At 42.6% G+C, this 143,544-nt stretch overlaps 3 protein-coding genes and 2 long non-coding RNA genes across 14 annotated transcripts; 3 read left to right on the plus strand and 2 right to left on the minus strand.

Moving 5' to 3' along the window:
- Positions 1 to 552: 552 nt before the first annotated feature.
- RALB (RAS like proto-oncogene B) lies at positions 553 to 53,193 on the plus strand. 2 transcript variants are annotated; one of them, XM_030018788.2, is made up of 5 exons: positions 553 to 669; positions 44,720 to 44,876; positions 45,941 to 46,149; positions 48,936 to 49,113; positions 51,264 to 53,193. In XM_030018788.2, the coding sequence occupies exons 2-5, from the start codon at positions 44,763 to 44,765 to the stop codon at positions 51,381 to 51,383; spliced, it is 621 nt and encodes a 206-aa protein (XP_029874648.1). In that variant the 5' UTR covers positions 553 to 669; positions 44,720 to 44,762; the 3' UTR covers positions 51,384 to 53,193. The 2 variants fall into 2 exon arrangements, with proteins under 2 accessions (XP_029874648.1, XP_029874646.1); XM_030018786.2 differs by lacking the exon at positions 553 to 669 and adding an exon at positions 25,994 to 26,136.
- On the minus strand, positions 13,042 to 25,807 carry LOC115343167. Of its 2 annotated transcripts, XR_003924015.2 has the most exons (4): positions 25,601 to 25,807; positions 24,493 to 24,650; positions 21,432 to 21,502; positions 13,042 to 15,803 (listed from the first exon to the last, which is right to left on the minus strand). It is a non-coding gene; the product is annotated as an uncharacterized LOC115343167 (long non-coding RNA). The 2 variants fall into 2 exon arrangements; XR_003924016.2 differs by lacking the exons at positions 13,042 to 15,803; positions 21,432 to 21,502 and adding an exon at positions 24,043 to 24,325.
- A 13,519-nt stretch (positions 53,194 to 66,712) lies between the features above and the next one.
- LOC115343178 lies at positions 66,713 to 71,903 on the plus strand. Its single transcript, XR_003924017.2, has 2 exons — positions 66,713 to 67,187; positions 71,765 to 71,903. It is a non-coding gene; the product is annotated as an uncharacterized LOC115343178 (long non-coding RNA).
- On the minus strand, positions 68,199 to 73,234 carry LOC115343177 (translation initiation factor IF-2-like). Of its 8 annotated transcripts, none has more exons than XM_030018804.1 (3): positions 72,915 to 73,234; positions 72,182 to 72,329; positions 68,199 to 70,293 (listed from the first exon to the last, which is right to left on the minus strand). In XM_030018804.1, exons 1-3 carry the CDS (start codon positions 73,230 to 73,232, stop codon positions 70,085 to 70,087), a joined length of 675 nt encoding a protein of 224 aa, XP_029874664.1. In that variant the 5' UTR covers positions 73,233 to 73,234; the 3' UTR covers positions 68,199 to 70,084. The 8 variants fall into 8 exon arrangements, with proteins under 8 accessions (XP_029874664.1, XP_029874667.1, XP_029874663.1 ...); XM_030018807.1 differs by having other exon boundaries at positions 72,182 to 72,333; XM_030018805.1 differs by lacking the exon at positions 68,199 to 70,293 and adding an exon at positions 71,590 to 71,716.
- INHBB (inhibin subunit beta B) lies at positions 73,231 to 79,053 on the plus strand. The gene is made up of 2 exons (XM_030018801.2): positions 73,231 to 73,633; positions 76,296 to 79,053. The coding sequence occupies exons 1-2, from the start codon at positions 73,231 to 73,233 to the stop codon at positions 77,069 to 77,071; spliced, it is 1,179 nt and encodes a 392-aa protein (XP_029874661.1). The 3' UTR covers positions 77,072 to 79,053.
- Positions 79,054 to 143,544: the final 64,491 nt, after the last annotated feature.

Genomic DNA, 143,544 nt, shown 5'->3' on the forward strand with positions numbered 1-143,544 from the left:
AAATATTAATTGGATTCCTAAGTCACTTAGATGCTTTAGAAGATTTTACTTTCACTGAAAAAGGCAATAAACAAGTCAGGGTACTGCCAAGGAGTGGATACACCTGGGTCCTTTTTGCTTACGCAAACCCAACTGTGGCTGCAGAGCCAGCTATGCTGGGGACTGGTGTATTTGCCTGTACAGACCTGGTAACAAGCTCAAAGCTTAAGACCTGACATAAGCACAGACAACAGACAACACCAGGCAACACTCAGCAATGCTCTGAGGTGGCTCGGCTGTAATACAGCTCTTAAGCTAGTTGTAGCAATGATGTAAATATTGTTTTCTAAGTTTGTCACTGGTATTATTGAAACTTTTCATGGGAGAGGATTGGAAAGGTAAAGCAGAAAAATAATTTTCTGTTATTGGCCATTCAGGAGTTTTTAAGCTGTTACTTTTTCAATCATCTACAACAGTTTCCTTGTTTTTAGAATGAGCGCATGATATCATATCCTGAGCCCTTCCCTTTTCTTTCAGCTTTCTGAGGCACTAGGAGGAGTCCAGCTAGAGTCATCATGTGAATTGGTCTGTAATACTGTAGTGGAGCTGCTTCTGCCATCGTCCGCCTGCCTGCCTTATTCATACTCCTTAAGAAATTGCTGCTCTAGGACGGACGACCCTTTAAGCACAGTGAGTATCAGCTAAGAAAGCAAACAATCTATCTAGCTTGTAAAGTTGCATCGGAGACAGATCACTTCTCTATCTGTTTACATGTATGTGCAGTTAGGGACAAAAATACAAGTGAAAGGAGAACTCGCTGTCATTATCCACCACTAAAGTGAGAAGAGAAAGGAGATTCCTGGCCCAGCTGGGGTGAGAAAATGGATAGCAGCAACGTGGGAGGCTCTCGGGGTGCACAGACTGGATTAAAGGTGTGGGCTAGGTGTAGGAAAGGGCCAAGGTACAGGTACTGTGTGAGGCAATGTACCCATTCGCTGTGGACAAACAGGTAGAAACAGCTGCTAAAATGTATACACAAGCAGCTCTGTGTGAGCATGTAGCATTGTATTAATGCTGGATGACAAGCACCTCTTGTTTATTCTTAAACTTGCTTGACTTAATGAATGCAGTAGTACTACCTAGTAATAAGCAAAATAAAAGGAGAATAAAAGAACTAGTTTCTGCACTAATCTCCACTCATCCCTAAAGCATACAGGCCAAGTAAACATTAACAGTGAGTCATTGATTCTTTTTAGTATAACTACATAACCCATGGTGGTGTTACTTCTGCACTTCTCCATCTTGGTCTTTAGCTCTGAAACGCAGAGCTAAAGGCTCTGCCATTCTTGGTGGAGGGCATAAGGTTTTACCTAGATGCCTCTGCAATGCTAATTTAGTAGAAACTTGTTATATATATCAATAACATATTTATAGTTATATTTATAGCGTATGAATAACGTCGTATGGGCCAGAATTCTCAGTGTAAAAAATGTCACAATGAAAGTGAATAATCGGCTTGCATTTTTATCTACCAAATGATATTGTAGAAGTTATTTATTAACCTAGAAAGTTGCTTTTAAAAGGATAGAACATCTAAATTTTCCTCTGTGTGTTGCCCCAGTAGAGTACCAAACACCAAGTTCATTCCAAAGCATTATGACCATGCTTTACATAAAGGCCTCACTCTGTTTTGAATGGAACCAACAGAAAGCAGTAGTGGTATTTCTGTGAATGTTTAAGATAACAATAACTGGCTTCAGAAACGTGCAAATAAGTTGTGTCCTTTCCCCAAACCTTCTTTGGCAAGGCAAGCCACTGTACGGGAAACACATAACCTTTGAATATATGTCATTGATCACCCCACTTTATCCATTTTTTCTTTGCTTACTGTGGTTTCGATCAGCTCATTCACAGGCTCACAGCACAATGTTAGTAAAAATCACTGCTTTTGTTATCTGCTCAACTGCACTGTGAGGTAAAAACTTCACTTAAAAGTTGCTGGACCCTCTTCTGTTGCTGATGTAGTTAATTTTATGACAGAACAAACCTGCCATTTTCTACAACATAATTATGATAAGAGTAGAAGGATGCTAAAGATGTGCTCGGGTGCTGCTCAGCCTAGCCTCAGTAGCATCGAGATTGCTGTACTAGAGGTGACCATTAGTCCACCTGCTCCAGAGTTCTGCCTCCGACAGCGACCTATACTAGGTGCTTCTGATACAGTTGCAAGTAAGTCCAGAGTGATCAGCTGTCAAACAGGCTTCACAGGAGATTTTTTTAGATGCCTATCAGCTATTAGTTGACTTGTACTGTGCAACATGAGGGGTTTTTAATTGTTTCATTTCATAGAATATCACAGTGGATATTCACATTTCCATGTAAATATTTGTTTCTTGAATTCACTGAGATCTTGGTTCCAACAATGTCGTGTACCAATGACTTCAGTAAAAGCTGTGGGTTTTTAAAGAAACATTATTGTTTCCTTTCTCCAGATTTAAATCTGCCACCTTTCACTTCCCTTAGATGTAAATTTGCTTATACATCATAGGGGAGAAAAACTCACCCTAGTCTTTTAATTGTGTGCTCTGCTGAAGAATGACAATATATTTTTATTTTAGTTATAGTTTGGTCTGTCTAGTTTGTGGCTACACTTTTTTTCAATTCATGAACTCATTTCAAGGGCTTCACCCACAGTTTTAGAATCAGAATAGTTTGGGTTGGAAGGGAGCTTTAAAGGTCATCTGGTTCAACCCCCCTGCAATGAGCAGGGACATCTTCATCTAGATCAGGTTGCTCAGAGCCCCATCCAACCTGACCTCGAGTGTTTCCAGGGATGGGGCATCTACCACCTCTCTGGACAACCTGTCCCAGTGTTTCACCACCCTCATTGTAAAAATTTTTTTCCTTATATCTAGTCTAAATCTACCCTTTTTTAGTGGAAAAACCATTGTCCCTTGTCCTATCTCAGAAGGCCCTGCTAAAAAGTTTGTCCCCATCTTTCTTTCAAAGCCCCCTTTGGGTACTGGAAACTGCTATAAGGTCACCCTGGAGCCTTCTCTTCTCCAGGCTGAATAACTCCAACTCTCTCAGTCTTTCTTCATAGGAGAGGTGTTCACAAGATTCACATGGGCCCACTTCTCAAGCTTGTCCCTGTCCCTCTGGATGGCATCCCATCCCTCAGGCATGTCAACCGCACCACTCGGTGTTGTCTGCAAACTTGCTGAGGGTGCATTTGATCCCACTGTCTATGTCGTTGGTGAAGATATTAAACAGTACTGGTCCCAATACAGGCCCCTGAGGGACACCATTTCTCACCAGTCTCTATCTGGACACTGAGCCATTGACCACTACCCTCTGGATGCAACCATCCAACCAATTCCTCATCCACCGAACAGTCCACCCATCAAATCCATGTCTCTCCAATTTAGAGAGAAGGATGTTGTGGGGGACCGTGTCAAAGGCCTTACAAAAGTCCAGATAGATGACATCCATAGCTCTTCCCTTGTCCACTGATGTAGTCCCTCCATCATAGAAGGCCACTAGGTTGGTCAGGTAGGACTTGCCCGTGGTGAAGCCATGCTGGCTGTGTGGAGTCCCCTCCCTGTCCTCCATGTGCCTTAGCATGGCTTCTAGGAGGATCTGTTCCGTGATCTTCCCAGGCAGGCGTGACGCTGACACGTCAGTAGTTTCCAGGGTCCTCTTTTCTACTCTTTTTAAAAATGGGTGCGATGTTTCCCTTTTTCCAGTCACTGGGGACCTCACCTGACTGCCATGACTCTTCAAATGTCATGCACAGTGGCTTGGCAACTACATCAGCCAATTCCCTCAGGACTCTGGGATGCATCTTGTCAGGTCCCATAGACTTATGCGTGTTCAGGTTCCTCAGGTGGTCATGAACCTGATCTTCTCTTACAGTGGGTGGAACTTTGCTCCTCCAGTCCCTGTCTTGCAGCCCATCCACTCAAGAGGTGTGGGAAGAGAGATTGCCAGTGAAGACTGAGACAAAAATGTTGTTGAGTACCTCAGCCTTCTCCTCCTCTGTTGTTACCAGTTTGCCAGTCTTGTTCATCGGGGCAGGGGGCGGGTATGCTTTCTTTGACCTTCCTTTTCTGGCTGACATACCTGTAGAAGCCCTTCTTATTATTCTTTGCATCCCTTGCCAAGTTCAGCTGCAGCTGCGCCTTGGCCTTCCTGACCACATCTCTACACAACCAGGCAGCACCCCTATACTCTTCCCAAGGATACCTATCCCTGCTTCCACTGCCTGTGCATTTCCTTCTTGCTGTTTAGTTTGACCAGCAGGTCTTGACTCATCCATGCTGGTCTCTTGCCTTCCTTTCCTGATTTCTTATACCTGGGGGTCAAGAGTTCTTGTGCTCTATGAAAAGCACCCTTAAAGATCTGCCAGCTCTGTTCTGCTCCCTTGTCCCTGAGGGCAGTTTCCCAGGGGGTCCTACTGACTAATTCCTTGGATTTTACTTTCCTAAAATTCAGGGTCCTGACTTTACTCCTTGCCTGACCCATATCCCTCAGGACTGCACACTACCCCAGTGATGGTCACTGCAGCCCAGGCTGCCCCCAATCTTGATGTCATGGATCAGCTCACTTGCATTGGTGACCAACAGGTCCTATAGTTAATTATTTTGTTGTCATGCTTAAAAAATTCAAAGGTGAAAGAGATGCAAGTTTCCTTTATAGAAACCACCCAGCTCTGCTCTTGTATCCTGTTTATATATGTGTTTAATAATACATTTTCCACCACCTTACATCCAAGAAACATTAGGTGTGCAGCAAATGTCCAATTAATTAATCTCACAAAGAACTTGTGAGGTAGGTTCCCTCATTTTATAGGTGAGGCAGAGAGTGAGACAGTTAAATTAAGTGACTTGCTTAATATCACACTGTGAGTCAGTGCTAATGCTGAAAATAGAGTTTATGTCTTCTGGTTCCTTCCCCTGTATTTTAATCATCAAACCAGACTTAACTCTAAAGTTGAATGAACTCCTTAAATGATTAAAATAATTGTTCTCAATTTCATGTTGGAGTATTATGTTTTAATCACCTAAGCAGCTGAAATACTTGCAAAAGTTTTCCTTGCTTAGGACTTTTTTAGTCTTTCTTGTTCAGATATTGCTTCAGGTATCAGCTGAATATGTCTTGTTTACAGTAATCCTGAACTTCAAAAACACACTCAAGCAGATCTCCCCCCCCAAAAATAAGGAATTCATTTCAAACTCACAGCAACATCTTTGCTGTCAATGTAGCAATGCTCTTTTTCATACTCTCAACAGCCATTCCACTTCATAATACCCACAGTTTTAATTAATGGAGCATAGTAAAGTTATTGCCCCACAGAAAGCAAAAGATAGACTGCTGGTTAGGCTGTTATGACTAAATGAAAATGTAGCCTGAAGCACAAAAGAGCAATTGCGTCTTAAAAAATACCTGCTTAGAAGTGCAGTTCTGAACTATATGCTGTGTCATCTCTGAATAAACTGGTACATAAAGAGGTGCAATCATTGCAAACATGTTGAAATGAATAGCACCTGTGTTCAGGCTAATTGTACGCTCCAGCAGCTTTATAGCTTTTCTGAGTATAGTCCACATATTTGTTTATACTGATAGGACACATACAAATTTCTCCAATCGTCACTATCTTACCTGTTCGATAGTGTTCTTCAGTATAGGAAAGAGTAAATGGCCCAGAGTAGGCATAAGACTGAAAGAGGCTCAGGAGAGGGAATGCAGAAATAATATTACCATGCCTTGCTCCCTATTAAACCTGGATATAGACACAGCTGTCTGTTACGCAGCCTTATACAATGCTTTATATCATATAGTATTTTTGGTGTGTGTGAGACAAGCAGCTGTGGTCAGCTCCAAGATTTTTATAAAGACTTTTGCCGTATGTAATTAGGGCATTGCTGTGCAAGCAGCCTTCCAACTTAATTGCCACATTAAGAGTCAGATCTTGCCTACCGAATTGGAGGCTAGACAGAAGGTTCCAGGTAACAAGCCAAGGAGAGATGTTCCAAGAAGGCCATTCAGTTTCCTCTCTGGGGTCAATAACTCTAGTTTACCATGTTGTTTTCCTTTTGGCTTTATCTTCTCCTTAAAATGTTAACTATGAGCATATTTTACACTTTGCCACTAGGGCTCTGTCATCAGTGATGAACTGTCCAATATCGGTCGGAGTACTTCTCCAACTTCCCTTCCAGTTTCTGTTAGAGAATAAGATGTTTTTCTCACAGACTTCAGAAAATGGTCTGATGCTGTGACGAGCAGTTTGCAAGACGGCACTGTGTCTGCGCCCATCTATCAGGGCTAGAGATGCTGCCTTTCAAGGGAGTTTTTTAAAACCAGGCAGGAGTTGTCCAGTACAAAGTGGACAAAGATGACACTTCTGTGACTTTCATAGACTTTGAAACCAAACCCAAGAAAGCAATGCAAATAATTGAAAATATTTCTGCTGCTCTTCACTTATGTGTACTTTTATCCATAGTTCCTATTATTAACCCATCAAATATAATGTTAATAATGTTTGAGAAGCTGAAAATTTTAATAAAACATTAGATGATATTTATGAAAAACAGGGTTTGAAATTATGATGTGCCTAGGTGTTCTCCTCCAGATTGGGAATAGAAAGAAGACTTTGTGGTCTGTGTGTCTGATCAAAACTAACCCAAACAGTAGAAATTAAATACATGCACATACAGTTCATGAGCAGAGAATCATTTTCAGCAACGATTTAGCTAATAGGTATGAAGAATGAGTCAGCCTGAGAAAATCAGAAATTGCTTGTGGATAATCTGAATGAGAATGGAGGATGCATAATACAGTATCACATTTGAGAAGAGCTCTGACAAAATACAGGCCTTGAATTTTGGATGTAGAGTTATACTTGCTTCATCTATTACTGAAGAGAATAGAAAACAAGCCAGCCTTTACGATTAAGTAGACATCATGCTATTTTACATAATTAACTTTATTTAAGATCCTACTTTCAGCAAAAACCTCAGTGTGTCCTGCCTACCTTAGTAATCGCATTACTAGTCACTGCTCTTTAATAGGTCTATTGTACCCTTGTTCTGTTGATTCAGCACAGAAAGAAAACATTTTAGGAATGTCAGTTCTTCAAGCAGTGGGGATTATAGGCATGGTAACAGTACATGTTTGTGAAAGGTATATGCTGTCTGCCTTCATTCCCCATATGACAGTGAGAGGGAAACAGAGGTACAGCCATAGTGCTACTCTGAAGAATTACTATAATTAATATATATTATTATGTAGATTTGATTCACAGAATTGAGAAAGCATTTGTGGTAACATGGTGCTTATACATTAGAGCCAGAAAATTAAACAGAAAAGAAAGTGAAAAGAAATGTATAAAGAGGGAGTTGGCCAGTTCAGTGTCATTATGCAAGCACAGTGAAAGGTACAATGCTAAGGAATGCCACAAGTAACAAAAAAACCCAGTATCAGTTACCTTAAATTACATTAATTATAAAAGGTGGAGTTAGCAATGCAGGCAAGGCACATTTTTTTCCAACATTCCTTATTATGTGTTAACCATGGCATTGCAAAGATCCAAGAATCTTGGACCATGCAACTTGCAAAATGCCACTAGAAAGTTTCTTGCTGGAACTAGGTACAGCAAGCCAAGTACAAGCTGAAACTGTAAATATGGGGAAGGGCTTCTCTGTTCAATAAAACAAGCAGTTTCTGCTGAAACTAGTTTTGCTTGAGCATTAATTCATGGTTCCAAGTGTCTTTCAGTGCTGACAGCTGAAGAAGGTAGCTCTGGGCCAGATTGTAATGTTCACTCCTTGCTCTAATGGGTGGATGTGTTTAATTAACCTTTGTTTCTGCAGAAGCAGACATTCTGGCAAGCTGTAGGAATGCTAAAGGAGGGAAATCTAAACAGCAGTGAACCTAGGCACATTCTATATATCGAGTACTAGGTGAAGAATGTTAATGTAGACAAATACTGTTTCCTAGGAGATAGGTTTGTATAAGCAACTTCTGTAAAAGAAATTTAACATGGTTCCTCCTGTAGGGCTCCCCCCCCATTAATTTCACAAGACCCAGCTATGGTCCCACACCCTTGGGACTCTTGTCTCTTGTGTCTGGTTAAAGACTGGGCACAGTTCTTCAACCGGGGGTCACAAAAGCATGTATTGAAGGTGGAAATATTCTGGTTAGTATCTCTTGGCTAGAGTTAGACCTGACAGCCTTGCTGCCTGTTTCATGTCCATCAGTGAGTTCTCCAGACACCATAGCTTGGACAGACCCTTCCCAGAGCTTCCTGTACAGTGCAGATCTTAAGGTTTATAGCTAATTCTTCAGAAAGCACATGGCAAGTCTAATGCAAAGCAGATATCCTTTGCATAAAGTTGCTGAAGGCACTGGTTTTCACTTGAAAAACTAAAGCACTGTAGATTACAATTTGTATAAATACAGCAAACTCCCTGGCCACAATGTCCCTTGGCCCTAATCTTTCACTAAAAAATCACCAACTTTGCATGAGTGTTTTGAAAGCATGCAAATTGGAGCTTATCTTCTCTGACATTCATCAGCTCCGCTGCCACAATAGCATCATTGTTTCCTATCTCCTCCCCTTAGTAAGCAGCACCCTCCATTCCTCTCACTTCCTTTCTGGCCCAAACCTTTTCCATCTGAGAGACTTTTGAAAGCTCTGCTTCGTCATCTAGTTTTGCTACTACTGTGATCTAAATGCCAACCTCCTTCAGTCCTGGTTGTCTCAGTCTCAGTCAGCCAAGACCCTGGTTTTACTCAAAAGGCACCTTTCAAACTTGAGTGATGGACATTCCTTCTACTCTTGTAGTCTTACAAACAAGGTGTATTCCCAACTGACAGAAACATTTAGGTTACACCGTTTTTCTTACTATAACTACACTGTAGCAACACAGTATCAGTCACAATCATAAACCCCGCTTTTCCCACCTCAGCACTGTGATGCAGAACTCCTCCCTTCATAATACTGTGCAACCATCTCCACGTTGCCCCTGTACATAGGAACTAGTGTTAAGGCTGCAGTTAAGTTACTAAATTCCTAATCACATGCTTTCTCCACTGAGTTTCTGTTCTGGAATGGAAAGTTGTGACAACAAATGAGGTAATCAAGGAAAAATAAAGCTGGCTACAGTTGTCAGGATTATGAGTTCAATACAATTCTTCAGCTTGTTCATACTGGTCTCTGTTTCTAGTAAGGGCTGATGACTCCAAAAGCCATGAGCTGTGTGTTAAGTTCTTGGGTGATGACAATTTCCTTTATAATGTTGCCCAGTGTCTGAAATTCTAGAGATAGGATTGTGTAGGCCTGCTATGAGCAGAGAGTGTCCTATTGCAAAGAGAAGGTTTGCACAAAGACTGAGGATAGAGTAAGAGCCTTTATGTCCAGATATAGACAGTGATTTCCAAAAGCTCTTAGCACTGGCCAAACTCACAGCACAGTCAGTGGATATAGTCAGGCTGACACAGATTACTTTGGCAAATTCTTCACCAGCGTGGTTCAACATGCAGCCCACTGGCCAAATCTGGCCTGTAGGATCTTCTGTCTGGCTTGAACCACCTTTACTATGGAAATTCCAAGGAGCAAGCTGCTGCCTCATCCCAAAGAGAAGGAAAGGAGGGAGGATGATTCTTGCCCATGCTTCTGAGAGGTGAGCAAGATCCTGATACAGATGAGTTGTTGCTGTGCTTCTGTCCGAATGAGTTTGTGAGTGCTTGGATGTGTGAAAGAAAACATTCCGACATAGCCTGCTGCCTTATCTCCTTGTTGGGCAGGTAAGAACAGCAGCACTCCTCCACCACTGCCACTCTCATTTGCTGCTTGTTTGGAGGGGCGAGGGGAGTAGTAGGGAGCAGGGGACAGGAGGATTCCCCTGCAGCCTATTGCTCCACTCAGCCTACCCCCTAAGCATGCTTCACTGTCCAAGTATGAATGTGGGAATGGCAGGAGGTATTAAAACACAGTCCTGAGCTGCTATTGATTGTCATCTCAATGGCCTGTCCTTAAATTGGGATCTGACTCATGCAGACTCTGGGGCTTGACTATCCTATTAAATATACTTAATGTTGCTGTAGGGTATCACTCACCAAGAAGGAATGTATGACAATACATTTCTTTGTATTTCTATTCTTTATATTGTATTTGTGTCTCTCTTTTCTTTGGCCATCTGCATATGATACATTACTCAATTTCCCCGCACAAGTGCAGGAATTATGAGTTTCTTGTAATTATGGAAATAATTTCACTAAGTGTGAATTCTATATGTGTACAAGGATACAGGACCTATGGGTTAATCTTGCAGGCTTTTTATTTAAGTGAGTACATTCAGCAGGTTCTGGGTCCTATCTTCCTTCAGTGCAGTAAGCATAGTGCTGATGGGGACTGAAAAGAAGTTGCTGTCCTTGGAGTCAATAGCAAAGATCTTTCGCTAGTGGGAACAGGCACCATTCTGAGCAAATAAGATTAAAAGCCAATGCAAAGAATTACAGTATCGTCTTAATTTTAACATAATCTAGGTATATATCTAAGTATAAGTTACCAAAACTGAGAGCTCTCACTTAAATACAAGTTGAAACAATTACTTTATCTTCAGGGAGACTCTAAGTAATTGAGATGGATGTAAATCTCAGCTGAAACTTCTGCTTGAAGAACAGTGCTACTGGATGTGTCCATGGTTTCAGCACATGCAGCCAGTTACAGTACAGAGCAAAGCTATGTTAACTTTCAGTCAAGCTAAAGGGGCACCTCTCCTGATTTTGATAGATGGCAGTTAATTACATTTTTCCTCTTTGGAAGAAGTATACATTTCTTTCTTTTGTTAGCATGTCTGATAATGGCAGGGGATTTTTCTGAGGGTAGTCTTGGAACAAAACTGCAGCTCCAGGCACTCTGTATGAAGCCAAATACAAGGGAAGGGTGGAGTGAAGTTGCTATTTGATAATAGGAATAGTCTACAAGAAAGTTTCCTTATCTCTTCAATATGTGTTTTTTCAGAAAGTAGCTGTGATGAAAAGGCAGGAGCTATTCTTCTCTGCTGTAAATTCTTTTCTGATAAGTCTTTTGGAAGAAATCACAATGCTATCTTCATTCAAATCCTTCCTAAGATGCATTTCTTCCATAAAGTGTTTCTATGCTAATCCACTAGGCGTTGCTATTTACATCTTAAAAAGAAACAGAGTACTTAACCTGGACTGATTGTAGATTAAGAATTACTAAGGGCATGCATGTCCCATAGAATAGCGTAGTCCATGGAAAAAATCTATTGCCTCCTGGCAGTAGTTCTTTATATTGTGTTTTTATTTCTTATTGTTGATTGTAATCTCTGCAGGGAAAGGGCGTTTGTTTTTATGCACCTTTAAGGCATCATACATGTCTGTAACTTTATGCAAATCAGTGAAGATCAAGAAGGAAACACGAAGTAATTTTACAATACAAATTAGCTTTGCCTGAATAGCAGTCAAATTCTACTCTATCATCCCACTGTAAATCCAGATTTGGTGCTGAAATCACTGGAACGGAATATGGTCATAGCTCTTGATACAAAGATTGAAGGGGAGAGGAGGCCAGTGATGCCTATGCAAACAGTAAATAACTCTAGTCGTCTCTTCAGGACATGCTGACTCTATGCTGCCTTGTGCTATAGGCTGCTAATATGACTCAGAAATGCATCTGCTATTTAACAGTGTAAAAAGCAGTGGTTCCTAAACCAGGCACAATTATAACTAGTGAGGTCACAACAGTTTCAAACAAGGCCACACGATATAGGAAATTCAATTTGATCATATATTTATGCTAGTATTTGGGTTGCATTAAATTCTTGCTCTACAATAGCAATTTCTTTCAGTGAAAAGTTTGGGGAACTACTGTGTTTTATTCTGTGAAAGACTGGGTGGAGAGACTATTTCCTCTGAGTCACCAGTGGGAAAAGTCCATTATTACAGGGGTGAAATATGTGAACATGACATCTAGAATTGAAAAAATCCCTACAACTGTGAACATATTCAAATCTGTTGATACAGCATATTTCAAGCCCAAAGGTGTCAACACCATTGCTTTCCAAAATTGTAATTAATCTATATGTCCAAAATATTATGCTGCTATAATAATTATCATAACAAAGTTAATTATAGATCAGTCCTTCACAACCAAAATACAGTCACCACTAGGTAAAACATGGCAGTTATTTATGTATGATATATAACAGCTGAGAAGAAAGAAATAAGATTATTACATCCATCATAAATGGCTGGACCCCCTGTTTTTTAGCTGTGTGTGCATATCTGTGCTGGAATCTGGCAAGGAAGCCCTGCCAATAAAGGCAGGGGAAGTTGTAGAGGCAGCAAGCTGGGAGACGGGAAGGAAGGCAATACTTCCTGATACTTATTAGCAAGCTCAGAGGAAGGAGAGCATCCGGTCTAGTCATGCTAAATCAGCTAGAGAGTCCCTGTTAACACAGAAAATCCCTTACCCATCCTTGTTTAAGAACAAGGATATTCAGATTTGGTTAGGAAAGAGAAGCCATGATTTTGTACATGAGTGTGCAAAGCGCCCGTTGAACTTCACTCTCCTATACTGTGACTTCCTAATTTGCTCAAGGGAGCTGTAAAATTAAGAACCTGAGGACTTAGCTGTTTTTGTTTTGTCTCCCTTTATCAAGCACACTTGGTCAGTTTTCACCTTTTTATGCTATGCCTCGACTTATATATTTGTGCCATGTCCCATTAAAATCCTCAGCTGAGAACTTTCATCCTTTCAGCTGCACAACTACTGCATACCCTTTGTTAATTTGTGAATTTCAAATATATTTAGTGTGACTAAATAGCAGAGTTTGAAAAACAATGGTCTGTCTGTGTACACAGAACTGCTATATCCCCTAAGCCAAGGCAATTCAATTCTGACCTGGAAAGGGATATCAGAGTTGAGTCTCTTGTGCCTTAGCAGTCCTTTGCTTCTTGTCTAGAAGTTGCCAGTTCCACAGGCAGTTTTTCTAATAATATTTTCAAGAACGAACCACTGTTAACTGCATAGTCTATTGTTTTAACTGTTTATTAGAGGATTTGGTTGTCTTACAGCATTTAGACAAATTGACACAAATGGCAGCTTAAATGACAGATTTAAAGCTGTCATCCTCATGGAGCGACTCCACACACAAGTTATTATAAGCAACATCAAATTGCAAAAACACTTGTAAAACCTTTGTTAAATAATATCAATTGAAATTGGTATATGCTCAAACCAATGTAAATAACAAGTCGTACAGACCAGAATACATTAAAAAAAACAACAAACAAACAAACAAACCCCCAAAACCTTAGAAAGGAAAAACATACAAAGAATGCTGATGTTAGGCTAAATTCTCAGGCTACGTTTCATTGCTATTACTGTTACCATTTATCAAGGACTTTCAAGCAAGTTCTGATATTTCTCCCCTTTGTGTTTATAACTGTGACTGTTACATTCTTAACTCTCCCGTTCTTAGCTAAACTTGCTCTCTTGAAACGTTCTTAGTCCACATTATTTCTGGTCAGATTTGAATCAGCAAAGCAGAACATTTCCTGTCCTTGGGGGGATGAATCTATACTGGATATTAGGAGCCTGTGTCAGCACTAACAGGATGCAGACCAGGAAGCTATGCATTTTTTTTAACAGGAACTAGAACAAGAGTGGCAAAGTTTTGGCAGAATTAGAATGACATGTTTGTACATGGAACAGAGTAAGAACTGGAACTAAAACACTTTTTATATAACTAAAATAAGGTTGCCAGCAAACTAGTTTGGTCAATTTGGAAATCATCAGGGGCTTATGAGAAAAAGCTTAAGCTCAAAAACTAGGATTTGACTGAAAGCTCTAGCTGCCTAACTAACTGGAGCCATGTCTCTGGCATGCTGAAAAAGGCTGCTTTGGTGAACTGAGAGTACAAATGAGTTATGCCTTGGAGCAACAAGCTATTGACAGTCTACTGACAAATGAATAATCTAAAGTTTGGAATCTAACAAAAATGGAGCTAGAATTAATATTGCTCAATAAGATTAAAAATTGACTCAAATTCTCATGCTGGAACACAAGGCATGCTTCTTGGGGAGCTAACAGTGCACATGAACCAAAATACAAATAGGAAGTAGCTCCGTGGTGTGGATCTAAAATAACACCTGGTGTAGCCACAAGTGTGGTGCCATCTAATGTATCATAGCTCTCTGAGCTGGTCAGCACTTCCTATCTGGCCTAGCATGTTTTCATACCTCTTCTAGCAGCCACTCAAGAGTCTCCCCACAATCCAAACCTGTGACACAGAAAGCTTGGTTGTTGGAAATTTGCTAGATGAAATAGGAAAGTGCGTCAAAAAAAAGCTGACAGACCTTTTATTGGTCAGCTTTACAAGCTGATCTTCCTGTTAATTATGGTTTTCTACTGAATGGAGTCTCTAACAGGGATAGAGGAGCATGGTACTCCATTACCTGGCCAGAAAAGTATAAAAAGCCTTATTTTTTCCACAGGCAAAAGGAACATATATTTAGCTTGAGGGATACGTAAACCATCTTTTTTAAGAAATAAATTCCACAGCCTTTGTCATTGCTGATTTGTGACCTTGAGATCTATAAAATCATGCAGTATCTTGCTTTACGACAGCTGCAGATATATTACAACTAACATGGTAAGGGGAGCAGCCCTCTTATTATAAGCTTTTAAAAGGGAGGAGATGAAAGTTGCTGGTGAAATTGATGCTGTAGGTGCAGCAACGAAGGACAAAGCATGGCAATCACACCTACTTTTTATACTTGTGGCTTTTAGGAACTGACAGGAAAGATTACTTTTGATTTATACCTATTTCTGAGACGCAAGACCTGATAATTATCAGGTAGTTCACCTGTGTCATGCAACACCTATGTCAAAAGCCAACAGTTAAACTACAAGGCAGAATGAACTTGTGTGTGGAGTCACCCCATGAGGACAGCTTTAAATCAGGCCGGAAAATTCTGGGGATGAGACAGTGTGTTTCCCACAGCTGTTGAATAGATCCCATTTTCTTTTAACTAGAATAAACTCATGTATCTGAGGTCTCTTAAGGCCCTCTGGAATCATATTACAATGACTCCTATGATTTAATGCAGATAATCAATTCTTCTAACACAGGTAAGAATCCTAGATGAACATTTTACTTCTATTTGCAAAATACTGCCCCATCAGAGGTTTTGAATTTCTTTCATGCTGTAGTCTTTCCCTGCTTCTACTTTTTAACTGCATGACAAGAACTAAGAAACGAAACTTCCATGAAGATACATAGAACCTTTATGACAGAAAAGCTAGCTAAGACATAGTGTACTGAAAATTTTTCTAACAATCACAGCTCTCTCTGGGCAACGAATTATAGAAAGAATTGTAAAGATGAGCTCATCATTAGCCTATTATTAACGACAAGCCCCAAAGTTTTAAGGAAATTTGAACTCTACAGGCAGAGTAGCACTGCAACTCTTTCTGCCGTGATTCAGACTGTATTTAGAAATAGCAGCTTAGACCTATCTCTGTTAGTATCATACAACAAAGTAAAAAAGAACAAATCAGCGAAGTGGAAAAGGAACTGAGTTTTACCATCTTTTGCTGAATTGAAAGGTTCCCAGATTATCCCCAGAAAACCCTTGGAGAGATTTGAGAAAAGCCACAAGGAAACTGTTACTGAGTCTTCAGTGCTGAGAAGTCAAAGAAGCCCAGCTGATCCAAACAAAGCATTCTTTACATGTTAACCAAAAGAGAGATTCAGCAGGTGGTCACATCGCTTAGGTTCTGTGAAAAGAAACTGAAAAGGCAGAACTACATGAAGCTGAATCTAGCATGGATGTGACACGACTATTGCATTTTGCATTTGACATAATGGATATCTTCAGCCACAATGGCCAAATCCATAGCATTTTTGCTTTCCAAAGGGCATGAAGCACTGCCCTTACTTTGAAGGAAGTGGCAACTGCCACAAGACTATAATAATATCTCAGCCTTGCTCGATATAAAGATCTTTTCTAAATTTACAAGGAAATAACTTGTTGGGTTAAAACATTTGTCAAGATAAATGGTTAAACATTTTGGATCTTCCATTTACTTTGCCCGTTCCCAGCTATATACCTGTCTCTTAGCTGTCCTAAGTGGCTTGCATCCTAAATTAATTATAACTGTTAAATGGAAGAGCTAAGATCACAAACATTATCATCTACCACTCTCTTAAGACCTTTGGCAAAAGGACTGGGCAGCCTTTGGGGAAAGCAGCATCTTAAGCTGTTACAGTAAGATTCAGTAACACTCTGATACTGTCTCTGAATGTAATCTATGCAAGCGAACAAGTTCAGTGGGAAGCTGATAAGAAATTACTTAGGAATAGGGTATCTTGTAAATCCTGCCCTTCTCCATAGTTTGAAAGAGGGAGGAAGGAGAGAGTAGCAGCTTTTTATTTGAAATCACAGGAAGAACATTCATCTTTTGTATGCAAGGTCTCAGGGGATACAGAATCTATCTAGCATGTAGCAAACCAGACATCAACTTCCTCCTCTTCTGAGGTGATTTGAGCCCATATCTAGTAGGAAAATGCCCCAAATAGCAAGCCAAAGGCTATCCTATGCTAGGCAAGGTGTGTATTTACTCCTTGTTGAAGCTGATCCATTTGGCATGGAATACTATTCTCTAAAACCAGAGACAGTACAAGCAAGAGTGATCTATCTTATCTAACAGTCACAGCACACACTGAACAGTCCCTGCTCTCATAAAGTTTTCACAATTTATATTGACTACACTGGTGGCATCTATGCCTTTACAGTTCTAGCTTCCATGGGCAGGCTTACATTATCTGCTTAGCATTGTCGATCTATTTCTATGAACCAGGCATGCTTATGGGACAGTATAAATGACCAATGCTAGTTTTTAATCTATCAATTAACTTACAGTGACCCATATATGAGTTTAAGCTTCAGGTTTGCAGACTGAAGTCTTCTATTGATCTGCAGAAGGGAAAACCATGATTTTTTCCCTTATGCTGTGTATATGCAGATACCACTCATTATCTGCACAAACCAGTTCTTGAAGAGAGTTTACTTCCCTTTTCTGTTCAACTGAAATAATAGTGATCACAATGTTTCAATATGAAGTTGATTTTTACACTATACAAACTGTCCTGAGACCAACAGTTAATTTGGCATGCGCCACCAAACAGCTCACTTATGGCAACTTATGGTTTCTCAACTGGCACTAAAAGTTTTCAGAATAGTCTCCCTAACTAATCAGTTTTCATCCCTTCTCTAATTCCAATAATGTAACTGTTACTGTCCAAAGCTAAAAGCAGAGACCAAATAATCAAGTGACACTGAAAGCAGCATGAAAAAAATTGCCATAAAATCCAGCGCTCAGAGACAGCAATGTCTCAGAGGGTGCTGCTTAGAATCAGATCACTAATTTCTGGGCTAATTCTACATTTTCTGTTTTGAAAGATTCCACATTAATTTTGATGCATTCTGCACTGCTTCCGGAGAATGGAAAGATAGTATTATGGGCCACCTTCTCCATTATGTGACCGTTTCTGTAGTGATTTAAATCTGTATCCATTGCCATTTAGCACTTTGCAGACGTTTTCACAGACAGGAATCAGTATGGAAGAAAAAAGGTAGGGGAAAAGCAGGCCTTGTATGTCTTATGACCTAGTTGTAATTCCATTTAAAATGTTAGATAACTATTGCATAGAAAAAGGAAAGCCTTAAAAAAGGACAAAGGTTATAAGGGGAATAAATATAGTTATGTGAGCCAGATCAAATCAATTCATTTTCTGCTACTGAAAGTCTGATCAGAAAACAATGAAGCTAAAGGTCTGTTATTGCCCTTCAAGAAATCCAGCTTGAGGATGAAATTCATGCCTGAATGCAGTGGAGCAATTCTGAAAAGTTGAAGTTTGATTTATTGTTCTCTGAAAGGCAGTGTAAAGCTTCTTACTAAAGATCTCAAAGTTACACAAAGGTGGTTTGTATGATTAAGGGCAATCATAGTTCCCAAGGACTCTTAGAAGATACAGACACAGCTTGGGCTTGTTTCTTACTTACTGTAAATTTTATTTTTTCATTCTGATTAGATGGAACTTCTTAAATTAATTTGTTCAGCATTTGCATTGCAAACAAACATGATCCAGCAGTAGTACAGGCACAGATTTGCAGTATATGATATACACAGATTCTGCTCTCATCTGTGATAATGTCAAATCAAGGAAACAAGACTGGAGAAAGCCAACATATAACACTGTTCAATAAGCTGTAGTTGATCAAAAAATGTCCACAAAAGCCATTCTTTGGCCAGTCTGCTCTAGGGCAGAAAATCTATAACACAGCTTGTAAGGTCTTAAAACATGCCCCTGAAATGAAAGGGGGAAGACAAGACCAAATTAAAGCAAATGTTCACTGCTTTTCAGCAAACAATCTCTTTTAGGCTGCAAATATCAGATGAATTTAGGATTTCAGTTATTTATTTTGAGAAGATTAGTTTAGGTAGAAGGGTGGGTGGATTTGCTTGTGAGTACATAATGCAGTTCCCTTGTGCTGTAAATCAGTGTAGCTCCAATGAAATTTGGGAAAAAGCAGCATTTCTGACCCTTCAACATTATTTTAGCTGTGCCTAATCACAATGGCTTCAATTTTTAGATTAAAAATATATATGTACACACATATATATGCATATATATCTATCTACTCAAAGGTTCTTTTCTCCTTATATTGCACCTTTGCTTGCTCACATTACCCACAGAATCAGAAGTCTCAACTCAGAACTTCCTGGGTCTTGGTAATTATTTCAATTTTTATTTTAATGTGGTGCTTCTGTTTTATTTTTATGGTTTTCCAGAAATAACTCTTAATGAAATAACAAAATTTGGGAATTGAGGAGAAGCTTGGGCTGTGGGCTTGCAGTGTCTGACAGAGTCCCAAACTTATACTTTGGCCAAGGTACATTACTTTTGCAGACTGAGGACCCACAAACCAGTACAGCTCCTCCCAAGCTTTTTCAAAGGAATAGGAGGCTTAATGTAAATTGCATCAGAAGATAAAAAGATATTTATTTTTGATTTACAATTTATTTATTGAGTTAACAGTTTGAATATTAATTAACCTATTAACATGTTGAACAGTAAATTGCTACTATTGACATAATTAGCTTCTAGCAAATAGTCTTTTCTAAAAAGTTAATCTCTGACTCTTTTGACAGATCCTAGAGTATGTGTTACTGTTCACTGAAAAGATAAAAGACAATACAGAAGCCAGAATGTTATGGGATACAATGCATGCTTATTTTGAAATTACTTTCCTTAATCCCCTAATGTAAAGCATATTGTACTCGTATTGATTTAACATGATAAAAAAAAGGAGAGGCTGTTTGTAGACTGTATTAGGTTATCAACCACAAGTAATATGTCTTTTCTAGAGAAGAATACTGTGTAAACTAACATGTGAACATTCAGCTCAATACTGAAAATTTTCTCAAATGCAGCAATATTATCACATGACTATTATATTCTTAACAAGCTCTATAATTGAGAATAAGGTAATGTCATAACAATATGATACTTACATTAGCATATGCATAGACACACAAACTTCCTCATAAACTTCATTGGTGGAACAAGTTCCTACAGGTTTCCTACAATACCCACTTTACCCACTTTTTTGAGGCTTTCACCTCTGGGTTGAAATACAGCAACTAATGAACAATGAAGCGTTACATTGTGTAAGTTTAGGGAGTAAAGAATCTGTAGCAAAGTGCAGCTGAAGAGGAATTTTGGTAGACAAAATTTGTAGCCATTTGTTTCACCATCCAAACCACTTCATATAGAACTTGGATTTCCAGAAGAGATTTTCCATTCAAGTTCACATTCAGACCTTCTTTAATTTGACATTTGCCAGCATGATAATGCAAAGTTATGTTGTAGGTGCAAGAAAAGTCTGATTTTTTTAGCCACTGAGTCATATCAGAGTTAATTCTAGAAGGTGTGCCATTGATGAATAGGTAAAATACTATCATAACAATAACTAACTTTATTACAAAATTCAGGTCCCAAGATCCCTCTTATGAATTGTGAGGTGCTTGAGAAAAAAAAAAAAAAAATTTCTATTGCCACTTAAACGGTAAAGGGGCATAAAAGCTCTCAAATGTTTGCAGTAGATGTTGTGATTAAACATGGAAAAGAGAAAACTGCATTAATAACAATGAAGATAGCAGACTAAATATGAAGGGCTTTTGTGGTGTAAGAATATGTTTGCATAAAAATTGCTCTGATTTAATTTGCAGCAGGACATTTTAACCTCGTTCTAAGTTACATCAACTTAATTAGAGATTGTAGACAGAAGTAGGTACTTAAAAATTATGTTATTTTAATTGACAGATCTTCTTCTTTCTGAAGTACTGCTCCCACACTGCCAGAATGCTGGTTGCTATCAAAGCCAGAAATTTTCATTATTAATTTAATATATTTGTCAATAATTGAATCTGGAAAATGTGGTTAAAAAATAAGGGACGCAAGATCTGTTAGCATGAATTTTTTTCAAGCATGCTCAAATCACTGTCCAACAGCAGCTATTCAACAAGGTAGCACTGTTAAACTCAGTGAGCTAAATTCTCAATAATGTTAGCTGCCTTATTATTCTGGAAAAATCCCCTGCCTTATTTATTTCTGGAATAATTCCAGTTTTTACACAACTGGCTTTGGTGTGATAATGACAATCACATTCAACTTTATCTGTAAGACCCTAAAGTACACCTTCTACCCTACCTATGGCTGGTAAAGCCTTAGTTAATGTATCTGTTTCAGCAGTGCACCTCAGGAACCGTGGGCCAGCTGAAGGGAGTCCAAAGAAGAAAAGGGACTGACTGGCAATTAGGAAACATGACCTGTAAAAAACAGCTGAAAAAACAGGTGTTATCTGAAGGAAGAAAAGAATTCTGAGGAGTGAAAAAATAATGATTTTTGAATATTTAGCAGATTGATGCAAAAAGGAAAAAAAAAAAATCTGATTGCTATGTCCAGTATGCAACTAATTAATATGCTTAAACTGCAGTAAGTGACATTTAAGGTAAATGTTGACGATTTTTTTCTTATGATAAAGTAATCCAATGTTTTAAATAAACTGTTATGATGATACCGCAATCTTAACTGCATTAAAAAAAAATTACATGCCAAAAATTATATATGTATAACTGATTTTGCCTTTGGGCCATGGAATAAGGCAACCTGACCTCTTATGACTCTCTGTAGATTTTTTATTTTCTTTTGATTCTTGGCTATCAAGACATTTACAATAAACTTAGCTCCTTCTGTAAAGGCTCCAAGATCAGGCCCTAAATCCGTCATGCTGTTGATAATCATGGTGATCAGAAGTGTAACACTTGTAAAACTGGAATGTGAAATCCTTACCTCACAAAATGTCAGTGAGAATCTCCTTAAAAATGACCTTGTGATATGATCCTGACAAATCCCAGCTGTACCTGAAATGGAAAAGTGATTTGATAGTGAACTTTATTTTAGGGTGGTGACTTCCTGCTGTTTGTAACAAAAACAAAGTGCATGATGTAGTCAAAATACCATGAAGTCCTACAAGGCCAAAACCACAGTCGTATTTAATTTACTATTGTTTGTTTCTGATATATTTTAGTTTTCTGCTTTGTGGTTTCTGAACGCTGAAATTCATAAATCATGGCAAGGTCAGCATCATTCTCTTAAGTATACAAATAATCTGTATAATGCAGTTCTTGTTAGACTATCCACACCCAAAGAGAAAATCATCTTTCACTAAATTATTTTTATTTTAGAACAAACTCCGTTTGAGTGCACACTGTGTACATGTACATCTTCTGATAAATGATCTGAGCCTATATTAACTCTGACAGCTGAGCTCTGCACATGCAAAAATATTGTATTTTGAGAACAAAAAGGACATCACAGCATTCTAGATAATCCAATAGTTTTTTTTCTCTTTTCCCCAACTAGCTTTCTTCTGTTCTCCCCAGTTTTACACTAGCATTCATTCTGATTGAAAAATGGTTTAAAAAGTAGGATAAAAAAATACAGTGGCTTTGGACTGAATAAATTAATAAAAATTTACAGGTCTGGTTACCTTCACTGAACCACTGCTGCACAGGTGCTACAAGGGACTGGCCATGTGTAACTTAAGAACTTCTTCAGAGAGGGACAAAACCTCCCTGCTGCTTTAACCTGTTCTTATGTTGTTGACTCAGCCTCAGTGCTGGAGATGTGGCAGGACCACTTCTTCCTCCACTGACCCCTGATTTCTTTGTAGTTATTACTGGCAACAGTTCCTGTCTCAGTCTCTTGGAAACTGAGGCTGGGGTAAAAGTTGTGAATCAGGTACCTGTCCTGCAGCTGTCCCTCATCAGCATTCAGGTATCAGTAGAGAAGAGAATCTGCCTCTTATTTCTGTTATTGCCAGAGATTGCAAATGACATCACTAAATCTGCAAAGACTGACTTCCTAGGTAGCACCAATTCCCTTGCAATTCAGGATCCTCCCTCTAAGTTTCTCATTGGTTTATATACCTTTCTTTTGACCCCTGAGAATACTATTACATGCTTCCTGCAGGAATAGGGAATTCCTTCTGTCCACCACTTGCAGCCCGCTAAACCTTATAGTTCCTCAAATAAATTTTTCCTGAACTGGCTCCTTACCTTGGACCTCCTGTAGTCACTTGTGTGAAAAAAAATAGGCCAGAGATGCTATAAAACACTGTCTAAAAGGAAACTGGCTACGCAGATGGTGGTTTTACACAAACACTGTATCGGCATAAGCAACAAACATGGAGGCCGAGGCAACTGCCAGTCCCATCTAGCATGAATTTATCAGAAAGAAGAGGGAGATAACAATGTTAGCCTCTCTCCCCTCAGCAGTGATAGATATGGTAATCCAAGGGATCAGATCAATAGATCCCACAAAGTTCACACAGCTCCCCTCTTCCCTGCAGCACTTGAGCTAGGTTTGATGATCTACTACCCGTCTTACTAGGGATGGGTCTACCACCATCTTTTCCATTTAATTCCTTATATACATCTCCTTGATTGTCAATTACTTCCACAGTAAATAAAAAAAAGGAAAAAAAATTAAAAATTGAATAGAGCTGTATATCTGGGTTTTACATCTTTCCCCTCAGTAGTTTCTAGAACTAATTTCAGCTAACTCTTGTTTCAGCTAACCATCTTTCTAGAATACATCTCTACTTACAAAATAGAACTGCTCAGAAGGCAAGTATGAGTCCTAATCTTTGCAAAGAAAAAAATATTTGCGGCTCAGTCATCCTACCACACTTACTGTTGTTCCTGACTCTGGCAGTGACACACAGTGCCCTGTTACACTCTTAGTGGGCTAGAAACTAAATGCATCAAAAATACTGCCCCTATCTCTAAGAATTTGCAGTTTAAAACATTATGGCATGATAAAGCAACAGCTGGAGATAATTTTTTCCATCTCTACTGAAATCTTACTTGTTTAGAAAGTGAATGTTTATTGTCTGCAAAGCACTTAGAATAAAATAAATGCAATATAAATGACAATGAAAAGGAATTTTCTCCCCTAAATTGTTCTATAGAATTTTTCTTCCTAAAGAACTGAAGTAAAAATATATCTGTAACCATGGAGATTATACCAGGCAACATGCATAATAATTCAAAATGCGGCATCAGACAAATGTTCTTTGTCATGACTGGATTACTAGAAAGAAGTCGGTTTCCCCTAAACAGTTTGCAGAAGCAGGATAGGTGTGGTTAATTTCTCAACCTTCTTTTTTGCAAGGGGGAAGGGGAATTGTCAGCACTGTGGTATGGGCAGCAGACTGATAATTGTGTTCTGTTTGAAAAGACCCAGCTTCCCAGGTTCTTAGTAGTTTCAACTCATAGATGTGATTTACTGAAAATACTTATCTTCTGTGAATAGTCACAGCAGAGCAACTGGTCCCACCACATTGCCAGCACAACATAAAAGATGGCCATGGAGACATGTAGTTACAGAATAAACAGGAAACAGTTCTAAATAAGGTTTACTTGTTTGGTTTTGCAGGTTTTTTTAGGACTATATACAAATGCACAAGATCTGTCTTAAAAACAATTCATGCACAGTCCTAGAAATACCAAGATTTGGGTGATTTGAGTGTTAGCTATAAAACAACATTCCTTCACATTTGGCAGTATTTCTTTCTCTGATTATTCCTTCTCTGCATGGATGGCATCAAACAGTAAATAGCTCTCAGTCTGCCAGGTTCTAATGCAGGATGAATATTGATGTGATTCTTGATCCGATACAATCTATAACACAGAGAGGAAGAATTACTGCAATCAGGACCTTTCATAATAAACAAATCCAAAAAGAGAAAGTCACTTTTCCACCTAAGGCATTAACTGTTTCGCAGTTGCTTGAGTTAGGAGGAGAAACTGATGATGAGGCAAGGATGATGTCAATCCTGTTTACTTACAATGTAGAAAACTTGGTTTCCTTCAAGACGTGAGAAATTCAGAAGATATTTCCTTTTTATGCTGTCCTGAAGTACTCAGCTGTTTCTCAGAGCTCCACACCTACTTTTTTCTGCCTCTGTAACTTCTTTTTTCCAATTCCTGGCATTTTTTGCCAACCCTGAAATTACAGATTATAGTAAATCTCTTTTGAAGTCCTCCTCCTCATTTTGTTTTGGCAATAGGCTATTGTTTCACCTGTCACTTTTATGAAGCTGGATTGCTTTTTTTTTTCTTTTTCCCATTTATTTTAAGTGACAGGTCTTTTTTATGCTCTCCCAACTTCAAAATACAATTTCACCCAGCCGTCAATGGATAGAGGTAGAAGGTAATTAATTCTTTCCCTTTCTCTTCTGTGAGAGGCTACAAAGAGGCCCAATGTGAAAGCAGGAGTTAACACAGCTACTTAACCTATTACTTCTGTCCCAGAGGGTCTGAACCTCCAGAGATCAGTGGTAATAATGACTTGTATGGTTTCCCAAAGTGGGTGTTATCATGCAAAGCACTGTTTTTCTAGAAGGAAGGATTTTACCCAACATATTCACTCTAACTTCAGTGTGTGTAATTTAAATAGGTCAACCTTTAAATCCAGAAAAATTAACCAAATTAAAGCAGAGAGAAAAGGTATGTTTTCTTTGGTAACTGGCAAGACATCTATGCCTGACTGTGCGATTAGTAACATTAGAATTGGCCAGAGAGAATTTGGATCTGGGGACTGATAAAGATTTGAGGAAAGAATTGCAGTAAATATAGCAATAGCCATTTTTTTTCCCTGAGCAGTTAAAACTGCTCAGTGCTGCACACACACGACAGCATTGCAGCACAATGATTTAATAAAATAAAACAGCACCCTCAACACTTAACGAGGAGAACCAGGGACAGTTCCATTCCTTTGCCTTCTGATCTCAGAACTACTGATTTCTGCATCCATCAGTAGAATTTGCACTAAAATATGTCATGTATTTAAGACGGAGCCCTTCCTGACTTTCTTTGGGTCAAAACAGAGCCTGTAGGGTTTATGGGCTCAGCCTCCCAGCGGGGCTCCCTACAGGACTCTGGGGGGGAACCAACCTTACAGCAGCTCCCCACAGGCCCCTTCCCCTCACACACAGAAGCAGCACTGGGGTGGGCAGCCCTTTCCCGCCGCTCTTTGGCTGCTCCCGTAGCACGACCGGATCCCTCTCAGCAGTCCGAAAACACCTCCACACGCTCCGCCGACAACCGCTGTGCCCGGGACGTGCCCCCACCGTGGGCCACAGCCCCCACGGATCCCCGCAGACCCCCGCTCCCTCTCGCCTCAGCGCCGGCCGCCGCCACCGCGGCCACCACCGCTCACGGCCCCACCCCCGCTCCCGCCTCCCAAGCCGATTGGCCCGAGAGCGCCACGTGACGGGCGGAGGAGGAGGCGGTGGCGGGGCGGGCGGGCGCGCGCTCGCGGGGAGCCGGGCCCGGCGGGAGCGGCGCCGACGAGGGCGGAAGTGCGCGGCGGGGGCGCGCGGGCGGCGGCACCCCAATGAGAGCGCGGGGGGCGGTGGCGGCGGCGGCGGTTAAAGGGGAGCCGGGCGCCGGGCTGGAGCCGCAGCGCGGAGCCGGGTCTTAGCCCCCAGGTGAGACGGACGGACGGACGGACGGACGGACGGACATGCCTCGGAGCCACCCTGGGTCCCCGAGTCGTCCCCCGCCCCGGGTTGTGGGGAACTCGGCTGTCCCGGCCCTGTTCCCTCCGTGAGGGTGAGGGGAGGCGGGAGCCGCCGGGTCGTGGCCGCGGCCTGAGCGGGCCTGGGCCCGCCGGCCGGAGGATGTGGCTGAGCCCCCTCCTTCCCGTTCCCCCTCGTCCTGTGGAGAGGGAGCGGAGGCGTCAGCCGGGGGAGCGGGGCAGCCTCCTTCCTCCCCGGTGCGTGGGGCGAGGAGAGCCCGGAGGCTTCCCCTGCCCCGGGACGCGGTTCCTCGGCCGCGGAGAAGCTTTGGGGGTGTGGGGGAAGCGGTGCCTCGCGTGTAGCCTGTGTCCCTCGGGCCTGCGTGGGAGCCGGAATGGGAGATGAGGCTCCGCTGCAGCCCCTCTCTCGTGGGTCTGGCTACTTCTGCTGCGTCCCGGTGGCGTTGGGGCTGAGGTGGAGTTAGCGGAGCTGGGTGGTTGCTGCGGCTTGTATCTACAAGTGGGGCTCGGGGGAGGGGAAGGGCGAGGAGAAGCTGGCCTTGAGTCTTAGTTTCTCTGGTGAATTCCTTCTGTGCAGGCTCCTCTGCCTTCCCGTGGCTGCCCTGGGATAAGTGATAACGTTTCATCTCTGCGAGCTAAACGGAGGGGTTGAGGTGCTATTGGTCTCAGCTGATCCAGGAGTTTCTGAGGGATCTTCTCTTATCTGGCTGGGCTCTGTATGTGCTGCTCTTTATTCTCCCTACAGCCTAACCGGTGTATATCTTGTAGGAGGAGAAGGGTGGTGCCCGAGTGTGACCTTACCTGGAGAAGGGCAGGGAGAGAGGTGGTGAGACAGAGCAGCCCAGTCATTCTTCCTGAACAGCCGCTGAAGGCCTAACTCAGTCTTTCTGCTGGAGTCCTGTTGAATCAATTCAGGTCCTAGAACAGGAGACTTAGTCTTGACTACTCTGGGTGTTCTTATGGGGGAAAGGGAGCAGGGAGACTGTACCTGCACTAGGACCAGCCTTACCTTTTTCAGAGCTTAAGTCTGCAGTTTGGGTAGCTTTTTGTTTGTTGAACTGTCCAAACATTACTTCTGTGGTTTCCGAGATCCTTGTTTCGCTTGTGAGGGGGAGCGAAGTGCCTGTCTGTTCAAGGGCATCTTCAGAGCCATGATTTTCAGGAAAAGCTGTTTGGTTTTTTTTTTAGATGCCTTAAACTGTCCCCACACCCCCCTGCCCCAAACTGAAGTTATCAAAGCTGAGAGAAGGAACTAACAACTGGGAACCAGTCTTGTGGTTCTTTCAAGTGATTTGCTTGAAGGCTGAAAATAACTTTATTGTAGAGAATTTAACAGCAACAGCTCTATCTTACTTGGTAATAGCATCTTTACAGCTTATTCGGTTATAGCAGACTTGTTAAAAGTTTTATCTACAGCTTTAATCACTTCTGGCCCCTGTATACTGAACTTAGATTTTTGCTTATGATCAGATGATACCAGTTTACCATGGTAAAAGCTTTTGCATTTACTTCCTGTATTAAATATTTTAAGAAATAGAGAAGCTTTCAGACTACTCCTGTAAATAAGTTTCCTATATTAGATTTTTAGTAGTAATTTGTTGTACACCTCTTTTGGAGTAGGCCAACTTGATTTTGTTTTGCATGCCTGGAGAAAAGTGAAGCTGACCTATTTTCACTGGGGTTATGTATATGCTGCAGAGGAATGTCTAGTTTAAAGATTTAGCTGGAATGCTTTACAAAAATTCTTAACTGAAAACTTAATTTGACCAGACAATACCTTTTCTAAGTCACCCTTTAAAACTCTCAAACTTGTCTCTAATTGTCAGTGCAGTGGTACTGGATATCTGGGTAGAAGAGCAGTTGAGACATTTTGATCAAATCTAGGCAGTAATGTTGGGACACTGCCTAGACAACTCGGATGTGTATGCTGAAATCCTGGGTGATATATAGGTCCTGTGGTCTAATGCTGCTTTCAGGCTTTAAGTTTTTTCAGCTGCAACTTAACTAACTACGCACCAAATGTTATTTGACCAAATGCTGGAGAAAATGGCTTGTTTCTCAGGGAAGTGTTGTGGTCCAGGCTTCACAAGCAACAGAAGTGTCCTGTGAACAGAGCAGAAGTGGCCAAGTGATGTAGCAGAACAAGCTGTAACATCATGATCTGGGACTCGGGTTCATAGTTTGTTCTTGTCCTGTTGCTTTGTAAACTCTGTTCACTTTCCATGCGGTGGATACTGGCACTTTAACTTGATAATATCTTATTAACTAGATTCAAACTCCATGTGACTAAGTGACTTGCTTTCTATTACACAATTAATTCATCTGAATTAGTGGCCTCTCAGCAGAGGTACTGAAGGAGCCTGTTTCTCATGACAGATGGGCAGTAAGCACTCATGGGAATGCAAGTGCATAGCAGTATTAAGCCGAACAAACAGTGCCTAAGGTCACTAGGTGTCTTGTGCCTGGAGCAAAAAACTCAGGATGGGAGTAGTGGTCTCTGGGGGTTTGAGTGAAAGGCAGTGGCTGGGAAGGCCACAGAAGTAGATAAATGTGGGTGCTTGCTGCTTTTCACACCCTGTGTGCCTGACTTCAAGTAACTTTTGCATGATTGACTTACAAAAGGTGCTGATCCTGATTATCAGCCAGGTTGGATAGCAACTATATTCTCAAACTCTTTTTCTGTCTTGACTTGGAAGTACTATCCTGCTGATAAAAAACTTTAGTTCTTTAGGTTTTCTTTCTTTATCCACCTTCTACCCCTATGTCTCTGGTAACTATTCTGCACCACCATTGAGCAGTGGTGATAAGGTTCCATTGCTTGTTACCTGCTACTGTGTGGAGTGGCAAGGTCAGAAACAGGCTTGGCTGTTTCACTCTCCTAGTGGTAATAATCAATTTTGTGGCTTTTGTTCTATGATACAGTTGATACCTGCCTCTTGATAAGAGGCTATGGAGCAGATATTTAAAAAGTACTTGTTAATAGCTGCCAAAGAGCAATCATTTTGTTGCTAGCTCCTTTTAGCCCATTAAATGGGACTAAGCAACTTTCATCCATGCCTGCCCCAGAAATATCAAGTTGTCTTGTCATTTAAGCAAGATAAGCCTATATAACTCATGCTTTGTCTCTTCGTGTTCTTCCAAATACTGCTTTAATAGTAATATTAGAGGATCTGTTTTGTCTCTTGTGCTTGAGATGTGCAAATGTGGTTTTCAAGACCTGTCAAAATGAGAGTCATGAAGTCATGTAATATGAGAATGTTATTTAGGCTACTGTGTAAGTAGCTAATTGAATCTTTATGGTGACAAAGTGCTTGCTTAGAACAGTCACTTTCAACTGTTTTATATGAGACCCTGAGCCCATAGCCTTCCTAATACTTGCCAAAGTGGCTGAGAAAGGAGCAAATAATGGTTGATTATGGGAATGAGACTTAATGGAAACGCAGTCCTGACTAGGAATCTTTGCAGGATCACAAGTCAAAGACCAAAAAATCAGTCCTGGATTATAAGCACTTGTTAAAGCCTTAATCCTGTCAACTGTTACTTTGTGAATTAGTGTTGCTGTCAGTTGATGTGATCAGCATGAAATATTTCAGGCCACTAGAAGTGTAACAAAACTGGAGTTTTTAATATGTTCTTAAATTTGGAATGTGGCAGAACTAACCTGAAGTCAAAGTGTAGAACTGGGAAGCTGAGAACATGTGGAGTTATCCAGGTGCTGTGATTTCTCTGGTTTCTAACTCTCTGTATGTGTCTTACCTATAGTGAAAAAGATCATTCTTCAGAAGAGTACTGGAGACCTAGACTTAGCCCCAGCTTTGGGCATGGTTTTGTTCATGTAGATGGACATGTTAAAGAATGTTTCTAATTTAGATTTAATATTGATAATGGGGTTTTTTTGCAAGCTAGTGGCTTAAATCCCAGGTTTAACAAAAAAAATCCTACCTTACAGATAAGACTATTATAGAGTACTGCATTACAGGATAATACTCAAAACACGGCAAAGGACTTTAAAAGTTTAATTGTAGGAGCTACCTGAACTCTGGACTCCATGTTGCAGAACACGAACTAAAGTGGCTTTTTTTAAAGGAGTTTGTTTGTAAGGTTAGTGCTACCCTGCTAAGCAGGGTACTGTCTTGGGCACCACTCTAAAGCAGACATTTAACAAGTGAAGTGTTTTTTAGATCAAGCTGCATGCCAGTTGCCTCAGCTTTCCAGAAAAGAGGTGGTTTTGCTAATTGGGGAAGCTGCTCCCTGGTTAGAATGAACTAATTCTCAAGTATGTAGTGATCTCTGATACAGCCTTTCTATTTAAACTGCTGCTGCAGTAAGAAACTCTTCCCCACGATGGTACTCTTCTGCTGCTTGGTGTTCTTGGTGTACTGTGAGATCCCATTTTGGGTAGGTAAGGAATTCTCATTAGTGTAGTCACCAAGAAGTCTCACTGACTGACTTTTATGGCAGCCTTCTGCTTTTATCTACCATATCATGAAATAGGCTAGCCAAGCAATTTAAGGAAATGGTCTTTCAAAAGGCAGAAATGTGTGCTTGTAACTGGTGCTATTTCTCATTCTACTTTCTCATTTTCAAAACATGTTTTAGGAAGCAATTTAATTTTTTAAACAATTCTGCAAGCTCACTGAGAATTTATGTTGAAGTTTTGCCTTATAAGGCAAACTAAAATCAAGGTAGGCTTTATGGGTTTAATCTGTTCTGAAGCTATAATGGAAAGAAACTAATTAAAAAATATTATTAGACATAAGTAGGCTGATCAGTGGTGATACTGTACATCTTTATCTTCATTTAGTTTGTAAAACCAGGATCAAGCAGTGATCTTGTCCAATGTCCCTCTCCTTAGGTATGTCCAATGTCCCTGTCTTCTAATAGTAGCTATGATCTGATGAGCACGCCTCCTATTATACTCTTGTAAATAAATATTAGTTAAGGTTTCTAATTAAGTGTTAGTCATGAAGGACTTGCTGTAAGTTTTTTAGGTCTGCTATCCTATTTGTGTAAGTTGTCAAATAGGCCTTTCACTTCCAAAGACTCCCCTGGCCAAATAAGATTTGTAGCAACTGTATTGCTGGGGCACACACTTGAGTCGTAGAGTTGCTGAGGCTGGAAGACAGTTCTGGAGACTGTCTAGTCGAGCCCTCTTGCTGACTGTGCTAATCCTGACCCATAAACTGGCTTGTCATCTGTCGCTAGGTAGAGGTTCATGCATACCTGCTTTTCTCATGGGAAGGGCAACTCTCCTGCTTTGCCTTCCTGGCCTGTCTGTCCTAAAGAGCCTGTAGCCATCTACTGCAGCACTTTTAACTGTGAGAGCTATCCTAGCTCATGTCTGTGATCCCAGTGAGGTTATGACCCCTGCAGCTATACACAGACCCCCAGCATCTCCTGTTTGTTCCCTGTGCTGCATGCATTACTGTACAGAAGCACCCTGTTGTGCTGATTTCCCAGGAAAGGCATGAGAGCTATGAGAAGCTGGCTGTGTATCAGAATATTAGTTTTTTTTATTCTGATAATGTGCTCTGTGGAGGGAGGAAATGTCTCAAAGAGCATACAAGGATAAAGGTATAGTTTATATTCTGCATTGGTTCTGTATTTTCATGTGACCTGTCACTTGCTAGGTCATAAAGGGAAGTGTTCTGAACTAAATGTGTCCTAATTTCTCTGTGTTGAAGTCAAGTGGTTCTGAGTTAACAGTCTGCCACCCAAAACCAGAGTTATCAATAAGTGCGTTATACTGTGCCACTCTTCCTTTTACAGCACTCTGGAGGCTCTGTGGTTGGAGAGCATGTGTTTGGCTGTAAATGCTTTTATAGTGGTAGGCAGAGCATTCTCTTAGAGGGAGACCAAGGATAACACTTCTCCCATAAGGGAAACTCTCCACAGCTTTTTAGTTTTATTGACTTTATACTTAAAGTAGGGATACTGAAATTGCATGTGACCCCTGTGCTGGTGTAATAATCCAGTTTTGATTTAAAACTAGAAATACTGCTTTTGGCTTTGATATAAAGTATATGAATACAGTAAACTAGAAAACTACATGCCTTTTTGTTATTGAAAACATCTGTTCTTAGTCCAATAGAAAGGTAGCTTCTTGTATGTGCGGAACACCTTGGTGTGGTATTCACTTTTCCTGATTAGGGAAACTGGAGTGAAGAAATCTGTTTAAAGGTGGCTTAATGCAGCAGCTGAATTATGGATAACTAGTAGTTATCTGAAGTACTAAATGTCACTATTGCTGCTTTGTGTGATGCAATGTGGCAGTACACCCCCCTCCACTGACAGGAAACAAAACTTCTCCAGGCAGGGAGGAAGGGGGGGGAAAAAAAAAAACCAACCAAATCCTGGAGGCCACAGGTTGAAAATTGAACTGACCAGTCGAGGTGTGCCAGGTACACCGAAGTGACCTTTTGGCCAATGGGGATTAAAATGACCACAGGTCAGGTTTGACAAGGGTGTAAACGGGGTCCTGCTGGAGGATGTTTTGGGAAAGTCAGTCCTCCTTGGAGCAGAGGGTCTGCAGCTGGGGACTCCCCCTTGGGTCGGGATGCTGCCCAAGGTAACTCCTGCAGGTTGAGAGCCCTCATCTTTTAGGTGAGCGATATGTGCATTTTGAGTCATCATTTTAAAACTTGAGAGTTCTTAAGTTGGCTGTGTAGTACTAATTCCCCTTACATCATTGAGCCTGTGGTTTATAAATGTTACTGGAGTTCTAACTAACTTTTTACTGAAGAATAGATCTGAGTTTTAACACCTGTTGGATTTGATTGTGTGTGTGCCTCTGTAACATGCAAATGCATTGATTGAAAGATGGGGAAAATGTTCAGTGCTTGGCACTTTTGTGGTGTGCCTGATTGAGGGAGCTTAGTGACTCATGGTATACATCTGTGAACCCTTCAGTTAAGTGCTTAAAATAGTGGAAGTACCTTCAGAGGGTACAGGGAGATGATTCCCCAGTGCCCCTGGGGAGGTGAGACTCCATGGTTAAGAGTAAATGCAGAGCAGGGGTTTATTACTTGCCTACCTCCATCAAACGCGAGCACAACAGGGGCTTACGTTTCCCCAAATGGAGATGTGAATATGAGATGTTAACTTCTGTTTAGGAGCAAGGAATATAATTGTATGGGCAGACATACAAGACAGTTGCTTCTGCTGGTAGTACCCAAGCCAAACCAAATAGTGTTTGGTCTTCTAATTTATTGCAGTTCACTGGGGAAACTGGAGATAGCATGATCTAGTGAGATCCATCTTCTGGGGGAGCAGTGGTAGCAGCTTGTGACCTGTCTGTCTGCAGGGTCTTGTGCCATATTTGCAAGACCAGCGGGCTAGCTCTTACAGCTCAGGCATTGGGGAAGGATGAGGGGAGGAGACTTGGCTGGGTAACATTTCGTGAGAGCTGAAGAATTAAATCCTGCAACTCTGTAGCATGCTTATGGCTGAATTGGTATTTGTTAAAATTTGCTAGATCAATGTTAGTGGCAACTTCTTTGTGGATTATACAGCTGCAGGTTATCCACTGAAGTAACTGAAACCACGTTGTAATCTTGTACTGCTGTAGGATTTGAATCTTGGGTTATTTTGAACTCGTGTGCCACTTAAGACTGCCTAAGCAGAGATACTTGACTTGTCTGTTGTATTTGTTATACTCCCAGAGATCAGATCAAAAATCAGTATTAGATTAACCATCTGAAGCATGTTCTTATCTCTTGGCAGTGGTTTGGTGGACTTGGTGTATGCTGTGTGTCACAGATGAGCATGCTTCTGCATGGATGAGCTTTCAAAGGAAGCATAGTTGAAATGTGCTTTGCAAGTCAATGGGAGTGAGGCTGTTGTACAACTCAGTTGCCCAAGTGTCATTTTTCTGGTATGAGCCTAATTGACTAGTGTGAGAAATGGTGTCATAATTCACCCTAAGTAATTAGGCAGCTAGACAGTTACACCATAGTGGCAAACTCTTAGCATAGTAATACTGATTAATGGTATTAACTCAGTCTTTGTGCTTGTAGAAGACTTCTGCTGGGTTTCCTAGCAAGTTCTTGCTAGGGTAGAGCAGTGTGGTAGATCCTTCTCTTCTGTAGTCTGTCTGCAATGTGTCTTCTGGGCATTAATACTAGACCTGGAGGCTTTCTGAAAATACTTGGAGAGGTCTGGCTAGGTATCTCCCTACAGAAGAAGTGTTTTTAGCTGTAATGGCACTAGTCTTATGACTGCCACTTCAGGTAACACTATCTTGTTGAAATAAGGAATATATTCTGCTTGGTGCTATGTACAATCTGCTAGTTGCTCTGCAGTGTATAATATGGAAAATGGCATGGTGGTTTCTTATTTTTTTTTCCCCATAAAACTATATAACTATGATGCTTCTGTGTGCTATCTGTGAAACAGTGAGGCAATTTTAATAACTGTATTGCATTGACCTGTAACTACCTCTAAATACTAAACCTTTTGTGCTAGAGTTTAGGAGGAATGTGATGGACTGGGACCTTCCCTGAGGTACCTCACCTCTCAGGAGAAACTTCACTTTAGGGTGGTGTTGCATGCCCCCATTGTGGGGGTGAGTAATGTTTGTGAGCCTGATGCACCTGCTGCCTCTTCTGGTGAAGAGAAGTGACCCTACTAGTTAGGGAAGGGGAGCAGCATGTTTTGTGCTTATCTAGTTCATCACTGTTGACATGGGGACAGATACCTGTGTGACAGGATGCTACAATAACATGGCAGAGCTGGTGGGTTGTACCCAATGAAGCAAGCAGTATGGAAGGCTACTATTAGAATCTAAAAGGACAGGTATAATATTAAAACTGCAGTTCTACCATACTGTTAATATCAGAGGTGCACACCAAAGGCTTCTGACATTGTTTTCTACAGTTGAAGACCAGAACAGGTAAGAAACATACTAAACATGGCCCCAGTTGCTGCACAGCTTCTGTGGACTTAAAAGGACACTTTCACTTTGATTAGTTCAGAGTGCAAAAGTGAATGGAGTAACCCAACTCTAAAAGGCAGAGTATTCTATAGACACTGCTTTAAGTTGTTTTCCAAAGGTTCTCAAGTGTGGTAGCCTCTTAATCCTCAAAGATGCCTGTTGTGCAAATTCCTTACTGTTCTCGCTGGCAGTGTTGTGGGGACCAAACTGCTCGGGTACTTATCAGGAGGGATAATTCTAGATCTCTCTGCCTTGTTGCTCTTGTCTCTTCGTTGTGTGTTCATCAGTGTCATTGGAGCTGATGCTGCATCCAAGACAAATTCAGGCTTCCAAATAGTGATGATCTCCTGAAGGCATGGAGGCACAGTACCATGTTAGGTCTCTCTGTGCCTTGGTAGAGTCATGAGTTGCACTTTCTGACACTGTAGCAGTGTGAATACGAACTGAGCAATGTTAGAGTTGACTTGTTAACACAGATTTTTATGGTACTCTCCCTAGAAAAGTTGATGCATGCTGGAGTACTGGCAGTTTTCCCACCATTATGTTGTCTCTGTTTCTTCTGATCACCATTTGGATCTATAAGGAATCCTGTAGGGGAAACTGCCAGTTCATTTCCTTCCTCCATGAGGAAGTCTGGGTAGAGATGACTTGCCTTGTGACTGTAGGGGTAGAGCACTCTGTAGACTGTTTTCATGCATCATATCCTAGAGAAGTTGACCTTGTGAATAGTATTGTTCAGTAGATAAAGTGGAACAGCAGTGGAGACCATTAGCTTCTGTTCTTGCAGGTGTTTGCAATGCTTTGTATGCATTCAGGAATTTAGTACAGACATACCTGGATTAGTGTCATTGACATTAGTTTCTAAGAACCACTTACATAGGTGACTAGCAGATTGCAGTTGTACAAATGCATTACTGCACAACCAGGCAGCTGCATTTCCACTTACTTGGCTCAATTTTCAGATAAGCTGTGTGTTTTCTTTAAGCAGGAATCAACTTGATATCACAGCATAGTCTTAGCTTGGTAGTAAATTGGAAAGGCTTTTGTGTAACTCTCTCCTCTTATTATAATAGTCTCTTTAATGCTGCCTTCCATGATTCCTCCCTCTGTTGTTGAATGGTCTTTGTATTCATAAAGACTAAGGGGAAGAAACAGGCACTGCTTTATTGGGCTGGGAAATGGAGATGCCTACCTAAACACTCTGTGCCTGTGACAAAAATAGAATAGTTGTAATGAAATGGGTATTTTTTACAGATCTGTGTAAAGATGCCCCAAGACCAAAATGAAGTACCAGAAATAAGGCTTTCGTTCTAGTGTCTATATTCAAGCTCTAATTAAGATGACTTGCAAGGCTTTATGGACCGTGTGTGGCTGCAGTATTGCAGAACAGTACTGTGTTGGGATGCCTACATGCAATGATAATCTCTTGATACAGTTGTTACCTGGCTGATAAGAGTATTAACTTTGTAATGACCTTTGCAACCTTATTTAGTCAAACATTGATATAAGTGATTTCTTTTTTTGGGTGCTGCAGTACCTTAAAAGTACTGTTTAAGGGCAGTTTTCTCATCTTTACTTAGCTACTGACCAGAAACAAGTTACTTGGTTATTTCCCTTCTACTCTAAGGGAATTGTAAAAAAAAAAAAAAAAAAAAAAATCCCAGATATTTAAGTGCCTTAGGAACAGGGATATGTATTTATTTGCCTGTATTTCAGTTCAGCATAAGACTTTAGTTTAAAGGGTTGCTTTAAACTGCTAATCTGCTGATGCTCAGACTGAGTCCTTACTGTGACTAAATCTTTCAAGGTTGCATTCAAGTACGCAGCCTTGCTGCAGACTTGGATAGGATTTAGTTCCAGTTTTCCTTGGCCATCAAACTTATTTTAAGCAAGGTGATTTATTACCTTGAAAATACTGCTAACATGTAAAATATTGTCTATTTGTAAAGAATAATCTAGAATGGTCCTGTACTGAATGATGTGAGAGGGCATGTATTAAAGAATTTTTTCTAGTAAGTAAATGCCTGATTTATGAGCTATAATGATGCATCTCTCTGAAAACTCATAAGCAAAGTTGGGCTCTGCTTGGCAAGGATGGTAGGGGGGGATGTGCTGAATATAAACAGGTATTTCATAGTTAAAATAGATCACTATTCTGGTGATCCAGATCTGAAGATAGCCTTAAAAGGTACAGTTGTCCAAGGCTAGCTATAACCTGTTGCTAAGAACAATGTGCTAGACTTTGTAGGTTGCTAGGGTAATGATCAGTTAAAGTAGCAAGGCATCTGGGAGTCCCCTGTTCTTCATGGTCTTAATCTACATAAGTGCATATGTCAGAAAAATACTGGAAATCTTTTTATAGTAAGTCCACTCTTCTACAGATCACTTGATCTTAGTAAAGAATTTTAATCGAAGTGGAGAGCTGAAGATGACTTTTCACTATTCCACACATTTGCATGCGAAGTAAGATATGGTATGAAGACTTAGGATCACTAGTAGGGATTCTTAATCTTAACTGGCTGGCATCCAGTGGCTAGATGTCTGATGCTATTGATAGTGTTAGAATATTTTAGTGTGATTTCTGGGTCCCCGTGTGGAATGCTTGCTTTGTCATGCATGCATGCAGGGAGGATTCCTGAACATAAGTACATTAAAAATACTGCTTTTATACTGCTTATGGTATGTTCCAGATAAGCAAGTCTTAGGGACTCTTCTGCAGTACAAGTTCATCATGCAGGCTGCAGTCTTTCTTCTAGAAGCTAACACTCCACTCAGATTAATTTGAAATACAATTCCTGAATTAAAACTGTTCCTCAACTTGTGCTCATCCTTTCCCCGGACTTGCAGGAGATGGGGAATAATCATGGTCTGGCTTTAGGTTCTGGTTTAACCTTAAACTGCTACAATGCTGTGAACTTGCTTGTCTTGGGCTTGCTTCTTGTGTCTGTTAACTATCAGTGTATGTACAGCTGCTGCTAGACAGTAGCTGTGACAGCCAGTGTCTTTAAATGTACGTACGATTCTGTTTTTTTGGGTGGGATTAGTAACTAATTCTAACTGATTGAAACTAGTGTAATGTAAGCTTGTAACTTTCAGTGTATCAAGTAAATAATGTATTAATTCTGCAGGTTTTCCTGTAATATTTAGGGGTATGGCTGCTGTCACTTCTTCTAACAAGGATCCAGCCTATAAAGAGTATGTCACGCATACAGAGTAAGGTAGTTCCTTGCCATAAATTCTTACTTTTCCTCCTGATGTTATAAAGTATTAAGTTTTCCAAATCCATTTCTAGTTTCCTGTTCAGCACCCTTATCTTTGCAACTGCAAGTCTACTAACAGATCTTGCACAGAGAGAAAATGCCTGATTACTAAAAGCAAATATCAGGCTTGGGTTTTACTCCAGTGCTCAGTGCAGACGCTGCAGCAGGGTGTTGGCTGCACTAGCACACTTGTCTAAGGAGCATAGTGTGAACAGGATCAGGGAACTTCCCAGTTTCTGCAGCAATATAGGTAACCTTTTGGCTGCTATAGTTCTACCTTCTTTGGCCGCAGTTGTACAAACTGTTTTACTTCCCTCACATCAGCACTGGCACTGAGGCATGTGGCATTACTGATGTGACTAGCAGACCCAGTCAGCCACACACACTGCACAGCTCTGCTACAGGAGAAGATGGGCTTGAACAGCCAGGGGCAAGGGAGAGGGGCCTGAGGGAGAGGATGATGATAGCAGCATTGGGCAGTATAAATGGGGGCTGTGAAACCGCTGCCCCAACCTGCTCTGCAAGACATCTTGAGCTGATGAATTCCTTGATCTGATTAAGCATGGCCCAGAAAAATCTATAACCACAGCTGAGAAGGTAGAAACACCCAGAAGTACATGGGAAAGGATACAAAGACATCCCAAGCAGGAATTTCTGCCAAACACATCATAATCTCTGTTTAGCTTGAAAACCGGTAACTGGAGTCATGCCAAGAGGTAAGATATTAGCACAGCAAAAGAAGATAGAGTAGCATTTTTATTTTTAGCCTGAATATCCTAAAATTTTCAGTAGCATTAAATATGCCACTTAATCTCAAATGAACTGGTTTTTTATAGTTGAATTACCAGTTGGAGCATTTACAGTCCATTGAAAGCTAATGGCATTTCAGTACTTAAATATTTTCTGGATAACCTCAGAACAGCTGAGGAGCTCTTACAGTTCATAGCTCAGTGAGATTGTTAGTTTTGTGATCCAGGGAATTTCTGTGACTGCATTCTTGTGGGCATATCACAGAACCAAACACCTCAAAGCCTCTAATTCATTTTCTGATAAATGAGGATCGCTAAAATACTGTTGCAAAACCTTGTCCTTTCGGTGCTTGTTTTTGATGACATCATATTTAAGTCTTTAATAGGTTGAATACCCAGATTTTCCTTTAAAAGTAGATATCTGAAGGGTTTAACAAAGCCCCTCTGTCAAGCTATTGGACTAAGGGTTTCTAGAATCCTGCTTTAAAATCCAAAGAATGGCTGCTTTCAGTGGCAGGATAGCAATGAAAAGAAATGTCCAAAGATATCAGCTGCACAGTGAAAAAACAAGGGCTGATCTCAGCAATTTTGAGCTTAGAGCTTTATTTCACTTTTATATCTCAAACTGAATTGGAAGAACTAGAAGCAATTCCAATTAAAGCCTTTGGAGGAGTCTAGAATTTTTTAATTATAGTAACAGAATATTTGTGGGAAAACAGGTAGACTTAGTGAAGTTTCTCATGTTTTTTTTTCTTCTATTTATCTGTGTGGGCTGTAGCAAAATGGGTTGCTTTCTTGTGAAATGACAAGTGCTTTTTCCTTTAAGTGACTGTACAACTGTGGAGTCTTAATGCAGGTGAAGTAAAAAGGGATGTAAAAGTGCAATCTGGTTTGAAATACATGTAGTTATTTGGTAATGGTCTCTGAATCTTGGCATTAGGTAGACCAGTCCTGTTTGTTAACAATATTCTGAACAGTTCAACTGTTTAGGCTGATGAGAGGGTGGAGAAATAGCAAACTGATGCTTAAATTTGGAGTTTATGAAGCTGTTTATAAACAAATGCCTTGAAGTGCTTAGTTTCAAGGGACCAGCCAAGAATGATGCAACATTGTGCAGGTTTCTTCTACAGCAGGAGGCCTTAGTTAACCTGGAGAAGTTATAATCTAAACAGGTAAAACAAGGGAAGGCTGAAATAGTTGGTGAGCTTAGGGTTAGATTTCTTATATTGAGGGTGGCATGGTTTCATTAGTCCTGTGGCCAAGTACAGATCTTCAGAAGTCTAAATCAAAACACCTCTTTAGTAACTACTATGGTGGTTTGATTTGTAGGTCTTGCTGTGCTTCATGTGGCCAGCCTGTCTGCTGGTGTAACCTTCATTTCTTGGTCTGAAGAGCATCTTTCACTAGCACCACAAAGCTCCTATTGTGCATATGGCTTTGTGTAACCTATTATAAAACAAATCCAGAGTTATCAAGTCAATGGCTTAATCTTATCTTTTAAAGCAGATGAAGCAAGTAATTACTTCTAATTTCTTAAAGATGAAAGACTGCCTGAAAAAGTTTATGCTCTGACCTGGGCTCTGCATATCACTTTATTGTGAAGCAGGATGAAACTTCTGTAACCAGAAGAACCCTCCCTAAAAAATCTTTCAGAAGTTTTCTTTTTTTTTTTTTTACGGCTTATGACACTTACCACATAAAGTTCAATGTGGTGTCATTAAACCTGAGGGTAAAATGACAGATTGAAATTAAACAGGTTGACTGACTGCCATGGGCTGGATTGCTTCTCTTCGTATCAGAGGAGGGTAACTATTGTCGTTTGGGTACAGTTTGCTTTCCAGCAAGTGAAGAGCAATATGGGAGAGGAGGGAATACTTATCACAGAATTAGGTGACTTGTCTGGACACTTATTCAGAGTGGGCTCTTCACAGATGTAGTAAGAGTCTTGGCCTTAAATTTACATTCCCTTAAACTGAAGGAAATTGAGTAATGTTTTAGAAGCAACTGCAGTCATCACAACTTCTTATAGACACTGCTGGTTTTTTGAGAGGTGCTTGGATTTCTCAAGACTTCCTTTTCTGTAAGGAACAGATGAGTTAATGTCTGTGTCTTGACTGCCTCAGGGATGCTTAATCACAGAATGGGATGAAAATTCATCCTTGCCTAGTCAGAGATGACTGAGGAGAGAGCTTCTACTTGTTAATTGATTTTTTTTTTTTTTTTAACCTCAAGGAACTGTTAGATGTGAGCTTTGAACCGTGGTGTGTAAACTGTTTCTTGGGCTGCAGAGGTAGAAATGCAAGTAAACAAACAGTTGGGTCCAGTGACTTCTCTTGTTTTATTAGAATATTCCTATCAAAATCTCACCATGCCCCTTTCTGAACCAGTGATGTGCTATTAGCCTGTTTTGTAAACACTGGTACTTCTGCACTGATACTGCCTGTGTCAATCCTGTGCCACACTGCTTCAGCCTTGCTTTGTTCTGTACTGCTTGGCTGTTCCGGGGCTGGAGGGGACCATGCTCCCTCTGTTGCCACCAAAGAAGAGATGCCTTGTGTGAAGCTTCAGGGATTTCACTGAGGACATACAACATAGGGGTTGTGTTGTGAGCAGACTCCTGCATTCAGTGTTCATGTAGTGTTGATACTCTAAAAGATTCAAGTGGCACTTGTAACAGCTTTGCAGGGAAGGTCAAGTACCTTGTCCATTAAGAGCTGGGCTAGCTTTAGATGCAATGAAACTGTGAAAATGTATGCTATTGAATGGGTTTTGTTTAATATTATACTTTGGTTACAAGTCGGATAATACTGTAAGGCTGACCTTGCACTTTGTACTGGCTGGTGTTGAGGTAGGATGGAGAAGGAAGGATTGAAAATTTCTTTCCACTTACCTCTGATGAGCTTATACTGAATCAAGTTAGTCAGTATTTTACCTACAAGGCAGCTATTCCCTTAATATGACCAGGTAAAGATGTGGTATCTGTATTGACAGGGAAGAAGTTGCTATCTTCTCTCTTGGCTGTTAGTAAAATAATGTTGTGTTGCATAGCATAGTGGACTTAGTGCTGCTGCCTATTAAGTTGCCCTAAGTTTGTGTTGTCAGAAAACTTAACTTGAAAGCTTTGTGTTAGATAATACAGTAGCTACAGCAACCTTAGGATGCTTGTTAAAGGAATACTCAAAGGTTAGAACTGGTCATAATTACAACTGCAAAGTTGCTGAAGGTCACTTGGCTTCTCCAGAAGGCAGCTTATCTACTACTGTCAAAGCCAGACTACTGTTGAAGTAGGACAAAATAAACTTCCCTACAACTTAAGAGCAAGCTGTGTTATTACTGGAACACTTGAAGTCCCCAAACTATCACATTTTATAGTCAATCTGTAGCTCTTATGCCTTGGATGTCTATGTCCAAGCAAGCTGAATTCTAGTTTATCATCTGTAGAACATGTGGACCATAAGCAAAGAAAGCCTTTCAGCAACAGCTTCTGGAGTTCAGATGCTACTTGTGTTTTTTCCCAGTTTTTCTACACTCCTCTGGCAGGGAGCTGTGTTCTCTTCGCCCACCTTGTATTTCTGGACTAAGAACTACAAATCAAGCTTGCAATCCTCTTCTGGTTTGAAATCTCTGGGTTAATAGCTGAATTCACTGTTCCCAACACAAATGTGTGTTTGCGCTGTACAGGGAGAATCTCTGAGTTGTCACATCCCATTTCTGTACTAAGGAGTGTCCTGGATGAGGGAGCTGATATAGAAGATTACCAGAGGAAAATATCTGTCTTTGCTTACCAGTGTTTATCCCAGAATGAACACTTAAAGATGATTAATTTGCATTACTGTACTATGTGTGTGTAGCAAACAGGTGTAACTAAAATACTTTGCATGGAAAAATACTACTCCTCAGATGTTTGAAAATGCTGTCCTGAGGGCAATTCTTGATTATTGGCATGTTTGTTCTTGTATGCAGTAGTCAATGAGAACGTAGTCTGTTGCTTTTCAGAACATCAGGTCATGACAAAGGGGAAAAAAGTTCACCATCAGTGTACCCCAGGGCAGGTTGCCTAGGCTGGTCATGGAGTTGTCAACCTCAAAATGCAGGGCACAAACTGGATTGCTTGGAGCAAACTGCTTTAAGGGAGAGGTTTGGACTGGACAACATCCAAAGGTCCTTTCCAGGCTAAATAATCCTATGGTGTATTTGTAGGTTGATGGTCCCTTAATCTCTGGTTAATTTTGTTTTGGCCAGCTAGTTATCCTGAAGGTTTTTCCCAATATAGCACTCTGACTTCTACTGTAGGCCTTGTATTTCCATCCAGTAGAACTTGGTGTGGTGTGGCAGTTCCAGTGTCTTTCTGGAGTAATCATATCCAGGTGGATTTGAGACTCCTGCTAGGTCTGTTGCTTCTGTGCTTCTGGAATAATTGGTGCTGCTATAAATCAAGGCTGGTATAGCTGCTTTCCATAGCAGTGTTTCCCAAATGGTCTGCTGTTCTTGCAGTGCTCTGCCAGGATATGAACAGCTGGGGCCCTTAGTTGTGCTGTGGGGACACATGTTGCTATCCTAGCATCTCCCTTATAGCCATGATGTGTCTGGAATACATGTTTTTTCTGTGTGGCAATCTGGACTGGTGACACATCTTTTTGTATCGGTCACTTCTGCTTTTGTCTGCAATGTGCTCTTCTTAGAGCTGCTGCTCTGTGCTAATCTGAGTGTGGTGGCTGATGCTTGTTTGTCACAACTACTGTGTCCAGCTACTCTTAAAAAAAAAAAAAAAAGCTGCTTTTTAAAGAGGTCTTCAGCACTTCATTACTTGGTTTGTGTAACATGCAAACAAAGGCTTGTTAACTAGTACTTGTTTACTGAAGCTTACTCCTTCATGGCTTTGCAACATCAGGAGAAGAATAGGAACTGAGACTTTCTTGCAATAAAGCAGGATTTTATCTTTTTTCCAAAAGCAAATTAGATGTACAGCATCAAAAGGCAGGAAGAAAATAAAATAAATGTTAATGACATGTCATAAGACTTCCTGCTGGAAGCTTTTACAATTTGTTCCTCTCAGAATTTACTGTGTAACTGCTTTTTTCTTAGCCTACATAGAGAGGAGATCAAAAGTCATCTTTCTACCTATAAGCAGATCTAAGCTATAGCTCTGCTTCCATGGTGAAACTAAGCTGCATCAACATTAAAGAAATATTTTAGAAAGGTGTAAAGCCTTAAAACAAGAACAATAAAACCCACTTAATTTCATGTTGTTTGAGACAGTGGTATTTTTCTTTGGAAACTGCTCTAGATAGCAGTCATGTAGGATTGGCTTACAAATAAGAACAGCTTGTTCAGCTAGTAGCTGCTTTGGGAAACCTTTGGCACTTTTATTAATGGTACTGTTGTCACAAATAGAAGGTATTTGTTCTAATACTTCATTCCTACTCATACTTTAGACATTGGTGACATGGTTTGCTTGCCAGTGTATTGAAATGGCCCATTCTCCAGGCTTGTTGGGCAGGGTTTTAATCTGGTCTTTCAGCACTAGTGAGATGTGTTACTTGCATGCTACCATGATGTCACGGATGGTGACTGTGATTCTTCTCTCTGCAGATCTAATTGGTTGCCTGGCACTTCATCTGTGGCAAGCAGGACAATGGCTGCCAGCAAAAGCAAGAACCAGAGTTCCTTGGCCCTCCATAAAGTAATTATGGTTGGCAGTGGAGGTGTGGGGAAATCTGCACTCACTCTTCAATTTATGTATGATGAGGTAAGTAGCTTTGGTTCAGCTTTTCTAAAGCACCAATGGATACAGCTTACTAAATATTTTTAGTGGGATGGGGAAAGTAAATGTAAGTAGCAAAAGACCTGATGACCTGACTGGCAGGAGAAGTATGTAGGAATTTGGAAGGGTGCCCTCTGGGAACATCTTTGGCTAATGGTGACAAAATTGATGCTTATTAGTGAAAGAACTGTTACCAGTTCTGTTACCAGTTGGCATTGAACTTTACTTTTGTTGCAGTTTCTTTTAGTCCAGTTAAGGTTGAAGTCAGAAGTAAGCATTCTAGCTCATTCTGAGCAGGATGATGAAGTAGGCATGTTCATAGCATGAATTATTCTGTACTGGTAATTCTTCTGACAATCCAGACTAGTATGTGAAGGAATACATGATCCTGTAATTCAGAAGTTGGTATTTATAGGCTGTCCGCACATACTATAGTGATGTGAGTATCTGAACAGGTGATAGTCATTAATGAAGACCAGCCAGCTTAATCAGGCTTTTGTTGTACTTTGAGGCTGAGAGAAAGGAGGTTGAAAGGTAAGGAGCCTATGTTGGATGTGTGCTGTCAGCACAGAACTACAAGTTGAACTGGCAGTGGCTTTGTGGGTCTGATCAATATTGAATGGACTAAAGTATGTGCCTGTGTAATTGTGGAGCAGGTGTGCTGTCATCTACACCTGTTGAAGCTTCAGATGCCTGTACCTGAAGTACACTCAATGCTTTTTCTTGAAGTGGGAGATCTAGATAATGCCACCAAGTTGCTGATAGCTTATATTGTATCTTTGTCCCTTAAATTGTGCTGAAATTGCTGAACAGTGTTTCATGTAGCAAGACAGTTTCTCTTGACTGGACAGACTGGCTCTTTGATGTATTAAGTGCTTAAATAATCTGCTTTTTATAGTAAAACTAAAAAAACTGGTGGAACTTAGTAGCTGACTGAATTATGAGAAGGGTTTGGGGAATTTAAATGTCACTGAAGTGAAAGAGAATGGATATGGACAAATACTGAGACCATTTGACAGTAATTCTAAACACTAATCCCTTATCTTCAGTTTGTAGAAGACTATGAACCTACCAAGGCTGACAGCTACAGAAAGAAAGTAGTTCTGGATGGTGAAGAAGTTCAGATAGACATTCTGGACACAGCAGGACAGGAGGATTATGCAGCTATCAGGGATAACTATTTCCGCAGTGGGGAAGGGTTTCTTCTAGTCTTCTCAATAACAGAGCATGAATCCTTCACAGCAACAGCAGAGTTTCGGTAAGTAGTTTCTCTCCCAGGCAGGGGGAAATAATCTGGTTCCTCTGTTGCTCTGACAACTCTTCTTAAAAGCTACAGCTCTTTATCCTTTGTCCATTATCATTTGGTCAATAAAAGTGGCATCCCAATCATTTTGCTCTCAGTAACTAGTAACTTAAACCACAGTATCCAGCCTCTGGCTCTAGTTGTCTTCATGCCTGCAACTTATGAGTACATTATGCTAGCAGCAACTTCAGGCAAGTATCAGATTCTTGGACTCCTAAAACATGCATATTCAAGCCAATTTTCAGTCTTTGTGGATGTGAAGTTTAATTATCTCAGAGCAGTACTTCTGGAATTAAGTCTGCCTTTTGGCCAGGTTTCAGACACTGTATTGCTTACTGCTAGAAGCAGGTGCTCTAAGGAAAGGAAGGATTAGTCTCCACTCTCAGGTATGGATTGGTGCCAAACAAGGGTTGGCAGCCAAGCAGTACTATTGTAGGCAGATGTATTCCTAGAAAGACACACAGTAATAGTAAATGCTTCCATTTTTCTTGGGATTAGCAGTTCTAATTTAAAAATCAGTACCAGACTGAGCACAGAAACTGCTTTTGTAGTGTAAAAGAAAAACAAGGGGTTTAAACCATTGTTCTGTTCTTGGAACTCATGTAGCCAGGTTCTTCAGGGCAAATGTTCTAACTGTTATTTGATAATAGCTGTTGCCTTGGTGTAGAAGGTAATCCAGAGGTTCCGTAGGACAGCTGTACAGCTTGAAGTAAAACTTTCAAAAATATAGGGAAAGTGTTAGGAGTTCCTAATGTTTGCCAGAATAAAAGCTATCAGTCTGGCTTATGTTCATTTTGCTTCAGTGGTACAAGGTTAACATACTAATTGGTAATGGAAGTGCTGGTGCTAAGGTAGACACCTATTTCTAGGGTTTTCTTAAAGCTATGGCAAAGTCCCCTCACACTCTAGGACTTTAGTCCAGGTTCTTAATGTATTATACTGTTCAACAGTAGTAGGAGACTGCATAATATTTCAAGAGGTACAAAAATATTGTTCATTTGTCATGTAATACCTCTGAGTTTGCTAGACTTCAGAAGGCTGACAGTTATGGGGCACACAAGCAGAGCTGTTCTAAGTTTGCTCTAACTGGAGCACTGAAAGGAGCTAAACAGTTGAGCTGTTGTAGGACTGCAAAGCTGAGTACTTGGACTGTTCCTAGTAAAAAATGGAGGAAAAAGTCAGATACCGGTCACAAAACAGGAAGAAAATGAGACACTTGGAAGTACCCAGCCTGGGTTTTGGCTTGTGTGCTTTAAGTGAAGTATAAGGTTAAAGGCTTAAGGCTTTGGATGAAAAGGAGTAGGAGTGTTTATCTTGGCAGCTTCTGGTTTTTTTGTCAGACTTCTATAACTAGGTTAACTGTGTGTTGGTTCAAGAGTCCAGCACAACAAAACAATGAAAAAGCAGTGCTAGCCCTAAAGGTGAGCAAGAAGGACCTAAAAGTTTGAGATGGAGAATCTCCTACTTTTCAATGGTTCAGAAGTAAATAAATAGTGAAATTAGCTAAATGGAATATTTAGTTAGGCTGACATGCAGGAGCCAGCTCCTTGGAAAACCCTTCCCCAGGAAGGAGAGGGTAGTGGGTGGTATCACAGACTAAACTGCAGATTGGTGGTATTGATCCTCTAACTTCCAGAATTCCTAAACTAAGAAAAAGCTGAATACTGAATGAACTATGTGCTTGTCTTTAAACCCTAGCTCTCCTGCTGATGCTGTGCATTCAGTGTTTGCTTTCAGTGCCTCTAATCTGAAAATGTGTGAAGGTACAGTTCAATGCAACAGCAGATTGTCTGCTTCAGTGTTAACACTATTTTAGATTCTCATGTACTCTACGTACATTCAGTTATTTTGTGGATGGAAAGTGCAAGCATCTGAAGTAGTGTGGTAACTCAGTGGGATGAGGGGGTGTAGCACCATGCTTATGCCTAGTTTGGCTCTTGTTCATAACAAAATGAAGCAATCTAAAAATAACTGTAGACTGGTACAGTTCTTCCAGTGTCCTAGATGGACAGCAGCATGTGTCAGTCTGGTTTCAACCTGTGTCTTACTCCAATAATAGCACGAACTTTGAGACTGACATGCAGCATCACTCTGTCTCCTTTCCTGGATGTTGATAGGTCCTTTTAGAATACTAAAGAATAGCTAGGTTAATGCTGATGGTTCAAATATTTTCTTGGAGTCCTTGAAGGAGGAAGGTTGATAGCATTTTTAGTTCAGCACAATTTAGTAACTCTCTACTTTGTGTAAAGTTTAGGTAGCCATTAAGAGTGATCTCTGCCAGCTACTTATGCTGTTCCCAACCTACTGCCTTGGCAAAGCCTTGATATTCCCCAGACTTATATTGAGGTGGGATGTAGACTGGAAATTGAAGATGGTGACTGAATACCAAGGTGAAAGTTGGCAAATGTGGCACTTACACTCTTTTCCTCATTCAGGTGTGAACTCCTGTTGTGAGTTGCTTTTCTGCCATACAGTTCTTCTTTGTTAGACCCTGGTTAGTAAACTTACTAACTACATGGTAAAACTGCTCTCCTGGAAGTGTTAGGCTTTTATTAGTGTAAAGCCTGTAGCATTGGTATGTTAAACTTGGAATAAGTTTAAAGGGTGTGTTCAGCTGTTGGGAAATGTACTGTTAAGTACTGTTGTAAACACTAGTAATGTGCAGACCACTTGATCCACTCCTGATAAGTAGTTGCTCCTACTAACACTGATATTTTTATTTTGAATACCTGATGCATTAGGGAACAGATCCTGCGTGTGAAGGCTGAAGAGGATAAAATCCCTTTACTGGTAGTGGGAAACAAGTCTGACTTGGAAGAGCGCAGACAAGTGCCTGTAGAAGAGGCTAGAAGTAAGGCAGAAGAGTGGGGTGTGCAGTATGTAGAAACCTCTGCCAAAACTAGAGCGAATGTAGATAAGGTAAGACAAATGACATCTGCTCAATTAAATTGTTACTACTTGTTTAGTAACTGAGTGACTAATTCTTGACTCTTGCTGAGACAAAAGCAAATCCACAGTTGGGCTTCTGAAAGCCTAGATTATAAAAAAAAATAAATGAATGTACTGGAATGTGTTCACTTAAGCAAATACCTAGCTTAGAGGAGCCAGAGACCTGGTAAAAGTTAATGCTATTGTCTTAAATGTTTGTACCTGAACCAATAGCTTTCTAATAGTAAATTGGGTAAATGGGTTTAAGGATTCCCTGAAGTATGTTATTTTGTTTATAGGCTGTGTCCTATAATAATACCAGCAATAAATAGCAAGGTAGAGACACTGATAAATTGTTCCCCCTTCCCTACAAAGCTACGTATGGTGTGGCTAATGTCTTGACAGAAAACAAGAATGAAATCGTTAACAACTTTGAATTGTGAGAAGAACTCTTCTTGCTGTGTCCCTGTCCTGTTTTGACTTGTCCATGCTCATCTAGGACAGTCATTCTCAGCATGTTTCTGCTGCTGACTTCTTGCACAAACAGTGATGGTGGGTTATTCTGGAAGAGAGATGAATTATGACTATGGAGTGTTTGCCCAGTAGTAGGGAAAAATCGGTTTCAAGTCTCCCCTTCATTCTATGTGTAGTGGGGGTTTCCTGAAGAAGCGGGTGCCTCTTTACTTCACCAATCCACAGAAGATGATCTGACATTACTGTTGGGCCCCCTAAGGACTCCAAAGGTGTGGCTTTGTAATCTGCATTTATTTAAAGATTACAAATTGTAAGCAGTTTGTTCTTTGGACAAAGAACATTTGCAGCTAGCTGTACTCTTAAGTTCTTCTATACAGCTTCCTGTTCTGCTAGTCTATATTGGTTTACTAATGGAAATGCTATTGGTGTGTAAGTTACCTAGTAGGAACTCTATTTCTCTCATTATTGGTTAAAACAGTGTATTTGAAACTCTTGAATTGAAATCTTTTTGGTTATAAAGGACATGGCATAATTTAAATTTGGTAAAGAATCATTCTGACTTGCGGAATGTTACTAGAAAGTCACTGTCAGATGCATAAACTGGGTGATGTAGTAAAATATGAATACCTAGACTTGTTTTTGCCTATGAGCTGTCTCATGTGACTAGCAAATGCCTAACCTGTTTTATACTTAAACTAGCTTTCTGATCAGTTGGTGTTAACACCAATGTAGCTGTGTCTGGAGTGTACTAGCATGGTGTTCTAGACTTGCTCATAGGTCTTCTCTAGCTAGCTTGTGTGACATACTGGTTATCCTCTATAAGCACTGTTTTGTGTATGTTAAGTTATTGGCCATTGTGATGATTGTGTGTTGACACTGTAGCAGACTAAAAAAAACCCTTAAGAGGGTTTTGAATCATAAACTAATCTATTTCTGATCAGTAGCATGGTCTTTTCTCCAAGTATCAAAGACTTGTGTAGTTCCCCATTAAAAAAAAAAGCCTATATCTATAGAGTGACACTAAGCTCTTGTTCTATAATCCTAAAAATAATTTTTCCCAATAACTCTCTACAGTAAAACAGCTATTACATCTTAAGTGGTATGTACCTAGACATCAAGCATACAGGGGTGAAATCAGCTAGAATTTTGGAGAAAACATCAGTGTAATGACTTTCTCTGAATCTTTCTTCCAATGTAATCTGAGAATTTTTTGTGCCTGACACTGTCACTTGAATGCTGTAGCTTTTTAATTATAAAACAGGCACAATACTACTGAGCAGAGTGTGCTTGTAACTACATGGAAAGGACTGGACTAAATGCTTTGCATAGTTAACAAGAGTGATTTGCCTGGAAATGTTGGCTAGGCACTGACAAATGTTCTCATGAACGCTGAATGCTACTCTTGGCAAGACTGATATTCAATAAAAAGCTCTTAAAATAGGGCTGTTGAATGACTTGATAGCCAGGTAAGATTCTGCTACTTGTCACTGTTTGACATGCTACATAATTCTGATGTTGAGTTTGTCACTGGGATCTATGTCTAGACTCACTTCTGCTGTATCAGGTACGGTGTGGTGCTACATCTTTATTTGCTGCTGAATACAGTAGTTTTTATCTGCTTTCTGGTGGCAGATCTTGTTTAATCTTTCTCTATTTTTCCCTCCTAGGTATTCTTTGATTTAATGAGAGAAATCAGAGCAAAGAAAATGTCAGAAAACAAAGACAAGAATGGCAAGAAAAGTGGCAAGAACAAGAAAAGCTTTAAAGAAAGATGTTGCTTACTGTGATGCTTGGGAACTGTAAATATCTATCTACAGATGGCATGGATAAGATACCACTAAGGATATAGGGCTGGATTCATGAAAGGAAGTCTGTATTGACTCCCTTATCTTTTGCTTTGCGTATCACACCTTCAAAATGTGAAAACAGAACTTTGAAACCATTTCTGGTATCCAACAAAACCTATGCCTACTTAAACTGAAATGGGCTCTGTCTTCCCAGTATCTTTCAAAACTAGAAATAGTTTCAGAACTACAATCTTTCTGCTTGGTTATACAAAATACTTTCGTATTAACTTCCTAGTTTACTCTAATGTTTCTCTGAATATGTTTCTCTTGAACATCTACTGGCCTTAACAAGCACAGCTGTTCAGGTTCAAACATTTTTTTTCCACTGTTGCTGCTCTCCTTGATGTTGCAAACTGCGGAAAAACTAGATGACATCTGGTAAAGGGTTTGAGTCTCCATCTTCTGTTAGTTGTCAGTGATATTTCTTACACTGAAATCTGCTGGCTTCCTCACCACACTCCATGTAAGAAATAGCAACTGACACTTGAGAGTCAACTCAAAACAAACTTTCTTCCATGTTCTGTTTAGTCAATACAGCATTCATGAATCAAGCCTATGGACTCAATTCAGACTTATTTAGGCAATGCAAAAATTGGTATTTAAATACTGGCTAGATGCATTCCCTGCTGGTCTGTCTTCTCATCCTTAAATTAGTGGCATGGGATGAGAAAGCGACTTTCTTCAAAAGGAATAATATTGTCACCATTTCCTTGAAATGATGTCCTGGGTTTCTTCCATGTATTGTGGCTAGACTCAATTACACTCAGTCTATGTCTGCCATCCTTCCCCTCTCTGGTACTGGAATAGTGAAATTCAAAGTGTTGATTTCATTGGTTTTGTTTATATTGGAACACTTGTGATCATGTTGGAAAGTGGTAATGTCTGCATCTGTCTCTTGTCTTGCTGAAGATGAAAACTTTGAGTAAGGATGGGTCACATCACACAATCATGACTTGGAATAGGTGAGGCATACATGCTACCTCTCAATGATTAGCTAGCTAGTGAGTTGTATGGTGTCAAAAAGCAAATGAAGTTAAGCAGTTGCCACATCTGTTACTGTTAATTTTATATGTACTGATTTTGATGCACAGCAACCTAGCACATGGGGATGCATGTTGAGTTTTGCTGTCAATTATACAATGCTGGTCACACGTTGATCAACAAAAACCAGCCTAGAAATGGAAAAGTCAGTATTTAGTTTCTGTTGTCAGCTGACTGAACTGAGCTTTCTGGTGCAGTTTAAGTGCAGTTGCCAAAATACACTTCTGTCACTGTTGTGGAAAGTAACTGTCTCTTCTGATTGTGGAGTCTCTCAATGAATTATGGCTGCCTTCTGTTTTGAAGGAGTGGAGAGACTTAAAGTAGTGACTGTACCTTGCTTGTTAACTGGATGCTTAAAACAGTTGCTTGGTGAAAGGAATATGCTGTGTGGTTGTTCAATGAAGCACACTGCAGCACTAAATTAACAAATAGTGTTTCTTCTTGAGGTGAAGGAGTAGTGAATATTGTTCAGTACTTAGTATTGTAATTTGAGGTTGAAAAACATTTTTTAACATGTACTAGATTGCTCTTGCGCATTCCACCTCTGAAGTTTGAAAAAAGTAAGATGTGTTAGATAACAGAACCTCTGTTGGCCTGAGGTTTCACAGGGACTTATCGCAAACTCATTGTCTTCCATAACTAGTTCAACTTGTCAGGCAACATATTGGATTGGGGAAACTGTACTAAATAAAAGGTGCTGTAATCTTCATTCTTGTCAAGTTAAATTCCTTCTTTGTTAATGTTATCTTGTATGTGCAGAAAGAATGGTAAACCGATTCTGGAAATACTTCTCTTTGAACAGTGTAATTAACAGGTATTACAAAGCCAACTTGACAATACGATTTTGCAGTAGAGGCTGGGAGCCTGCTGTCTTGCAGAACTTGTCACTTGAGCTGTATCACCTATGTCTAAAGCCTAAGCACCTAATGAGACACTTGGAGGTGTTACATTTCTGATGAAGTTTCCTCTTGAACTTCCATGGGTAAAGTCCATTTTTGAATGCATATTATGCATATAGCAAATGAATGTCTGCTTCTGGAGGAAGGCAACTCACTTAGGTTTGGTTTTAGTTGAGACCTAAAGGTTAAGTCCTTAATCTAAAGGGTAAACAGCAGTTGAGTTCACATTACAAGCTTATCTAGGTCAAGCCCTTTTGAGGCAGGTTGTAAAAATGTGTCTAACAAAACTGAATAAGCTTTCCTTGCTATATGAATAATGAACTCAACAAAGCTTGCAATGAGCACCTCAGCTGTATTGGCTCAAGAGACTTGCATGCCTTGACCTTCGATGTCTTTAGTCTTAAAAGTACCTGACAGTATTTGATAGGACAGATTAATTTCTGCTCAGAACAGCGAGTCTCCCACTGGTGTTCTTACAGTCCATGTGCTGTTCTCACTCAGGTTATTTTTTTTTTTTAGCTGGTAAGTCCACCTCAGTGGTGGAGCTTTACTTGTAAGAAGATACTTGCTGCTTCATGGCTTCATACTACATCTCTTCAATGTTCTGTGCTTGTCACCTTTTCTAGAAAGACTAGGCGTGGAGACTAAATACAGCAGCTTTTCAGTATTCTTCTTCTGTACTTGTGACAAACTTCAGTTTAACTTTCCAGTTATAGCTGAAAACATGATAAACAAGGCAGCTACCTTGGCTACTTTATAAGAGTGGGCAACAAGCATTCTGACTTGTACCAGGAAAGCAATAAAACTGCTCCCCTGGACTGGAATTCTGTTGCTTCTACCTCATATGGTGGAAGTGCTTGAATGTATGCTGTTCTAAATAGGGGCAATATGATTTGAGGGTCCTTGAATGACTTCCAGGTGTGCTCCACTGGACATCAATGGACATCAATATCAGGTGGGTTGACTAGAGTGAATAAAAAATGGCACAGAGAAATCCTTCCTTGAGACTTAAGGGCTTCCTGTGAGCAGAGTAAAGGGAGCTTTGGCTTCTGATCTAAATGGGTACTTGCAGATCAGGTACATCAAACAAGGAGGACTTTGACAAGAGGGGGAGTGTGTGGCTGCCTGCTAGCTATGCTGTGTAGCTGAGGCAACTGAAGGCTGTATTGAAGCTGATTATATTCTAGCAGCCTTTGCATGTTAGGTAATTAAAGACCAAGTATCTTCTGAAGTATAATGTGGTCTTAAATCTTGCTGGAGCATGGCTATAGGAAAGTAACTGGATATTTGAAGCTGGAGGTCATGTAAGACTGGACTATGCAATTGCACTTAAGCATTCAAATATTATTCTTGCATAATGGCTTAACGTAAAGTCAGGGAACTGTTTACTGCTATATGTGATCTTCCATATGTGGCTTAGCTGTGGGTATTCAGGTGTTCCAGTCTTCCTTCTGGTTTGAGCAAACATCTATGAAACAAGCTCCTATTATGAGGGGGCCTAAGTCGTCATATGAAAAAAGCAGGTTAAGCTCCAGGAATGCAAAGGCAGACTTGACTTTTTTTAAAAGGAGCATCCCCCCAGATGAAAGTACAGATGCAGCATGAAGTGCATCTTCAATGACTTGTGCCATATGTGTTCTATACAGACTAATATGCCTTTACTGCAATTTCTAGGTGAACACTTAGCTTGATGAAGAGAAAGATGTATGCATACATTTACTGGTCATTAAACTTCAGTAAGATGTTGATAGGATTCAACTGGAACTTCAGATGGCTATCTGGCTAGTATAATGCTTAAGAATATTTCAGGTCTAAGGCACAAAGCTACAATCTGGAATGTAGTAAGATGGGGGGGAAATGCATCTAACTAAATGCTCACCACAACTTCATTTTTTTTAAAGCTTTCTAAAGCGTTAACCCAGTACTTCAGGCTGACAGGTCTGTCAAATCTTGCTTGAAAAGAGGATACTCTTTATCAATTCAACTCAGAGCTTATGTAGACAGAAGCTTTCTTTAATTGCTATAAGCATATGTTGCAATGTTCACCTCCTGTTGACTTTTATAGTTGGGAGAAGGAGGGAAAAGGAACAAAAAAGCTATGTTTTTCACTGTAATCTCCACACTTCATGGGAATGGCAGGTGTTCCTCTTGGGAGGGGAAGGTGTTATCTCTAACACCAAGAAAGAGGTTTAGTGTAGAGGAAGTGATTGTGATTGCAAGATTTAATAAAACTGCCTCTAAACTATGTATGCTATATTATACAATGTAAATTCTTATTTTCTCTACATAGCTTTAGAGCTTTGTCTCTAACTTGCACAAACATTTTTAATGTCTATAAAACTGGTCACTTTTCATTATCATGCTAATACAACTGATTTGTATTACTATTGATAATAAAAAGAAAAACAGGCATAATATTTGTTTGTTACTGATTTTTTACAGCATTCTAAAAGCATGTCTAATCCCCAAATTCTTGAACCAGGTAACCTCTGACTTTCAGTGTCTGGAACTAACCTTTGTATCAAATCTGTAACATGATTATATTACAGGCTGTGGGAAGGGAGGGGAAGAGGAGGTGACTGAAGACCCCATCATCAGTTTTCTGGAAATGGTCTGCATATGTTTCAGGACTGAACGGGCACAGTAGTTTGATTCATTTGTAGTTAACTTTCCACAACCTAATTGGATCAGACAGCTTGTATCAATTGTGTAAATGACAGAGTTGCTTTCCTATTTCCTCAGTTAGTCTTGTGGCCCAAGTAATACAATAAGCAACTTTGTGTGGGAATATTGATCCTTAGTCTTCTGAGTGTGCCAGACTCAGTTCTCTGTTGGTTTGTGATGAATGAACTGCAGCAGAGAAGCTGAGATGCCTCTGAGGCAAGATGGTTCAGGACAGACCCACTGCACTGTTATGCCACTTAATTTGGAATGGCATAGAAATGGGATTCACAGTAAACTTTGGGTGCTGTTTCTGCTGCTGCTGCTGTACAAGTTGGAAGCGGAACACCCCCTAGCTGATGACTTCTAGCCAAGGATTACAGCAATTTACATAATCTTGTTTACATGGTGCTTGCCTGGTGTTTGCCCTGTGTTTTAGACTGCCATGGTGGTTGATATAGCTCTCCTTTCCAGTGAAGTATTTTTTTAAATATTCATGCCATCCTTTCTCTGCTGCAGAAAAGTGTTGTGTAGGGGGCAGGAGAGGGTTCTGAGCACAGCTGTATTACATAGCTGTACCCAAAGCCCAGAATGGCATCTTTTTCTTCAGATGCTCTGTGGATGCTTGCAAGGAACAGACAGGCCTTCCTTAAGTCGCAGCAGGATGAAACTGGTGAATGATTGCACATGCACAGCTTGGCCTCTGCCTTCGTGCTTGCTTGTGTTCTGCCCCAACCAGAACACTTAGCACACGGAACCACACTAGTTAAATGCTCAGAGGATTCCTGGGATGGTACAGGCACCTCTTCCTGAGAACTGTTGGCTCCATCTTGTGGCTTTAAGAGTTAGAAGCTCTACCATGGAGAGGGGCTGTTCAGCATGCTCAGACGAGCATACCAGTAGCTGCTATTAATCTGCTACCTGAATTACACGTAGAAATCCATGCTAACCAGATTTTTCTGTTCTCGTTGCTCTGCCGTATGATTCTCTCATGCAGTAGGAGACCTTGTTCTAAATGCAAATTTTCCTTTTGCATGCAAATGCTAATGTTAATTCTTGCCTAAACATTCTAGTGTGCAGCAGAACACCCAATTTCTCATGAGGATGGTGGCTTTACGATTTCTATGGCATTAAACCAGTTTGCATTGCAAGTGTAAGTTTGTTCTGCTCACTGAGCACTGATTTGCATGCCAGAAAGAATACTTATTGTTCCATGGGACTGTGCAGTACTTCACAAAACATTTTGTTTCTAAGGGTGACTAAAGATGCTGGGTTTTCTTTGAAATATAAAGCCTTAAGGGGGGGAGGATATCCTATTTAAATTTTTTTTTTTACCCCTGCCCCTCAGTCTCTCCTTCCCCCCCTCCCCCCAACTGCTTAGTGTCTGTTGTGGGAATAGGATCTACTAGGGAAATACCAGCAAATGGCCCCTTAAGCCTTGTAATTCCAAAGGGGGTTGGAGGTAAAATGCTGAGGTAAGACTGAGACCATATGCTCTGCACTTGCCTCCCTGATAAAGTTGATTAATCTCCAGAGTTTACAGTAAGTTTCCTTCAACAAGCTTTGTTATTTGGCTTTGAGGCAGAATCATGTTTTTGATATAATCAAGGTTTATAGAGTTTGTTTTTAAAGTCTAGCGTTCAGGGTATCGGAGGCTTTATGCATGTTGGCTTCATAGGCCAAATACCAGAATTCAAGGACAAACTTGTGCATACATGTAGCATTGAGAGACAAGGAAAGTTACTCCCTACTGTTTAATAGTGCTCTGTTTTTGGTTTAAAAGGAAAACACATACAACAAACTGAACTTGCTGTTTGGATGAGTGTTTCTCAATCTGTGGTCTGTAAGAGTGCTCTATAACATGATTACCCTCCCCACAAAATGATGGCGTTACACTTCTATATGTGTAAACAAGGAAAACAACTGTGGACTGGGGGAAGGAGTAATTATCTAAAAAATAGCCAAATTCTTTCTTTCTTCTAAATGAAAACCATCATGGCAACGTTGCCCAAGATAGCCTGCGGTTTTGCTCCTAAAAGTTTGTCCGGCTCTTCAGTTTTAGAAAGGCTGATGAGAACCTGAGAGAGATGGTCAGACACCGACCTCCCCGACAGAAGTAACCTTGCCCAGAATGACAGGATGCAGAAATTGGGAGTTAAAACTTTGTTTCCTGCTTGGAAGGTGGAGCTATGAAAACCAAAACCTACTACGCTACTGAAAAAATGCCTGCAGGGTGGACTAGGTGTTTGGTTTTAAATACAGCTATTCTTCTAGGTAGTGCTGTGGTCATGAGTGTGGAAGAATCTATTTCACTCTGGGGTCTCCATTTTAATTTCTTTGTAGGCCTGCTTGGTTCTTTGTCCTTGGATGTTCATCTTTACCCCTAGGGTTTCAAATATGCCTAGTTCTACTCAGGTTCAGACAGTTTAACTAAACAAGAGCCCTTCTTTCCTTTCACTCCTGGTGACTGTACTCCAGTTAGGTCATGAGCAGTGCCACTGGATGACAGGCACTTGCATCCCTAACTATGGTCAGCTGGATCCAGCTCTGAAGACTACAGGACAATGGAGAATGAATCAGACTATGGGAACAACAACTATGCACAGAAGTATTATGAGCACTAGGAGAGCTGGACACTTCAGGCTTTGCTAATGAAAGCTGCTTCCTACCTGAGGAACAGCAGCAGAGTATGTGATTCACCTATTCCTGCAGCCAGGTTAGAGCTTTCTTATGTGGTACCCTGAGTAAATCCATTTGAGTGATGATGGTAGTGCAGCAAACAGTTGTGGAGCAGAGGGTAACACTATGCTTGTTAGAGTTGTTTTGATTTGCCTTTTTTTTTTTTTCCCCTTCCCCTCCCTGAACAGTAGGGAGGGAGGAGGGCAGGCAGAGCTTCTCCTGCGTGGGAATAAAGGCCACATTTGCAGCTTTGCCTCAGGAGCTTGAAAACCATAAGTCAGGCCTCCAAAACTACATTTGGTTTAGAAATAATGAGATGCTTTAGAAAATGAACTTGGAGTTCTCTTTCACAGTCTTTTTGTTTCCAAGCCTTTTGAGTACACTTGCTTCATGTTTGCAAGCTTGCTTTCTTCAACAATGATGGTAGAAGTATTTTTTTCAGTGAAAACAAAGATGTTCTTATGCTTGCTGATTCCAGCACCTGGGGCATAAATTTTAAAATATTGTGGCATTTGGAGAGGAGTGGAGGCAGGACATGCAGAACACTCAACTTTTAAGCCCTGTTTCCACTGGGTCACCATCCTCCGCAGTAGGAATCTGAAGGACTGCAAAAGCTGAAGCATAAGGACCCCCTGTTGGTGGTCCCAGTGTCTGTCTTGGCAGCTTGCCAGAAGCCCAAGGGATGCACTTAATTTTCTTTATTCATTAGCATATTTTTAATCAAATCCATCAAACCACAATGTTTCCACATGTCTCTCCCATGGCAGATGAACAAAAATAGGTCAGTGCTCAAACACACCTTTAATATACTGCAGTTCTGCAGTTCACTCCTCTTCTATAGTTGCAGTTGGAGGACAGCAAATGACCTGTCCTCTGTACCTGGTGAAAACTTGTGATGAAGGAGACTTCACCTCTCCTGAAAGAGGAAAGCACAGGGAGTTTGTCTGTGATACAGACTGCTTTCCATCCGCTGCCCAGTCAGAGGGCAGGAAGGAGCTGCATCTGAATCCTCTCCAACTTAGCTTCAAGTTTACAGCATTTGTTTAATGTTAATTTCTAGTGAATAATCAAGCAGGTGCAATGTCCAGGGCTGAAATTCCCTGGCCCTAATGAAGTTTCAAGACTGCTTACACCTAGTTTAATAATGGGCTTTTTACATTCTTGTCACCTGTAACCTACCTTCATATACCTCATGCTGCCAACCCATCTCTAGCCAGGCAAGGAAAATGTTGCAGTGTTGAGATCATGTTCACACTTGCAGCTGAGACGTGTCTTGCCTTGTTTCTTATCTCTGAATTGTTCATAACAAGACCTAAGTAAAAATTACTCTTCATGTTTTTTACATGAGCTTTCAAAGTTGGTTCTGGGTGGGGTGAATATTGCATCAACACCAAGTTAAAACTTATCTTTTGTTCTTCTTTTTTGGAAAGAAATGGGGATATAGGTTCCAGAGGAACAGTCGTCCCCATGAGACAAAAATTGGGTAAAGTCTAAAGTATTAAATAGGTTTGAAGTATTGAAATGCAAGTCTATGACAAAGGGATGCATGCTTTACTTTCTGTTCTCTTTCTTCCGGGGAGAGGGGGGGCAAAACCACCAACCCAAGACTTTGAGTTAAGCGTCGATGAAGATCTATCCTGAATGTAGAAATTGGAATGGGCTCACAGCCTGTTCCTAGCTGCGGAAAAGCTAAGGAAGTGAAAGGTGAAAAGCTCTGCAGCATCCAGGCCCATTTCCAAGCGGCCCCACCTCTGCTGGTAACTCTTTCCTGCTGACAACACCGTCACCCCAGACAGGCTGCAGCAAGTGACGCACACACGGAGCAACCCCTGCTTCCCTCTGCTGCTGGCAGATTCTCTCTTTTGGTCGTCGTGGGCTCCTTTGTGGTTCCTCTTGTTTTGGGAGCTAACCCAAGGGGTGAGGGTAGGAAAGGTGTCTTAGCAAGATTGTTACTTTTGGCTTCCCAGTTAAAGGCGCTAGGCGTTTCCTGCTAGGAAGGCCTTTTGCATGTATTTTTGTGTCAGAAGCCCAAAATCAGAACATAACCTCTAAAGCCTGGAAGTCCATAGTGAGAAGACGAAGTCCTCTCTGCTGTGCACCAGGAGGTCTCTGCTAAATAACAACACATCCCAGCCATGGGGATGGGGACCTGTTTACTCCTTCCTTGTTGCGTGCCTGTAATAGTTCACAGCAGCAGTCATGTTATGGGCAAATACTCTTGCTTCTATCTATTTACTTTTCTATTCATTCAGGTCTTCCACTTCTGCTGTCAGAACAGTCTTCCATTGACTTTAAGGGTTGAAGTCTCCATCAATCACTTGTTTACTTTCAAGTCTTAATACATACATTTAAGTGTTTGCCTTGTCTAAAACCACCATTACTTATACCTGTGTTCTTCTGTTGCTCTTTAACAGCTACTGTTAAACAAATTCAGCCCTGTTACCTAGACAGAAGATAAGTTACAGCAGGACCAATTTTGCTACGGGCTCAATCCTGCAAGTTTGTGCCTTGTCACCTAGAGAGGGGGAAGAATCACTTGGCAACTTTAGCTCGTGATCCCTCTGCTCTCCTGTAAGGCCCACTCTTTGGGCAGACCTGGATCTGTTCAGTGTTCATCGTGCGGTGGTTTGGGCTCTGGGGGAGCTCCATCTGCTATTGCTTTGTGGACTGCTAGCATGGCACCGGCAGTGATGTCTCAGTTTGGGGGAAGCAGACTTACAAAAGGTCTGGGGCATCGCCACGGAGTGTTGCAATGCCTGTTCTCGGCAGTCACCACAATCTCCAGATCTTTACCTTTCGTAGTGAAGCTTCCTGTGCCATGCACCACCTCAAAATGGCAGCCACTAAAACCAAGAGCCTGCTTTTCTGCCCGAGCAAGTGATTGGGGAACACAGCCTCTTAAATCTACCTTGCCTGGGGGCTGAGGATCCCTTGGGGTTCACAATTTAGGCTCTGTCTTGGCTTTCTTCCAGGAACAGAGAGTGGGTCCGTTCTTGCAAGGGAAAGGCAGGGTGGTTGGCAGCGCGGCAGTGTTTTGTGTATGCTACGCTCAGCGCTCAAAAGGCTAGCGCCGAACGCGGGGAATTTCACATGGCTCAATTCCCTTCTGCCCCAGGGAGTGTGTATGTCTCCTCTCCCAGCAGACTGCACTTACCAGGGTATGCTCTGTGCCAGGGTGGGGACCGCCTCTGTCCTCTTAAGGCTGGTCTCATGTGAATTGGGTAGTTCTAGGTGTTTTGGCTCGCAGAGTGGGAAGCAGGGAGGCCTGGCCTTGTGGCTCTCCGAACTGTCTACCTAGAGAACTGTGGGATCACATTCCCTTTGGTCATGCACTGACTCAACTAGAGGCTTCGAGACTGCTCCTGTCCCAGCATTGCCCCATAGCCTGCTCCTTCTGAGAAGACCCGACCTGCCTCTCGTGCTCCCTGGGACTCCTGTCAGACAGGGAAGCGGACTGAGCCCAGCTCTTCTTCCATGAACTGTTGGACTACTGACTAAATTAAGGTACGAATAAAAATAGCCTACGCCCATCCTCTCCGCCCACCTTGAGCTCTTTTAGAAAAAGGGAAGAAAAAAAATTATATTTATTGCTGCATTTTTGGACACCTGATCTGGAAGGTGGGCAGACTGAAAACACCTGCTGCACTGAGTCCTTAGGGAAGAAAGTCAGAGATGTTCATCTAGTCATTGTGAGGGACTGAAGTCCGAGATGGATGCTGCAGGCTTTACAAGGCTCAGAGGCTCTTGGCTTACCACTAAAGCCAGTGATAGATACCTGGGCATCTTGACTGTATCATTGTGGAAGTCACTACCACATCAGATGCCTGAGGCTTCTTTGCATTTTGATATGTCAGAAGTGATTTTAACATATAAAGCCAATTAATGGGAGAAGGAATGTAGCATCAGATAAAAACCACAGATTTTACAAATTTGAAGTTGCACTAGCAGAAGTTGAATAGAGCAAAGCAGTGTCTTCTGTCTCCTTGAGCTTTTTCCTGACCTGTGTGCACAACATGGTTTGTACTGGGAGTGACAGGGAGTGGACGTACAATAAATGTTTCCCCAAAGTGGAAACAGCCTCATTTCTCATGAGATTTGTCCAAGTAGTTCATCATACTGTGGTCAATTTACTTTGTTGCCATCCAGGAAATACAGGTAAATAGCATGCAATCATACTGGTAGCATTAAACAAAATATTCCTTTCCATTGTGACTGCACACCGTTGGCATCTCTAGTGTCCATTTTGTGGTAAGGGAAATGCTCTGACCCAAGGAACACCCAAGAAAATGAAGCAAGAGCCCTTAGAAATGCGGTGTGAGCCATCATACCTAATGCTTGCTTTTTATGTCATGATGAGGAGACTATCTTTCCTCCCTGCTAATATAGGGGTACTGTGATGCTTTAAATAATTGATTATCTTAAATTTTCCCTAACCCTGACATCTGGAAAGAGCTGTGGGTGTACAAACTACCACCTATTGCTAATTTTTTATACAGCCCTAGCACCTCTCGCCCTGAAGGACTAGACCCCTTGAACTCTGGACCATGACTACCTTCCCCTTCCCCCCCAAAAGGCCACAGTAAATGAGGTCTTCTTAGAGAAGTCCAGCTGTGTGATAGCAGCTGCTGCCTTATGCTCCCCTAAAGGGAAAGTGGGGCCTGTTTTGGGGTGTGATGGGACCAACTGGCCGCAAGCCTTGCATTTTCTCTGTCTCAGTGCCCTTCGCTGCTCTTGGAGAGGTGGCCCTGCAGAAGAGGGTCCCAAAGGATGTGTAGCAGCCAAATACAGCCTCTGCTGGAGGGAAAATTCATGCACAATTCAGAGCAAGTACCACTTTACAATAACCTCTAGTAAAGAGGAGCTGCAGAGAATAAAACAACTAATTGGGTCTGTATCGGGATGCTTTAGTACCCATGCTGAAATTTGGCCAAGGAAATGAAGCTCACACCTTTCACTGTTGCACACAAATAAACCAATATTTCCAAGGGATCTTTCACAACCAGCATTGGTGAGGATTTATCATGCATAATGTCCAAACCTGAATGCACCTGGCTCTGGTATGGGATCATTGGTGATTATTTTTGGGTTTTTTTTTAATATTCCATTTTCAGCTGGAAATTACTGATGTGACCAAAGTCCGATTCCCTTCAGCAGTTTCTCCCTTCCTCCCCCCACCTTTTCGCACTCCCTGAGGTCTGACCATCTGGAAATCCTCCTCCACCTCTTCATCATGTGTGAATTTCCACCTAGGGCTGAAAGTGTCACTGTACTAAAGTGTGATGCATTAACACATTGAGGCAGAAAGCAGAGGGGAGTTGGGGATTATAACACTTCATGACCCACTCCGCAGTTGCTCTATGATTTAATCATCTTTATCAGCTTGTATCCTTTTCTTTGTATCCCTGCATTTCCCCTGTATCCTTTATTAAAATATTCCCATAATTAAAAAAACCCACCAATTCTACGCAAACAAGTAAAGTGCACTACCTTGTCTTGAGACTCGGATCAACTGAAAAAGGCAAATATCTCAAGGAGAACAGGCCTCGCTCAAGCAAGCTAGAGAGCCTAGATTGCTCTTTCACAATGAAGCTTGCTAATTATCCATATCTCCTATTGTATATTGCAAACTTGGGGTTCTTTCCTGCCAACCCTCGTGCACGTAATCTGAGTAAGTGTAATTTTTATTTTTATATGTATAAAGTATAAGCAGTAATAGTGCTACCTTGTACAGAAATGAAATCAAGCCCTGCAAACTATGTGCCATGTTGGTTTATCCTTTCGGCAGAGCGGAATGGAAAATTCACTAGTTTGGAAGTCAGTTAGCTGCCTAGCCTTCTTCTAACTAAATACTGAGGCTTATTATATGCTTCAAATAAATACATATATATATTTCTTTTGTGGCTTGGTTGCTGTAATCATCTTGGATGTAATAATGTTACTAGCCTCAGGGCTATATTTATTAAGATTTTAATTTAAAATCTTTCTGTCCTTCAGCATTTAAACAGAGGAAAACCCCATCTGGAGTAGCCAAAAAAAAAAGTTTCATCCTTTTCTTTTTCATGCGTTCCCCTCCCTTAGGCCCTCTCTCTCATCTTTTAAGCAAAAAACCTGGAGCAACGCACTTTCCTGTTGTAGCTCTGCACCCTCCTAACACTTCAGTACCTGTGTAGGTTTGGTAGACCCAATGTCTCCTTAATATGATCCATGTGCTCCTGTTCTTGCTGTCTCTGGAGCAGTGGTTTGTTTTCTTATCCTTGTATAATAGTACCAGTGTATTTCACAGTAATATTACCACACACTATGATTTATTCTTCATAATGCTCTCGGTGAGGATATAAACCACAGCAATAAATGTCAGAGGGGCGAGACTATTACGCAGAAATGGCAAAGGGCTGTGGAGAAGTCTTAGGGTTATTTGTTAATAAGCTGCCCCACTTCTGAGGAGATCATGGCAGGGAAATAACAGAACAAGAAGACCTGCTTGTAACCTGGGGAGTGAAAAACTCCCACAGTCTTCAAACCCCTTTGAGGGGACATCTCGGTCAAGGGGACAGCCTGAACTGTCACAATGTACATGCTTTTTCAGCTGTTTTGGAAGAAATGGCAGAGGTTAGCACCCAAGTCGTATAGAGTTTGCAATCCATTTTGTTTTAATCCCATGGCATATTCAAGCTATTCCCTCATGAAGGAACATGCAGTGCTGACTTAGAAATGATAAATACTGAGCAGGGCAGAAGGTGATTCAGAAATTTTTGTTAATAACCCTTTCACATGATTGAGTAGTACTGGAACATCAGCGACGGGTGGTAGCAGAGGACCTGGCTTGTAGCTAATGTCAACGTAGCAAACGTGGAGGGTGAGACAGCCTCAACATACTTCCTAGAGACCTGCAGTGGCTAAATAGCACTGGGCAAATGACTGTAAGTCATGTGGGCCAGCTCTCAGCTGGGATAAATCAATAGAGCTCCACTAACTGTGGCAGTGCTTCTGCTCTGCCCCAGTGGAAGATCATCCTTGCTTGAACTGGAGGACTTTGGTGCTGTTACAGGAGCCCCTTGCTCCTGACCCTAGCAGTGAGTGCATCAGTCAACCATATCACAATCATCTTTAAAAACCCACTCTGATGTTCTTGTGCGAAACCCACCAAACTGCATGACAGTTTTGGTTTGATATAACAAAAGGCTCATGGAAAAAAAACTAGGCGGTTTAAGTATGAACAGATTGAAAATTACTTTTGACATACAGCACCAAGGCCATGCTGTTAGTGTCAAGCTCCCTGAAGAGGATGAATTTCTGTATGCTGCTTTTCTCCACTTGATTTCAACTTACAGAGGGTTGAATGCTGTCATCCTCAACTTACAGCTAGTGAAAATGGGGTAAAGAGGAAGAAATTCAGGCCTAAGCACAGGTCTTCTTGCTGCAGCCTGTCCCACAGGCAGTAGGTGTAGACACTTCCTCTCCATTGTGCTGCTCGCTTGTAGAAAAGAGAAGGTAGCTCATGTTCAGGTACTCCTCAAGTGCTACTGATTGTCCATCGTGAGATGACTCAAGCTTCCGTACCCCATTTCTCTCACGGCATTGCAAAGGTACCAGCCATTTTTTTTGCTTCTGAGCTCCATTTAAAATTGGAGGGAAACCTCTCTATCTTGTCTCCACTCCCTGATAATCACTGACTTTCTCAGGACAGCTGATTTTAACATTGCTCCATCCTACTGTTCCTTTTCTCGATCTATTAGATGTATCAGTCACAGCTGGATGTATAGAAGAAATGCACCCGTCGACCTCTAAATGCATCGCCTCAGTAAGTAGCATTCAAATTACAAGAAGTCAAGTTTTAACTACTTTGTTTACCACTTAAATGCAGATTTTATTTTAACTCACTTTGCGAGGCTTTTGGTGTGAACTTAAACAAACATGAAAATCATGTTCTTTAACAGTATGTTAAAAGTGCTTATATGTTAAAAGTGCTCACCACAAAGCAGACGTTTCTTTGTTGGGCAACCAGCACAGCTTTTTCATGTTGTCTGTGTGTCCTCACCCGCCCCAACCTATTTAGGTCAATACAAGCAACTTCAGAGGAAGTCACTGCCTGGTTATAAGTCTACAGCTTTGGACTGCAGAGGACAGACTGTGCGAGGAAAACAAGAGCACTTCTGGACCGTCAACAAGCAGCCGGTAGCTTCTGAATATCACACAGGGTATCCACCGGATGGTGTTCGGTCCCTTTGCTTTGGAAATTGAAGCAGATCCCTGAACTCAGTTCCTTTGCCAGAGGACACGCTGCTTTGTACGGAGACCCGCCTGAGGCGAGGTACCTGACTGCATCGCTTCACGGCGCACGAGATCCACCTGCGCTTCGTTCCCCACAGCGAACCTGGGAGCTGGGATGCAAACCTTCCCGGAGCGCGAAGGGGTCGTTGAAGAGGACCGATAGGCCAACATGTTGCCCGTGAGGCACCGCAAGGTAGCTGAGCTGAAGGGAGCGGGACTAGAGCCACATTAAAGCAGGTGCAGTGGGAGTGGGAGGCTGAGGCCGTGAGTATACCCCTGCAACCCTGTACTGCTGCCTCCCCGTGTCCCCATCCTGCCTGACACTTGGGCGAGGAGCTGGCATTCAATAGGTGCTCTTCAAAATGCGTTGAGGGCTCTGTTTTATTTCTCTGTGACTCATCTTCCAGATTCTCGTTGTACCTGCTCTAGATGAGGAGTTCCCGGGTTGGTCAGTTCCTTTGTTTCTGCCTGCTATACTCCCTTTTTCCAAGTGGTGTTCAGAGTAGGACCCTTCTTTTAGAGAGCAAATCTCTGTTAACAGACAGTTTTCAGTTAAAGAAGCATGGGCAGGAGCAAAGGAGCCAGATTAACCTCTTAGTGGTTTTTTTAATGAGTTACGTCTACCTTTGCCGGTTCAGAAAATGTCCAGGCTGTTCAGAACAGCATTTACCTACTTGATTTTCAGTAAGACTTTCACTTCTACAGAATTATGGTGCTTTTGAAACATCTACTGTTTTTGCTGCAGTTGTTTAAAAAGTGATTGTGCGTAGTGAGGAATCAATCTGATTACGGATACATAATTTCATCTGAAGCAAAAAATGGTATGAATACAAATTCCAGGTTGAGCACAGCGCTCGCAGCTGGCCCCTGTAACCGTGCGTTTCAGTTTCTCTATATTTCCAGCAAGACGACAATGGCCACCTTGTAAAAAGCTCTTTCAGACACAAGGCAGAAGCATATACTTCAAGGTCTAGCCTTGAAACTTCTGTGGGATAGCAATGCTCATCTGAAGTGCCGTTTAAAACAGATTGTGTTTCACTACGTGCAAAAATCCCCCATATAGATGCAGCTATATGAGCAAAAAAAAGTGCTTTTGCCAGTATAGCCTATTTTATTTGGGAAATGCTTGCAGAAAAAGATGCTTGTGCTAGTAAAACTTGTATTTGCTGGTTATCAAAGGAGAAGCATTTCTAGTGCAAACTGGGCCTCTTCATATATGAAGCTTTATTCAGTGCAGCCATCAGTACAGTAAAGAAATCCTTCCTCAAAGGGATTAGTAAGGTTACCTAATAGATATTATTAATGGTTTAAGAGCATAAAAGGTGCTTTAGCAATACGTGAGGGGCTAGATCCTTTGCTAGTGTAAATTGTTTATGGTCCCACCGAGGGCATCATGGAAACAGGGAGCAGTGAGGGAGCTGCCTGGTGCCATCGCTGCCTGCTCCGTTTCTAGAGATCCCCACCGACTCAGGAAGGTGCAGAGCTGCACTGACTGGCCTCCCCAAAAGCGTGACTTCTGCATCTGCCGCCTCCTGAGAAAAATGCGCATAAGCAAATATCTAGATTATAGAGGAAGAGTTGTAGCGGTTTGATGCCTCGGAAACATGCCGATTTACGCTGGCTGAGGATCTCAGTTTATACTGATTTCATTATACTAGTAGCTTTAATAAGCATCAGATTCCAGTCACGAGACTTGATGTTTCTACAGAAAATACCCTTCGATACTGTACCTTCTCACAGTGGGGCTCCCTGGCTAACCGTGTGCTTGCCCATTAAGCACAAATCCCAGCCATTTCCTTCCCAGTTTTCCCCTGCATTTAATGTATGGAAAAGCATGACCCTGAATCAGATGAATAGCAGCCGGTTTGAGAAGGTGTGTGTGAAAATGTATCCTCACGCAGATGAGCTCAGAACAAATAGAATAGAGGGGAGGAGGGGAGGAGAGCGGAGCGGGGGGAGCGTGAAGCTACCCTTCCCCTGATAGTTCAGCCACTATGTGTAAGCAACAAGTTTATGCCCAAGGGAAAGAACTGAAAGCTGAGGAGATCTTAAAATTAACAGAGCTTTATGGCTCAATCAATAGGCCCTGCTCCCTGAGCAAGATTAGAAATCAAATGGCACATTTCTTTCTGTTAACCCTGTTTGCTCTCCCTGTAGGCTCTTCTGCCTGAAAGCATCTAAGGTTTGATTAAGTTCTTCTCTAGGAGGAAGCCAGAGAAAATCCATTGTGTGAGAGCTGCCTCCAGAATGCTGTGTTGGACACACTTTAAATAACAATAGAGGTTATTAGTTTGTTAGTAATTGCTAGAGAAGATAAGTCTTCCCAATATTTGAATATGCAAAATAGCTTTGGCTAACCCAAAAAAAGGGGGGGGGGGGAAGCCAAAACATGCCACTGCAGTGAGTAACGGGGATGATTAAAAATCACTGTATGTGAAAAAGAAAACCTTCTACTAGAAAGACTTCCCAGATTTGTTATCCCCACCAAAGACATGGTATTTTCCCTCTTTGGCATTTCATTCTCACTGGGGCAATGAAATAGTTGTTTTCAAAGGGAGAGGAACTGTGTTTGCACCTATTTCTTGTTTGACAGTGACCTCTATGAACCAGTCATCACTGCTCTGCCTGTTGTTTTCTTGTTAGCTCTTTGCTGTCAAATTAATTACTGTGAAGTACTAAGCTTGTTGCATTCACGTGCTCTCATTAGCTCACAGGATGTCAGAGTGATTGGATTTTTAGCATTATTTCTTTTTTTACATTCCAGGCTTTCCATTCAAAACCTGTTACTGGCAGGGAGGAAATACTGTATCTAATTCTGATCTCCCATCAGGGTAGCTCCAGTGATACTGAGGATTTGGTTTACAATGCTGTACACGCAATCAGACTGTGTTTATATTAAAACCAACATGAACAACCAGATCGGGATTGCAATGTGATTTTGAAGCACAGCATTAAGTGTCTTTCCTTTGGCAGTACAGAACAAGAAAGAAAATATTTATGATGAGGATAGCATTTGTCCCTTCCACTCTTAAATCAGAGTAACGGGCTGATCCTCCCGTTGACCCGCTTTACACTCCTGCGTTGCTTGTGTTAGTGACAACTAACAGAGCTCGTGTGCGTGCAGTCCAGGAATATAGGAGAAGTTTCATTCTTCTTCCGAAAACTGACGTGAGCAGAAGGGGCTTCTTTGCTGTCATGCTTGAGATTTGCGCGTCCTGCCCCTTGAAAACCACCGTTCGGCTCAATGAAAAAGATGAAGGGCTCGAGAGTTGCCTTCGTTCTTGAAGTTAGATTTTTTTCCTCCGTTAAAAAGAAAAAAGAAAATACAATTAGAACAGCCGGCAGCCCCGTTGCCTGGGCCGGCTGCGGGAGCCTCCTTTGCCCGGTCAGAGCCCGGGCTGCGGCGGGGCGCATCTCCCGCTTCCCAGCCCCAGCCCCTCCGCCGCCGCCTGCGACCGCCGCTCCCCGCTCCGTGCGCCCGAGCCGCGGCGCCCGCCCCGGCCCCGGGGCAGCCTCGGCGCGGCCCCCGGCCCTGAACTCGGCGCGGGGCTTCGGCGGCTCTGCCCCCGCCGGGCCGCTCTGCCCCCGCCGGGCCGCTCCGCCGCCGCTGCCCCGGTGACCCCGCTCGGCCCCGCCGCCCGCTTCCCCGCGCGGCCCAGAGGGGGCGCCCTCTGCCCAGGCTTCCCCCCGCGGCGGCGGCGGCGGCGGCGGCGGCGGCGCGCAGGGCCGCGGGGCAGCGCGCAGCGGCCGCGGCTGCCGGCCGCCCCGGGGCCGGGGACCGCGCAGGTGAGCCGAGCCGAGCCGCTGTCGCTGCCCCGCCGTGGGTGCCCGGCCCCGGGCGTCCCCGCCCGGCGAGAGGGGGGGGGGGTGGAGGGCGTGATATAACGCCCCGGTGCCGCGGAGGCGCGGCGGTTTCCCCGGCCCCGGCCGCTCGCCCCCGGGCTCGGCTGTTGGAGGGAGCCGGGTGGAAACCTCTCCTGACCCCTGCTTGGGGGGATCGCAGCCCCGACTCCCCCCGCCCCCCCTAAAGCCGGGGGCTGCCCCGCGGAGGAAAACCCGTTCCCAGGGCATGGGCAGGGCCGGCACTCCTGCCGGCTGCCCGCCGCGGCTGCGGGAGCGCGGCGTTCCCGTTATCTCCCCTCCCGGCTCCCCTCGGCCGCCGCCCGGAGCCGCCCCCCCCCCCCCCCCCCGTCGCGCTGCCTCCGCCAGGCTCCGCGCCCGCGTCCCTCCTGCCCCACGGAAAACACACACAATCCCCGGCACCCGCCCCGATTACCCGGCCCATTCATACAAACAAACAAACAAAAACCCGCCCCGTCGCAAAGCCAACCCGACGGTAAACTTTCTAATGACTTCTTCTTTCAAGTGCTTAAAAGGCAAGGAACACCGAAGGGGGGGGGCGGGGAGGGCATCCATCTCCCGGCCGGGGCGGGAGGGGGGGCAGGAGCTCCTGCCGCTCGGGGTCCGTCCCTCCGTCCGTCCGTCCGTCCTGCCGGGGGACGGGACGGGGACGCGGGTCGGTGTGCGGTGGGTGTGTTTGCAGGAACCGGGAGGGAGGGAGGGAGGGGACGGGGGGAGTTAAAGAAACAGCATAGTTAATATTTCCACATCAGGAAGTTACTGTAATAGCCCAGGGGGCAAAAGACTTAACTTAATCTCCTAAATAGTGAGGAACCCATGGCGTCTCTGTTATAGGTTGGAGTTCCCACGTGGTTTTAACTCCTGTATAAAAGTTTCAGTAGAAAGTGCCACAATGTCGTGATTTTGCAGGGGGGGAATATTAGCAGGAGGAGATCAGAGGAAGATAAGCGAGGAGCGAGCCGCTTCCCCGAGACCTTCCACTGCGGATCCGAGAGGGAACATCAGACGCGTTAAAAAACAAAACAAAACAAAACAAAACAAAACCAACCAAAAAAAAAAAACCCCAACCAAAAAAACAAAACACAGCATTCAAGCCAGCACAAGGCGAGCGAAAGATCAAAAAGACGCGGAGAGAGAGAGAGAGAGAGGGAGGGAGACAGATTAACTGGAGCAGCAGCAGCAGCAGCAGCAGCAGCAACAACAACAACAACAAAAATCACACTTAAAATAATAATAACAATAATAATAATAAAACCCAAACCACCAACAAGGGAGATATTGTTTAAAAAGAGCGAGCGAGGGAGCGAGCTGAAGAGCTGGTCTGACCGAGTGGATCCGTGCAGCTTCTCCTGGGATCGCCGGGATCGAGCCGATTCCCCGCTCCGCGGCCGCGCAGCGTGCGGTACCGCTGCCCGCGGCGCGGGCCGCGCCGGGCGCCGCCGCAGCATCCTCGCCGGACTCCGGACCCTCCGCGCTGCCTTGAAAATAAAAGCATCTCGCTAATAATAAGCGGGGCGGTGGGGGGAGAAGACTCGCAACTGTGGAGCTGCCAGCCGCGTACCCCCTCCCCGCCGCCCCCGGCCCCTCCCCAGCTATGCTCCGGGTCAACTTTGATGGCACGTTGAGAAGCAGCGGGCGCTGAAGGGGGACAACCGAGCGGCGCGGCGCGGAGCCGACCTGCTCAAGAGACCTGCACCCACGGCCTGTGGATTGTTGTCTTGCGGGGGCGGAGTGGGCGGGGGGGTACAAGTGGCATTTCTCCCCCCCCCCCTCCTTCCAGGCTATAAATTGGATTGTATATAAATCTGCTTCGTTTATCTCCCTGACACCCCTCAATGACGCTGGACTAAAGAGCTCCTCTCCGCGGCCCGCCCGGACCTGCCGAAGCGAGCGATGGACCAGGAGCGGCTGCGCCCGGGGATGCCCCTCTGAAGCGGCGCGGGGCACCGGGGCAGCGCGGCGCCGCCTCCCCCCCCCTTGCTCCCCGGCTCCCCTCGCACCTCCGGCTCGCTCCCCGCTCCCCCTCCCTCCTCCCCGGGCTCCGCAGCCACCCCCTCACCTGCTGCCGTCCCCCTCCCCCGTGGAGCCGGGCTCTCCGTGCACGCCAAGCCTGCTGCCCCCCCCCCCCCCCAACTTCGCCCTCGGTGCCTGCGTGTGCAGCCTCCCCCCCTCCGCCTCCCCGGCGGCACACGCCGCTTCCCCGGGCGCCCCCTCCCTCCGCCGCGGCTCCCCCCCTGCGCGGAGCGGTTGCGGCCCCCCAGCTTGGCTGCCACCGCCCCCTCCGCGCCGCGGAGCGCACGGAGCGGCGCTGCCTGCAGACGGGCTCCCTGCGGCGCTTCGGGGCGGCCCCCAGCTCGGCCCCCCGCTCCTCCGCCATGGACGGGGCGGCTCGCCGGGGGGTGCTGGCCGCGCTGCTGGCCTGCGGGCTGCTCCTGCTGGGCGCCGCGGCCACCCCGACCCCGCCGGCCCCCGCCGGCGGCTCCCCGCAGGACACATGCACCTCCTGCGGCTTCCGGCGGCCCGAGGAGCCGGGCAAGGTGGACGGGGATTTCCTGGAGGCGGTGAAGAGGCACATCCTGAGCCGGCTGCAGATGCGGGACCGGCCCAACATCACGCACGCCGTGCCCAAGGCGGCCATGGTCACGGCGCTGCGCAAGCTGCACGCCGGCAAGGTGCGGGAGGACGGCCGCGTGGAGATCCCCAGCCTGGACGGGCAGGCGAGCGCCGGGCCCCCGGCCCACGACCCCGTCTCCGAGATCATCAGCTTCGCCGAGACAGGTGGGCGCCGCCCGGCCCCGCCCCCCCCCCCCACCCGCCCCCGCCGCCCCCTCTCCCCTGCCCGGCCGCTCTCCCTGCCCGTCCTGCCTCACCCCCCGTCGGCCCCCCCTGCCCGAGCCCTGTCAGTCCTCCCGCTCGCCCTGCCTGCCCTCCTGCCCACCTCCTCCGTCCCCCCGGCCTGACCCCTGGCGGTTCCCCCGACCGCCCTCGCCCGGCCCTGCCGCCGGGCCCCCGGTGCGCCCTGCCCGTCCTCCTGCCCGCCGCAGGCTACCTGGCTCACCCGCGTCGTGCCCCCCCCCCCCGCCTCGCCCGCTCTCCCCTCTGCCCCGCACCGTCTGGCCCTGGCCCTGCCCGCTCCTCCCCGTCCTCCCCGCCTGTGCCCCCGCGCCCGGGATTCTCCGCGGGCTGCGCCCCGCAACTCCCCTCGCTGCGTCCCTCCATCATCCCTCCGCAGCCTCCGTGCCCCCGGCTTCCCTCCGGTGGTCCTTCCAGCCGCACCGTGGCTCGCCTCCGTCCCCGTGCGTCCCACTGTCCCTCCTCCGCCTGTCCCACTCCATCTCTTGCATCCCTCGCCTCGTCTGGCTGCCCTGCACGTTCGTCTGGTTCACTGCGTGCATCTGTCTTCCGAGGCTTGCCTTCGCCCGTCCTCCCTTTCCGCTCGTTTCCCGTTTATTTAGCTTTGGTTCGTAGTGTTGGCCTTGTCTGTTTGTCCACTGCGTGCAGCCTCCTACCAAGTGTGTCTCTCTCCTCTCTGTCTGCCAGTCCGGTTACTAACTGTGCCATCCATCCCCACGGTACCAGCCATCTCCCTCCTGTCCGGCCATTGCCGTTATGTGTCACCGAATCCCTTCAGCGCAGCTTTCCAGCAGTTTATCCAGGCAACCGCTGTGCCTGTGAACTTTGCACATCTGGCTATAACACCATCACGCTGCAAATTAGCTGTCTCCTGTCTATCTGCCCATCTCTCCTTTCCTTCATCGCTCTATCGCTCAGTTCATTTTTCTCTCTCTCTATCTTCCTGTGGCATCTACATATCATTTGTCCACAAAATAAATCTCTTTCTATCCTGTATGCTGCCCACTCATCTCCTTTATCTACCCTCCCACTTACCAAAGGCATATACATTTACAGTATCTATGGGATCTGTTGCATTATACATATGCTTGTTATATTCACATACAAAATTTATGGGCGCACACAATCTCACACAACACAAGCGATGTGGATCGGTGCAGCAACACCGTACTGTTCTTTTTCTGTCACTGTCACCACAGTTTATAAAGAAGTTGTGTATTTACTAACATGCGAAAGGCTTTCTTAGCGTACATTTGGGGGGTTGTTATTTTTTAACAGGCTGTTGTTGGGAGATCTGGGGTGGGCTCGTACTTCCATTTGGTATTCGATCGATCGCTGGCTTTTGTAACACTTCCAAAATCGACTTTATGTAAAGCACAGACAAACACAGTGAAAATTTTTGTCACTGAAATATTACAAGGCACCGAAAGGGCCCCGGAGGCACGTTTGGAAAGGCATCTAGGGTGACAAATTAAGACACTGACTACGCAAAAAATCCCATTCAAGGATTGACAAAAATAATAAAGATGCTGAGGAAAAGAAAAGGAAGAAAAAAAAAATCTACATTTGGCTCTGTACAGAAAGAGGCGAAACAGATAAGGGCAGATGAGAAAATGCCTTTCCAGCAATAATCTTAAATAGCGATCGGGAGGCTTTGATTCAAGGACCAGAATTACAGTCTCCGCCATAAAGGCCAGCTTGCACATTTATCACCTACGCCAAATTTAGTTAGGACTTACAGTACAAAATTGCAGGAGGGCCAATGGTATTTCTGAAACATTTCATGCAGCAGGCTCTTTTGTTTACAAATAAGGGGTTATGTCAGACATTTGGTGACATTTGGTTTTCCGTGACAATTTTGCTCCTTTAATTCTGGTGTTATTGAAAAGCGTATTGAGAACAGTCAGGAACGGCATTACAGCGAGAGCAACCGCTTCGTTGCCTCGCCTTGAATGGCAGTCTGTCGTTTCGGGGGGGAAAAGGCAGAGATCGAAACAATTAATAATAGCGGATATTCTACCAGACTAAGTGGGGGGTTAGCTTGATCTGTTGGACAAGCAGGCGCATTACTGAAATATTTTCCCCTCCGTCTCGTGAATCCTCTCTGTTAAACCACGATGAGAACATGTGAAAATCGAAACAAAATCCCTGGTTTGGCATTGGCGTTTCAGTGGTTATTGAAAGGGCTCTCCCCGTGAGAACTGGCAGGTAGCTGAAAGTTAAAACTATTCTTAAACCGACGAGATAGCGGAGTCCGAGCGCTGGTCTTTTCAAGGTGCTGCTGTAGCATCTTTAAAGCTGGCTGGCTGGGAAAACCCCATATTCTGGAGAACTCCTACTGGTGTCTCTGGATCTGACACATCCGACTACAGCCCGATGATGAACGTTGCTGTGGGAAGTCCCTTTTTTCAATTCATTTTGATTGCAAATTGGGGATATCTGATGCAGTGCGTGCCTTCCGGCCGGCGCAGCCCCGTCACGGCTCCCTCGATCTGCGGTGCTCTAGCGTTGCCCCTGAATCCAGAATGGCACACAAGCTAACGTTTCCTTTTTAACTTAATCTTGCTGATCTCTCCTTATCTTGCAGACGATCTGGCCTCATCTAGAGTCCGCCTCTATTTCTTCATCTCGAATGAAGGGAACCAGAACTTGTTTGTCGTTCAAGCCAGCCTGTGGCTTTACTTGAAGCTGCTTCCATATGTCTTAGAGAAAGGCAGCAGGCGAAAAGTAAGAGTCAAAGTCTATTTCCAAGACCCGGACACTAGCAACAAGTGGAATGTGGTTGAAAAGAAAGTTGATCTCAAAAGAAGTGGTTGGCACACTTTTCCCATGACAGAGGCGATCCAGGCTCTGTTTGAGAGAGGAGAAAGGAGACTGAACTTGGATGTTCAATGTGAGGGCTGTGAAGAGTATTCAGTGCTGCCAATTTATGTGGACCCCGGGGAGGAATCCCACCGGCCTTTTTTAGTGGTGCAAGCCCGCCTCGCCGATAACAAACACAGGATCCGGAAAAGAGGCCTGGAGTGCGATGGCAGGACCAATCTATGTTGCAGGCAACAGTTTTACATTGACTTTAGACTCATTGGGTGGAATGACTGGATCATAGCACCATCAGGTTACTATGGGAATTACTGTGAAGGGAGCTGCCCGGCCTACTTGGCCGGCGTCCCGGGGTCGGCTTCCTCCTTTCACACCGCCGTCGTGAATCAGTACCGAATGCGGGGGCTGAACCCGGGCACCGTGAACTCCTGTTGCATTCCAACCAAACTTAGCACAATGTCAATGCTGTACTTTGATGATGAATACAACATTGTGAAAAGGGACGTTCCCAATATGATTGTGGAAGAATGTGGTTGTGCTTGATTTAAGGTGTGTTTTGGGGGGGGGAGAGAGAGAGAGAGGGGGGGGAGAGAGAGAGAGAAACATTCCCGTACAAGATGGTGTTGGAGGAAGTTTCACTGTGTATCCAGGCATCAGTGTTGGAAAGTCACTGTGGAAAAGTTTGACAAAAAAAAAAAAAAAAAGAAGAAAAAAAAAAATCATTTCACTTTGGTGTCAGGACAGTGGCAGTTTGTGGATCTTGGACACTTATATATTCTACCACTTATAAGTTAATGCTCTGAAATATCTTAAAGACACACACACACACACACACGGAACGTGGGCACGCACGCAAACACGCGCTCATACACACACACACAGACACACACACACACACAGACACACACGAGGCAGCTCGGAAAAGGGACATGAGCACAGAAAGTCAATGACCAGTGACGATGGACCTAAATGCCTGCCAGTACGAGTGAACGGCTGAGCAGCTGTTTCCCCGCCTGCCGGTGAAGCCAGACCGAAATGAGCTCCCTTTGCTCAGGCAAAAGCACAGACTGCGAGAACACGACGTATTCTTGCACGCAGGTGTCAAAATGACCAAACTTAAAAAATTAAAAAAAAAAAAAAAAACAGAAAAAAAAAAGAAAAAAAAGTCGACCGTCACCTCTTAGGTCTAACGGGAAGCTGCAGGACACCTGCCTTGCGAGGTGATCACTTCCTCTTAATTTAAATTTACCTAAATGTAAACATCTTCCTACAGCACTTCCAGTAAGGAATCGTGTGATACCACCAGAGAGAGAGAAAAGGGGACGGACGCGTAAGCAACTACTGTATTTCTAACATCTGACCGTTGCGAAGTCACAAGCTGGGCTGGCGTGATCCGATGCTTTAACTGCCCACTAGCAACCCGTGGATGGCTACACCCGCCATGTCTTGGAAAAGGGGATCCGATACCGTACCTGGACTATGTTGACCGTTGGCATCTCTCACTGTTTGGAGAACGAAAAGTCAGAGTTGCGGTCGGTGTTCTTCAACGGGGGACTCGGCAACTACACGTCACGTGGGGGATGAGCGAACAAGCGACTGCCACCACGGCTAAACCAATGAACCTGAAAGAGGAGTGACAGAAACAGAGTGGAGACGTTCTGAAAAATGCAGTGCGTTTAATAACAGGCGAGGAACATTTTAACAAGTCTTGGAAAGGAGGAGAGTGCTTTCAATTTCCTTACCAGGAGGTGTCAAGGATGGCCATAAAGATCAGAAAATAATGATACAGCATAGCACTTGCAAACTGCTTGAATGCACGTATAATAGCACTTGCAAATTTCAATGCCTTGAAAAGTGGTACTTGATAGTGCACTTATCTTTGCTCACTATCTAGGTAAACAGGTGCCGCATGAGCTATGCAATTTAAAGTGTTGACCCATACTAGACAAAACTGGACTTATGATATGACTTTTTTATATTTTTTTATACTTGAAATTAAATCTTTTGCTTCTTTTTTAAAGCGAATGATTGCTTTTAATGTTTGCACTGATTTAGTTGCATGATTAGTCAAAAAACTGCCATTTGAAAAAAATGTTATTTTTATAGCAGCAAAAAATGAATACAGTTAAATGTATTATACATAAATTTTGGAACCAAAGAGGCCAACATATTAGTTATAATTTTTATGAGATGGCAAAGCCATCATATATCATGTAGTCATACTGAGCAATCCCTCACGAGGCCTACCAATTGTTTCAGGGTACAAAATGGATTCTGTTTGTTCTATTCAGTGTCTTTTCTATACCATACGCACATGGAACGTAGAGTGAAAAAAAAAAAAAAGACTATTGTAGAATACATTACAAGATGTGCATCCTTTAAATCCAATTTTTATGTTTATTTAATAAAGTTCCTTTTAGGTTCTGTTCCATAATAATTTAAACCAAACAATTTTCACTTAGATTTGCTGTTGAAGTATTTTACATTTGTGTACAGTTTAAATAAATAAAAAAGATTAAAAACTGGATGTGCTTTTTTTTTCAGTGAGTAACATCTGGAGAAACTTGCTTACTTTCAGGACTGAATGCGGCTGCAGACAGTGAACTGTCGCATTAGACCGTAGTTGTATTAGTCATTGCAGAAAGCCTTGTCTGAGAGCTCAGCTGCGATCCTAAAAATGTTACGCTCTAGTTTTATTGCTGTCTATACATGTAAGCATCTGCTTCTTTCTATCTGCATCAGTGCAGGGTCTCTGGCTGCGGGAACGGTGCTGTTCCGCATGCTTGCAGGTCATTTACAGCAAGTTCCTGGTTCACCTGCTATGTAAGAATGTAACTTCTTGTCTAGGTCACTCCCTGATTGGTTACAAGAAGTAAAAAAATAATGTGGCAAGCACTTCCAGGAAAAAAAGGTCAATGCTAAGTTTGATGAACTTTTTTTTTTTTTTTTTTTTTTTAAATTAGGTGGCACCGAGGAGAGGGGCTTTTTTGAGTAAAATGCATCCCCCCTACTAACAAAACACCCAAATGTTGACAAATACTCATAGAAATTCTCGTCAGCTGTGCATATATCCAGATACTGATTTCATTGATCTTCACGGATAAATTCTTCCTCCTGGAGACCTGAGCAAATGCCAGCTGAAGCTGACAGAAAGACATCTGTTGATTTAGCAAACGTTAGATCTGACCCTGAGACCTGGAAAGTGTTGAAGAAGCAAGTTCATGCAACTAATGATGGGTTCTAGTTACAATTCACATTCAAGCGTAGCTCTGCCCACCCCTCTCAAAGCCAGACGCTTGGGTTAAACGGCATTGTTTCGGGAGACCTCTCGGAGCAATTTGCTGTGGCTGTGTCAACAACCTGCTGCACAGAACTTTGTCCCCCAGACCAAATTTTTTGAATATTTCATAGCTTTCTCACCACCTCGAACTGCACGTTTATTGTCAAAGCCACCGTTTGCTCTTCCTGCTCCATCTCTTAGCAGCCTTCTCCCCTGTCTTTGTTTCCTGGGTCGACCGTGCTACTGATGAGTTCTATAAATTCCCCTTGAAATCAGTGGCAAATACACGTCCCTGCAGCCCGAAGGCACATTTGACCTAATATGACACCGTCATTACGAATAAGACTGGGCTGCGCTTTTAAAAATGGCATATATTAAGAAATCTTGCCCATTGAAATGCAAGGCCCTGGAGGCTGGGTCCGGTTAGGTTTCGTTCTTAATTGAAAGTGTTTGGTTTCTGGGGTTGAAGCCAAGCCCTGCATCGGACACTGGGACTCCTGTGCTCTCCCAGGAGGAGAGCAGGGTGTCTTGGCGCGGGATTTGGACCTGCAGCCCTGGGGAGCAGGGAGCTGCTGGCAGCCAGGATGCCATGAGCTTGGGCTGGCCAGCAGCAAGGGGCAGGAACGGGTTGTGCTCTGCATCTCACCGCAAACCCGCAAGCAAGCCCGGGGTCCTGAACTCCTTCACAGAGGCCGGCAAAGAACACCCCTTTTCTTGGTAAAAAGCTTTCACAGCTTTCTTACCCTGCCTTCCCTGCTCCCTCGTTTGCAGCTACGGCCCTGACGTTCATGGGGCAGAAATAGAAACGCAAAGAAGAACATCAATCAGTATGGTGTGAGGGGCATCATCCAGGAGTGGGGAGAGCTGGATCATAGTCCAGGTTCCCAGGTCCTTCTACTTTGTGTGAAACGGTCGCTGGAAATCAAACTGAACAGAACACGCTTTGAGTTTTCTGCAGCGTGGAGTCACTCACTGCTCTGGGCATGCTGCAGATAGTGAGGTATTCCCGAGCCCTGGTGCCGACAGCAACCTGCCACAGGGATTTCCAAGGCTAAAATGAAATAAAATTTAAAAGGTCTTTAATTTTGTGGGACCAATCTGAGGCAGTTTGGGCTTGATTTTTTCAGAGAAGTGAGAAGGCTACTGCTCTTGCCAGCTTTTTGCAGGGGACTGCAGGAATCCCACCTTTTGCAGCGTCCACCTCCTGCATTTTTTAAATCAGACAAAATGAAAAATGAGATGCCCAAGCTTGATGGCTGCCTTTTGAAAATTTTTGGGTTTATTTTCCCATCTGTCATTCCGATCCTTACAAAACTGAGCATCCAGTTTCATTGCCTTATGGCAGGTCAGGTACTGTACCTAAAAAACCAGCTGGGTCAGGTCCATACCCCCCCACCCCAAGACAACTAGGCGTCTCTCGTCTCTGATAGGCTTTGAATTTGGTCCTGTAAATGCTAAATCATTGCCTTCTATCATGTGGCAGAATCAGTCTCTGCAGCTGGAAAGTCTTCATCCTTTAACATGTTCTAACACAGGCAAAACCCCGGTCCCAGTGCCTGGACATCCCACTGGCGTTAATGAGGACAGTGTGAATAGGGTGACTGTCACGATGCGGTGCAACAGAGCACTTGGTGGGTTAACTCTGCACACATCACCTATTTCCACACATAATAGACACCTGCTCCAAAATTGCCAGTTCTCACCTTCTTTGCTTTGTTACTTGTGAGAGCTGAAGTCAGCAGCTGAAATTAATTGCTGCACTCCCCCTGCCATGGGAGAGGAGGGAAACCCCCCACTGAATGAATCCTTTTTAAGAATATTTTTTGTTTGGAGTGGTTTCTAGTGTGAAAGGTTGAAGAACATTTTGCAAAATGGATCAGAAATACAAATTTTTGTCTAAGAGGAGAGTCTGTTTGTGTTAATACCGGTGTCAGTCTGCAGTAGCTCCCCTGAAGTCTGCAGATGTAATTCAGGCTGGCACCAATATAATTAAAGACACACCTGAAATCTGGTTTTCTTGAAATCCTGATTGGGCCCAGCTCATTCTCAGTAGTTCTAAAAAAAATTTTTTTTTTTGCTTTAGAATCAGCAGCTAAAACATTTAGCAAAACCCACAGATGCTGCATGACAGATCAGAACAAGAGGAGAAGACACCTAAGCTGGTCATGAACATAGGGACAATCTCCCTGTATATGCTGGAATTTGGCCAGGAATTAGAGATATCCATTGGTACAAAATACCCCAGTAGCTTTCATTTGCTCACCCAGTCAGTACCCTTAAACCAAAAGCTGGATTTACCTGGCTGCTTGTAATGGTAGGGGCCAATTTTATTTGGGTAACTTCATTGATTTCAGGGGAATTGTTTCTGATTTGTACTAGAATAAGTGGGAGCAGATTTAGGTTCTTTAATGTTCTTCCAGTTTAGCTCTTGGAATAACTTATATTTCATTATTATGTGTTTATGTAATTAGTGCAATTATATCAAATTATATAATTGGTACAATTACTTGGACTCATGTAACCACTGCATGTAGCATTCCATGCTGTAAAATCTTTTACTCTGAAAAAAAAAAAAAGTCAATATTACATGGGAGTCTTAATTTGTTTTTAAATTCCAGTATCAAATTTAGGGCCTGACCACATGCAAGAAACGTCTGGTTCACATCAGTGGAACCTCTCCGAGCAGGCAGCTCACAGCCTTCATCATAGATATTGGGTTTTTAATCTGATTTGGCCAATTCTATTCAAGAGAGGCCCTCCTTGAATGTGTGCAGCTCTAACCAGTCTTCCTTGTACAAAGCAAAGATGTCAAGTTTTTACACACATGCCGTATAACCTGAGAGATCTCTGAAGCCAGCAGAGACCTGAAATATGCATACAGCTTCCTTATACTTGATCAGGTTTACCATCTTTGTGATCTGCCGCCGAGAATTTTAGGCTGATATTTTTATTAAATTCATAGGCTCCGTCTTTTTGGTCCTTGAAACTTTGCCCCCCCCACCCCACTCTAATTTGCTTTCAGGGTATCTTGTTGTGAAAGCTTGGAAACAGAGGGGTCAGCGTAGGAGTCTGTTGTGGGGCAAGTCAAAGTAAGCATATCCAGCAAAACAGAAAAAAAGGGCAAGAAGAAAACCCGAGAAGTGTATTGATTTCCCTAGGTCAGATATGACCATCAAGGAAGACCCAGGATGCAAGCTGTGATTGCTGGCCACCTGATGGACCTCTCCTAATGAAAGGATCAGCCCTCCCGGGTGCTGAGCGTTTCAAGCTCTTGCCTGGCCCAAAAGCAATCACTGAATCCAGCTGCAGAGTGCACAGAGCCCAGGTGAGGCACATCTCTACCTAATGACGGCTCTGCAGAGCCCGCCCGCTGCCTGCTCCTTCTCACTTTGGACCTGCTTTAGGAGAGGGTCCACCTCCCAGTGCGTTCTCCTGCATGCTGGCCTTTGAAATCAGGCCGGGAGAGGCAGCTGCAGCCTACTACAGCACAGCCATTTTAGGGCTGCAGCTAGTGCTGCCTCGCTGCCTTCCTCCAGCTGGTAAGTGTGCTCAGAGCCTGTTATTTTTATCTTGAGCTTTTGCTTTGTTTTTGAGGATAATTGCACATTATTGCTGCAATATGTTATAATAAGTGCTATGAAGATGACTATTGTATCCAAGGGGAAAGAAGATGTGGCTGGGGAGCAAACTTAAACCTATGTGTCAGCAAAACAAACACGCCGTGTTTGGGCTGTGTCAGTCAAGTGGTACCAAAGTGGCATTTAGGTTTTGCCCAAGCGGAGGCTGCAGGGCTGATCTCGTCCCTCTTTGCTTTGTTGGATGGAGCGGCTTGTGCCCGTTCCCGCGGAAGAGTTTGTCACAAGCTGTGGAAGAGCTGCAGTGGCCGTGCTTTCCTGCGGCCGGAGCTTAGCTCCTCGCTCGGGTGATGGGGGATCTGGTCCCGGGCAGCGCAGCAGGAGTGAGGTAGGAGAGGTGGATGCTGAAGCGGCATCCATTTGAGGATAAAGGGTTATAAATGCTATCAGATCTGGCTCCTGTGAGCTGGAGCACATTGGGCTCTTGGACTTCTGGACCCTCCTGTCCCATCTCCTATTCACTATGTTCTCTGTAACCAGGTTTGGTCTCTTATGGCTTGTTTTTTGGTCAGGTTTTGGAACTGACCCACAGCCGTGGGACTCCAAGCTTAAAAAAAAAAAAAAAATTCAGGACCTTGTAGATTAAGGCCCTGGGCTCTTGTGAAAGGAAACAAACAACTCTTATCTGTCTTAATGAGAGTCGTATATGTGTATTTTGTATCCAATTGTAGGAATTATCTTTAGCAGTGATACTTTGTAAGACCATGTAATTTATGAGGTGGTTATCGGTGACTCATAAGTATTTATTTATGTCTTATATGCATTGTGTATGTTTGGCTTGATCAGGGTGGCATGTTTGCATGGGTGAGTGTGCACTTAATATGTAAACACGCACAGACAAGAAATGCAAAGCTTTCTCTAAGCAAATGAACTCCTACCATGTTAATGCCTCTGTAATAAAATGTATTTTGGGGGATCCTGATGATAGATTGGAGGTAATGCAGTGTAGCTACCTGCTGTTTTGAGTAGATTTCTTGACTTTTGGGTACCTCATCCTAAGTATGTTGTCCTGCATTAAGTATGTGGTATGTAGGTGCCCTTGTGATGGCTGAAGAGAACACAGCCTGTTCTCAGATGTGGCTGTGCTCCAGCCAGCTCCACATCCAAGAAAGCGCAGCAAACCACTTTTGCTCAACCCGTGTTTTGAAATTGTTCAGAAGCTGGTTTGGTCTTTAGCACAGTTCGGAGCAACCTTGAGGTTGCCTTTATAGGATAGCTGCCAGGGGTCCCCAGTGCTGCTGTAAAAGCTGAGAGCGCCAGAATATCCCAGTGCCCTGGTCATGTGTCCTGCATTGGGCCACGCTTCCTATACTGGGAGGTGCTGGGTGGCACTTGAGCAGAGTGGAGCCCACCTAAGTCCCTGTGCTGAGTGTTTCTTATTAACTACGTGATAAGCACAGAAGTTTAGGATTCAACCCAGCTCTGCTTATATTAACTGCACTCCACAGTGGTCGAATCGCTACGTTAACAGGGCGTGACAATGAATTGAGCCCTATATTTCATTTTACGTGTGGGTTCCCCTTAATTTGTTCTCATTTTCTTACCTCCCTTGACAACTGTAGACATGCGAATCTTGGAGAACATTGCTTCCAGACCATATCTCCTTGAATTGGGTTGCTGCATCAAGCAGGGAAAGTAAAGCCATGTTTAAGATTTACCCCAAATGAAAGCTTTTTCTACTCTGCATGCCACAAATAGACTTTTAATTATGGGAAGCACATGCTGTAAGTGCACCCCAGGATTTGATTCCATGCTTTGTCTGTAGAGCTTGTGAATGTGCCAGCTCTTATGGTAATCTTTTTCTTCAGCATCACCAGTTGCAGTCCACAGTTACCAGATATAACAACAAAAGGAATGGCAAACCAGTCCATGTGCTGATGGCCACCAGTTTTCTGTCTCCAGCAGACTTTCTTGTGATAATGTTGAAAGTTAACAACAATTCAGATGTGCTCTGTGACTTGCTGGGCTTAAAAATCTGTTGGTGTTAATGTAGGGCCAGATTCAGTTATTAACACCTGTGGAAAGCAGATTCAAAATCCAACCAAATTGGAGTTCCCCAGTCAATTACAGTCATAGACAGGGTGGAAAACTGCACAGAGCAAAGCCTGTAGTACTTTTGGTGCAATATCAGAGCCTAGCTGAAGATGCTGCAACTCCATGAGCTTCCATTCAGTTGCACCCATTTGCACCAGGTGTGAATTTATTCTGTTGGCTTGTAGACAAAAGCCTTGCTTCAGATCAGTCAGCAGTCGGGCTCCCGGTATTGTGCTCTGTGTATCTCCATAGTTGGTGATAGCAGCTATTGTTCTTTTCTGCAATATGTTCACGGCATCAGGCATTATGACTCATGTCATAATACCATTGTGAGCCGTTTGTTTAATAATACAGCATCCGTATCATGTCACTCTAGCAATGTTCTTAATTCTTTCTATTATTAACTTCTGTTTTGAAGTGTTTATACTTGTAATTTAGGTTTTCAAATTCTCACTGGATATAAGCTAGCGTAAAAGGAAAAGGTTCGTAAACACATCTGAAAGAATCTGACAAATAATTTATTGGCCATGATTGATCAGAAAAGCAAGAAGTAGTGTATTTGTTTAAAGCTTTTTTTGGTTAGCAATAAACGGTAACACAGGCTGCATCAATGCCTAGAGAGGAAAATGCTGGTTCTACTATTTTTTTCACTCTTGTAGGACTAGTTGGATTTAAATGTTAATGGTATCTTTTAATTTGACAAAGCAGGATGCTGAAAAAAGGTAACTTGCCTTTTTCATGTCAACCAACTTAGTAATTTGTTAGGGTGGCTGTTCTTTTAGGTGTATCTACCTCCTATCTAGAGATCTTTTGAAGCTATTTGTGCATCCCTGGCACTGTGCAGAAAATGAAGAACCTCCTTGGGTCTTCCTTTCTGTCCACTGGCAGAAAAGAGGAGCAGGATCCAGCAAATATTTGGGGAGCAGATCTTCTGTCAAAGCTGTTGGAGTAGGAACCCTTAGCCTATAAACAATTTGGGGTCAGGGAACATCTGAAAAGTTCTTTGTTGCTGTTGTTCTGTTGTTGGTTTGGGGGGTTTTGGTGTGGTTTTTTTAATTGTTTTTTTGTTTTGTTTTTTTTCCCTGTCTGATCAGCTTAGCTTCTGGCAATGTTGTTATAAAATGACAACCCAGAGGTATCTTTCTAGAAAACAGAAGAGTTCTGGAACACAAATGTAGTTCTCTTCTGCTGGGATGTCTGTAGTGACCCTTTATTGGGGCTCTGAGTAAATCTTGCCATAATTGATAGAAACAGCTTTAAAAGAAAAGCAAAACAGATCATGAAGGAAAGAAAGAGCTGATAAAGCTTCTAGCATCAAGAGTGTGCATGTTGAAACACTCTCTAATTATATATTTATCCAATCCAGTTAATACTACAGAGCTTGCAAAAAAAGCCCCATAATTAGGGGTTATGAAAATGTCTACATAGCAATAATATGGCACCTAAATATAGCATCTTTCCTCCTGAAGCACTTTACATCATTTGAGAACCATGGACTCAATTCACAGCTGGCATTCACAGGTGCAACCTTATTGATTTCAATGGAATAGTGCCATTTTTACCAGGGATTAATTTTGTCATAAATGGAAGTTTTATCTATCCTACGGGCTTGTAGGGCTGCCCATCACAATAGTTTCTGCATATCTTTTACATCAAATTAGCTGGCAATAACAAAACCTTTAGCAGACTTTACGGAGTCTCTGCCACATCTGCCTTCTGCTGCAGAAATCTTTGCTCAGGCTAAACTTATTTGTACTGTGTGTTTTGGGGACAGGGAGAGAACAGCTGATGGTAGCAAAGATGTGTGATGCTCTTTAGGTGGGTAAAGATGGCTGTGGTAATGGCTTTTGTTTAACGTTTCTGCTGGAACCTGATTTCACAGTTGTAGTTTCTGGACTGAGAGTGCCAGGACTTTGGGACTTGTGCGGCTCAGAGCACACCTGGAAGCTCAGACATGTGTTCCTGGATTATGTATTGGTCATGGTATCCATCATTGATGGGGTGAAAGAGTAGTGCTGCGTGTAATTTAATAACTGAATTTAAGGCTGCTTTGTACAGTTTAAAAAATTGTAAGCGAACTTTGTCCAAACTGGAATTTGGCCAAGTCACCAGGGCTAAAACTCAACATTGGAAAGTACTGCTAGACTCCCCGGTGTCGGAATAGGCCCTGGAGATTTTGGTCTACTTCTCTGCTGCTTCGCAGATTTCCTATAAAACCAAGGACAAACGTTTTAGCTACTTTGTGCTGCCTCTAACATGGGAAAGATAGTGTTTCCTGAGTGTGAAGTGAAAGGGTTGTACTGGGAGCTCAGAAGGAAAGGGAAAAAGAGATGGTTTATACTTCAGCCATATTCGCCACTACCTTGAATAGCACAAGCAGTTCTGGACTGCTCATCTCCAACACAGCAGAACTTGGAATAGTTGAGAGAAAGATAAAAATGCTGAGCTGAACGGCTTCCATGTGAGGAACAATCAATCAGGCTGAAACTCCTCAGCCTGAAGAAGAGAAGGTACCCCTTGGTGGGGTAGGAGTGAATTCTGGAAGGTAGCAGCAGCAGTCAGAAGGTGGGCAGGGATTGTTTGTTCTGTGGCAGTACATCAATTAAGGTCATTAAATGAACTAGAAGAAGCCAGGCTCAAAACAAACAAAAGGAGATGTTCTCCATGCAACTGGTAGTGGACACAGGGAATTCGTTGCCAAAGGTGGCTGTGGAAGCTAAAAGCTTATTAGGGTTCAAAGGATAACTGGACAAGTTTGTGTAAAGAAATGCATGGAGGATTGCTAAGTAGCTAGAAACCACATCTGGCTTAGGAAATACCTTGATCTGAAAATAGCTGGAGGCTAGCAGAAATGTGAGGGAAATAGCATAAGTGGTTGCCTTGTTTCTGCTGTTTTTCTGGCTGTCTGACCGCTACAGGAGACTTGATGCTGGGCTAGATGGACCGGTATGGCCATTCTTCTGCTCGTACTTGATGTGGCAACTCTGCTATGCAGGTTGTTGCTGCAGGCGCATGCGGGTTGTTGCTCTAGAGGTCTTGTGTGCTCCAGTTCTCCTCCGGTCTCGACTGGGGAACTTGGTCCCATGTTGCCTGTGAAGGTCTGGGTTCAGATCCTCTGTGAAATGCATCTGGATGTTTTGTGCTGGAATACCAGCTTAGTATGAATGGAAAGGAGAGACTGTGGAGTACTGAAAATCAGCCCTGTTTCCTGTAATAACTGATTTTCCTTTGAGGCCTATTCTCCGAAGCTTTACAAGACAGCCCCTGCATAGCTCTGAAAGGATCGAGGAACTGTAAAGTCTTATTGTGAAAGAGAATAAATTATATTGAGCAACTCCTACACACACACATACGGGAGAAAAAATTTCACCTCCTCCCATAATATCAGATTGTTGATATTCCCTGCATAGAACTGTAGGGAATAAACAAATGCATTCATTAACATTTACCCAGTAAGGTGAACTGAGGACAGAATATCAGTCCAGATAGCCAGGCTTATCTCTGAATTTCCTGGATTTTATGGGTTTAAGTCTGACTCTGAACAGGTCTTAAGGGCATTTTCTTGGTGGATTAGAAGGGTCTGTGTTCGGACAGTCCCATCTATAGTACCTATGGGATTGTACAAAGCCCTAGTTTTACTATTTGTATCTGTTTTAAAATCCTGCTATTCATTTGCCTGAGTCAAAGAGCTTTCAAACTGGAATTAGAGTTGGGTACATAGCATGAGGAGAGTACACATCTGGAAAGAGCTCGAAAGACTCAACCAACATTTCACAGACAGTGTTGGAAAACAAACAAAAACCCCTCTGAAAATGTGGTCTGCAGATGGGTCTTTATATTCTCTTCCCCATTATTTTAACAGGGAAAATTCATCTTTAACAGGAAGGCATTCAGCACAATCACAGCAGGAAAATGACTCAATGGGAGTCATTTTCCAGGATATCTTTCTGTCTGGGTCAGAGCACGACTTCTTCTGTGCCAAGAGACTCTGTTCCTCACTGGGCAGCTGCAGTGTCAGAAATGCCATCGCCTTCATCGGTGTCTTCTGCTGAAACAGCGCTGGATGAAAGTGTAAATTTGCTAGGGGTATTTCTCCAGTCAAGATTGTCGGTACGGGGCTCTGCTGTGGGCTTGCCCAATTTGCCACAGAAAGCGTCGCGTGGCTCGGGCGGCCAATCCGAGCTCCAAAGATGGTGTGCTTGTTGCAAGCTTGTGCCAAGCCATCTGTAAGATTTGTCAGATAAATGTGACTAGCAAAGTGGCACTCGTGAGCAGATGAAGGGAAATTCCCTAGGGGATTCTTTATTCGCTCGTCATTAGCAGGAGAGGCAGTGGGAAAATTCATTGTTTAGCTGTTTGAAACACTGGCCAACATTTGATACCAAATAATCTTTAAGTGGGGGGGATGTTGAATGTGTCTTGAGTAGCCCAGACTCTGTGCCGGAGGCAGAGTATCATGTTCTGAACATTGGGCTTACCTTGGTGAAGAAGGATAAGGATATCAGAGTTCCTCAGTTTTGTGTTTTGCCTCGAAACCACCTCCCTTCTCTGGGGTAGCCTTATTCAAAGTGAGCCGAGGCATGGAGCAGCCTGAGGGTGCATTGCTGCTGTTTACCTGTGTGTATCCCTGATCTTAAATGGAGAATAAAATCCGCCCCTGCTGTGAGAAAGTACTGCCCGCTCGCTAAACAAAACCTCCTCGCGGGCTCCTTGGTGGCAGCTTTGCAGTGAGGACTAAACCTTGCTTGCTGTAGTCATGAGGCTGCCTTAGATGTGATGACTCGTGGAGCAAACTTACAGAGCTCTGCCACTGATTTTTTTTTTTTTTTTGTGAGCTAAAGTGGGCTCGCAGTCCATGCGGATGAGAAACAGGTCACCAGTCTCACATGTTCTGCATAGAACTCCTTTGGTGCAACTCGCTTTGCTGCACCAAAGGGAGTTTTCAGTCTTGGAAGTGAACAATCTAAGCTCCCACAATTGCCTTACTCAGGCAAGAGGCTTTAGGCAAAGCCCTTAGTTCTTTTTTTTTATTATTTTTGTGGTGGGGCAGGGAGGTTTTATGGCATCTTGGTTTATGTGCTGACAAGGGCATGTGTAGCACAGAGTATCCTGCTCCCGTTGCTATCAGCCCTATTACTCATTCAAATTCCGCTTAGGTTTAAACTGAAGCTTGAAAATTAATGGAAACATCCTCTTGAAAACTACAACATTCTAGTTACACTGGTTGGGGTCTCTTCCTCCCAGGGGCGATTGGGTGGGGGAACTAAGGTGGTGTTCGGGGAAGAGGAGAGAGGGGCTTGCAGTATCTCCAGTTCCCCAAACTCCACCACGGGCTGGAGAGCAGTACAGGTCTCATCTCCAGGGAGGCTGGCTTAGTGGAGAGCTGGTGAAGAGGACGTAGGGAGAGAGGTTTTCTACTGAATCCCCTAAAGCCATTCACCCAAAAGGCTTGGTGTGTAGGGTACCATGAAAGATTCCAATATTATATCCCACCACTTCTTCACATAAGTCAAGATGCAAACCAAGCCAACCAATCCAGAAAACCATTTTCCCCTAGCAAGGGTCCCAAATCCACATTCAGCAGATTCAATATGGGGGCAGGGTTTCTAAAGCTGAATCCCTCCATAGTTCCACTAAGCTTGAGGGAGACATGAAGCAGTATCTGACTTCAAATGGTAGTATGTGAAATGTAAGACTGTATCAGTGAATCTTTATCAGTGAATAGGTTGTTTGTCAGATGCAGCAGGTTTCGTCAGTGAAAAGGTATTTATGAATTTGGGTTTAATGCACTGGATAGCTAGAAAAATGAGGATACTCCAACAACAGCTCCAGACCTTGCTTCAGCTTTTGTGTAAATAGATGAACTTCTGTTGACTCTGATACAATGTTGCTTGCTCGCATCAGATCGGTCTTTATTTTTTATACAGGAAAAAGTTGCATCAGAAGAGACTTTTGTTTTAATATGTCCTCGCATATCGATGGATACATCCAGTGGAGAACAACCATCTGGGACACTTGGTCTGCATTTGTGCTTTGCTGGAGATTTGCTGTGTAACCTCGAGCAAATCTATTAATCTCCCAGTACCTCAATTCCCCAAATGCAAAATTGAGATAATAAAACATAACTCCCTTAGCAGGGTAAACACATTAAAAAATGCACTTAAAAGCAGTTGGGTACTAGATTAATGGAGACCTATATCTTGTGGGGAAGATTTGTTGTATTATAAATAATACGTCTTCACAATTATTCCATTTAGTCTGCCTTGAAGCCTTCAAAGACATACCACGCAAATGTTTACTGGCAGCGTGTTTCCCCCCTTTTATTGGCCAACAACATGTTTAGACCAGACTTTGCTGTGGCAAAGTATTTCAGTGCATTGCACATGGCAAATGGCTCTTTTACTGTAAAACTAGCTTTTTTTTTTTTTTAGAGAATACCCAAATAATGCTGTACTCAGCAAAAGCATGTGCACCTGGAATAGCTGTCTCTGAGCATATTTTCCTTGCAAAATGTTCAGTATGTTTCCACCTAGAGCTTTTGACTGAAATGGAGAATGAAGGAGATCTGGTGGGCACCAAGGACAAACTTATTTAAGGGCAAGTTAACTTTGCAGACCACCTAAAAGAGCTTGGGTATGTCTCAAGTCAGCTAAGCAATGCTGGTGCCAGGATGTCCTGGACAAAAAGGCCAGTGTTGCAGAGCGTGGCTGAATTACCTAGGGTACAAAGTGGAGGTCTGGGCGACTCGCACTACAACATTAGTGCACAGGAGCTTTTCAAGCCATTAGACCACCCACTGTTTTAGCAGTGTTACTTAGCTTCCCTGGACTCTGTAATTACTCTTGTCACATTACTGAGGATAACATAGAAATACTGCAAGCGTTTGCCTTGAAATTGGAGTGTTGAGGCTTATGTGAGGGGAGGGGGGAGAAAGGGCTGCGCAGAGACTAAAATGAAGGGTGTGATTCTTATCCCACTTGTGCTTGTTTTACGCTGGTTTTGCCTCTGCTGCAGTAATTCCTCTTCAAGGCTGATGTAATGGGCTCAGAAGCAGGCCTATGTGTGTTTGTGAAACATCTTTGCGTGCCTAAAAGAGGTGTGTATGAGGGTATCTTGAGGAAAGCAGCATCCTGGAATTGGCATTTGCTTCAGTTCACATAATTTTTTTTTTTTCCCCTCATACAGTGAAAAGCCAACGTGATGTGAAGAAGAGTGAAAGTTTTGTTTCTGTGATCAGGGCATCAAATAGAGAGTTGCATTTCCTCCGGTGCCTTTCCCATTGGGATGTTCCTCAAGAACTGAGGATGGCAGAGGTGTGCTGTCACACCCTCTGCCGCAGGCCACTGGAGATGGGGAGTTAGACTTGCTGGTGAGTGAGACCTTTCGTGCTCCTGCTTCCAAGAATGGGGGGAAAAAAAATGTAATAAAACTGTGGTAAATCTGGTGGCAGAGGTAATCCCAGATCTGTTTTTGCTGCACAGCTCAGGAGGTCTCATACAGCCAGCTAAGAAGGGTTGGGTACCAGGAGGGTTTGCTTTTAACCTCTGCCCTGCAGCACAGGAACTATTGAATTAAGGGTTTTCTTGGTGTCTGCTCCTTTGGCTGCAACGTAATGCTTTTGGGTGAAACGCACCATGGAAGAACAGCAGCAGCACAAAAATATGAAAAACCCTAAGAAGAATACCCTGTGACAAAGATTAGCTGGGAGAAGAGGTAGCCTTGCAGACGGGGCTTCCATGTCAAGCATTAGCGCCTGAGAATCCTCCTGATCTGATGCTAACAGAAACCACAGCAATGTTTATTTTAATCTCCAGCAAACATCTATGCATTGGGTAAGAATGAACAGTTGATCTCATGTGTGGGAGGAGTTTGGGAAGAATGAGTACGTGCTACTCGGCTGTACTCCAGGCAGCGCTGGCCAGTTGTTCCAGTAGGCTATGCTGAGCGTGGTGGGAGCGCTGCTGGTCTCTCGCAGGCTGCGTGTGCTGTAGTGAGCGCAGCTCTGACCGGTGCTCTGTACGGACTGTGTTAGAGGAACCTGTAAGAGGGCTGAGGTTTGGTTGTCTCTGACCCCCAAATGGGATGCTATCACCGAGAAGGTAGTATTAATTTGTGGGTACCCATGTGCGCTGCTGGGATGGCACTTCTGGTTACAGAGTTTATTAATGTTTATTCCACAGCAAAAACCAAAGCAGCCTAACAATTGTCCTCTAATAAAGGAAAGAGGATCATTTGCTTTATTTCCACAGTTCATTGTAGAGAGGCCCATAGAGAGAGATTACTTAGGAGTAGATACCCCAGCCCTTAGGATTTGTCTCCCAGTGGTGGTAAACTGGAGGTCAAATTTTTTGTATTGCATGACTGCTACTGTTGCTGCTATATGCCCTAGTGAAAAGTGTTTCTTTTTCCTGTGTATCTTGGGTATCCTACCACAGCTTGGTGCCTACAGTCTACAGGTTAACAAAATCTCAGTTTTACTGGAAAAATATTACAAATTACTCTAGATATTCCTTTGATGATATTGTGCCTGTACTTCCTACTGTTGTTCAGATTACCTCTATTAGTAGTGTCTCATGCTTTCTCCAGTCAAATTGCTTACAAATATGTGTTGGTCTTACCTGTGTTTGGGACATGACATTATGTAATGCAGGGTCATTTATTCTTCTATCTTGTGATTATCTGTTACCTAGACTAGCAGACAACAAAGAAAAAAAATGGTAGTGCCAATCTACTATGTGTCACTGTATGTATGTATAGCACCTAGCACGGTTGGGAATATATCTGATCGACACTGCTATGGTGTGAAGGGACCTTTATTGCTCTAGGCACTACACAGGCAGACAACAAAATATGGTGCCTTCCCAAAGAGCTTATGAACAAAATGTAGTTAATGATCAATTGATCTTTGCAGCAGAATCCTGTAGGAGACCAGTGGATCAAAGCTGCATACATAAAATGATGACATAAAATAATGATACATCCTACTGACATTATAAGAGGGTCCATGTTACACCTGTGCAGAGGTTTGGGGAAGGCTGTACTTCAGACTATTTTGGAAGAATCTGCAAGTACTACTTAGTGTGCATAAAAGGGCCTAGAATGATGAAGTTAAGGTCTAGCTAAAGGCCAATGGATCAGATGGAAAGGATGGCCTAAAATGACTGGTAAGAGAGATAGCAAGGATCACTTCAGAGAAAGCTAAAAGGGTATTTCTACCCATGCTGAGTTTCCTTACCCATAAAGACAAGCCAGCCAGAGGCTGAGACTTCACATGGTGCAGCAGAGAGGCTGCTGGGGAAGTTACCCTGCTAGAGCTGGGTGTACGTGTTGTGCCATCACCCTCCAGTGAGGAGAAGCAGTGAAGGCCCAGGTAATCCTCCTTCCTAGAAAGTGGAACTGGGGAGAGAGGCAGGGTAGGAAGAAGGGGATAAGAGGATGCAGTGGAAGTGATAAAGGAGGACCAGTGTCATGGGGACTGCGGGAGGACAAGGCTTCCAGAAGAGAAATGTGGATCTGCTGTCGTGCAAGTGTTGATGTGACTGCTCAAGGCTGAGGATGGGAAGACTGAAGTTCATGTTTCCCTGAAAAAGGTGCTCCAAGACTCAAACTTCTACCTTCTGGACTGGTGGAGTGAAGGAGGGGGTTGCAAGAGGATAAGAGGATGAAACCACACTGCATTTTTTGCCTTTTTTGGCAGAAAAAAATGGTGCAGGGGCAAGGGAAGAAATGCGTGGAGGCAAGGTTGAAGGAGTGTCAAAAAATCACAGAAAAGATCTGAAATTGTGGGAAGTAAGGTTCATTTGCCTTGGAGAAGCGAAGCTGGCCCTAGAGGAAATGGGAAAGCAAGAGAGCAAGTATGGAGACAAAAATTAAAATCCCAGTCACAACAGCGTGGACAGGGGGCCTTTGGAGAACATGTGGTGGAGGTGACAAACACCTAAGGAAAGGAGTGCAATGGAGGTGTGACCAGGGCAAAGAGATTGAATCAAAGCAGGAAACACAGGAAAGCTTGTGACCAAATTAAAATAAATATTTGGTATTTTGTTTTTTTTTTTCTCTCTCCCAGATTTTACACACAGCTTTTGTAGGGACTGTGAAGTATTTTGAAAGACATTGTTGGAAACAGTAGTAATTTCAATAGGTAAGGAAACAGTTCAATGTATTTGCTGATGATTTTAACTATTTGTTTCATGGCAGAATTTGGGGAAGAGTTGTAAAACCTCAACCTGCGTTTCTCATTTTAGCATAAATATGTGAATTTCTTCATATGAATAGGACGGAGCTTAACACTTAAATAGGCACAGAAAGCAGGGAATGGAGACTAAAAATGCAGTTTAAATAGATTCAATATGAATCAAATGGATTCAGATGTGAAATCTGCAAATGCAATCTATTGCAGTATAAATCAGGTTTATTTCAAGTTCCCAAGTTTGAACTGCACCTGAAAAAGCTTAGCCTAAATAGAAATATGCATCTGTACAAAGCCTCTTGCCAGAGCTTAAAAATTAATTTTAAGTTAAATTAGTGCAGCTTTTAGTTATAAACGAAAGATGTATGTTAGAGTGGAAACTGAACTCGGGTTTCTGGACTTCCAATAGAGCACGTATACCACAAGCCCACCACTTACAGTATGAAAATCAGTGCAACAGGGGCAGATGCAGAGCACCGTGGCATAGGATGGTGTTAATTTTTTTATCTTTGTCATGTAATATCCTACTGTAAGAACTGCAGATGGGGGGAGCCAAGAGAAGACTCTCTCTAACCTTTGGAGTGCAGAAGGTTAGTGGTGAAGTATTTATATTGTAGTACTTTGGGGAACTGAGCTTTCAATACCTTGCAGATTGTTGGTCTATAAATGGATGAGTTTCCTTGTCATTCTTTCCTTTCCTCTCCTCATGGTGTGGAAAACCATGACTAGAAACATCACCTGCATCTCTGAATTGCTTTTTTTCCTCCCCTGTGGGCTGTGGAGGCTCAGATCTTTCCACTGCAAAGTCGAGAGCTGATAATCCTCTGCAGGGTCATCAGAGCTGCTGAGGTGCCAGACTTTGGCTGCTCCCTCGGTTCCCATGAGCGCAGGTGCCCATTCTTCTTGCTTTAGGGGATGCTCTATTTGCACAGCCTTAATCAGCAGCACGTTATGGTTTTGGCCAGTGCAGTTTATGATGGTGACATAGTATATTTATTTTTAATGTGGAATCGGCCCGTGCCTGATTGAACAATGTACAAATAAAAGATATGGAAATCAAAACTGGTTTGGCTTGCTGGCCAGCATAGACAAGAATAAAAAAAGAACAGCTGAACAATTCCAGCAGGTAATTCTCAGTCTTTGGTGGGTGCTTAATTAAACTTCCACATGTTGGAGGGAGGAGAGAGCAAGACTTTTCCTAGTAGTACCGCATGCATTTTGGGAATGACAATTATGACTTGGAAACATTAATTCTCATACAAGATGTTCTTTGACATTCTGGTTTTATGAATATTAAATTCTTTATCATGTGGTCAACAACTCCTGGTGTTCATTTTGGAAGAAGCTGATATTTTCATATTGTTCTGTAGATGGGGATTACAGAGAGACTGTAGCATCGTGGAACAGTGTAGAGCAAGAACGTGAACAAAATAGGAAGTCAGACATAGTCCTCTGCTATAACCAATCTTACTCAAAACTTTAGGTGAAATAAAAGGACTATGCTAGCCACTTTCACAGGTCTGACCCTGTTGAAAAGCCTCCAAGAAAGAATAAGTATCTTGCTATTTCTTGCTATGTGGGCAGGCTGCTTTCAGTATCTATCTCGGGGAAAGATTTCACTTGATGACAGAATTATTATTAAATCATGTATTTGGTTGCTGGGAGTTACCCCAGACTTGAAATTCAATAGAAAATAGGCTTTATGTAGCTGATAAAGTAACTAAATTTGCATATATTATATCTGAAATAAATGGAACAAACAAAGGGAATCTCTAGTAAATGTTTTAAAGATCTTTACTATACTTTTGGAAACAAGAGAAAAATGAAACATTTCCCAGTGCTTGGCTGAGTGCAATGACATCATGCTTGTTAAAGGGTTTAACTGCAGCAAAACAAATAGTCCAACTGCTCTGTCTCTGCTGGGGTAGAGAAGAACTTCCTGGGTCCTAAAGGTGGTTGTGGACAGTACCCGTGGGATACTCTCGAGCTCCTGAACTGAAAAGTGTTTGAGGCACAAATCTGGAATAAGTAATAAAATCTCACTTTCACATTTTTTTTTCATACTTATTTTTCTGTTTCAAAGGTAACTTAATAATGCTATGTGGTTAGAGTAGTGAGATCACTCCCTCCTCTCCCTAAGAGAAAAAAAAAAAAAAAAGGATGATGCAAGGATATTAATCATATTAGTTGTAGCAGAGGGCAGCTATCTTCCCCAATACTTGTTCGACGACATAAATAATTTTTCTGGGTGTCTTCAGGAAGGATTAAAAAGTCTACTGTTAAAGAGCAAGGAAGATATGAATATTTTAATTTTGTCTTTCCTGCTGTTACTCCAACCCAAGATAAAATGCTAGCAGCAAATTTATCTCTGTTATGTCTTCCATCCAAGTCAGCTTGGGTCTCTGCTTCAGACTGTTAGGTATTTGATAATTCCCATTTAAGTCAAAGCTCCAGTAAGCTTCTGACTGTAATAGCTGTCAAGGTGTAAAATACACAGCCTCCATGCAAGTACTGCTTAATTGGCAAGTAATTCATGGTATAGTCCTTCAGCTGTGATTGCAAATCAAACTGATAACATGAGAAATCTCTACAGTGAACACTGAGCCATCATTATCTTTCAAAAATTGAGAATCTTGCAAGCCGTTTCTCTTGCTGGGGCGGGGGGGGCGGCGGCGGGGAGGCTCTGGCCAAGCTAAATCCACTGCAGAATTCAAAGGAATTCTCAGGAAAATGATTAGATGTTTTGTTTTTCCAGGCATTGCTATAATGGATTTTGTCTTGGAATAAAAAATGGAGGTCATACTGTGAAAAGGAAAACATTTCTTTCTTTTATGTGGCCAAAAGTGGAAGCCTTCCAAATTTGGGAAAATACAGTAATAAATCTGCAGCCACTTAGAATTTTGTGGTGTTACAAGTGAAGACAGCTCCAAACTTCGTTCCTGCAGCAGGAACAAAACTTGGTTCCCCCACCTCCAAGCCACCGCTGCCTGAGCTAATCTCCATCGACCGCTCATACCAGCCCCCCGAGGCAGAGCTGGGCTGCCTGAGCCCCTGCCTTCCAGGGCATCGCTGCCTGCGGCAGATGCTTTTGGCACAGTTACACCACGTACCATAACTAGCATCCGGGACAGGCAAATTCAGAGGTCCCACAGGACTGGGTGGCACCTTGTGGGCTCCTGAATCTCTAGCTATGGCAGGCATCCACATCAGTTGATTTCAAGAGGGGGAAATGACATTAAAATCGGTCTGGTTTCTCACTTCCATTGCTCTTCAGAAACTATTCAGGTGCCTCATCTGTCTGGTTAAGCAGTGGCCACTTCCCTTGGCGAGGTCCCCCTTGGTGCTGTGCTCAGGCCTGGGAGAGCACCTTTGCTCTCTGGCAGCCTCTCCTTTACATTTCTCTCTCGCGTGCTTAATACTGTCAATTCATTGCCTTTTTTTTTTTTTTTTTTTTTCCCTCTCGCTTGGGGATTTTCTGCCCATTTTCTCTGTGTTGCCAAGTGGTTCTGTGTTGTAGCTCGTTAACTGCCAGTGTGTTGGTGTTGCATATGGTAAAAAAGTGTAGCTGGCAACGTAGTATCACCTCCGCAAAAGAAAAAGATGTGAAACCTCACTGAATTAAGCCCTGAAGCTGCTCCCGCGGGAACTGTCCGGGCCGGGGACCCTAATGGGTACAATTAATTAGGGATGCTGTGCAGCTGGGCAGCCTGATGCACGGGGCTGAGCGAACTTCTGGCTGCGCGTTGAATGTCATGCTCTGCCACCAGGTATTTTAAACGTTGAGGTTAAACGTTGTCGCTGGACTCTCTGTGGGAAACGGGGGACTCCAGAGGGAGCAAAGCAGGTAACAGGGGCGGAAAGCGAGCTCCGCTCCCAAGCTGGTGTGAGAGGGGAGGGGGGGATGATTGCTTTTGCTGCTTAGGAGAACACAAGCCCCCCGAAACGCAGGTTGTTTTCTTTCCTCCGCGGGGACCAAGCGGGGAGAGGAGCAGAAGCCTGCGGAGGAGAGGGTCTGGAGGAGGAGGAGGAGGAGGAGGAGGAGGGGGAGGTGGGGTGAGCAGGGCCCAGCCTGGCAGGCGGTGGATGTGCCAGCGCCTCGGGTTGTCGTTTGCACCTCGGTCACGTGCGTGGAAAACATTGCCGCTGTTGTAGCTGGGTACCGCTCGCTGCGCGTGGGTGCAAATGGCAAGGCGAGATGTGGGACGGAGCAGAGCTGGGCCCAGCTGCTTCTGTTTATGCTCCGCGGGAGGGAAGCAGACGTAGAGAGCGACTGTGGCTTGCTGAAAGTCAGCCGGGGGCTGGTGTCCACGGGGAGACTGGTGGAGACCGGAGGCAGACTGGAGCCTTCCCGCTGAGCCTGCTTGCCCTCCGCTCTCCGTGGTCAGACCCCGGTGCTTGGCCGTGGGGTTCGTTTCACTCGTGACTCACTGCTCGTCCTCGTCCTCAGGAGTTCAACCCTCATCCCTCTTTGCTGTGCTCTGGAGGCCCTGGCAGAGTTCAGATTCACTTTTTTTCCTCTTTTCTGTCTCGAAAACAATAGTAAAATTCCTGAAAAGGGGGTGAGCATGTACATGCATGCAGGTGTGTTTGGGGAGGGAGGCAATTGAAACCGAGAAGCGGTGGTGAAGGGAGGCAGCCCAGGGCCTGGAGTGGTGGTCTTCCGCTTGCACCAGCGGTTCCTGTGAGGCCATCGAGGCTTTGTGGAATTGCGCTGCAAACCCCAATTCCACTGCATTTCTGTTTTCAAGTCTTCCTCTGTATCCCTGAGGACCGTAAACCCTTAAAAAAAAAAAAAAAAAAAAAAAAAGAAAATCCATCCTACGTAGTCAGTGGTTGCAGGACCTGTGGTCTGAAGGTGGTCTTGGTGGTGTCACGGTGGAAGCGTTGTGCACCTGGAACGGACGTGCGAGGTGAGGGGGAAAGACCCGATCTCTCTCGGTTCTGCCTCTCTCGGTTTCAAATTTGAATAGGACACGTGGCTCCTGACACATGTTGTCTAACCAGCTTGGTTTTATGTGCTACTTCAGTCAGGAAATTAATCAGGAAAAAAGATAAGGGAACATTATGCTATTCAGAGTAAATCGCCGCGTTACACAATGCTGCTCCCATTGCCTAGGTAAAGCTGTTTAAGAAAATAGGCTGGCTTGAGGGCTTCCTTCTGATTGTCTAATTAAACTTCCAACCTTTGCAATTATGAAAATAACCATGTGGTTAGAACTACTTGTATATGCTATAGGTAACTCTTGAATTAGCTAGAAAGAGACTAAGACGTTTGCCTGGAGATCTTATTCTGAGATTTTTCTTTTTTAATGCACTTTGGGTTTTTTCTAAAGATACCGTTTCAATGTAGAGTAGCACAAATTCATAAATGCAACTTCTGTGATGGCTGAAACCAGAGGTCCACTTGTTGCAACATCCCGTTTGCAGCAACGCCCAGGTAAAAAATGCCTCTGAGGAAAGTGCAACAAAACTGATAACAGACACAAATCAGATGGGTCGTTGTAGCCCCAGCAATTAGCTTCCATTTTAAAACCTTTCATTCAATCATAGCCAAGCAATTGGAAGATAATGCCTTGTGGCAGAGAGTTCCACTGGTTAACTGTGCGCTGCGTTAATGCTTTCTTTTAACTGTTTTCATGTTTTCTGGTCTGCAGATGCGCTTCCTGTGCTATTATATGAGAAGGTAAAGCTGTAGGTTTTTTTGTTTGGTTGGTTGTTTTGTTTTTTTTTTAGTCTGGGAACATTATGGTTATTATGTATTACCTACAATTTTTAATACAGTTAATTAATCTATAATTCCCAAATACTGTCCTATTTATTTTACTTCAGTCAATCAAAGTCAACAAACTCCCTTAGGATAGGTATGTGTCCTAGTCTCATATAATTTTCTGTTTTCTCCCAGACCTATAAATATTGGAAGCAGCTGCCTGCCTGATCTCCTGGGGTACCATCCTTTTCAGGTGAAGGTGACTCCATCTTTCACAGTACACCTGTGCACTGTGCGAGGCGCATGCTCTGCCTGCCATAGCCATGAAGGTTTGCATTACAGCAAGGCTACAGATGCAAATACTAAAAATCTGGTCTTCAAAAGACTTGTCACTTCTCTCTTAACCCCCTCTTCATCGCTGTGGATGACCGTGTCAGATGAAGGACTGGTAGCAGAGGCTGTGTTGTCCTTTGGTACGTCGGAAATGGACTTCATGCCACTCAAAGTGTTTCTTTTCAGGCTCTGTTAGCACCTTATCCTCAGCTTCTGTTGATATAAGTGAGCACACCCCTTTGTTAGCTTGCTTGTGTCTTACAATGTCATCTTTTTTTCTCTTGTTTTATCTGATCGTCTTTATAAAAACAGAGCTACATGATGCACAGCTGGATGCACTTTGAGAAATCTGCTGCTGCCTGAGTGCTACCTGTTCGTGTGATCAGAGGGGAGTGCTGCGCTGAAGAATAGAACATGTCTTTTGTGATTGATCTGTCAGGCGGGTTTGATAGCGCGGAAAAAGTAGTAGGTGTTGTACGTACAGAAACGTTCGGGCTTGGACTCTGTTTTCAGTCTGAAATATGAAGTGTGGTTGAAATTTGAAGGGAGAGAGGGACTTTGCATAAGCAAGTGGTAAGCGCAGCTGAGTTGCTTGTCTGGTGCGTTCGAGTGATTTTTCGGTTTCTAATGGCGCTGGTTGCAGTGGGGACTGCAGCGTGGTAGCCCGTGGAGGTACTGACAGAAGCAGGGATCTGGTGGTGAAGGTGCGATACATGTGGTATTCAGCCATCACTCAATGCTTCACATTCTTGTGAGAAATCTGCTTTAATCTGGGTCTGGTTCCAACTGGCAGTGCATAACAACAAGGCTTTCCAGCCTTCTCCTCCCCCGGGGTTTCAGTCCTTAAAGATGCAGGTTCTGATAGCATGTTTTTCTTTCCAAGCCAAAATTTAGTTAAAAAATTGACAAGCACTTACACCCAGCAAAATATTTACCCTTACTGCCTGGCTGGAATTAGCCTCTGAGTTGCTTTCTACTATTTCGTGATTAGCAGCACTACGGTGATCAGAAAGCTGCATAGCTTCTTCACTCCTGTTCTCTTTGTGTCCAAGAGCTCCATGAGGTCACCCTGTTGTCACTGTGGCTTTTCTGAGATCTTTCTCTAGTAAAATTGTCAGCTATTTCCTTTCCTTGTAATTTAAAGACCACCTTCTCATGAGGTCCCAAGAAGCAATAGGTCAGGGATCGCAGCCTCTTGGGACACAAGTGTGGTCCTTGCTTTCCACTCTCAAGATGTACAACTTCCACGCAGTGGTCATGGTTGCCAGGACCTGTTCTGTGACTGAGTAGTGCTATGTATAGATCAGAAAATGCCCCCCCCCCCGCCCCGATTATTTCAGGGTGACCTTTAGTATTTTGACACCATTTTTAATAGCTGGCAGAGTGAAGATAATGTAGACTAGCGGTTACGCGTCTGGGTGCGTACTCTATTGCAAGCTGTTTATGCCCCTAGCTACTGAAATGGCCTGTTGTCAGACTGTGTGAAGCGTATGATATTGGGTAAAAATAGGTTTTATACGCAAAGTCAATGCCTCCGTATCTTTAAATGAGGCTAGCTAACTCAGGGAAAACCACTTTCTTGCTAGCCATAGCAACCAAACCAGGCTCGCTTTGCTCCAGAAGGCCAGTTTTTCATGTCCTTTTGCAGTCAATGTCATCTATGGTTTTTGTCCTGCAAAGAAGCCTCAGCGGTTCTCTCACTGAGTGTTTAGTGGGTTGGGTTTTTTTTGTTTTGGTTTGATTTGGGTTTTTTTTGTGTGGCCAGTATAAAATAGCTCTTGCTCTTCCCTGAAGACTTCTGAACTGTCACTGACTTTCATAAGTCCCTCAAGATATTTATCTGTAGCACTGTAAGAAATGCAGTCTCAGTGTCTTTAAAACCCTATCTACTATCAAGGAGCTCGTGGTAAACTGTATGTAGGAGCAAGGCTGTCCTGTGCTGGTACCTCCAAGTAGACCCGGTGGCAGTAATATTGGCTGTCACAACCACTTTATTCAAGGGTGAAGGGATCAGTTTTTGGAAGGTTTTACAGGACGCCTTTGTTCGGAGTCTTGCATTGCAGAGCCACAGTGAGCATCGTACTGCTCCACTGGCACTGCCTTGTGAGCGCAGGTGCTGAGTACAGTCCTCCATACCAAGCAACAACCTTGGTACGGCTGGCTCTGACGGCGCAAGGATTTTGGTATTTTGCAGTTTGCAGATTACACTGATGCTCAATTCTTTGCAGGTCTGGGACCTAAAAATCAGGTGAAGTTGTAGTGGACCGAGTTTCTAGGCAGAGGGACTCCAGGTGACCTCCGTACAGTCCTCATGAGCCTCCAGATAGATTATTTTTGCACGCGCTGCTCAGCTTTCTCCAAAGAGAAACCATAGGCACCGTCTGTCTAAAGCACACTTGATTTAGGTTATTTTTCCATTTACTTTAATCATATTCTCAACCCATTTAACAAACAGACAAACGTGTAATGCTTGGGGCAGACCCAGTTCGCCTGTGGGAGAAATAGTTATTTTAAATAAAAACAGTCTGATTTTTCTGGAGGTGATGAAGACCCGCAATTCTGATTGACTAGTTCACCAATAGATAAAAATCAAAATATCATCAAACTTATCTATTTACAAATTGTCCAGGAGCAGATTGTGAAATTGTCAGGTTTGTCATGTAAAGTTATTCACTAATTTCTTCAGGGAATAATTAGATCATTAGACAAATATGCCATAGGCAATCTGTGTGGGAACTTGTGTAATTAACCAATCCAAAATGAGTGATAAATTGTATATCGGTAATTTTCACACTTAGCAATTTAAGATGTGTTAAGTAGTTTTGTCATCAAGTTAAGGAACAGAAACAATACATTGTGACTTATATAACTAATTAGCATTCCCGATTTTACAAACACAAACAATTTGGAATTTACCTTGGGCGACAGTTTGCTCATGTGAGGTAGGAGAATATTCATGAGCGCAGAACTTTGCACTCACTTTTTGCAAATGCTTGAACGTTAAAGAGGTCATAAATCTGGTTAATCAGAAATTTGCCTTTCAATTCTAACAAATGTTCATGGTATGTTACTAAGAAAAAAAAAAAAAAAAAATCTCTTTCTTTCCCTGATATTGGCTCAGCTTCTTGTAAAATCCTCTTGACAGCACTTACTGAATCAGAATTGTGTTGTACTAAGGAATGGGCCTGCGCACGTTTTCTAAAGTACTGGGTGATTTCTTTGTTCACCCAATTGCTGAATTTATGGTGCAGTGTCAAATTATGACTTTCATTGTAAATGGACTAAGGTGGGGGGGGGAGGTTGGAAACGGAAGAATACAGTAATTTGGAAAGGTTAAATTGAGAATGGATGGAAGTTATCAGGAGAGGTTAAACTGTGGCCACAAGTAGACAAAGCTGGTTACCAAGTGGAAAGGCTGTGATCGGTGGGGCATAGGAGATGTGTAGCCAGGAGAGGTGTCATACCATAAAGTGGTGGAGGTTTGGGGTAAATATCAAAAAAGAAAAATCTCTGGATGGTGCAATCCATTTAAGACCTTGGTATAGCCACCTATAAAGGTGGGATTTCTGATGGAAATCTGGGGAAAACAAAGGATCTTGCTGAAGGTTAAATATATATATATATATATATATATATATATATATATATATATATATTTATGCATATATATATATATGCATGCATTTATTTATGTATGTATATATATATATATATGCACACACATACCATCTGAAGAAATATGGGAACAGATGACCTCGTGGTCCTCTTCCATACCTGAATTTGAGGTCCACAAACGCCACAACTCTGCAAGTGTTTCAGGCACAAAAACTAAACTCTTCCCTTGTCCTCTCCTTCTCTGCAGCATCTTTTAGGTACAGAGTGAGCTCATCAGTATAATATTAGGTCAAGCACTATGCAATGCTATGTATATATAACAAGGCTGTGGTGTGTGCAATCCAGGGCTACTGATGATATCAAGGTCTCTGGGAAGAACAAGCAGCTGTCTGCTTTTATACATTATGCTGATACTACAAGAACTGTGAACGGTCTCTGGTTTGCTCAGAACACATAATTAAACAGAGACAAATCAGTGACACTGTCCAGTTGCATCAAGCCACCAAAAAGAAATAATCCACAAACCTACCTGACTTGAACCCTTTAAAGATCAGTGGGCTGGATTCTCTTTTTCAGCTTGAAAAAGATGCGCGAGAGTGCCAGGATGCTTTTAGAATGAAGAGCATTGTGTATAGCCCATTAAAAATAAAATAAAAAAAAAAAAATCCACTGCACCACTGGAGAGTCAGCAGAGGGAGTGCGAGTTAGGAAGCCCCTCTTTTAATATCTGAATGGCTGCAATGCAGGAGGAGGGAAGTAAACAAAAAGACATGTGTGAGCTAGAATTGTGGGAAAGAAATAGACCTAAAATAAAATCTTGATGATAAAGTTAAGGTGACAGCAGCAACACCCCTTGATGAAAGTTGTGATACCCCTGCCCTTGGAGGCATGTGAGCTTGATTGAATACATGCTAGAAAATGTAATAAATTTCTTGAGGTTGCCTAAGCACTTCCAACTCCTGTGATTTTAATTATTATTCTTGCAATATTTTGTGCCCACACCCTCTAGTGCCATCAAATCATAGTTACATTAAAATCCTTTGCTTCTCTGTATTTTTGACTCTTGAGTTTCTGCTGAAATAATATGGAATCTCAATATTACTGAGATGGTTATGGAGTCAAGCTTAAACTGTGATCTGAGTGCATTTAATGTGTGAAAAAGCCATAAGGCAAATAACAAGATTCTCAGGGCTTGAAAAGTCATGATGGTGCTTAAATGCTTTGAGCTGGCAATGCTAGCATTACTTAAAATGACATTTAATGAGAGTGCATTTCTGGGCAACTCCACAGAATCTATTTTACCTCTACATCTTGTAGGGTTTTTCTTTCCAGTTACAGAGAAAATACGTAATAAAAAAAAAGCTTAAAATGATATTTTCGCATTTGTGTTTAATTTGTCTGTTCCAAGAATACACACTTATTCCCTAGAGCTGTACTTTCTTTTTTTGGTTGGTTCAGGGCTTTTCCTTTAGCCATGGCTATAGCTGATCAAGTCTGAGACCATCCGTTTTCTTGACTATGTTTTAGAAGGATGATCAGCAATGGAATTAAAATTTAAACCAAGCTGTATTTTTCATTAGGGAAAGAACTTCTGTTTCTCAATCCTAGAGGTAAAAAGCAGTGCCATACTAGCTGAATGATATTTTAAATAATTGAATGTGGTTTTGTCTTGTCTGATGCTTCAGAAATACATAGCATGACCTTTTTTTACTTCCCAACAAATCTGCATCTATGTTGAAGATCAAAATGAAGATAAGCGGTTGTATAGGAGATACTTGTGGGCTACTTACATTTTTGCTCTGGTTTGAATACTGTTCTTTATCTGTACAGTAATTTACTTTGAAGTACATACTCAGAAAGAAACGCTCCTTGAGATTAAGGGGGAAATGATGCTGAAAATCTTGTGTGGGTTTTTTTTTGGTGTGTTTTTGTTTTGTTTTTTACCCCCCCCCCCCCCCCCCGAAACCCCAACAAAAGTATCTAAGGTACACTCTACTTTTGACTGCTAAAGATCACTCTTTGTAGGGGACAGAGGTGTGGCTTTTAACTCTATCTGTCTGGTGTGGGCTATTGTGCAAGTAACTCCTCATGCTTTTTCAGTTTGTTTCTTTCCAGTATTATGTTACCCAGTTTATTTTCAGTGGTGTGTTTTTTCTGTGTTTTTTTTTTCTTTTTTTTTCTTTTTTTTTTTCTCCCTCTCCCCTTCCTAAACTTCTGTCAATGTGTTATGGTAATGCAGCTCTGCTTTCCACTCATGAGGTGCCTGCATTCATTGGTGGGTGATACGAATAAGTAAAACCTGTCTCTTAGTGCACATTCACAAGAGTGTTGAACTGAGATTACACTGACATCTGAAATTCTGGCAGTTTGTAACTCCAAGTGCTTACACTTTGTAAATCTCAATCGCGTCCTTAATGTAGATTTTGTTTCGTTTCTTGCTAAAGAGTAAAAAATGTAAATTTAGAAAAGACTGTCACTCTCCCCCTTGGTCTTTGAGTGATTTAAGTCATTCCTTTGTCAACCCATCTAATGTGTTTTTGCAGTTATAATGCCTGCTTAGTCTCCAACATCTGTGTGCTGGACAGAAACTGAGATTCCTAGATGTGTCTGGGGTGCACGGTATCTTCACCATAGCACAATGACATGTAGGGAAAACGCATGGCTTTATGCAACAAGTACAAATGAGACTGATTTGAACTGAGCATTGTTTGAAAGCTATGATGAAAGAAACTAGCATCAGGCACAGGCTTATTTGATTTTATCAAAACTGTCCTCTTACTTGAAGAAACTGGAAGCGGAGTGATTTTGCAGCGCTATGACTGGCTCTGGTGCTGCCGACTCCTGGGTAAGGTTAGATGTGGGTGAGAGTGGCATGACTCAGGGCTCTTGCTGGTATGGGCTGAGTCACGGTGCCAAGTTCATGTGCCTTTCTGTTGCTTGCAACATCTGAGATCTGTGACTATGGCCTCTCCGAAGAAGAGACTGAACCATGTCCTGGGTGAGTAGAGCAGAGATCTGTGAAGAACAGAACGTTTTCTCCTGATTTAGCTGAACAGACATCTCTTGCTGGTGGTTGTCCCCATTGGGACTGCAGGACGCTTTAGGTTTGTTCGTGGGTTGAGTTTTGATACGGCTTTAGCTCTCATAACTGAGCATGATCTGTTTCCTTGCCTTCATACCTTCTCCACAGATATCTGCTACCTTCTTGCCCACCCCTGTGTGCAGCACTTAAAGACTTTTTATCAGTTGAAGTAGCCTCAACATTACTGTGTGCTGCAGGCTGCCTGTGAATATGTCTTCTTTATTTAGATCGGGGGAAACAGAAAGAGTTAGCTCCGCGCCTCTGACACTGAAAGAGCCCAGAGGCTAAGCAGGTACCTGAGATATGGTTGCAACTCACAGAAGATGTTGGTTTTGGTTTTTTTTCTTCTGCCTTGTTGTTTAGCGAGGCTTGAGTTAACATTGCCGCAAGGGTCTTTCTCTGGTCTAGACCTTGGAAACAAAGATTGTTCCCCAGCAAAGAGATGATGAGCCCCAACACGTCAAACCAACAACTACCATTTGCCCTCGTACAGCATCACCTGCTAAGTAAGGAAGGAAAAGTTCCAGCTACAAAATTATATGGTTAAACAAATACAAAATACTTCTTACAAAATAAGAATAACATGCCAAAATAAACCACCGCTCTCTGTAGCAGAGAAATGGAGCAGCTGCTCTTGGGCAAGATGAGGGGTGTAACTGTAGATGCCAGAAGTCAGCCTTTGTGCTGGAGAGCAGCGATGGAGTAAGATGGTTTCTGTTGTGCAAAGTGTATGGTCTTTAAATAAGTATAGGGCTCTGCTACCTGATCTCATGCCTTTCTGAGGAGAGGTTGTGGGACGTGGCTGTGCTTGCCCTGCAGGCTTTCTGAGCTGGCCAGTTTCATGACACTGGTGTGCCTGGGGGCTGCTGGAGGGGGAAAAGGAGAGGAACTGGTGGTGGTGGGGTCCAAACTCTGTCTGCAGCGGTGGCTTGCAGCAGTGTGGCCACGGGTCTCCAAGGGGCTGCAGGAGCAGAGCGCTAGGACAGGCTTTGGTCGCCAGCGGGGTCCTGGGCTCTCCGCTCGCTGCGGCGGGGATAGGCCTCAGGCTGTGTCCAACCAGTCTCTGCTGGCATCCCCAGTGACTGTCCAGCTTTGCTCAGTCACTTCATTGTTTTAATTACGTTTTTTTCCTTTTTCCCTTTTTCACGTAGGAAACGAAGTAGGTAGTAATGCTGACAATTTAAATGCAGCAGTCACAGACTGTCTGACTTCTTCATTCAGTGTCTCCCTGCAGAAGATTGCTTTGGGTCAATTGAAATGGACTTAATTCTTCTTCTCCTGAATAAAATAATCACCACAAGCAAAAGTTGCTTCTGGCCAAACCAGTGTCTTTCATTTCTTGTTATCTAAGCCTTTATTAATTTTTATTAAAAAAAAAAAAAAAAAAGGTGACATTTCAAATTAAACCCCATTTTGCTGTTTAACTCTTCCCCCAAACCCAGAATTTATTTAAAAGCCTGAGGGAAGCAGTTTGACTTGTAGAAGTTGTTGTTCTCAATTCTTTCAATATACAGATCCAAGTTTGACATGCAATATCAAGCCCTGTTGATCTGAAATAAATTGATAAATAAAATAGTTGTCAAGAATGTTGCCAAGCCTTCCTCATGTAGACTTCTCAGTGCCAGCTGCATTTGGTTCTTATTTCTAAGTTTTCTCCATATTGTAACAGGTTTAAGCCTTAAAAATGAGGGCTGACATCTTGAAGACCAACATCATCATCTCTGGAAGCCTAGGCTAAAAGACAAGAGTTGCAAGATCACTGACTTGTGTAACAGTACATTTTCTTGTGTTTGAATAATAAAAGTGATGCAATTACTTTTAATTAACTTAAGCAAACCAACTTTTCAAGGATGCTCTACTTTTCTTACCCAAATGAGTGGTTAAGTGGGCCAGCAGAATTTCATTTAATTGGCAGCATTTTGCTTCTAAGCTACTGCAGGTCACCTTACTGGCTGAACCTTGTATTGTGTATGGAGCCAATGGTGGGTGGATAATCTGATCCCCTAGACCAGGGGCTCTTGTGGTGGTGCCACCAGCACACCCACAGTCCTTCCCAAGGAGACTGGGTGGGAAGAGTGCTGTTGTGTGTTTTTGCAAAGTGCAGCCGGAACAAAGACCCATGAGTTGTGCTCTCAGTTTTGGTGTCTTTGGGTCCTACTGCCTATATTTGAAGAAATATCTGACAGAGTGGCAGAATCTCCTGGATCTCTGTGTTGCTTTATCTTCAAGACTTGCACCCTGGTATAAGTGGTTTTATCTCTTGATCAGACCACGCAAGCTATGCCTTATGGTTTCAGATGCAAACTTAAACAGTGTCAGAGGAAATACCAATGGCAAAGTGCTTGGCTAGTTTGAACAAAAAAGCATTGTATTTGCTGAATATGTAGTAAGAATCGTTTCTCGAGCTCTGGCCTCGGCTGAGCAAGTGCAATTGTCTTTGGAAACCTCACTGGTGCTTGTAGTCACCCACAGAATTATGAATATTTTGCCACCACAGTCCCTTTTGCTTCAGAAAGCTCAGAGGGGAGCTAGTGCTACAAGCTAGGTATGTCAGCACTGTCTGCTGCTTACCCTGAGGAAAGCTGCTTGGGGTTGACTGTAGCTGGCCTGATCTGTGGGGCAGCCAGCTGGGGGCATCTCTCTCTGACAATCTTCTTTACCCTCCAGCTTGTTCTTTTCCAAGAATCCATGAGCTGTTTGTCTGTGGGTTCAGGTTGTGCTTATCCTTTATACTGGATAGATGAAAGTGAAACCCTAGGTATGGGATTTAGCCTGTCTGCAATACCAGCCTCAAAGGCCATGGCAGAGTTTGAAAATAGGTAGAGTGTGTAGCTGTTGATTTAAAGACTCTTAAAAAGAAAAAAGGGTAGAAAAATCCTCACCCTTGTAAATATTTATTTTTTGGCACTTCTTTCTGAGTTGGACCAGTGCTGCTTCATTGATCCATGTGAAGATTATTGAGCCATATAAAGACCCTGCTGTCATATTCCTGTCAGATAGTCTGTCATGTGTTCCTGCCCAACTAGTAAAATGTCATGCACAACTAGTAAAATGTCATGCAGAACACAGCCTTTCCTACACAGAATAGCCTTGGGCAAATGCACTCTACTAGTGCCTAACAGCCCATGGGATCTAATCTCTGCTCCCTTACTGACTGTTCATAACCTTTCTGTGCACTTCAAGACACGTCAAGATTTTTCAGACTAATCCTTTTGCATATAATCGTAGCAAATAAGAATTTGGGAAGGGAGTACCAGCCAGGGCTGGGTCTGGGGACCCAAGTGTCTGCTGTGGTAAACCTACCTTTCAGTTGCTTTTCCACATTATTTTCAGGAAGCAAAGTGTCTGTGATGACTGAACTACAGGGAAAGGTTTAATGTGGTGTTGCCTATTTGCCAGTAAGAATAACCCTTTAGTTTAACTTGCTATGGACCATGCTTCCAGATTTGGAAGACCCTCTATGTGTGATCCCTGAAGGTGACAGCAATGAGCTTTATCATACCTGTCTGTCCTCCTTGGATGACAGACCGTCCTGTGTGCCAAGATCCAAGGAGAAGCTAGAAAAGGGTTACCTGACACTCAGTAGTAGTGCGTTAGTTTTCAAATAACTGGATTTCTGTGGTCTGCCAGTGTTGGTTGATACACCTGGAGAGCAGCATGCCTCTCCAGAGCTGCAGTGGGAGAGGCTTATTCTGTGGATATGATGATTTGGCACTTCCCATGGGATGGTCCACTTGGGGGCATGTTTGCCAAAAGTCCTGTGAGGTCCTGGAATAATTACTATTATGGAGATCATTTTAGAGTGAAGCAGGTGCTGTGAGGTGACATTTGAGGTTGGGTGGAGTTGAGATGCCTGATTAATTGCTATAGTTAATTAAATCCACCTCTGAAAGTGGAGAGAGGTGGAGATGCTGGCTGAGGCAGCATGGGAGTGCAGCTTTGCAAACTGTGCTTGGGTGAGCTCCAAAAGGTTGGAGCTTGCTTGATGTTGGTGTGTCCTTGCAGAGGCAAATCTCTCTCCAAAATCCAGTGGTTATTGGGCCTGGATACCTCATAGGACAGCATTAAGCTTCATATCTTTTTGTACATGTGAATCCAACCCAGTTTAGTAGTTGCTGTAGGAAAGCGAGTTAAATCAACGGGTGCCTGGTGGCTGCTCTCTGCAGCAATGTCCATTGTGGCACCCACGTTGCAAACCAGACTCACTACTGTGAGCTGTGGGACTCGGCAGAGCTCAGAGCTGCAGATGCTGAACTTCTGCTCTCACGCCGTGTGAGAAACTCAGCCCTGCAGGTCAAGACTGGGCTGAGATAGCCTGGCAGCGAAGGTGCCCATAGATAAAAAAAAAAGATCACATTCTTCATCAGCTCTGCCAAAATGATTCCTTTCACCCTGCGATAATTCTCTAAAGTATTTTTACAGCTACACTTTAGAGAGATGCAAATTAGGTGATTTGTGTGTCTGCAACTAACGACCTTTGCACTGAAGTGGTACCAGGAGCAGCACAGATACCGTCAGCTCTGCTGGTGAGCTGAACGCAGCTCACGACGACGACAGGAGCCCTGGCAACCTGCCCAGCTCTCCCTCGGGCAAGGAAGAGCCACCTGGTGATTAAAGCAGGGCTGGGACCCAGGAGGTCAGCCTCTTACTCCCAGCTCTGCCCCACATTGCTTCTGTGGCCTGGGGGTGACCGCTCAGAGGAGCAACCTGCTGGTGTGGTTGCTCCCAGAGTGATTTCAGTCCAGGCGAGCTGTGCTAACCAAAAGCATTTGCTTGAGCGGTGTCAGTGAGTGGACCAGGGGTGCTGGTGCAAGCAGCTCTGCTGGTGAGAAGGTGGGACACAGCTGGAGGCACAGCTGGGGTTGGGAGGACTCAGAGTCGCATTTGCAAATAGGGGGAAGCTGCTTCCTTTCTCTCCCCTCCCCTTGGTAAACAAAAAAATCCCCCAAGCTGTTAGTTATTTCAGTGAATTACACCTGGGATTAACCTGTGCTGTTGGCTTCACTTATCTTTGTGCAAGGCAAGCAGGAGCACTGAGGCTGTCCCCAGGAGCTGGGAATGAAGAATTGCTGCGCTATGTGGCATATTCCAAGGGCAATGGAAGAGAAAGACTTTGTGTTATTCCTTGCCTATGTAGCAACTCTGAAAGTACCAGGAAGCTTGCCCCGGTTTCTCGGTATGCTGTAATCCCACGGAGGTGTTTGCGATAGTGGCTTTGATCGTGCAGTACCTCTGACCTCTTCAGACCAGGGCGCTGGAACAGATTCAGCCCAGGATGGCTCCGCTGGTCGAGGGGAGAGGCCAGACAGCCTGGGGACAGAGGGAGGAAAAATGTTCACTGGGACAACTGGCGTCTGGACTGATATGCTTTCTTTAGTCTTGGAAAAGGTTCAGCAGGCTTAGCTTCTCTTGAGACAAACACTCCTTAGAAAAATAAGTTCAACTACGGGAAAGTGCCCAGACATCACATTTTCAAAACAGAATGTTTCCATTTGCTTTCATGCATTCACAACATTTTAGTCAGGCTGTCTGAAACTGTAACTGTGCTGTTACAGCAGGAGACTCGGGACTCTCTATCTTACTGTATAATCCCCATGTTTGCTCTAGGTATATCTTAGGAAACAGTCAGAGGCTGGGGTCCCTTTCATGAATCGCTTACTGGTCTAAATGACAGATGTGATAGATGAAGATATAACAGACATCAGAAAAGGGCGGAGTGGGATATTACAGCTTGTGGATTTGTGGTTTCTGAGTTTAGATGCACCTATATTTTATTGGGTCCCCTGTTTATACCAACACGGGAGGCCAGATTCTCATGCCGTGTGAACGACGAGCTCAGCGCAGGGCCTGCTCTTTGATGTTTGTAGGCAAAGGGATTTCTCAGGAGCAGTTTGAATGAGGTGAGGGGCTGATGTGTGCTGACTAGAGCTTGGAAAGCTGTTCCGAGCATGAGAGAAGGTGTGGGAGATGGTGCAGAAATGCCTCTCTGATGAGGGAATGAAGGGGAATGCAAGGTCAGTGCCGCAGGACTTGCTGGGGGGTGGGTCGGGTCACATGCGGGACCGTGGGCAAATCCATTAACTGCTCTGTGCTTAAGCTTTACTGCTGTAAAGCAGGGCTGGTAATGCAATATACTTGGCTCCTGTGGTAACTCACAGTTGATAACAGCGATGTCCAGAGTAAACACAGCTAAGCCTGGATCTGGGTATGCATTTGGGTTTGTGCTGTTCTTTCTTTCCGATGCTTTTAGAAATCCTGTCAAAGTCAAGGGGCTATGAGAAACCAGGCTTTCTATCAGCATCCAGAGGCTGAAATCCCAGCAGAAGACCAGTTATTGTATTATTCTACTTCATTAAGTACCTCCTTGACGGGTTAAAGTAGCCTGTGAAAACGTGTTATCACAAGCAGTGGAGTGTCTTACAGCCCTTTGGGAAAAGGAATGATACGCTATCTGTACACTTCTAGATCCATTCGTAGTGGCAGCCACATAGATTGCACCCCCTTCCTCCCAGCCCTCTGCTCATCGTAGTACCTGGGCACTTCAGATATTGCAGATAACTCTCTTTGCTCCACAGAAGGAGAGTTTCCCAAGTAGTGCAAGTTTAGTACTGCCTGGAAGAGAGTCTCACATACAGCAGCTTGTACATCTTCAGCCCTGGACCTACGTAGGTCAAAACTCAAACACTGGTTGAACAGGAATATATGTTCTGTTGCCCCTGTAGCCAGAGAGTGAAAAATAATTTCAAACTCTTGCATCCACAAAGAAAGGTGGTTTTTGTACTGACTGCTTTACTGCTGCTGGGATGTGTATGGGTTAGTGCGTGTTGGGCTGTACGCTATACTTTCCTGGTGGTTCCTGTCCCAAAATAAGCACTGCTTCAAGTTACCACTTTCCATGGAGTTCCAAGCAATAAGTGCAGGGAACTTGTTTTCAGGACAATGGAAAATTTAAATGTGAGTTCAGGAGTTTGTAGGGTAATAGATCCTGTCCTGTCAGATTCAATACCAGAGGGTGTAAAATATGTCAGATAATTCATCAGCTGTTAGGATTAGATAACATAACTTAATTAAGGTACAGTTTTGCTGAAAAACACGCATTAAGACAGGAATAATGCCATTACTAAATACCATGTAGCAACACGTAGATGTCTTTTCTAGAACAATAGAAGAATAAAGACATCAAAATGGATAAATCTTTTCACATATTGCTAAAGATGATCAAATAATTTATGGCAAAATCTAGCTTTGTCTTTTTCCAGTTTTAAATCCTTCATAATCCTGCCCTTGCTTCGATTTGCAACTTGCTAGTGTTTGCCAAATTGCTTCTGAACAATTTTCAGCCGACGAGTTGCTCATGAGGCCTCTGCTCTGTAACTAGCTGGTATTTGTTCATGATGTGCTTGACTGGCTGCTGAAGTCAGTCTGCACTCTTTTTCTTTTTGAGTGAACGGCTTAAACTTTTTGAGCACACAGGAATAATGGAGCAATACACATTTAAACTGCGTCATTTGATAATTTATATTAAAGTCATGAAGTCTTTGGGTTTGGGACTGCTTTCATAGGCAGTGATCCAGGCAGTCCAAAAAGGGAATAGTATGACTGGACTGGTAGCAGCAGGCAGATTTCATTGACTTTCCCTTCCCCCTTCCTCAGTTCTTTGTATTATTTAACTTGATGAAAAAAAGTATTTGAGCTTCTGGTTCTTGTTCGTAGTGGGTGCGAGGTGCCTGAGTGTGATGGCTGACCTTTCTGCTGGGTTCTTGCATGGGTTTGGGTTGCCCGCTGCCTTCCTGCCTGTACTGCTAAAGTAGCACTGCCTGATCCCCTACGGCTGTAGGGCTGTCCCCTCTTCACAAGCTTGTCTTGGAAGGAGTGGAGGTGGCCTGAAACAGATTGAACTAACAGCGGAGTACAGTGGACAATTGGGATGCCTATGCTTGAGCTTGGTCCCAGGACTCCTTTAACACTGTAGGTATAACCTATGCGACTTATCCTTGATGGACAGCTGAGGAATTGATTCTTTCCTATCTTGGAGAAGTATTGGGGGGGGGGGGGGGGGGGAATATAATTATTTGGGAGCTGGTTTAATAACAGACTCTTTTTTTTTTTTTTTTTTAATGGGCAAAAGCAATTAAGTAAACCAGAAAACTTTATATATGGACTAAGCTTAGCCTTCAGTATACCCAATGTTACAGTGTTTCCCCAAGTAGAGGTTGGATATGGGTAAAAGGGAAGGAAAGTGCAACTTCTGGGGCAGTGAAAACCTTGAGGTGGCTCAAGAAGAAAGGATATGTAGGATCTCTTGGCCTGTAGGTCACCTCTGTGTTGTCATGAGTAGCAGACTAATGTGTGTGAAGAATATGCTTATTTATATCTGTGGTTTTACCGGAGGGGGTTGTCAGATTATACTTGATAAAGCTTGAAAATGTTTCTGCATTTATGGCACTCTTGATTTGCTGAAAGGAACAACCAAGCAAATAACTGATGACTGATTTTTGCCACCTTGTGCAAAAATATGTCTAAGCGCATGATTTCAGCAGACTTCCCTACCACTGCAAGTGAGATCAACATCAGTATTGCAGACTTTTGGGGTGAGGGAGAAATTTTGCTTGGAAGTGAGAGAAGAGGAAGGAGGAAAATGATCATTTAAGTATGTTTTAATGGATGATAACTGTATCTGCTTGTATTTTATCTTGCCTTTGTATTGACTTACATCCCTCGCTTTGTTTATCTTTGTTCTTAAGAGGAACAAGGCAGTGATTCATCATCAATATGCAGGGATACCTCACTTTGCATTTGTATGGTATTGTCTGTCCAAGTGGCTCAAAGGCCTTGACAGACTTTAAGGGCTGTGTCTTTAGCTGGTATAGCAGAGTTATGCTGACACCATCTAAAAATCTAATCCTATCTCAATTCCCTTTCTGTCTGCATATTTTAACTTGACATACCTTAATATTACAGATGCAAAACTGCCCCCCCAACTCCCTCCACCCAAACCCAACAAGAGCACAATTTGCTCATGGTTGAATTCTCCGTAACTTCTTCTTTTAGAGCTGTGGAAGCACCTGTTTCTCTATTCTATAGGAGTTCCTTGTTCCTATAGTTTTACATATCTGCACTGAAATGCACTGTTTGAATAAGTCCAGGTTGTCAACTGATGTGAATTATTTTGTACAGCAGCCCTGCATTTACTGTTGTTTACTATCTGTCAGTCCCGGGGGCGGGGGGGGTGGTGGTGGTGGTGGTGGTGTCTCATGCATTTTTATGATGGTTTATCTTGTACATCATAATTTTATGTTAGTGAAAGTTTCAATGCTGGATGTGCATTCAGATATAGAGAACTGCTCAGAACTCCGTTCTGTGGTTGCTTGCTGTACCATAGCTAATTATACATTAGTTGGGAAATGTGTGCTACTGATAGTTACACTGTTACAACTTTCTAATGTCAAAATGTCACATTGGACCAAGTGCTGCAAAAACCATGCTTCTCTGCAAGTAGCTATATTGATTTTGTCACCTCTGCAAAGAATTTATATACCTTATATATATGTGTGTATATGTATGTGGAAAATCTTGTATTTGTGTATGTTTGTATATAACTGTTTTCAATCAAATCATATTGACAGGTGTTGATTCAAATCATAACCTGAATTTTTTATTAGCTGAATCTCTATCAAGTTTAGTGGGCTTTTTGTTTGTTTTCACTCAGCCCATGTTACTCTGAATAATCTACAGGTTTGTTGGCTACCCTACTTGAATATTTATCTCTTTGTGCACTTAATTATCCTTATTTTGGGGACCTTCTGGAACCAGTCTGATGTTCCAACCTTTAAAAAATAATAACAAAAGAACATTAGTAAGATCTATATTTTTCAGGTAGCTATCTTTAGTATTTTTAGTGCAAGTTATCTGGACCTATTTACTAACAAGCGTCGTTTAACAGTTTTTAATGATAAATATTGTTCACTGCTAATAGAAAAAACTGGAAATCTTCATTACTAATGGAAAGTACTTCATCTGTGTGGTTCACGTACGTAAGAACAAACTGTAGGAACATTATAGGCTGGTTGTTACAGGGAGATAGTAAAATTGTCAGTAACACAGCAGAAATGGTTTTGACTTGTTTTTAGGAAGAAGCATTGGCTTTATGGCCTCCTAATCAGATCCTCATAACCTCAAACTTTCCTTCATGCCTTTTGCATCTAGCTCTTTCTTCCCACTCAGCATAATCCTTGTCTTTTGAAGCAAAACTTTATTGGTACTACTGGCCGTGGAGCTGCCTGCATGGATGCTGAATGAGTTTGGGTCAAAATAGTCCTTTTGGTGACTGCTGACATGCAGTTTGCCAACTAGTTCATTCTAAATCCTCAAAAACATAGTAAACACAAAATAGAGATTCCTCATGCATAGGTTCTCATGCATAAGTGTTATGTGAAATTATCTGTAATTTTCAGGAACGTCTCATTACAAACTGGGGGGTTTCCAGCAAACTGGAGTCATGTGTAATGCAGTTTTTATTTCTGCACGTTAAACAAGTGTTCAAGGATTAAATCATCCTGCTCCCTGATGTGATTTGGTGGTCTAAACCAAACATGGATTAATATTCCCCCACCTGGGCTTTTACATTTCCCTGAAGTCTTATATAAGCTGTGTAATACAACGGGATGCTGTGTCACTTATTCCAAAGGTATCATCACCAGTGGAGACTTGCCAGGTGACTTCATCCTCCCACTCAGTTTTGCCTCTGTCTCACGGTTGTGTTTCGGGGAGGGAGCATACCAGCCTGTTGTCCTTGTGCACCTCGCTGAATTTTCTTTTCATGTTTCCTACTGTGGAGTCCTTGAGGATTACTTGCCCTTTTAGGAAAGCTGAAAGGCCTTTCATAGCTGCTTAATTCCTATCATAAAGATACCTTTTTTTCTCTGACCCCTCAATCTTTCTTTTCTGTTCACCTTAAGAAGGATTCCTTGGTATTTGCTTTGCTAAATATTGGATATTTCTAGCTGGGTAGAAATGTCTCCTGATTCTTTTTCCTTGTGGTCACAAATCTGTTTCTTGTATCTCCAGTTCTTGTACCATCTGTCCTTCCCCCTGCAGCATGTGTGGCTGTAATTTGGGTAACTTATTGTCCAAGAAGTCTTTGTTATCTCAGATGCTGTGCATTAATGACGTTTGAGTTTTAGACTGTGTGTATCCTTCCTTTTAATGGACCAGGAGCGTATTTGGACCACTATCAGACTGGAAAACCTGAGCACAGCCAAGGCGCTACTAGAAACTCTTCCCGGCTCATCTGCTGTTTTCTTACAGGAAACAGTGAGCCTCTCCCACCCAGGCTGTCCCCCAAATTGGTGGTTAACTGCAGCCCCTTCCCCAGAAATTCAAATACTCTTAATTTCAAAGATTCAGTGACATCATTTTGCAGAAGTGCTGGGTGAAGCATAAGTTCATTTCCCTTGGCACCACTTCTTAATGCATTTTTGCTCATCAATGTGTACAACTAATGTGAAGAGGCAATTCAGTCTCAGCAGTCATTCTACTGAGGGTGAAATACTGATAGGTACTTCATTTAATAAAATAATAATGCTGTGCAGCTGTACACTGTCTCTCCCACAAGGATCTCTAGGTACCTGAAAGAGTATTAAATAATTAAGCCTGGCAATACCCCTGTATTTCATTAGTTCCATTTCACAGGTGGATTAGCAGAGGTTAAGTGACTTGACCAAGGTCAGGATCAGACCTTATTCCTGTGAGGGAAGCTGGTACGTGGGTGGATCAGCTGGTCCCGCATTGGGTCTCTGTGACAACCTGGGGTCTGTGCACGGAGGCAGAGCCAAAGCCTGTGGCAGAGCAGGGAGGGAACCGGGGAATCCTGGCTCTGTTTTCTTAATTTGTTTCCAAATGTCCAGGCCTAGGATAATCCATACTAAATGCGGTGACAGGACTGAAGGGTTTGATTTGCTGAAGCCACAGAAATATATAACCTGGTGCCCAGGAGACCTGTAAGCATTTGTTTCATATCCACTGACATCTCCTGTCCAGTCGGCTCAGCAAGTCATGTTTTCGTAAAGTTATTTTGCACCATCTGTATTGAAAATGGCGACCTGGCCAATTACAATGGATTTTAAGTTTATTCTGTGAGAGAGTTTTAAAATGGAAAGAATCCAGCAGTGAGCCAGGGGGAGGAAATACCATATCCTTCCCAAGGAAAGTCAGGGTTTGATCCTGCAGGCAGCTGAAACGTGCCAAATTAGCTGGGTGCTGAGTGTTCAGCACCTTTTCAGAGATGCTCAGGACTTTGCAGAGTCAAAGCTCTGAGCTATAAGGTTAAGCATGAACATTAATGAAATGTTATCTCTCTACCAGATGGAACTAAGTGACAAGTACTCTGGCTGTCAAGCGCAGAAAATTGTGAATCTGTCGCACATCCCCTGACAACAGCGAGGCAATCTTCTTAAAACTGACTTATGCAATAGGAATTGCACTGCAGTGGGGTATCTCATTCACGTGGTCAGAAAGCTGACCTTTGGTGGGAACTATTCGCCCCTGGTTTTTGTTGTTTGGTGGTGGGTTTTTTTGTTTGGTGGGGTTTGGGTTTTTTTTTTTGGTTGTGTGGGGTTTTTTTTTTTTTTGGTAGGATGCATCTAGCTTTCTGATCAGCTGCCACCTTGCAAATAATCCACTTAAGAGGATGTTTTTTCAATGCTAAAATAGCTACAAGCTAAGGCTCAACTTGCATAAAAATTACATGTATACTTGAAATCTTTACAACTGATGATTCCAGATAAGAGCAGATACTCCATTCTGATCAGCCTTCGGCTGAAAGGTGTAACCACTACGAGTCTTTTGCTGTCAATGAAACATCTTCCCTGTCTACCAGGATGCAACAAAAACATTATGTTACCATATCAGAGTGCAGCAGAACTTTCCTGGAGCCTTAAGGGATTGCCTCATATTTTACAGACTTAACTAACTGCTGATAAATGAACAACATCATATTTTTTTATATGTGCATACTCTACATGAATGATCATGTAGTATTATCATTTCATCCACAACTGAAATACCTTTTTTACAGAAGTGGAATGCAGAGCATAAGGGGAACGTATATGAGAACACTTACATATTTGAGGTGGGAATTGAGATGAAAAGTGGAGTCAGGACAATAAAACAAGGTTTCAAAGTGATGTCAAAATCTGACTGCATCTTTTTGGTCTAACCTTGTAGCTGCAAGCTGATAGCAAATAAAATGAGGTCATTCAGAGGAAACTGAAGTTCCTCTGGAAGTTTGGCTTCTTGTGGTTTTCAGAATAAGTTTACCTTTGCCATATAATTGACCTGCTGCTTCAATTCTCACCTGCTCTTAGAAAATGCCCTTGTCTGTTCCTTCAAAGATGGGCTCATTTTATCATAAAGTTTAGATGAATGGTTGGAGCGGATTTTTTTTGTATAAAATATTCATTATGAACAAACTGTGAACTTGTGAATATGCATGATTCCCCTTTAATCTGTTTTTTGAGAAACATTTCCTTTCAAAAAAAAAAAAAAAAAAGGCAAAAATGGGTCTGCTCAAACTGACCAACAAGACTTAAGTATCAGTTGCTGAACAATCTGCACACAAGCTGCCTACAGGCATGATTATTTTTCACGTAAAGAATTTGCCGAGTGACTTTGAAGAAAACCACAAACGTGACTGTGGACAACTCACAACGGACTGAAACTTGCTCAGTAAGTTAGGTGTTTCACTCTAACAAGAAAACAGTCTCCAACTAATGGATCTTATGTGGTTAAGATAAGAGAAAGAAGTCTGGAAAAAGAGGATTGAAAAGCTTGAGGATATACCAGAAAACTCCTACCATACCTGGGAATCATGTTCATTAGGTTTCCTCTCCTTACAGCAGAAGGGGAAGTGGTCATTGGGTTAATGCTTGGACAAGTGCATTTAGGTGGTAGCAGAGGTCAGCCACGTACTCGAGATGTGAACATTTCTTCATCAGGTGTCTGCTGGGACATTTTCAGAGATTGCTACCGCTTAAAATAATGGCAGCCTGTGGGATTCCCCTGCTGCCATCCAGGGTGTCCATGAAGTTGTATGGAAGTGTTGTGCTGAAGCCCCTCTTGTTGTCACTTTTGGGTGGTTAATCCTCTGTCCCAGTGGTAGACCTCCTTAAAATATTTGTGTGGGAAGTGGCTGTGGGGAATGGGAAAACCCCCCAAATTTCTTATCTCACAAAATTACTTGAGGAGCCAATATGCACCATATTTGCACAACCATGCTTAAGTTGATATACATATATCTCTTTCATGCTACTCAGGAATGGAGTTGGGAGGGAAATACTGGGAAACTTGTCCCAATTCAGCTCACAACAGTGTTTAGCCAGGGTTGTTCCAGGTAGTGGTTATAGCGAGAATGGCTTTCCAGGTCTTGGTTAAGACAAAACAAGTGTGTTGGTGCTTTTTAGAAGGTTAAATTTCTGTCTGAGGTGGCCAAGCCTTGGAGATGTTGACCTTTGAGATACTACAGTATTTTGACGTTCATGACTTGTAGATACATGGAAACACTCTTGGAGAGAATAGTAGGGAGAGGTTTATAATCCTCTTCATAAATTATCTCCTTGTGTTACTTAATTCTTCTCCCCTAACACGTATTTTATTGTATGACGAGGGTATAGTGCTTCTCTAGATGCTGACCTGCTGGAAAAGATTTCTCACTTCTTTAGGTAGTTTCAGTTGAGGCAGTGAACAAGAGTGAAATATTCTGCTTATGCAATTGCTCCTGGTAATAAAACCTATGGTTCAAATGTATGCATTTACATTAATGAAAGAAGGTTGCATTGCAAGTAGCGGCAGCTTCCGCATTGGTCATAACTCACCACAGCCCCAGTTCAGCAAGTTTTAATTGGTGAGGCTTTAGCTTTCTCACAGGCAACTTCCAAACCATCTCATTAATTTCAGTAGATGTTTATGCTGTCAGGAGATACTGAGGTCTCAAGGAGGTACAACCCCGAACAAAAGACCCTTCTGAATGGATAGCTTGCAGCTTAGGTAAGCACAGGATAAGAGATAAGTGCTCCGATGTGATAGGACCAGAGATGTGTGAGAACAAAGTTTTGTTTTCCTTTTCCACAGCAAATGCGTAATTAAAAAAGAGAACCAAATCAGCTGACAAAGTCTGTGACTGTGAGCAGCGTGGGTCAAATCAATTATGTGGAAATCAAAATGTTCCTTTGACTTCTGAGTCCTGGGCAGCCCTGTCCTGTTTCTGAAAGGCTCTGAAAGCTTTCTGAGATGAAGTCCTTCACAGTTACGGAAAAAGGATCACAGGAGCAGGTCTCCATCCTGCTTGCCAGACTCAGGGTGTGCCTCTCGTCCCCACCGCACCCATGTACTCTTGCCTTAAACTTCTGTGTCATGCTTGCAATGAAGTGGGTGTCAGAGCTGGGGGAGGCAGGGATGTGCTGAAAAGCCATGCATGTTTGTGAAGTAGATACTCAAGGGATAGAAATTTCAATTTAAATAGGAAGGGAGAAGACAATCCACCCTGAGCATGCTGTAACAAGGGGAGGAAAGGAAGAGTTTTACTTCCAGAGTTCATCCGCTCTCTTCTCCAGCGCATGACCAGGAGCCTTGCATTTGAAAGCTGTCCAAAAGCAGACGCTGTCAAAGGCTGCTGAAGCTTTGCATTACTGGGTTTTTGAGATGGCTCCTGTTGCTTAGTTTTGAAATGCAGCCAGTGCTGGGGTAGGTCGTGCAGTTGCGACACGCGCATCATTTTTGAGCAGAATATTGACTACGTGCTGGAGAAATCCAGGCAGAGTGGAAGCTGGCTTGGGTATCCGTGCTTGCATCTCTGGGCTCATGAAAGTGAAAAATGAAATATTTGACTATCGCAAACAGCTCCAACACAGTGATCTTCAAAAACGTGTTGCAGGAGCACTGCTTTGCTGCTGGCTGCGGGGAAAGGAGACTGCGCTTCTGGAAGCACCTCATCCTTTCCTTCCTCTCCCAATTGCATATTGACCCAGCTTAACTCTCTCTGGCAGGGTCAGGAAGCACATAAGTTCAGAAAGGCTACCTGCCAACTTTCATTTTACATAGTTTAGTCATTCATGGTTTTCTGTGGAAGAAACATCCTGTTTGGTTAGGAGGTAAACTTATTTTGGCAGGGAGGTAAATTCGCAATTCTCACTGTCAAATTATGGCTAAAAAGAAAGAGAAACCATTTTTGCATTCCAAGAATTAAACTCGTTAATGTATGTAGCATTACATTTTAGCAAAGTAATCACAGCTGAGCATCCAAAATGTTGTCTTGAATGCTCGAAAAATTTACTGAAAGTAGAAACGGAAAGGGCTCTGCAATGTCCTTTATAAGAGAAGCTGCTAGTAATTCTCATATTGGGTCAGCAATTCAAGATGTTAAAATTTTTTATTTATATATAAAAGATACATGCATATGTATGTGTGTGTGATTATAGGGGAAAAAAAAAATCTCGTGATCAAAATTTTCAGTAGTTTTCCATATTTCAAGCCATACTGCTGCCTCAAATTGAGCATTTATAATATCCATTATCTGAAGTTTAGGCTTCTGAACAGCACATATGTATACATAATGTGGTGGTTCTATGATATAAATATAAAAAAATACAGAAGTAATGCGTAGCTTTAAAAAAAAAAAAAAAAGGGGGGGGATGGGGCAGAAAGCCCAGCTCCTGGTTCCTACACTGTTTTTGGAATTCCTGTGTGACTCTGTGCAAGTTCTTACACTGAAAAGAGGTCTCAGCTTTTGAGCCCCTTAGTCTTCGGAAGCAAGGCACTGAATATTGTATGGGTACTTTTTTGGCTTTAAATAGAAATGTGTAATAAACAGTACACACAAATTGGCAAATGTGAAGTTTTGTGAGGGCTGATTTCCAAGGCGGTTTTCAGATATCAAGTTGTTGGGGGAATGTTCTCATTGATACTTGGTATTTTGTGAACCTGAGAGGATCTGCCTAAAAACTGCTTTTGAGCAGCTGTTTGAGTAGGGATATGTGAGAACTCCTTAGGTTTCTGTATGTATGTATGTGTATATGTGTGTGAATTATTTATCAGGGAAGTTGAAATAGATGCTTCATTTTTGTTTAGTGTAATTAAGTCCCTAATATTAATATATAATCAAACATATTGCTTAGGGGTTGACTCTTCTGATTCTCAGCCTCAGCCTGAAGACATTGTCTCTTTCTTTCCTCCTTTTTTCTCATTAGTAGCTTAGATAGGCATGAAAAAAATCTTTTGAGCTTGAATAAGAGATCTTTGTTGTTGTTGTTCTTGTATAGTTCAAAAGCAGTTAATTTTTAAGACCTCAAACTTGGCACGTGGCCACTCTCAGCTGGCAAATACACCCTTGCTATTTTTGCTGTGTGTGATTTTTAGTTCATCTGGAAGCTGCTGCCAAACAACTTTAGTCTAATTCTCCTGCCCCTTGCCTCTTCCTATTGCTCTCCAAGTGCTCTCATGTGCTTCCACCCAGTTAATGAACCATCTGTAAAATGAAGGAGTAGCTCAATCCTTGATGTCTCTGCTCAATCCCCAGGCCGTAGTGGCAACTGTGGCGGCTGGCGGCTCGCGCGGTGATGACCGAGTCAGCTAGGCTGGCAGCACTGTACTTGCCCCCGACCCACCCTGAGCAATCATCCCATGGATAACGAAATTATAGGCACTGCAAGGCTGGTCCATTTTGGAGCCGTGCTCCCCGGGTGTAAGGTGATCTACCTCTTCACCGTTCCCCTCTGACATCCATTGGTACAGGCAATTGCATCATTACAACCACATCATTTTGTCTGGCATTCAATCTGCAGTTTGGGAGAAGATTCTCATAGCTTCAGGTGTGTGAAAGTAGGAGCTGGCATGTTTTGTGAGCGGCAGGTGGGAGTTGTTCAGTGGGAAGGTTAGATGAGATGGTAATTGGGAGAGAGTCTTCAGGCTAGTTAACAGAGGAGGAAAACTGTGGATTTTCTTTTCTGTTTTAGAGCAGTTTAGGAAATGAAGGCAAATACCGTATCAAATTTGAAAGCAAAGGGTGGGAATGAGCTATCCAGTGGTAGAGAGTAAATACAATAAAGTCTGGCTTGGACAGTATGATTAAGCAGTTATTCTTCCCAACAGTCCTCTTTTAAAGCAAAGTTGGTGTGGTTTTTTATTTGGTGGGGGTTTTTTTGGTGGGTGGGTTTTTTTTTGTTTGGGTGGGTTTTTTTTGGTTTTTGTTTTTTTTTTTTAGATCAATCTAGTATAATGCTATAAGCTGTCTCTGGAAGTTTTCTAAATTAAACTTCTACAGAAAATGTAAAAGAAGCTTGTAAATCTTTCATCTTTTCCCCTTGTCTGTCCCCTCGTTTATCAGTACAAATGAAAATCTGCCTGGGAAAAGATGCAGAGAAATACTAAATGATTTTTGGTCCATCTCTAAAAGGAAACAGTACTCTCTGAAACACTTCAAATGGCGTATCCCTCTCCTGTATCATCACACTTATTATATGTGATGTTACAATAGTATTTTGAAAATATAGTCAAATAATGTAGTGTATCACAAATGTATTGTTTGGTTTCACCAGAAGGAGTTTGGTAAGCAATTGATTCATTGCTGTGTATTAATTGCTAATGTGTCCGTTTCCAGAACTGAGTATTATCTGTACGTAGTCCACCCACGCTTCCTGGCATGCTTGGCCATGCTTACAGTCAAAGGTGAGTGGAGAGCCAAAGTCCCTTTGAGATGGAAATACTGTGTAGGTGAGAGAGACAATATCCAGGAAGGACAGAAAAGTAGCCATTGAGCGGCAATGTAAATTTTTAAAAAATAATAAAAATCTTGGAATGGGGGAGTTGGATGTTAATATTATTTTCGATCCTTCAGAGCTGTAAAAGCCCTAGGCAGGCCAGGGGAGTATGGAAATACAGGCACTTTCATGTTATGTGCATTACATATTTCTCACAAACGCAGAAGGGTGAGTTTGTACTGAATTGGTAGTAGATCGAATTAAGCAGACAGCACTGGCAGCGTAGCCATAACTTGCTGAGAGCGACAAAGCTGAAATTGGCAACTGCAAATTAAACACACCAAGGTTTTTGATATGGTTTTGTTTAAGATAACAAGTGAGACATCTGCAGAAACTGATGTGAATTGTCTAGATTCCCAGACACTTTTTGCATCAGTCGAAGTTTGGGAGTGTGTCTGTCTGCACATGTGATCTTTGCTACGAGTGTCTGGCACAATGTGATCCTCAGAAGCCGTCTCCACTCCATCTGCACTAGGGTCTTTGCTGATGTCATTAATTAGGAGGATTTTTTCAGTTTTAACAGGAAGATATGGAAAGGATGGAGTTTAGTCTTGCCGTGTGTAAATCCTGAAGACTGACTGCAAGTTTCTCAGTCCCTTCCCTGCATCCAAGATGGAAGGTTATGAAAATGATGTGGGTTGCAGTATTGCTGAAGCTTGGTTGATACTTGTATCTCTAATCGTCTTCTCATTGGACCTGTGTTCAGTGGTTCCTTTGCTTCCCTAGCTTTTGGCAGGGGTGGTAATGAACTGGTTGCAGCTCGGTGCCGAGCAGGTGATAACAATGAGGATTGTTCAGGAAGAATGGGTGGGACCTTCTGCCTGCCTCAGCTTGTATGATATATGTCCTATACTATTATATGACCTAAAGGCTTTCTCTCAGTCTGGAGGAGAGGAATCGAGCCATTTGAAATCAGCTACGTAGACAGCTGCTTGCTTTTAGACAAGCATGTATTTGTGGAGCTTTAGCTTTCTTCAACAGGAAATACAGACACAAAATAAAAATGGAGGCAAAGAAGTTCACAGTGGATCCATACATATGTCACGTATTTTTTTAAAGACAATTTGCGTCCATCTCATCTACTGGTGGCAAAACAAAATCTTGATGAAAAGCTATTGGAGGAAAAGTAATTAGAAAGAGGAAAGAACCTGCAGATCAGAAAACGGGCAGGATGGGGGATGGATGGCAACTAGCAAACAAAGAGATGCAAAGTTTTTTTGTCTTGGGACTTTTCTGATCTGCACTAAATATTATGTGGTCTGAGTAAGTTGAATGAATTTTCAGTTATGGTTGTTAAACTTGGCAGCGTGGGCTGCATGTTCAACAGGACAGATTTATGAACTTAACTCATGCGGGCGGTTAGACCTGTGTGCTGTTAGCTATGAGGGAGCCAGTAACCTTGGTACAAATCCTTCTGCACCTGTGCAGTTGAAGGTCATGATGTGATAAAACCCACAATACTCCTGATCCCTGAAGCTCTCTAAGAAAAATGCATAACAACTTCTACTATTTAATGCATGCACTATCTTTACATTCAGCTTAATTGACCATCCAGCTCTCACCCCTAACTGTAGATTGTACATAGTGCATATGGTTTTGGTCAGTCTTAACCACTTTTACAGTGCTAATAAGATCTAGGTTTCTAATTTGCCTTTTGTTCTTCATTCAATCTGCCTTAAGACTGTGTTGAAGCTTCCAGTATGAAAATTCAGGCAGATGCATTTAAAATGTATTAGGCTGATGGCCTGAGCTTTAGGATTAGTGATGCTTTTTTGTGTGTGTGTAATTGCACAAGGTGTTTTATTCATTTGCTGGTATTTATAGGGCTTCTATTTTTCGCGTATGTATTGTGCTGTTGTAATTCTTTAAAACAAACAAACAATTACCATTTTTCTGGTCTTATCTTTTACGGTGAATCTCCTCCTTGTGGATCAGAGATACATCTTTTCTTTTCACTGTTAAAAAGAACGTGTCTTTTCCACTTTAATGCACCATTGCTAAGCTGATAATACTCATATGAGGCTTTAGTATTTGGAAGCATGTTATATACATTAGATCCTGCAAAATTCCAATCAAGTTAGTAAGTACTTTTTCCCACATTGTACAGATGAAGAAACATAGTCAAAGTAGTTAAGCTACTTGCCAAACCACACAGTGAGTTAAAGACGGAGATATGATTGGACTTTGTGGTTCCCAGTCCGTGTTCAGACTAGTAAAGTATATTGAACCTCTGGGTTCTTTTTGTAATGTAATGTAATATCCAAAAACTCTCTTTGATTTCTTCGTGTAGAGTGAAAATGTCATTGACAGAAAGACCATTTGATTTTTCTCAGCCTCGAGGAGAATGTGAATTTTTTTAGAACTGAATTTTTCATCAGAAAATTGTATGCTGACTTTTATACGTCACAAATGCCATATGGACTCCTAAATATGGAGAGAGAATAATTATGAGCCCCTTTGTACTGACTCACTTCTCTGATTTTTTTTTTAACTGCATTTTAAGGATTCAAAAGCTGATTGCTAACGTGGTGTATTGCTTCTGTTGTTAGATAATCTTAGCTTTTTAACTGAATACAGCCGTGCAGTGCCTTATGATTAATTACATGTACAACAGGTGTTGATCTTGTTGGACTGAGATTATGAAGTTCTCTGCTATCCAGGTGGTCTGTTTTAATATAAAAAGACCAGTAGCATAATGAGCAAGAAATTGAACTAACGAGCGGGGGGAAAAAATACTTGAATGCATTAATCACCTTTAATAAGCTTAGCCAGCTCAGCACGGCTAATCAGCTGGGAAGTCCTTGCTTTGAAGAAGCATCAACTGTTGTATACCCAGTAGGGTAAATAAAAGATAAGCCAAGAGCGGTGGTAAGGGTGTTTGTACATCTAAAAGCTTTCAAGATTTTCCAAATATAAGGCACCTGGTATGATGGTTTTTAAAATTATATTAGTCAAAATGAAGAAGCAGTTACCTTTTGGTAATGAAGAGATATGTCATTCAGATATCTCCAGATGCACTGGTGTGGCAGTAATTATTGAAAAGTGCTGGTTATTTGCAGTATAGCTCTAATTTTCACACTTTGAAGGGAGCAATGGGCCTAACTTAAAGCCCTCTAATGACCCCTGTTCCTCAACCCTGAGCTCAGAAATTTGAGGCTAAGATACTACTCTTATTTAGAGATGAGCTGATAAGTCCCCTCCCCACACAGTATTTTCCGTTTAATATACAACAATTCTTTGTATTTCAAATTCTTTGACAGTGAATGAAGTGTCTGTCTAATGCCTAGTTAACAGCCCTTTTAGTATAGCATGTATAATTTTTTTCTTTCCCTAATACCATAAATATATTTTCTTCTCTTAACTCCTGATCTTGCAACTCTTATCCATACGGTAGCAATGACTGTACTTGCACTGTTATGTTGTAAGCTGTTGGACAGTTGCGGTGTACAGAGACATAACAAATGCACAGAACTTCCAATGATGGAATCCACCTTTTCTGAAGAACTTCAGCAGTACTTCTGTGTTGCTGATGTTAGGAAAAACTGCTTCTGATTCAGGAGTTTGCAGGTTAGGACTATGTATATTTCAATGATATTGCAATCTCTTTCATGCGTATTCTCTCAGCAGCTTCACCAGGGCTGGAAAGGAAGGGCAGGCAGCTCTCTCAATACCTGTGGCACTGAGGATATGATTTCCGCAGGTTATTCACGTGACTTTTCCTCCATAACTGCTTATATGCTTTCTTTTTCCCTTCCTCCCTGACCTCATGATTTTTCTTTGGCAGTTGAGACATGGTGAGCTTGGAGGCTTTTCCCCGTTTGCTCTTTTTTATGTTATTGGTGAGCAAATCAGCTTTAACTTCTTTTCTTTTTTTTAATTGAAAAACAGTTTTCTTGCTCTCCCGTAACTCAAACCAGCTGAACAGATCTTCCACAGACCTTCCAGACCAATTTACCTTGGGGATGAAACCAAGCAAGGGAAATTTCAACATGTCAGCATTAAGTGAAAAAGTAGGACTCAAAAAAGGGAAATCTGATCATACTACGCAGCCATCACCTGAGCTAGAAATCCTGGTGTACTGATATAAAAGTGTTGCTGGCCATTCTGAAGGATTTTCTTGGAAATAGAATAGAATACTTATAATACAATCTGTCCAGTCTGATGCCTTGAGTCAGAGTAAGGTGTTGTCTAAAGCGTGACTGCAGCTGTGTAGAGGCACTTTGTTGCAGTGAGCCACTTGCACGCTTACCTGGTATCTTGGTTTAACTTTTCCAGTACAGTGGGAATCTAACTGTGTCTGCAATCACATCAAGGCAAAAGCAATTACTGTTGTGTTTTGTTCTCACAACTTCTATTCGATTACTAATGGTGGTTATATCGAACTTAGGGTGTGTCTATACAAGCAACTCAACACAGATGAAGCAGGACGTTGATGCTGTAGCTGGATGCCTGGGCAAAACCCTCCTGTAACTAGCATGATCTGGTGCTGTTGTAGTTAGAGGGTAGGTAACACCTAAAACACTGGCAGCATGTGGACCTGTTCAGTAGCCACTTCTTACATAAAGCTCCTGGGGTTATTGTAGCTGCCTGGCACACAATTTGGCAGGACCGATGCTGAACTGACTGAGGAGAAGGTGATCTCACCCTCATAGTATTTTTGTGTTGATGTACCTCATTCTCCAGTAATGTTGTGATCCGATTGAGGCTGTCACATATTACTTAACATGTTCGGACGAACATGCTCAGATTTGGCATGCCAGGCTGAGGTGAGCAGCCAGGATGCTGGAGGGAGAGGAAAGCTTCCAGGAGTTGGATGTTCACTGAAATGACCATGGTGTCATTCATTTAAAATGGAGTCCTCACAATGCTCTCCTTACTTATCATTTAATAGCTTCCACAGTGCTGTGGCACAGTCCCAAGCCTGCAGGAAGCCTGGCTGTCTCAGTCAGGGCTCTCAACCGGAGTACTTCACCTAGGGTGAGAGGGAAGCTGGGAGTAAAAGATGTGAGGGGCAGTCCTGTACTTGTGTTAATGCATCTGTGCCAATGACCCTGCAAGGAATGACCTGGACGTGGTGACCACAGATGTTGCCTTCTTCAATTAGAAGAATTGGACTGTGTCCAAGCTGCTGATAATTGTTGAGTCTGAAAATGGCTGGTTCTTATTTTGGGATATCACCATCAAAGTCCTTGATTCATAATTACGATCCTTGAGGCTGGAGTACAGCAATTCACTTTTCCGCTTTGGGAGTGGGAAGGTACAGGGAACAGCTGCTTTCCTCTTCCCTGCTCCTGTCCCAAAGGCTACGCACTCTCAACAATTCTGGGTGCTTTCAGAAAGACACACAACCCACGTGCTTGCTGTTGTTAACACTGGGATCAGACATTCCTATTTCCCTAAACCAGGAAAACTTACTGCTTATGTCATCTCATAATAGATATGTTGAAGTCATATCAATTGGACCTTGCGTTGAAACTCCTACCAGAGTGTAGCATTGTTTTATAGCCCTCCATTTGCTTGTACCCTGTTCAAGTAGCATGGAACAAAGACGTTAATAAACAGCACCACAGATAAAACTGCTTGCAGCAATCTCAGGCCAAATCCAAGATCCAAACGTTATGAAGCGTCTTTGCTCCAAGACTTCACTTTGGTTAGGCTAAGACAGGACAAGTTATCCATCCAGCACTTTCCCAGAAGACATCAGATGCTGCAGTATATAAAAAACTTGACAGTAGGTTGTAATATAAGACAAGAAATTGGTACAATTAGTTTTAATAGTCAACTAGTACTACTGCAAATTCTCCAAAACCATTTCCCCTGTCATTCAGGGATTTTGTTCAGCAACATGAAAAAACTGAGGTTTGGTTGTTCCAAATGACAGTCACTGGAGGTGGGGGAAGAGGTGCATGGGGCAGGGTAACCCCTGTCACCTTTACCTTCAGAAGTCTCAGAAGCAAAAAATGACGTGCAGTCATGGATATAAATTTTACCTCGCATTTCCCTGAGCAATGCTATAATAATGAGTGTCTTACATTAAGGGAGCTGACCTTAAGCTACCTCCCTCACAGATTACGTTGCTTCCTGCAAGCTCACAGTGCTTGTGAGCATATGTGCACGCTGTCAAAGCATGATTTCAAGAGAGAAAATAAGGTTCTAATGATAATTTCTGTCTTGGCTGTGCTCGGATTATTTCAGTAGTGAATCCTTTTTATATCTGATTTTCATTAGATTTTTTAAATGCCCTTTTAGATACTTAAATTGTCATCTTTATTCTACAGAGTAGATGCACAATTTTAGAGAGCTGGCAGTATTTTCTGATTTTGCAGTGTATTATAAATCCCTTTTTCTTCCACATTTCCTGCCAAACCTGAAAGTCCTGCAGCTCAGTCAAGATACAGATGAATAAAACAGATTGCTGAAAACTTTCTTGAGCCTCTGTACTGCTTTCAGAATTGCCAGAGGTCAAGCTGACCGTGTCCTCACAAAGGAAGTTAAACAGTAAAACTTTCTTCAGCCACACAAATAAAAGAGAACAAGGAACGAGGAAGCGAGGTTGCTCAGCAGTGATGCAATCAAAAAGTTTGTAGTCTCCCAATAAGTAAGTTGATACTTTGCCTCTAGGTTTTAAATAAATATGATAGTTTGAAGTGTGAAGGTGAAACCAAGACTTCTAATGAGAATGAGTGCGTAGAGTGAAAATTGGCACATCTTATGTGGAAGTACGACTGAAGAACTTAATGCACTCAAGACGAAGGTAGCAGATAGTCTGCATTCCAAAAAAATTTGAAAAATCTGGCAGTGTGCAGTGGAATTCCACCAGTGAGGATTTTTAATGCATTTGTCAAGCTGATGTTGTGACTGTGGAATAGCAAATGTATTATCCATAGACATAAGGAAATGTGGAAAAATTATCCGGGCAGCTACAAACTTGTTAGTCTGGCCTGAGAAGTATGCAACTCTTTGGAACAAATTATGAGGGAAAGTATTATTAGACAAGATAGTAAGTGGAGAATGTGATAAAAATGTAGTGTAGTTCTAACAAAAGATAATCATGCCAGACTAATCTTACAGTGTTCTTTGTTGTGATAACTGATCTTATAGGCAAGCCAACTGTGCTAGATCTAACATATTTGTTTTTCAGTGAAGCATTTAGTGCAGTGCTACATAGGAAAGTATTAGTTGAGGAGAAGGTAAGGTTTGGTATCCTAAATCACATATTGTAAAACTAGCGAAGGAAAGAAAACGTCATTGTTGGTTCCAGAGAGATGAATGGTAGACAATTTCAAGGATTTGGGGGGGGGGGGGGGGGGGGGGGGGGGAAGTGTGCCAATGAGATATGTTGCTGTCAACAGTGTTGCAGGCATAGATGTATGAAGCATTGTAATACCTGGGACAGCCTAGGTTTTGAATGACCAGGAATTTAATATTGTGTGGTACAAAGGGTGAGGTCGTGACTTCGGGAACACCAGCATCAGTTCTTGTTGTAAACTGTGAGCTTATCAACCAGAAACGAAGTCAGAGAAGTAGTAACAGTTGAACTGTGAGGGTGTACAACAGCTACTGCAGGGCATAGCAGTTGAACAGAGGATCGTTGTGAGCTACCTTGTGATCTGACCACGAAAAAGGCAAATAGAGTGCAGGCAACTATTTATAGTAGGTGCATGAGCTCTTAATGCTTGTAAATAAGGCTTTGTATACACAAAATAAGATGTAACTTTTAGTCACCCATATTCAACAGAGAGTGGTTTATTGGAGAAGCTTCAAAGAAAGGTTAGCATAGAGGATTGGGAAAATGGAGAGTCTATTTTATGAGTGGAGCTGAAAAAAGTTTGGCTCTTTCAATAAAATGAAGGGAGAGAAGGGGCATAATTGCTGCCTATAAACAAATCACCTGGGTAAATAATAAAGGTGCAGAAAAAAGTTAATCCGAAGAACAGTGTTGGTAGCAAAGCAAAACATTAAGTTGGTCACAAATACGGTTAAGACGGAAATCAAAGATTTCTAATCATCAATAAAACTGTGAAATTCTGGAAAACTTTTAGAAAAGAACAACAAAGCCAACTTTTAAGGTGCAGTAAAACAAGTCTATGAGTGAGATTACATCATAGCAGTGCAGTTGTGAAGGGTTGTATGGGATGTTCCTGGTATTCCTATGTCCAAAGCTTGTGTTACAGTTCCACCACGAAACCTGTCTGCAGCCTGCTCTTACGTGTAGTCCCAGCACACTCTAAAGGAATTGCTGGCTGCAGTTATGACTGTAGAAACATATCCTTTACCAATGTTTTATTACTATAAAGTACAGCTGAATGTCCATTGACTAAATTAATAGTCTAAGTTGCATAAAACTAGTTGTCTACAACACAAACCCAAAAATTGTCTGTGTTTGAAAATGCATAAAATGAGGCACTGATCTGTGAAGACAGGTTAAGATTTAGGTAAATTTAAATTAAGGCTTGGAAAACCTTTTTTGAAAACACAAGACCGGGTTGTAGGCTGGTATGTATTAGCAGACTGAAATCCATAATGGAGTTACATCAGTTCCCTTGTTTTAAGCTTGTTGGTATGGCAACCTATGGCTGAAATTGTCCAAAAGGAGTTTTCTTAGCACATGGCTCTTTGTCTCCATATCTATCAATGCTTGCTGCTAATTTTCACTGCATCAACAGATTTGAGGGGTTTGTGGCTGGTTTTTTTTTTGTTTGTTTCAAAATCTTTTGGTCTCCAAAGTGTAACATTTTTACAAGGGGATCTTGTTTTCAAAGAACTTAAAACATCTGCTTTGTGCTTAGTTGTAGCTTCTGTGTTGGTTTAGCAAGTTGAATTTCACTTTTTTGTATTGCACCAAGTGTGCTGTGCGGGCTCTTTAGGAGCAGCTCCACAGAAAATACGCTGTCCTCCAACACCAGTATCGTTTAGAAGACTCACCTTAAAATTTGGAGCCCATAATGCCAGATGTGGCCTCTGAAATAGGTTTTATTAGACTGATCCAGCCACACTGGCTTCCTGTTACTCCCAACTGGACACGGTTTGGAGGCTCAGGGCAAGACCTGAGGATCCACATTATGCAAATGCAATTCCCCAATTCCAGCAGTAGCAGCCGCATTAATTCCCAACGTGGCTGTTGGGGCTCTGCTGGGCTGAGCTCTGCCTCCCTGGCATCATCGCTTTTTTTCCATCCCCAAATAGGTGATGAGTAATTACTTGGTCTTGATTTATTATTCAGACCATAGTAGTTCTGTTACAAAGTAAACATTTTTGTTGGCCGAGTCCTAATGCAAAGACCGTTTCACAACCACCTCTTATTTTAGGTTTTAATTGCTTTGCTTTGCTGTCAACTGATGGCCCCCTCCCCCATGCCCCGAGACCTCCTCCCCTCTCCCCCCCTTCATGGTTGGGTTTTTTTTCCTGTTCCCACACTGCTGATGTGATGTGCAACAGTTGCAATATCACGGGGCCCTCTCTGAAGGAGAAGAAAAAAAAGAAAAAAAAAAAATCCCAACCACCACCTTGTTTGCTTTTAGTGCTCTCCCGCCTTTTCAGTAGGGGCTGTGTTAATCCTTGCACTATGAAGGGAAACTCCTATGTAAATCAAACCGGTGCTCTATGCTCTCCTCCTTCCCCCCTCTAGCTCCTGTATATTAAGTGATTGTTCTCCTCCCTTAGAAATGACAAATGATTGGTTGCTTTATTCCTGGCTTTCAGCATATTTTCTTTTATGGCCCTGGATTCTGGGGTTGAATCTTGCTTCTTTCTATTGACACATCTGGTTGACACCCCCCCCCCCCAATCTGTTAAAAATAAATAAAATTATGCCTTAGTGTTAAATTAAGCACGTGACTTTCTTTCTATTCCCTCATATTATGCCTTACATTCCTGTGAGTTTATTTTCCACCAAGATGCTCAGAATACATCAAGGCATTTCTAGATTTGAAGATGCAAAAACTAATGCAACTGAATCCCAGAGCAGACTGCAACTCTTCTCCACGCACTACCACCACCACCACCACCTTCCCCCCCCCCCCCCCCCCCCCCCCAAAATGCTGTTTCTTTTTTTGTGCTGCATAGCCTTTTCTGGTTTAGCCTGCACTCCAAGGCTAGATTTTGATGTCAATGATTAGTATTTCTAATCGGTTGAACAAGGACAATGTCCCTTCTGCTGCGCAGAGGACACAAAGACCCAGGCACTGATTCTGATCCCCCTCACAGCATTTTGGCTCCGCTGGGCCCTTTCCCCCCCGTGGCTGTAAATCAGGGGAAATTCCACCCATCCCCTGGGTGAATGTGGTTAGAGATTAGAGCTGTGACCATAGGGGAGCTCGGGTTCCCCAAGGTGGGCGAAGCGGAGCGTGGTGCAGGACAAAGCCCATGCACGCCTCCACCACGGGCTCTGCTTTTTGCTGTGCGTGGGGGCTCTGGTGGTCTCCCTTTGGTGCTGGCTCAGCAGCTGCGGATTTGCTGTTCTGGAGGAAATGACTCTGGATTTCCACCTGTAAAGCAGATTCCAGGGCTTTGTTCTGCCCCGACAAGGCAAATTTTGCTGCTGGCAGCCCATGCCCGCTTGGCTCCTGGCAGCATCCGAGGGGCAGAGGCTTGAGGGCCCGGCTCAGCTTTGTTTGATATTAGTGGGAGTCTGCAGGTCTTCTGTGCCCCCCAGGATGGATCTGTGAAGTGGTCGTACAGGTTCAGGCTTCACTTCTTTTATTTCTCCTGAAACAGTTAGTAAGTTAATTTACATGAGATGTGCACCCTGGCAAATGCCATCTCCTAGCTATTGTTTCAGCTAAGCAGCTGTCATTTGCGTAACATTATGCATCCTTCATTGTACCATGCTAATTTTTTGAGGGGCAATTTTTCTACAATGAGCACTGCGGCTTCTAACAGAAACCTCTTTATGGCATTGGCCCCGGGGAGCTGCAAGCCCTGCCAAAGCAAACAAAGGCTTATTGCTCCAACTGGGCATGTCTGTGCCTTTAATACAGCGTGAAGTTCACAGAACACTGCATCCAATCTGCACATAGTTAACACCTGGTCCAATGCCTTCTGGCAATTAATCAAGATATCAATCAGTGATGACAAAAATTAATAAATAACCCATGCTTGCATATTGCACATTCTCAGAATGGGAGAATTTGCATTGACACTTACAGCCCATTTACATTTTTTGACTGCATTTTCAGTGTGTGATACTGTACAATACAACAATTATCGATGCGTATAAATAACTGGTACCTTGAACACTTATGAAAGAGACTAATGTGGCTTTTTGTACTATCTCGGTAAAAAAAGCTTTGACCTCATTGAATTACAGCCCCAAACTTTGATGTAGGGCCGCGAAACTCCTCTCTGCTAGCAAATACATCAATGGGGTTAGTCTAACTTTGTCTTCTTTCAGAAGTAGTGGAGTGGTTTGGGGTTGAACATGGCTTATTCTTATCTCACTAATTAATGGGAATGTTTTCCTATACCTTAAGCCAAATTCCACTGTTGCACCTTTGTTAACTCTGAGCAAGTACCCAAACTTCTTCTCTTTTGAAGTAACTTGGAAGTTAGCCACAACTTCAAAGGAAGGAAGATCTGTTCCTCTCTTCATTTAGAATCCATGAAAGTACTCTGGACCGTGTTTAATTTATCAAAACAGAGGCAGCACTTTGCAAATAGAGGTGCACAGTCATTTGTACTGGCCACGCGAAGGCACTATCAAAGGAGTGGCTTGTCTTCCCTGAAGACAGAAATCCCTTGGTCAGGTATGAACAAAGGTATCCTCTCTTTTGTAAAGGCTGGTACTTGTTCTCTAGTGATGCAAAAAAATATTCCTGGCAAAGAATGAAGCAAGTATTTTTTATTATCCTAGAGAGTCCTTACTAAAATAGTCAGAAAGGGTAATTAGAAGTCACCGTCACAAATGATTGATCTCCTTTGCAGCCCAAGAGAGGCCATGGCTGTATGGACCTGGAGTTCAAGATTTGCTGCTGCTTTTAGGTCAGGGTTGAAGCTCATTAGTGGTGCAGAGGTGGGAAGTTTCTTGTGCTTTCACAGCATGTTTCTGTCCTACCTGCTCTGTGAATGAGCAGCACTCTTCTTGGGTGTCAACTAGGGTAATTAAACCTGCTGACGAATGTCACAGCTTTGAAAGAGAGGGTCATCCGTGGCCAGCTAGAGCCAGGAGCAGGCAAGGAGTGGTTGTACCCCATACTGACCTACTGCACTGCCCTGCTCTCTCTTGAGCAATATTCTGGCAAGCGTACCTGACTGGGCAGTGGCTTTCCAATGTGGGTAAATATAGCCTTGGAAATAGTAGATTTGGTGGTCCCAGCCTAAGTGTGGAAATCATGCCAGGACCTGTTAGAACTGGGTAAACGTAGTAGTTTTGCAATGGTCTGGCACGTGAAACAAGAACGTAATTCTGCCACCTGAACCCAAACTCTGGTATCTCCAAAAGGTAACTTGAAATACTTCTGGTTTTGCTCCTGAATTATTTGGAGTGTAATAGTTCCTATGAACTTCATGATTTAAATACTTTCCAGAACAAGGAGACAAGAACATTTAAACTAGCTTAGTAGAAAGGCATTTAACATAAAGAGAGTAATAAAAATACATCACCTGTCACATGTGATCTTTATATGACCTTAGCCACAGAACAATAAATATTACATAACCACACTAAAAGCAGTTTTTAACATCATATATTTATATTTAATAAGTCGTGATTTTCTTTCCTTCAAGATGCAATTTTGATGAGACACTTTAAGTGTGATCTAAAGGCAAAAACTTTATGGCTGGTTATGTAATGCTTCTAGTGGGACATCATTTAAAGACTGTTTGAATGAAAACACATTCACTTTGTTTTACCATGTTCCTTACCAATCTAATAGAGCATTAACTACACAGTCCTTTTTTACATGATTTCCTGTTTTCTACCTTTTTTTGTGTTTGTCTGTTGGGCAACTCTTCACCTAGATGCATAAAATTAAACTTGCTGAATACTGCCTAGGGCAAGCGATCAGTTGCTATCCCCAATTATCAGTTTAACTGTTAGATTTGCACTTGCAGTCTATAAAAGAAAGAAAGGGACTCTAATTGTCCCTTTTAAATTAACTATGTGAGATTCAGATTGCAAGGTAAAAAGACGACAAAGGAAACTGAAGTATCCAGCTTTAAATTGGCTTTTAATTACATAAGAAAGCCAAATATTGAAACTGTAATTATTTTTTATTGGAGGAAGGCTCTGCTTTTGTTTCATGTGCTATCCTCTCTTACTATGGTTTTGGGGGCCAGTACCTGTTAAGAACAGATTTGTATAAAGGAAAAGCTGACAATACTTTCTGTACAAATATAGGTAATATAAATACTCAAAATCTGAAAAAATATTCAAATTTTTCTTTTTTGCCTCATGTACGTTTCCTTCAAATTTTCTAGAGTTTAGTACTGGCCATTTTTTAGATTCGTGTTGTCTGTCCTTAGATGATGCCCATAAATATGTAATATATAATGAGTTCAATCCAGCTCGATAGAAGACCAGGTTTGCCCCTTCTTCCCCAACAAGTTATAACTATTCTGTGCAATCAGCCTTTAGGCACTAGTCAGCCAAAATGGAAAAAATATTTAATAACAAGAGCTCAATAGCCTGCAGATCTCTGATGTCTGAAATGACTTCAACTCTTGTGATGAGCTACACTTAACCGAAGAAATATGATTTAATTCCACTTCAAAAGTATACTGAAATCTTTGATATATGGTCTGTGGTCTATTAAGCTTGATCTTAGCCTGACCTTTTAAAGGAAGAAAAGCTTTGTTTCTTTTTAAAATACACAACCAAACAAAACACAGATATCTCTATGTGGGATCCAGTAGTTGCAGCTTCAAAAAAGAAAGCATTTAAATACGTGCTTTACTTAAGTGCTTCAGTTGTCTCATTGACTTCCCAATCTAGATATTTCTTTCTTGCCCATTGGAAAACACTGACCTCAAACTTGCTCCTTGCTTTGGAGTTCCCTGATTGACTTTGGAGGATCAGTTACTTGAACGAAGCCATCTGAACTATGCTTGCTAGAGGGGGTCAAAAGTAATAAACCTGGATGTGGCTGAATTAAACTCTTAGCCATTTAATGCACTCAAGTGCAAAGAAAGGAGCAGTAGCTATGCCAGAGGGTGTAAGCATTCTAGAAAGACTAATGGGGAGAAAATGTGTTCAGTATATAGGCTAGGTGATCGATAAGGTATTGGGTATGCATTCAATAAGGGACGTTTTGTAATATACTGAAGGTTCCTTCATTTGTTTTTAAAGAAATATGGCTCTGAAGGACTGGAAGGGACATCTATTGCATCTCTGAATTCAGTTTCCTATTTTAGAGATAACCACATCTCTATTTATCACATTAAAAAAAAAAAAAAAAAGAAGTTAGTCGTTTCCTTTCCTCATACCTTGCACTGATGGACTATCACACCTGGCAGATAAAGACCTTGCTTCAACTCCCAGCTTACATTAATTCGTGACAAGCTCACACCCAGTTGTCATGTGCTATCTTTTTCATTTGACTAAATAACTCTTCGTTCTCCGTGATGCTTATCCCTGTGATCCATCTATAAAAAGCAATCGTAACCTTTTTAGCCATTGTTTTGGTAGGCTTGCCACACCATACTGTTTCAGTGTCCTGCATGGCCATCCAAGCAATTGCTCTTTAAAGCTTTTCCAGTAACCTGAGGCTGAGACACAGTAAAAGGAAACACAGTTGCGTAGGCCCACTTCAGTGCTTATCTCCTTGATCCCAGGTGGCTGTAAGGCGGAGTGAAGGGACTCGTCTGGTTAGAAGAATTATTACGTGGTATGAAGGTCATCACAGAGATTGTAATTACAAAGGAGTGGGAGATTTGATCATCAACTGGGTAGTTACAGCTGGGTATGGGATGACCTCAAAACTGCTTGGTGATTCTTAGTTGGGTAAAAAGTAGTTGATAAGAGCTGAGAAGAAACCTTTGGTCATGGTGTATGTTGGCACTGGTGTAGGAGAGAGTTTTGGGGAGTTAACTTCTGAATGTTTCAACAGAAGGCCTCTGATAGTTTTATCTGGTTGTTCTCCAGTGTTATGTGGTACAGGGAGGTCACGGTAATCTCAGGTTCTCCAAAGTGTAGCTAAATAGGTCTGTTAGAGCAGAGAGGGTTAAGCTTGTTCAGGCATTTGCAGACTTCTTAAGGAAGGGAAGATAGTGCAGGAAAGATGGGGGGTGCATTAATGAAAATGGAATCGTACTTCAGGGCATACAGAAAAAAGTATTTCGGAGTAATTAATCTAGAGAAATGGATGGGAAACGAGGAACTCGCAAATCACAGACATCTGCTAACGATGCTGGTAAAGCAAAGAATTACAATAGCGGGTGGGATACAAATTATAATTGAATTAAGGGGGGGAAAGAGATGTGGCAATACAGTATGTAAAGTCAACGGCATGTGAGGTTAGGTTAAAGTGAAACCCAGGCATGGCCAGAGAGGTTGGGAAGCAAAGCTGTGGTTGATGGTGTTCTACAAAGTTTAATAAGCTGCGAGGTTTTGAAGGGGCATGAAACCTGCGGATGGTATGTGGACAAAATCATAACCTGGACCTTTGCATATAAACTTGCTTTCTTATTTACTGGGCACCTACTAGGTAAGGGAAGGCTACAAAATCCAACACAGTTAAATGACAGGATATTTTATCTGCAGCCATACAGAGTACTTAAAGCTGCAAGATGATCTAGTTTGTGGAAGCAGTTTCTTCACATTATATATGTGGGTTTTTTTAAAACAGCACATTTTAATGAACCTAAGTGGTGGTTCACTCAGTCTTAGGGGAAATGCAGAAATTCAGTCATAAAGTGACGATAGCTGAACAAGAAGTAACAGAACTCTTTTGAATTACCTTCAATGTATGAAGGCAAAAAGAGGGAGAGTGACATAGTGATGCAAAAATGGAGAAAAACTTTACCAGTTAAATGGACTAGTTAAGCCAAAACTCTACTTTAAAAGTAAAGAGAATAAAATCCTTTTAGGTACTGTGAAAAATGTTTTAAAACATGTTTCAAAAGACGTGTATTATTTTCTTGGCTCCAAGGTCATTAGGAGAGAGAAAGCAAAGAATTGGATTTGAGGTCTCATTTCATCATGGCTAAGCAGTGGAAGAAAGGTGCCTCAAGTTTGATTTAGCTCCTGTGTTACTCAACATGCTAGTGGTCTGCAATGTGTGTTGGGAAAGACGGAGGTAGCAGCATTTCCTAGCTGACGCAAATGTGGTGAGTACTTTCTTTAAATCAAGTGGTGAGGTGGGAAAGGTGGGCAGCAATGTTTACACATGGATTTCT

The sequence above is a fragment of the Aquila chrysaetos genome, chromosome 6, assembly GCF_900496995.4.
Source record: "Aquila chrysaetos chrysaetos chromosome 6, bAquChr1.4, whole genome shotgun sequence".
NCBI lineage: Eukaryota > Metazoa > Chordata > Aves > Accipitriformes > Accipitridae > Aquila > Aquila chrysaetos.

Excerpts from the sequence above, each read along its gene's own strand:
- RALB (XM_030018788.2), top strand. The coding sequence starts at position 44,763 with ATGGCTGCCAGCAAAAGCAAGAACCAGAGTTCCTTGGCCCTCCATAAA. Across the intron at positions 46,150-48,935 it reads ACAGCAACAGCAGAGTTTCG|GGAACAGATCCTGCGTGTGA; the intron begins GTAAGTAGTTTC and ends CTGATGCATTAG. Across the intron at positions 49,114-51,263 it reads CTAGAGCGAATGTAGATAAG|GTATTCTTTGATTTAATGAG; the intron begins GTAAGACAAATG and ends TTTCCCTCCTAG.
- LOC115343177 (XM_030018803.1), bottom strand. The coding sequence starts at position 71,065 with ATGCCCTGGGAACGGGTTTTCCTCCGCGGGGCAGCCCCCGGCTTTAGG.
- INHBB (XM_030018801.2), top strand. The coding sequence starts at position 73,231 with ATGGACGGGGCGGCTCGCCGGGGGGTGCTGGCCGCGCTGCTGGCCTGC. Across the intron at positions 73,634-76,295 it reads CATCAGCTTCGCCGAGACAG|ACGATCTGGCCTCATCTAGA; the intron begins GTGGGCGCCGCC and ends CTTATCTTGCAG.